We start from the raw sequence: 144,179 nt of genomic DNA, 5'->3' as shown, positions 1-144,179 counted from the left end.
AGCTTTTGGATCATGGCTTCATTGTACTTTTACAATGGGGAGATTGGATCAGCCATAAAAAAGCATCCTCCCCCACCCCACCCCACCCCAGGGTATAGGGGTGTGACTGTCCGTCAAAGCATGACGTCAACAGGACAACCCAGCAGCTCTGGGACCCATTTCCAAAGGGCCTTTTATGTTTGCCTTGATGAACTTCCTTCCACAAGAGGCCATTTGGCCATGAGCAGTGGGGGGCCATGTGAGTGATGCACAGGTGGTGAGGCTGGGAAGCGATGTCTGCCTGTTCATAGCTTGAGAGCACAGGAAGAAGCAAGTCTCCTGTCTGTTGGTGCGGGTGACCTCTGCCATGGGTGTGACTGTCACCATATTGGGTTTGAAATCCTCTTTGGAGCATGGGAAAGGCAGAGTGGAATAATTTAAACCAAAGCCCACCGAGCCGTACATGTTGAAAGCCATCTTAGTGGATTAAATGAGACTTCGTCTCAGATAAGTTTGCATTAACAGGGACCGTGGCAATATTTTGCTAAAGAGAAGCCACGCTTGCCTTTGGGGGCTGAGGAAATGCAGGAAAAGAAAGACAAAAGACAGCAAAACGATCTTATCAAGTGGATAAATCTGCATCCATCCATCAGTGAGGTGGGAAAGTTCCATTTTCCCCCATGGTTCTTATGGAATGTTGGCTTTCCTCTTTGCCTATGTCAAGATGAACTTAACACAGGAGTTTTCATAAGGGCAAATGCAGAGCTTTGCTTGGAGACTCATTTGAAAACCCTTAGACTGAATCTCTGAATTGAATCAACTTTTCCGATTTGGAGTGAAATGTGGGATCTGATGCCTGCAGATCAGTTTGATACCTTAGAACTGATTTGAAAATCTGAGCAGGGCAATTAGTTGATTAGCTAATTAGTTAATTGGAAATGTCAGATTGAATGGGCTCGATCTGAACTGGGTCAGCCATCGGGACCTGTTCACAGAAGTTGTGCACACCCTACTGGGTTTCCTGGCCCCAAATGGTGGGAAATTATCTCAAGGATGATCTGACCTGTTGATAGCTGGGAGTGGTAGTTCAGGAGCATCAGGAGAGCCACACAGGTGTTTGATGATCAGGCAGAGGAGGAGGGATGGAATGGAACTGGCTGGCTGGCTCAGATTCTGAATTGTGGTGCAAATTTTATTTATTTATTTAATTTTATTTTTATCCCACCTTTATTATTTTTATAAGGCAGCGAACATACCTTCCTCCTCCTATTTTCCCCACAACACAACCCTTTTGCTTGCAAAGAGAGCCAAACTGGCTTCTCAGTCTGGGCCCATGGAAGAGTCCTACAGCTTCTGGTCCTTTGCATCATCTATTTCATCCCCAGCCAAATCTCTCTGTTCCAGAATTAGACTCCTCCTGCTTGCAATCTGCCCTGCGCTTGAACAAGATATCCTAATGGATATTGGGCAAGGTTTTTGCAAGGAACACGCAAGGACTGTGTCTCTTCCCGACTGATTTGCCAAATTTTCCGGTACCATAACCTGAGATGTTAGCATTAAGGCATCTCTTGCTGCCACCAAATAAATAGCGGGTGGGGTGATGTGGGGAGAGTGAGCCTGGAAACAGCTGCCTCCCCGGCCATGTGGCATCTCTGGCTCTTTTCCTGCAAGCTGGTTTGTCCCTGCGTGAACACTGCAAGCAGAAGAGAGGCAGGAAACAGCTAATGAAGCTGGTGTGCTGGTTGAAAGAGCTAATCTGGACAGGATGCAGCACTGCTCTTTATACGGGCCCCAGACGTGTGCTGGAACTAGGGATCTGGCCAATGCAAACAGTGATTTTCAATGGGCTTTAATGAAGGACATCCCAAAGTTAAATGGATGCAAGTTTTTAAAAAACCCAGCTCACTTCCTGGTGTTGGTAGGAGGAAAAAGGTTAAACTTGTAGGATGTCAGGGATTGCCACATGACAGAGGATTGCCATATGACCTGCTTTACAAAGACCTCCGCAGATCCATCCAGTTTAAAACGCAGTAGCTCAAAGAGAAGAGGAAGCCTGGAATTTGTCCAGGCATGATTATATTTGTACAGTTGCCTGGGTAGCAGGGCGTAAGGTCAGCTGATCACAGTCTATAACTATATTTTGCACTGCTGTGTTTCTAAACTTGCTTCTTTGCATAAAAAATTAGCATGTGATAATCTGATGCACATTGGCCCATTGATGCATCCTCTCCTTTTTAGGGAGAGGGGGCTAGGATGTGGCCATCCAAGGGAGCATAAAAGAGAACCATAGAGTGAAGGAAGGGGAGAAAAGAGGATAGTAATCTGGTGGAAGCGATGGGGTTTTGTAAGAGAAGCCTGCTGCTGACATCGGGATCCAGGAGTGACACTGGATGGAGATTAGGCTATCAGCCCCAAACTGGCAGTATACAGTATATGACTGACTGCTCAGAATCCACTGGAGTGGGTGACCATAACAAATAATAATAATAAAAAGTAGTCAAAATGAGCAGGTTAAAATATTGTGGGATTTATGAATGTTGTTGTTTATTCGTTCAGTCGCTTCCGACTCTTCGTGACTTCATGGACCAGCCCACGCCAGAGCTTCCTGTCGGTCGTCAACACCCCCAGCTCCCCCAGGGACCAGTCCGTCACCTCTAGAATATCATCCATCCATCTTGCCCTTGGTCGGCCCCTCTTCCTTTTGCCTTCCACTCTCCCTAGCATCAGCATCTTCTGCAGGGTGTCCTGTCTTCTCATTATGTGGCCAAAGTATTTCAGTTTTGCCTTTAATATCATTCCCTCAAGTGAGCAGTCTGGCTTTATTTCCTGGAGGATGGACTGGTTGGATCTTCTTGCAGTCCAAGGCACTCTCAGAATTCTCCTCCAACACCACAGTTCCAAAGCATCGATCTTCCTTCTCTCAGCCTTCCTTATGGTCCAGCTCTCGCAGCCATATGTTACTACAGGGAACACCATTGCTTTAACTATGCGGACCTTTGTTGTCAGTGTGATGTCTCTGCTCTTAACTGTTTTATCGAGATTTGTCATTGCTCTTCTCCCAAGGATTAAGCGTCTTCTGATTTCCTGACTGCAGTCAGCATCTGCAGTAATCTTTGCACCTAGAAATACAAAGTCTTTCACTGCTTCTACATTTTCTCCCTCTAGTGGGATTTATGAATACAAATTGATGAAGTCTTGGTGCATAACACACCAGATTTAACTGTGATTGAAAAGAAGAAAGTGTGGATAACTGATGTGGCAATACCAGGGGATAGTAGAATAGAAGACGAAGAATTGGAGAAGATCATAAAGTATCAAGATCTGAAAATCGTTGAAAGATTATGGCATAGACCAGCTGTGGTGGTCCCAGTGGTTATCGGCACACTGGGTGCCATTCCAAAAAGCCTTGGAAGACACTTAGAAAATCTGCGCATTGACAAAATTTCCATCTGCCCATTACAAAAGGCCTCACAGCTTGGATCCTCACATATTCTATACCGATACATTATGACATTCTAGGTTTTGGGGAAGTAGTCGATGCCAGTGAAGGCCAACACCAGCTAAAGAACTGGCAGCTGTGATTTCATATTGTTGTGAATAATTGTAATAATAATAATATAGCAGCAGCTTCACACAAGTAGGCATTTATGTGCACCTCACATAAAAAACAGGCAAAGCATCAATTGCACCATTGCTGCCACCGTCTTGACTTTTTTGACCATACCCTGTAGACACCCCTGGCTGAGATGGTCCTGAGAAAGTGTTGCAATTTGGGGTCACAAACTGGAAAGACAAAGACCAGCTTTGGGTAAGTCCTGCCCGGCCTATCTAACTCTAGGCTTTCTGCTAACCTAACCAATGAAGGTCTTTTTCAAGTCCTCCATGGGAACGATGAAAAATCAATCCGGCCCTCTTTGCACATGAAACAGATCCTCTGGGATTTGCAGAAGATGCTAAGCCTTGATTGATTTGATCCTGAGGCATGGAACAAGCCACCACTGTGCAGGATCACACAACATGCCAAATGATGATTTAGTACAATGTGTGAACTGTTCGTTAAAATAAAAACCTATGCATGTCTATCTAGATGCATTTATTTGTTTATCTGATGTGTCGCCTACCTTTCCTCCAGGATTGCAGGAGTGCACCCACAAAGCTGCCACAACAGTCTTGAGTAAATGGGTGGATTGAGAGTGATGGGAAACCAGCTGAGGGATAGTGGCTGGTTTCCAATCACCCATGACCTTCTGTGGCTGGCAGTAGATTTGAACCCATCTTTTCTTGGTCCGAATCCAATGCTCTTACTGCTCCGCCATCCCAAATAGAAATAACTACCCTACAGACTTGGGTATGCTCACGGAGGCTGGCAGAAGCTTTAAATAACAGCCGGCTTCTTCTCAAAGAAATGTGCCAACTCAGTTTGAAAGGAGAATCTGTGCAAATGTGCAAATGCCCTTTCTCGCTCTTTCTATATTCAGACCGTGAAAAGCCTGTGATATCTGGGGAAGTGAAGTGGGACAAAGGCCAGGAAGAGGGAGGGAAAGAGGGGCAGTCTCTGTTCAGGCCACTTAGGCAAAATCTGTTTTAAGGATACGGAATTGTGGAATTGGGAAAACGATAACCCCTGACATGTTGCTGGCTGGGGAATTCTGGGAATTGAAGTCCACACATCTTAAAGTTGCCATGGTTGAGAAACACTGTGCTAGACCAAATGTTGCAGTGAATAAGCCTTCGTGCAGGGCCATCTTGTCCCTCCCTCCAAAGACTGTATGATTTAGGTTTCTGATGCCTTTTGGACCTTGGGCAGCTACCTCTGGGGGTGTATGGAAACTGAGGCTGGAAGGCTTTGAAAACTACAGCGAGCAGATCCAGAAAAGATTACAGCTCTACATTCTTAATCCAGGAACCTCAAGGTAACTTCAGAAAGTTGGAAGTGGCTTCACAGGTCATTTAACCTAGCCACCACTCTGTACATGATCTGCCTTGAAGGATGCAGTTAACAACATCTCTGACAGAAAGCTGTCCACCTTTTCCTTAAATACCTTGATCAGAATGGGTACCTCTGCCTCCTTCAATAATTTGCTCTGGTATCCTATCAGAAATGTTTACTTTTTAACCAAAATCCACTTCCTTCCCCTTTTTGTCTTCTAGTGCTCCTAGTCCAGCAGATCATCAGTTCTGTCATGATGGCAAGGCAAACTTTATTATGACCTTTGATCAGTCACACCGCTAAAGTACAAAAAGCAAAATATATAGCAGCAGGTCTCAAAGGACAGTCTGCGGTCCCCATGACCCTTTCAGGAGGTCCGCAAGGTCAAGCATCTTAAAATTTCTCAGCTTTAATTTGTAATACACTGATAGATAATAACCCACATAAACCAAAGCTGTTTGGGGCCCTCAATCATTTTTAAGAATGTAATGGGGTCCTGAGATCAAAATGTTTGAGAACTGCTGATATATAGCATTCTATGTCAATTAGGTTGACTCACTTTAATCCACCTAAAACAAATGACCTAATGTGTTGTGGCTGAATCATTTTTTGATGATTGTAATGTGGCTAGGCTCAAAGCTTGTCTACCAGCATTTTCCTTTTTTGTCAGCAATTAGACTGAAGATCATCCCTCACTTTTTTTTCTGGTGTACGAGGAGCATCAGCTAGAAGAAGGCAATGGAGTAAAACAGTACATGAGCTACCATTCCTGCACAATGTGGATAGGTGCCAATGGAGGGTGGGATTTGACAGCATATGACTTCAAACTAGAATGGTGGGAGGACATTAAAGTGACAGTGGACATGCTCCACTGAATAGGGATAGTAAGGTTGGAGAATGAGTCTGCTGTAATATAGCCATTTGCCCTACTGCTATTTCTCTCTTCTCCAAAGTAGTCATATCCAGATACTTGTGCCTTTCCTCAGAGGACTTATCTCCAGAATAGCCCTGTGAGGCTGCCTTGCTGAAGATGCTGCCTTGATCAATGCCACCTGATGAATTTCATAGCTGAGCAGAAAAGTTGGCATTGACTTCTTGCCCTCAAACTCATTTTCAGAGCTGTTACTCCATCTTTTTGTTTCTGACTGAGGAACGGATTCTTGGTCCCAAGACTGAAGGATGCAACTATACGCTTTGGATCTCACCTCACTTAAGAGAGAAACAGGTGTGCTCTGCACCAATGAAAGCAAAGCATGAGCAGATGTTCACAATTTATTAGTAGTAGTCATGGAAGAGAGACTGAACAAGCAGATCCCATTTGTCTCTTACAATTTATTTCCTGTGCATCTCCTGGTTTCATGTATTCATCTTTTGAAATAATAGGGAAGGAGAAACTTAGATGTATTCCATTCTTGTTGCAGGAATATTTTATGCAAATCATTAATGAGGTCCTTTGCATATGGCTAGCCAATTTGCATAAAGCCATAAACTTGGCAGTGGCTGCTGTAGTTTTTTAGTGCACAGTTTTAGTGCTGTCACAGTGACTGGCCTGGTGAGTGGAATATCATGCTATTCTGCAGGACGACAGTGAGGTGACTCCCCAAAGCCTGCAAGACCTGTTCTAGGTACCTGAGCTCATCAAGGAAGCCACTGATATCTGATGGAACTCAGTCTAGCTAGGTGTAATTTAGTCATTAGGTATAAATCAGTGAAGTTAAGGCAAGCAGAGTCAGGATTAATACGTATTATCTAATCAGGCAATGCCAGTCAGGCAAAATTAAGGGAGAATTCTCCTTATGCAGAAAACAGCTTTGGACAGACCATGGATAGCTCCACATGAACCCTGATGGCAGAACCCACAGGCAAATGTTGTCTCAGCAGAAAGCAAAATTCAAGCGAATTTTGAGGGATGAGGCTAAAGACTACAGCGTGATCAGGGTTATCTCTTCTTGAACCCCACACTATTAAAAGATTCTGGTCTGATTTTTTTTTTCTTTTTGGTCTTGGACATGTCTCAGTTGTGAGGAATCTCAGTGCATTTATCTTTTGGTGCTGGGCATGTTCTTTGACTATAAACCTGCCAGCCCTATCAACAGTCCAAGCTAGACTTTTGAAGCTATGGTGTATTAAGTGACAAGATTTGCATTCTGCTTTTGTGTTGGCACCCTCTGACCCAGAGGAGAGGAAACCTCTCTCTGCTCAAAGACTGAGCTTCTGGAGGGCCTTCAAAGGATGGTGAAGAACAAGGCTAGAAACACATCATAAAAAGGAGAAAGCCATCCATGCATGGAAAAAAAAGAGACAAACTAAAGAAAATTGATTTTTTTCAGGAGCAGGAAAAAAAAAGTTAAATTGGAGCACACACATTTTATGCATATTAAATTTAGCTACTGAGTATCAGAGCTGGGTGGACAAAGCTCCTTGGAATTTGGGTGATGTAAGCTGCTCCCCAGTTAGCTAGCAGCTCAAAATAACTGCTGGTGTGATTTAGTGTAGGCATGTCCTACATCAGTATTTTTATAGGTACTCATAAATTGAAATGAGTGGTAGGTCTTACATTATTGTTTGTTCACAAATTAGATTAAGTTCTGCAAAGAAAGTATGGTTATGGTTCCTAGGGGGAAAAAAATCCACAGGACTCTGAGAAGCTGCAAAAAGAATTGTGGATGTGATTCTGGGGCAGAAAAGCAATCTTTGTGCAACAGAAATTAGAATGGGTGTACCCATGCAAAAATGTTGCTTTATGCATTTTAAAAGGACAGGGTCATGCACATATTCACTCAACAGGCATAACCAAATCTAAAAGGGTTTATGTTACGCAAACTTGGAAACACAGTCAATGGTGTAGAAGGATCAGATTTAGCCTCAAAGGCTGTTTGGATTAAACTAACTCCAGCACCATCCTAACAGGAATGAGAGGATTTGTGGAGGGTTAAGCTTCTTGTCCAGCTGCTGGGACAAAGATAATGTCCTAGAGTAGCCCCAGAAAAATTGGGCTGTTCTAGGAACTCCAACTCTCTGTTCTTTTTACATTTTATCCCTCCCAGCCACATTGAGATAAGGGAGTAGAAATGAGAAGGGGTGAGGTCAAACAAGCTGGTTTGACTCCATCCCCAACAAAGCTATTCTGGATTTGTTTTATTCTTTAAAAAAGAAAGGCAGAACAGTCACAGCTTCCTTTGCAGCAGCTGGAAGAGGTTGCAAATGGCCTCTCTCCCTTTGACTGGGTTATCAGAGGTCATGTGCTCTAATGGTATGTTGGAAAGACCTTGGGAGACCTAGGGAATGGTCAGATAAGAGAGGGCATAGCCCACAGCTGCGTAACGGGAAAAGAAAGAAACTCAGAAGGGAACCTCCCTAATTTATCAGGCAGTAAAAGAGATGGCAGGAGATTTGTACTTTCAGACCTGCAAGATTGATGTTGGCCTTCCCAGGTAGACCAGATAGGAAACATGACCAGATGAGGTAATTCTACTTTATTGCAAGGCTACATTAACAAGTCTGAAAGTACAAATCTCCCACCATCTTCTTTACAGCCGGAGAAGCCAGGGAGAAGCTCACAACCTTCTGAGCCTCTTGCCCCACCCACTATCCAGCTGCAGGCTTTGCCTTTCTTATCTGACCATTCCCTAGGCAGCATCTCTTTGTCCCGTCTCCCAAGCTCTTTCCCACATACCATTACATGTGCATCAGATACATGGGAGTATGTCTTAATGCTGGAGAGAAACGGGCTCAGTTGGTCACATCTTGTGAACATAGCCCCTCTATGGGATGTTCCCTATCAGAGTGGCACAAACGATCTTTTCATTCAGCCATATAACAGAATTAAAGAAAAAAAAGTTATAGGAAGCTGCCTTCACAAGCAAAGTATTAATAAAAGGATATCCCATTTTTCAACTTGAGTGCATGACACATAGAAAGGGGTGGGGCTGATGGAGTTTTAAAGGTTAATAAAAGAACTCCAAGCAGCTAACAGCAATCTTGCAGAGTAGAAGTGTGAACCAAAATTTGCACATTTAAGCTTAATTATGTTCAAAAATAAATTCAGTCTTCACTCAGTAGTTAGATGAAGAGAAAAAATAGAGATAGCTTACATTTATTCAGTAGATCTGGATACAAGTAGACTCACAGTAGAAGGTACTTAATCATTACTGGTTCTTTGTAGACATTCTTATGGAAATAGAAATGCCTGCGTGCAAGCAAGATGAAAGGACAAGAGCTGCATTCTGCAGCACTTCCTGCTTGCAGGTGTGCCAAAAGGGTAATGGAGATTGTTAATCCCCAAACCCAAGAAGGAGGAGGAAGTGGAAATCAGGGGACGCGTGTGACATCCCACAAGCACAATAGAGATGTGTTTACTAGAAAAGACCCCCCCCCCTTATGCTTATGAGACAATGCTGAGTTGACCTCTGATAATTCCAACATCCAACATCTTGACTTTTCTGACCCCCCACCTTCCCAATGCTCCTGCACAGGAGCTGTCTTGCATGACTTACAGACAGCAGTCATGAATTGGAGAAATACACTCTTGGTGACCCCTTAGCATCCTGCTGTATCTGTGTGTAAATTTTCCTTCTGTTTTGGCTGTAAGCTAGCCCAAAGAATTGCCTTTTGTTTTTATTTTTTTCCATCTCCCTCAGCCCGCCACTAAATCGGATTGCTCAGCCACTGCTGTTTCTGCCCTTAAAAATTCCATTTACTTTTGCTCCTGCTTCTTATTTTCATTGTCTGGAATCCGGCTTGGGCAAGGGACTGGTGATGGCGGAATATGTCAGGGCAGGATCTGCCGGAGGGGGAGAGAGGAAGAAATTAGCAGGATAAATTGTGGTTCCACGTTTTCCAAACAACACGTTAATAAAAGATCTCTGAGTTGCAATCTGGCATCTTACACAAACACTGTTGCAGAAGGGACCTACAGGAGCAATAAACCTAAAATTGTATCTTGCTAGCAGATGTATCAGAGATGTTTCTTAAGTCTATCCAGGTTTTAAAGCAGCTAACATCTGGAGAGCCACATCAGCAGGCACCGTCATTCAGCATGGAATGACAGGCCACCAACAATCCCCCAGAAGTTATTGGTGGGGCCCCCAGAATGGCTCAAAGTTTGCCACCAAATTATAATTTAAAATGCGGCAGAGGGGCAGAGTGATTAAACGCATGGGGGAAAGCCCTTTTAGCTAGATTTATGCAAGTTCTTTGTAATTTAAATGCAAATGCAATTAAATGAACGGTTTTGCTTTGGGCCTGCTATTTTATGGTGCCCCGAGAAATTGAGCCCTTGGTCCGCAAGAAATTATGCACCCCTGTGACTGAGGAAGATCATTCTCCTACCAAAACAAAAAACAAAACAAAAATCCCTTCTCACCCCTATGGGTGGTGTGTGTCTTCCTCACTCTTGGGTCCTCTACCAGAGGCCTGTTTCTGTGCAGGATCTGAGTTTTTCCTAGCACTGAACTCTTCTGGCCAGAGAGCTCGAATGTTGCTCCTGGGATCTGCTGGAGCCACGCTCCCAGCTTAGGAGCCTTGACTGCCCCCACCACCACTGGGACCACTTTGGCCTTCGCTTTCCACATCCTTTCCAGTTCCTCCTTCAGGCCCTGGGACTTCTCCAGCTTCTCATGCTCCTCCTTCCTGATGTTGCTGTCCCTTGGCACCACTACATCTATCACCACCGCTGTCTTCTGGTCCTTGTCTACTACCACGATGTCTGGTTGGCTGGCCAGGACCTGCCTGTCCATCTGGATCTGGAAGTCCCACAGGATCTTAGCCCTGTCATTCTCCATGACCTTCTGTGGAATCTCCCATCTGGACTTGGAATGGTCTAGCCCATACCCTGTGCAGATGTTCCTGTACCCAATGCCAGCTACTTGGTTGTGCCGTTCAGTGTATGCTCTTCTTAAGACAAGAGAACCATATATATTTATGTGTACACACACACACACACACACACACTCCTTGTACCGGAAGCACATGCACCCACGTGCACGCCCGCGAGCATATTTTCTCTCCCACTCTTCCTGTCTTGTGTACACGATGAAGAGATTTATTTCTGTAACCAGGTCTCTACAGCAAGGTTTAATTTCAAAAAAGGAGAAAGTGGGGTGTGTGTGGAGGGAAGAGGTTTATTAATTATATTTTTCACAGTTAATGAAACATAATATTTAATTTAAATAATTGTTGTCTGGCTTCTGCCTGGAGGGGGCTGATCCATTTTCTAGTGACAAATGCTTTCTGGCTTTCCTGGCTCCTCTTAGCTTGTGGAATTGATTTGTCTGATGAAAAATGAGCAAACCGTTTCCCACGCTCTGCAACCTCATGTACAAAGAGGTAAAATATGTTTCCTAGCTCTTCTTGTGCACTGTGTGTCCCCTGTTAAGACAATAAGGGCCTTACCATGCTACTGAAAGATCTGCACACCTCTCAATGAGAGAAACACCGAGTTTGATGGTGACAGAGATCCACGGCATACCAGAACCCCAATTTACACACACTCTGCTTCCCCTTCCATACCCCAGCCCAGTTAATTCCCTTACACACCAATGCCCTTTCTTGACCATTATGCAAGGTCAAAGTTCATTTGCATTTGGTGCATGATGTCAAAATGACCTCCTTCAGTCTGTCGGCTGATGACGCTTGCTCTGTCTTTCCAGCTTGTAACTATGGTGGGTCCACAGTGACCAACTTCTGCGTTAACCAGGTTACTTGAGATAACCTTCATTCAGAGAAGCAGGTATTGTGATAGCTGCCACTACGGATTTTATTTTTTATTTTTATATTCATTGTCTATTTGCAATTGTATGTTGATTCATTGTATTTATCTTGTATGCCTTGTGTTTTAAATGGTTATTTTGTTGTAAGCTGCCCAGAGTTCCTCTGGTGGGAGGATATGGGCAGGGACAAACCTGATAAGTCAATTGATTAATTAATTAATTAAATCTTGACGTGCTGCATAGACACAAATGCTTTCCCCAGATATACTGATGGCTCTCCTGCACAAGAATGCGAATGCACTTCAAAACCTTGCAGGAATGGAGAACCCTCCTCCAAGTTGGATTCTTAGCACGGAAACTAGGATTATATTCAGGGCAGTCAGTTCATCCATCACTAGAGTAAACATGTGCTGTAGACTCTTGCGCTGAAACTAATTAAATTACTGCGCTGGAGATGGCAAATGGAGCAGCAGAAGTGTCACCATCTTCCCTCTATCCAAATGTAAAAAGAAAAGTGATAAAGGGAGACAAATTTCAGATCCATGCTACCCCCAATTCCAAAAAAGTTTAGCTCTGTAATAAATTCAGGACTATCTGCTCCAAGCAATAATGGCACAATTGATGAGGTCAAACAGGGAGAAGCTGTTATTGATCACACATTTTTGGAAGGTTGGAGGGTGGCCCAGATCAAGAAGGTGCTACCTCTTCCTTGCTGATACTCTGGAAGTTATTAAAAATGGGGTTGTTTCGGAGAGCCTCCCCTGATTTTATTAAGCCATCTTTAACTTCTACTTCTGCTGTTTTTACTCTTACATTTGGTGAATGCTGTTTTTATGGAGGTGTGTGCTGTGGATGCTTTAATTGTTTTTTATATTCTGTGTAAGCCACCAAGAGTCTTTAGCCTGTGGTGGGATAGAAATGTGTAAAATGAATGGATAAATAATATTATTTTCCATAACCCCCTTTGAGCCTTCTGGAGGGAAAGGCACAGCAGACATGAAACACAGAACTAAACCTGTGGGCCCACATGTTTCTCTTCTGGGTAAACGTGAAGACAAAATGATATTCATGTTCCATTTTTTCCCCCTCCTAAAATCTCCCTGAACTCTTGACAGGCTTTCCCGATGGAGTTCAGTGTGGATAAACAGTGGCAGCTGAAGTCATTAACTCTAATACTTGCCGACATTTGGGAAGATGGTGGATTGAGTGTGAGGGAACATCTGAAGTGGTGCTTAAGAGAAGAGTGACGAGTCCTCTATCTCATTGCTTGATTGAAGTTCCTTAGGCAGCGTGGGTTGCAGAAGCATGCAATGGGGTATTTGCCACCCTGTTTGACAGGAGGGGTGGCCTCTGAGTGCAAGGGTGCTGCAGAAATGGGACAGAGAAGGAGCACACTCAGAGGGGAGGCTTTTGATTCACACCTCCATGGCTTTTAATGGCAGGACAACCAGCTCCCGAAGCTTCAGTCTTTCCAAATCAAACAGTAGCTTCAAAAGAGCAAAAGAGAGAGTAATGTCAACACAACAGAGCTTAGAATCCTCTTGTCTTAGATACCTGCAGGCAATCATTAACTGGAAAACACAGGTGAGGAATCCCGAGTGAACCAGCTGATGTCCCCAAGACCATCCTCTGGAGGTTCTGAATAGAGGCTGGGTGGAGTCAATTCTTCAACTCTGGGTGTGATGGAATGTGAGGAGGACCTTGGAGGACAGAGGGAAGAGATGCTGCCTGGGGAATGATAAGATAAAGGAAAGGAAGTCCACGAGGGGGTGACGGTCTAAAGAAGAAACAGGAAAGACCCGCCCTGAACACTCAAGCGATAAATATGGAGGGTGGGAGATTTGTACTTTCAGACTTGCAAGATTGTTGTCAGCCCTTCCAGGTAAACCAGACAGGAAACACGACTAGATGAACTAATTCTACTTTATTGTAAAGCTGCATTAACAGAATCTTGCAAGTCTGAAAGTGCAAATCTCCCCCTTCCTTATTCATAACTACCTTGATCCAGGCGAGTTGAACAGGACAGCCCATATGAATTGTCTTTCAGTGGCCACCAACCCAAGGAGGAGTTCGTCACAAACATCCTAAGTCCTTGTCTGAATTTTGCAGCGCACTTTTTTGGATCAAAGGTTAGTGGGATGCAAAAAAGGCTGTGCTAGAAATAGTACCGTGCTTGAAAACTGGGTATATGGAGTTCGTTTTTATCCATCTGGACTTTTCACAGAATGTTCTTTCACGCAGAGCAGGCTGGTCCTTGGCTCTGAAATCCATAGATTTCCTCCACCCCCCCCCCTTGAGTGAATGGATACGGGGTAGAGCTGAGCGGTGAAAATCCCTTGCCATTGCGTAATCCTGGGAAAGGTGGCAATGTTTTTTATATTTTGATTTGCTATGTACGTATATTTATACTGTATTGATTTTCATATCGTACTGTTTTTACTGATCGTTATTTTATTATCTGGAAGCCGCCCAGAGTTGTTGGGTACACGATGGGTGGCAGAGAAATCTGATTGATAAGTAAATAAATAAATAAAATGTGAGAATTGCAGAGTGGGGGAAAAGAGGGTTATAATCATCTGTGAGAAAGTGGAAGCTGACATGAGGTCGGATGCCCATGGACTTAACATCTGCTCTGCACTCTCCACTGGGTCCTGCGTGCAGCCACCGCCCTACAGAACACTGGGTCCCTGAAGGTGCACCTTTCTCCCCCCCCCCCATTTCTCCATGAAACAGCCTATAAGGGTGACTTTGTTGCTTGACAGCTGGAGAATAGAGGCTGAGCTTGGAACTCCACAGGCACATTTTTGGGGTTAGGTGTTTACAGAAAGCTTGGCGATGCCAGCAGCAGGAGAAGAAAAGATTATTGTTCACTAGCCAGAAACCATTGGCGTCTCCCTGCCGGTGCTCATAAATATCTCTGTTCTAGCCATACGTACCATGCTGTAAGGGGGAAGGGGGCGGCGTGTAGCTTAGGGTGCTATTTGCATTGGAAGGGGTGGCGTTCTCAGGCCAAACAAATGTTCTGCGTCTGTTATCTTTCCTGATTCCCTAGCAGAGCCCTGCAATCCGTTCCCCCGGGGAAGAAGAGGTGCTTGAACCCAAGTCTAGTGTGCGAATCCAATATCATTTGCTCTTCCAAGACCCTTTTGTGCTTGCCGGCCGTTGAAAGGTAGAACGGAAAATGGAGCTTCTCCGAACCATGAAATGGCCCGTCTGAGATTCAGCAGCTGAAGCCAGCACCCTAGAATCTTAGAGCAAGAAGAGGTCATCGAATCCGGCCCTGGCTTTGCACGGGATCCCAGTTCAGGCAACCCCAACAGCTTCCTGACTAACTTCGGCTTGAACAGATCCACCCAAGGGGAGCTCACCATCTTCCACAGGTGGATGGCTCTTAATGTCTGGAAGATTTCCAGAACATTAACATTTCTTTGGTTTCCTGGCTGCGTTACAGTTTTGTACGTTAGAGCTGCCATACCTGTAGAGATGCGTTTAGGTAGAAAGGAAGACAAAGGATGGTGCAGATTTGCATCAGATTTACATATGTTGTTTTCTAGGTGGGTTTAGAAGACAGGAGTATAATCCAGAGGAGGAGGGGGAGTGAGATCCACTGTGATCAAAGTGGATTCCAGTCGAAGCGAATATTTGTAGCTCAGGGTTGAGCTGTGGAGTCCTGGGTGCTCTCTGAGCCTTGTTGTTTTCTTGCAGACGTTTCATTGCCAGACTAGGCAACACCTTCAGTGTGAGAAGGGAGTGTGGGCCTTGCTCTCAGTTTATATACCGTGGCTTGCCCTGCTTGTGTTGGTGGGGGTGTTGTTCTCTCCTTGGGAGTTCCTTGATTAGGCTGTTGATGAACAATCAAACAGTACACAATACCCTAATCAAGGAACTATTAATCAATCAACCAGCAAACAACAGCCTAATCAAGGAACTTCCAAGGAGAGATCAACACCCCCACCAACACAAGCAGGGCAAGCCACAGTATAGAAACAAAGAGCAAGGCCCACTCCCTCTTCACACTGAAGATGTTGCCTACTCTGGCAGTGAAATGTCTGCAAGAAAACAACCAAGCTTGGAGAGCACCAAGGACTCCAAAGTGGATTCCCAAAGGGGCTTCTGGGTGCACAGGAGCATGAATAGGCTCCCTGTCTGCAATTCTTTAAAGCGAGCTTGTCTTTCCTTGGGATGGCATAGCTGCCTTCTACAGCTGGCATATGATCATAGGAAATGAGGCAGCTGCTTTCAAGAGTTGCTACTTTTGCATCCCTGAGCCCTGCAGAACACCTTTGGGGGACTGACTGAACCCCAAAGCAATGCACAGTCACTGTGATTCAAGGATTAAATGTTTCTAGGTAACATCAAAGCACGGGCACTGTGGTGGGGGGAGTTCTCCCTGCCCCCCCCCCCGCCCGTCAGTTTCTTGAACTGAACTGTCTTCCCCAAACTCTCCCGGGGAGCAAAAAAAATTCCGATTTCTATCATGCCGCCTTTCTCCCTCTCCTGCCATGCGCCATTCCAGGGAATAGAACATGTTTGCTGAAGAGGCATTTTTGTTAAGCTGGCGTGCAGGAGGGGCTCCCAAGCATCCTTTCTGGAAAAGAAGAAGAGATTAGCCCCTGAAAGGGCTAAATTAAATAGCAATGATTTATTTACAAAAGAGTTCCGATCTTCTCCTGTGATCTTAATGCACTGGGGATTAACCACTTTCATTGGTGGCAATGAAAAAACAAGTGGGGGAGTGGGGGAAGAGCAGGAGAGGGAAAGCATTAGGCAAAGCGGGAGGAAAACGGGATGCTTTGGTCAATAAGTCATAATATTTCTTTTAGTACATTTGAGAGTTGCCACTGTTCGTTTTCAGGAGTGGAATCGATGGGGTTCCCCTTCCCCCCCCTCAGCTGCTACTCCCAATGAAGTAAAACATCCTTCAGAAGCAACTCACATCTGTTTTGCCTTTGACTACCCTCAGAAACACTTGCCTGCTATCCTGAAAATCTATCGATTGATTGATGGATGGATCACAGTGTTTCTCAATCTTGGCAACTTTAAGAGGTGTGGACTTCAACTTCATGCTGGCTGGGGAATTCTGGGAGTTGAAGCCCACACCTCTTAAAGTTGTCAAGGTTGAAAAACACTGCTCTAGGGTAAATCTCCTTCAAGTTGTTTTCTGGGCAGCATTACAGATGTGATTTATTTATTTATTTATATTTCGAAGTTCTGTCACTGCCCATCACCCCCAAAGGGGGACTCTTTGCTATTGCCTTCTTCAAGATTTTTTTTCCCCCCGAGTCTAACCCACAGCCCTGGGCTATTCTGATCATCTTCCATCCAAGTACTAACCAGATCTGACCCAGCTTAGCTTTTCTGAAATCAACCAAGGCTAGGCTAAGCATGCGTGCTCAGAAGTGACATTTCACTTGTGCAATTTGTTCAGCTTGAGTTCTTCTGTGGTGTGAACCTAGCTAAATGTGATTGAAAGCAGGCCATTGCTGAACATCTTGGGTGAAGCCAAGTACTATGTTCTGTGGGAATTTTTCTTTATGGCACTCCTCTGGCAGGGGGTTCCATAGATTCACAATGGAGTATGTGAAGACCTTGTCCCTTTTGTCTGCCTTCTGGTCAGAGGAGGTATTCTCAGAATTATGAGAAAGACCTCATTCGCAGGCCTCTTTCCCATCTCTTGCCATTTGTTCACCTTGATTCCTTTGGTGTGGAGAAGGTGACCATATCAGCGCATGAATATCCAACCTTGCCCCCTCCAGATGCTGCCTGAGCTGCTGTCCCAATGCATCTGAAAGACTTCAGATTGGAGAAACTCTGACTTAAGGATTTTGAATATTCCAGAAGAAGGGAATTGGCCACTGATAATAAATCTGCCAAAATCCACTAGAAGAAGAACATGGAAGCATGGATTGCCCTATTGCTGCCCTTGTGGCCAACCTGGAACAAATGAAGGCATCCCTGGGCTCATAGAAGATTCTTGGCTCCACTTCATCTGGCTAACTATTGGCTTCTTTTGATAAGGGTGGGCTAACCATTGTTTCTTGTGCGGGTTAAACCGCTGAGCTGTCGATCGGAAGGTCGGCGGTTCGAAACCGCGCGGCGGGGTGAGCTCCCGTTGCTCGTCCCAGCTTCTGCACACCAAGCAGTTCGAAAACATGCAAATGTGAGTAGATTAATTGGTACCGCTTCGGCGGGAAGGTAACGGCGTTCCGTGAGTCATGCTGGCCACATGACCCGGAAGTGTCCTATGGACAACGCCGGCTCCAAGGCTTTGAAACGGAGATGAGCACCGCCCCCTAGAGTCGGACACGACTGGACTTTACGTCAAGGGAAACCTTTACCTTTACCTTTACTTGTTGACTTTGGGAATCAATGTGATGATGGCCTAGAAGCTGGAAGCCCCCTTAGATTCCTGCCATGGAGTCCCACAACAGAATAGATTGTGAAGTTATCAGAAGAAATTTCCATTCTGTTGAATTGGGCTTCCTCTTTAGAAACTGTGTTTTGGATCTGACAGCGCTGATTTTTCTTTGCAGATCTACAGATATACATGGGAGAACATATATTCCATTCAGCACAGGTCTGGTATGTTTAGAAGCCATCCAGAGATGCTAATCAGTTATAAAGGGATTTGTGCGTTGCTGAGGGACTCGGTGAAGAAACTTTCCTCAAACCTAGCAGTCTCAAAATATGCAACAGGATTGCAACAGTGGTTTTTTCCCCCTCAAATCTGTCCACAGCCAGAACATAATAAGATGGAAATTATAACACTAATTTGGAGAGATGCCAAATTGACCTAAAAATGACTCTGATTACTTGCAAATGAACCCAGAAGATTGGGGAGGGGAAGAAAATATGCAAAGGCTCAGTTGCTAAGAAGGAGCATCTCTAATCACAGACAAGCGAGAGAGACACCTTGGAGTCATTTCTATACTGCCACTTATGTCCAGTCCCCCAAGCTCATCTGCATTGCTTAGAGAAGAAACTTCTGTTATTCCTCTCCAATTATCTTGCGTATTAATTTCGGTTTCGAAAGAAAACCTCAGCTGGTTGATTTTCTTCTTATTTCACCCAAATTGCTCATCTCTGAAACTGGGCCCAAGTGGCCTTTTTAAAATTCTCCACCAGATTTGCAGGCAGAAAAACAGAATGGATGTTTTCTCGGAGTTTCTACAGGGGAAGGAGAACTTGTTGCTCAAGGACAGAACTTCATGGTGACAGCAGCAGCTGAAAAATCCCCCAGGAGATTCCTTCTTTTTTCCCTTGGGATTGAACAGATGCATAGAAAGCAGGAAGGCTGCAAATCACTGAAGACAGGATTCCTGGTATATATTTCCATCCTTCTGAATCCTCCCTGGCTTTCTACCATCTGAAATGGCCCTAGGAAAACTTCCCTAGAGACAAGGTTGCACTGTGAATGTTGGATCATTCACACACCTTCCTTGACTGTTGTATCACTTAGTAAGTGCCAGAGTACCACTAACCATCCTGAAGATTTCACCAAAGCTGTCTTCTCCATTGAATGAAATTTCAAAAGCCAGATTGTTTTCATCCAATTGAACAGGAACTGATAAGGAAAAAAAAAATCAGGGATATAATTGAAAGACAGATAAAGGGAATTTTCAGGCCATCTTTATTTTCACTCCCCAATCCCTCCAAAGCAATTTGAACTTGACCTCTGGTCATGGTCACTTCTGTTGAACTCAAGGAGTTGATAATAGGCATGGTCAGTCAAAAATTGCTCCAGCTGACCCACAGAAGAGTACAAAAAAACAGCATTCAATTAGTGCCCTGGTGCTGCAGTTCTTGGGATAAGATAATTTAGCCTGCAGGAAGGACAACCAAGGAGAGACATGATAACAGTCTTCAAATATCTGAAAGGTTGTCACGCAGAAGAGGGAGCTGTCAGCCCTACTAGGTAGACCAGACCAGGAAATCAGGAACTAGATAGGAACTAACCAGGAACTAGGGCTAGAGACCAGGAGGCTGTGAGTTCTAGTCCCACCTTAGGCATGAAAGCCAGCTGGGTGACCTTGGGCCAGTCCCTCTCTCCCAGCCCAGCTCACCTCACAGGGTTGTTGTGGGGAAAAGAGGAGGAGGAAGGAGTATTCGGTATGTTCACCGCCTTGAGTTATTTATAAAAATAATAAAGGCGGGATAAAAATTAATTAAATAAATAAAATCAACTTCACAGGTACATTAAAACTACTCTTATCAAGTTTGGCTATTATAATGGAATCTTGCCAATCCGATTGTGCCATACCTCCTCCTCCTCCTTATAGTTCAGTGAATTAGGGAGTTATCTGTCTAAGCTGATGTAATGGCATGTGGGAAAGACCTTGGGAGACTGGGTGAAGGGATGCTGCCTAGGGAATGGTCAGATAAGAGACAGCCTAGCCCGCAGCTGGATAGTGGGTGGGGCAAGAGGCTCAGAAGAGACCCTCCCTAGTTTCTTGGACTATAAAGGAGAAGGGGGGAGAACTGTACTTTCAGATTTGCAAGATTGATTTCGGCCTTGCCGGGTAAACCAGATAGGAATCGTGACCAGACGAGCTAATTCCACTTTATTGTAAAGCTACATCGACAGAATCTTGCAAATCTGGCAAGTGGTAAAACACCAGGGTGAGATGGATTCCCCATCGAGTGGTATAAAACATTTATAAACATTATGAAAACACGAGGCAGAATGGCTTCTTGAGGGATACATATAAGAGGCAGCAAGCCCAAGGGAGTTTCAGTCTCTGGCATCATACAGCAACCCAAATCCACAATCAGTGTGTGAAGTAGTTTGCATCAGCAGAGCTTTCCCACAGATGTGGCCACCAGGGCAGAGATTTCCTGGAACTAAGCGTGCAAAGAATAGGAGCAATGAAGCTGATGGGATATTTCCATCAACTTCCGCCCAGGTAGATTTTATGATCTGATAGTGAGAAAAAAAAGGTTCTTCGATGGAGGATTTGATTATGGAAGCAGGTCTAGGAGGTGCCTTTGGCAAAGGTGTGACTTGAAGAGTAGATGAAGATATCATCTGTTACAGTGTGTGGTGGCTGGCCCTGCTGGTTAGTAATTTTGAATGTCTGTAGTCAACGTGATGATTGATGACAGTTCTCTCAGTCTATCAGCTGGGGAAATCCTACCTTCTCTGGAGGGATATTGTAGGTCCACCAAGGCACCCATCTAAAAAATGGGTGATTCAGGATTCTGTTTCAAACCTTTTTATCCACCTTCCTTACCTCTGGCCTCGTAAGCAATTCTCCTCCTCCTCCTCCTCCTCCTCCCCCTCCCCTCTAGGGTTTTCTCTTTTGCATCTTCTCTCAACCCAACAGCTAAAAGGAGCTCATTTTGGAGATGAGGCTCTTTATCTAGCTTAGAAAAACTATTCTCTTGATCTGCTACATGGAGGTCAGCAAAAGAGCTTGGAGATACATAACTCCAGGTCTTAAAACAGAGAAATTCTTTGGAGTCCCTGGTGCTTTCTGAGCTTGGTTGGCTTGCAGATGTTTCATTACCAACTAGGTAACATCATCAGTGACGTTGGCTTGCAGATGTTTCATTACCAACTAGGTAACATCATCAGTGATGTTGGCTTGCAGATGTTTCATTACCAACTAGGTAACATCATCAGTGACGTTGGCTTGCAGATGTTTCATTACCAACTAGGTAACATCATCAGTGATGTTGGCTTGCAGATGTTTCATTACCCAGCTAGGTAACATCATCAGTGATGTTGGCTTGCAGATGTTTCATTACCAACTAGGTAACATCATCAGTGACGTTGGCTTGCAGATGTTTCATTACCCAACTAGGTAACATCATCAGTGACGTTGGCTTGCAGATGTTTCATTGCCAACTAGGTAACATCATCAGTGATGTTGGCTTGCAGATGTTTCATTGCCAACTAGGTAACATCATCAGTGACGTTGGCTTGCAGATGTTTCATTACCAACTAGGTAACATCATCAGTGACGTTGGCTTGCAGATGTTTCATTACCCAACTAGGTAACATCACCAGTGATGTTGGTTTACAGACGTTTCATTACCCAACTAGGTAACATCACCAGTGATGTTACCTAATGGGGTCATGAAACGTCTGCAAACCAACAACCAAGCTCAGAGAGCACCAAGGACTCCACAGTTCAACCCTGAGCTACAGATATTCTCTTCTATTGGACAGAACTTTTTTCCAACTGGAGATGCCAGACATTGAACCAAGGGTCTTCTGTGTGCCAAAAATGACTTCCGATGCTGGGCTATGTGACCTCCCTAAGCTGAGTCCATACTCTTTTATTCAGGCCAACATAGCTCAGCTTGTATGAGGACTTATAAGCAGGTAGACCAGGCACTTGCATTTGCTCATCTTGGTGAGGGCAGCCACACAGTCCCAGAAGAAGGCACAGGGGCTACACCCGAATCCCTGCATGCTCTGAAACCTTTTTTACCTTTGAATTGGAAGCCTGGCTAAGTCCCAGCAAACGTCTAAAAAGGTATATGTGGCTGGCTTGCACAATGTGCCTAACCTAAGTTAGCCAGCTGCAATTTTCATAATATGCTATGGTCCAACAAACCATATGATTAATGTGATGGCCCAGTTGACACAATATGCTAAGACAATGGCTTTGTTCCTAAAGCATGCTGTAGGATGTATGTATATATATATTTGCATTCCATTTTCTATAAAACATGGAGTTTTTTACAAGAATTTCCCCTTAACCTATATTTCCCCTCAACCTATATCCTAACCTATGTGTTTTATACTTGTATTTTGAGGGGGGAATTACATTTCAAAATTCAGAAAAGTGTGGATTACAGAGGCCTCCTTCTACTACAGTTCATGTTTTAAAATTGTGATCCCCAGCAATATGCGCATTAAAATGTGGACTCAACAACTTTCTCCACCTGCACAGCTGCGGGTACACCAGATGCTTAGTAGGGCAAAGACAGAACATGTTTAGCATTTCAAGTGCAGAATAAGGACTTGTGTCTTTTATGAACATTGTAGAGAGGCAGTTGCTATGATGACATAATGTCTCCACTGCATGTCTTTGGGCTTGGAGGGGATTGAAGAGGGTAGGTGGGAAAGGCCTCAGTTAATGGGGTTACACGCATCTGCCTTTTTTCTCCTGATGGCTGGTGGCTCTTGGAAAACATGTTTTTTTTTTTTATTTCCAATGCAGTCATGTCTCCTTGTCACTCTTTCATTCCTGCTTTTGCTGTTTCCTTCCTTCCTTCCTTCCTTCCTTCCTTCCTTCCTTCCTTCCTTCCTTCCTGCCTGCCTGCCTGCCTGCCTGCCTGCCTGCCTGCCTGCCTGCCTGCCTGCCTGCCTTCCTGCCTGCCTGCCTGCCTGCCTGCCTGCCTTCCATCCATCCATCCATCCATCCATCCATCCATCCATCCATCCATCCATCCATCCATCTTCCTTTCTATTTGTTGCCTCAGTCCAAGCACTGGAGCCTCTTCAAAGGACCTTTTCAACCCTCCCCCACATCATCTCAATATTTACTATAAATCTCTTGGCTTTGTTGGCCAGGTTCATAGCCACAAGTCACCAGCAGGGCATTGGGATGAAGCTTAATTCATAAGGCATGCTTCTTTGGGAAAAGGATGGGGGCGTCACTTTTGGGGTTCTCATTTTAAGAAGATTCCTTCTTCTTTGCCCTTCTTGACCCAGTTCATAAACAGAAATGCAACTGATCCTCCAGTATTTGCACTTCTCCAAATGATGTGGTGTGATTCTCTAGTGAAGAAACAGACACAGAGATAAAAGTGTTAAGAAAAACATGCATCAGAATGAATGGAGCTGTCTCTTTTAATGGTCTAAGACAGTGTTTCTCAACCTGGGTAAGTTTAAGATGTGTGGACTTCAACTCCCAGAATTCCCCAGCCAGCATGGCTAGCTGGGGAATTCTGGGAGTTGAAGTCCACACATCTTAAAGTTGCCTAGGTTGAGAAACACTGGTCTAAGAACTTCTTCTGCTACAGACCCTAGACCTGTTGTCTGCAAGCTGAGACTCAGCCAGTTCCAGTCCGTTGTTGTAGTTCTCAAGGGTGAACCCAGACAAGTCTTCAAAGAGATGGCATCTCCCGCAGAGGACTATCCTTCATAATAGAGGATGCTTGGCCCATCTATGCTTATGACCCAGCATTGACAGAGATTGTCCTGCTTGTATCCTTTTTGTCACTGCTCCAAAGCCTTGGATAGACAGAGGCTTGGGTTCTGCAAAGCACATAGGGCATTCCCAGGGCCAGGGATCCTTGCAGTGTTGACATCTGGCATAAACCAGCTGGAATGAATGGGTCATTCTGACATAATGGTCCCACACCCATTGGGACAAATGCAACTGCCATCTGCTCATGCAACTGCCCCAAGAGTTGTTGAATGAAAGCGAGGGCAAAGGAGAAGGAAGCCTTTGGGAGACCTGAATCAGAAGGGGGATGGGAACCCCATTGCCTCTGTGTTTGCGAGCATCCTCAGTGCCCTTGATTGCAGAGGGAACTTTCCCTTCTCTTGCCTTGTTTCCTAATTGCTGGTCTTGTAAATTGCATGATTTATGGCTCTGTTCCTCAGCTCCCACCCTGGGGTATGGCCGGCTTTCCCTTCCAGACTAAGAAACAAATAGCAAATTAACAGCCATCCTGAAGGTTCACTACAGAGTCAGGCATTTAGGGATCCTTACTGGGTTGCTCTTGCCAAGAAGCTGCTTCTCCTCTGCCTGCCCTCTGTATGTGCGCACACGTTCTTCCCACTCGTTGTCTTTCTGCTTTTCCTTCTCCTCTCTTAAGCAGCAGCTGCACAAGAGACGCTCCATCACACAGGGACCCTTTTAATTGTCCTATAGAAGAAGCTGTAAGGAGCTTCTTGGTTTGGCAGAGATGTTCCACAGCAGGAAAAGGGAGGCAAACATTGTGTGTGTGTGTGTGTGTATGCTCGGTATGTACAAGGCTTCCCCTCAGAATCAGTGACCCAAAAGCATTCCTAAACCAGCTTTTTACTAGAGGTAGTCCTCGCTTAACAACCATTCATTTAGTGACAGTTCAGAGTTACAGTGGTGCTGAAGAAACTGACTTACAACCAGTTCTCACACTTTTGACCATCGCAGAATCCCCACAGTCACGTGATTGCCATTTTTGACCTTTCCAGCCAGCTTCCAGCAAGCAAAATCAATGGGGAACTGCATGACTCCCTTAACGACCATGTTCACTTAATGACTGTGGTGATCCACTTAACAACTACCGCAAAAAAGTTGTAAAATCAGGTTGGATTCACTTAATGACCACTTTGCTTAGTGACCAAAATTCTGGTCCCAATTGTGGTCATTAAGCGAGGATTACCTGTACTTCAGATCTTTTGAGAATGGTACCAACAGGGACTCATAACGGTGAGCTTTAGGTATGCCTCCTTCTTCCCCAATCTCTTTGAAAAGCTCCCACCAACTGTAAAATGAAATGTGATGCAAGAGGGTGATTCCTAAAATTACATCAAAATTATCTAAAAATATCACATACATTAATTATTAAATACACATTTCTTAATTTGAATACAGTTAATGTTGCTTGATCTGGGCCTTCTCTGCTTTGAGACGTATAGTCTCTAGCTCACCATTCAGCGTATGCCTCTTGATACAAAAAGGTCTATATATCATAGATACTGATTGAGTTTCCAGGGCATTATGACGATAAAAGGGTCTCTCCCACCCCCAGTGCAAAACCTGAAGGTTCTACAAATGTTTCTTCCAGTTTCTGCTTCCCTATCTTCTAGTGCTTTGGCAACTGAATCCATTTCCTGGGTGCTACAGAAGCAGAAGTGCTGATGCCAACTTGAGGGGTAGCAAAAATAGACTTTAAAGTGCAAGAAAAATTCCATCTTCCTTGCCAACTAAATAATCACTCCTTGAAAACTTTTCAGTAATTGGGACTCTGGAATTAGGTTTCCCGAGCTTCAACTTGACTCCTCACCCTTTGTACGTACAGTAATGGAAAATCTGAAAACCCAGAATGTTCAGCTTGATCTTAGGCAAAAATCTGGGTGGGTGGGACTTATCGTAGGCAACATAACTGTAGAGTCAATATATCTAAAAAGAAAATAAGGGGGAAAGCTGGATGGATGGAAGAGCCACAAGGATTTTGATCCTGTGTGAAAACTACCTAACTGAAACTCCTGGGAAGTCAGCTGTTATTTGCAGAGGAGGCGGAAGTAAAATTGAATTTCTGAAAAAGAATCAGGTTAGAACTTTGCGCAATATCACTCAGATGCTGCTGTAAAGATTCAGGCATCCTGGGAGGATTGGGAATTAACCAGAATGGGCCTACCCTTGGAAGACTTCTGTCAATTTTAGCATCTTTAGCTGAGCTGTATCCTTGCTCTGTAGGCCCATTTCATGATGTCCCAGCAATCCCTGGCCAAGAAGTGGCAGGAGAGACGTCTACATGAAATTCAGCTATTTTTGGCTGTGGTCATACATGAATCCATACTGGGACAATATAGTATTGTCTCCTTCTTCTCTGGTTGGGCTAACGCGTATCCTTTCCTTAAGGTTCTTCAAACACAACCGTTGCTAGAGTTGGACCACTGAACTACTAGTAACAACCTGCGGCAGGGTGTCTCCTACGGAAGGGAAGGAAGAATCTGGAAGAGGCCTACATTATTAATTCTGTGCACCTGAATAGAACACAAAGCCATAAAGATGTGGTGGAGATTGCTATGAAATGAGCGCCTGCATTCAACACTCACATGCAGTTTCAACTAAAGGAACACGTCTTGCAGGGAGCTTGAATGCCCCTCCATCTAAGACTGAGGTCACCAGTGATGACAAAGTGTCGTTTTTTGGATTATGGCAGGCTGAAGAATTGATTAAGAACACTGATGAGTCACAGCAGGAACAAAAGGCAGTCAGTGGGCTGGTGGGACAGGGGAGCCAATAGGAGTTTAGTAGCTTTTTGTGAGGGTGAGATTCCCAACATGCAGAGCACTGGATATAATCAGAACTGGCAGGGGTCCTTGCCTTAGAATGTGATGGCTTGATTTAAAATATATAGATATATAATCAAAGGCTGTTAGCAGCTCATTCCCTAGAGCGTGCTACTTTTCAGACCAGGGTCCCCTTCTGTTCTGTTTTCCAAATGAGAACCCTTGATGTGAAAAGTCTTTGGTTTGAATACCTGTTCTGTCCTAGCCCATTTGAAAGATGCAGAATTCTGGGCTCAATTGTGAACCAGCTAGAGATATGTGGCAGTATAGACCTACTGGAAATGAATAAATCCCATGCTAACCTGTGGTTTGCCTGGGGCTTATTGAATGAATTGGTTGGTTTTGAACATGGTAAGCCACTATCAAACAAACCACGTTTTAGTAAGCCATAATGTGCAAGCTAGGCCTAAGAAGCCAGGGAATCAGGGGGGGCTTGAAATTGCCTATCGGCCCTTGGCACGAGGACAGCCAACTAGGTCAGGAGATACACAGCTTTACTCACTCATGGTCTTGCCTACTATGCTGAGCTTCAGCAACCTGATTCAACATTGGGCTAAGCCTGCTTTGCTGAACCATGGTTTCTTGAATGGTTTCACTTTAACCACTGTGGGTCCTCTCCCCCAAATTCTGGTAATTATTAAGACGGTGTGCAAAGATTTGAAGCGGTGCTTTACTTTAATAATGCTGTGATGAAGCTTCCTGTCAACACTGCTTTACATAACAACATGGCTGTCTTGCTCACCAAACCTGGCTTCCTCCGTGTCTCACACTCCTAGTATTTGTCTAAACGGAAAGTAATTCCTTTTGCAAACGTATTTCTCTTGCTAAATCTTTTAGCAAGCTTTATTAGGAAGAAAGGGATGAGGTTACAAGAACTCCACCAATTGAACTATTGCCCATCTACAGCCAGTATATCCTCAATGACATCAAGGCAAGATCTTCCTCAATTTCTTTTTTACTGCCGTTCTGTGAACTGGCAGGTGTCTTTGCTGATAACCAGGGAACTTTTAGGGTGTGGTTGTTTCAGAAACTACCTCCTGAATCCTTATCACGCTAAGAAATGGCCATTGTAGCACTGATCCAACAATGTCCACCCATACATTGCAGAATCCTCTTCCCATATTTCTAGCAAAACGCAGGAAGAGCCAGAGGAAACTCCAGCAAATGCCAAGCACCCACATGAACCACTTTTGCAGTTATTGTAGGTGCCAGAGGAGGCCATGAAAGGGATGTGAAGCACTTCAACCAGGTAAACAATGTCTCTTCTGTACAGCAAAGAACCTCATTGGGGTGAATTACAGCTGCCTGAAACAGGAGTAATTATTTCTAAATGTTTTTATTGATAGATATATTTTTTTCATGCATGTACTGCCAGAATCAAAAAGGCTCCTGGCAATTTACAGCAACAAAAATGTACAAAAAAAGAGGACAAGTTAAAAACACAACGATCGCTACAATAAACAATAAATCACAGTTATAAGCTACCATTAAATCATCATTGATCTAGTATGGCATGAGGTGGCATCAACTTTCAAAGGCTCTGTGGGATAGCTTTATTTTGGCCACCTTGTGAAATGTTGCCAATTTACGTCTGGGAGAAGACTGTTCCGTTGATGGGGGCCAACCCCATAATCTATCAGTGCGTGCTTTGTAGTGATCTAATTTATCATGTGCATGCTTCATAATGATTGACCTTCTCTTTCTGTGGCACTGTGATCCTCTGTCTGGAATTTGCTTTTCTCTGCTGGACTGGTCCATCAGGAATCCATTAATAATGGCTACTGCCAGAGGCCAAAAACCAAATCCAGAACCAAGCAGATGGCCAGTCTGGATCAACGTGTGGCCAAGAGGAATTCATGGCTGTCACAGGCTTCCTGCTAAACAGGAAGAGTGAACTTACCACATTTCCTCATCAGGAGTATAGGCTGTAGGATATATTCTGTCATGACTCCATCATAGTTCAGCAAAGTGCATAGCTTGGATTCATCCATTCTACTATGGAAAGACAGGAAGGCCTGGAAAATTGTCTACTGGGAATCTGATGACATTTGTCAGTTTTATAAGCTACCTTTCACATGCTTGAATCCAAATTCGAAAACCTGCTAACTTCCATGGCATTTTTAACTAGAATAAAGCGACAAGGTCAGCGATTAGTGCTCCAGTAGCTTGCTTGGTGATTTGCAGTCCAACGGCAAAGTCCAACTGAAGTCATGGAAGACCCCAGAAAAGGAAAAGAAATGACAAGGAGAGTAAGCAGGAAGAGCTATGCCTCTATTTCAGCAGGGCCCAGAGGGCTGGGCAAACGTGCCTGCAAAAAACTGGATTTTTGAGTGAGGATTTCATGGAAAAGGTAGCTTCATGCAGCTCTTCTGGAAGGCAGCTTTGTTTATTTAAAAAATATCCTCTGCTTTTCTCAAACTGGAGTGCTTTGCCAACGAATCTTCTCGTCGGCTCGAGCTAGCTGAGTAAGCCTGTTGCAGCTAAAACAGCAAAAGAACTTTGAGAAATCAAGACATTTATTACAATAACCTCAACTTACAGGTGAGCTAGGAGGCGTATATGCTTAAGGAAAAGCTTTGGAAAAGTTGCTGATCCTTCTTCAAAAGTGCTTTCTGTGAACATTCAGATTAAGAATGATTAATAATCAGTGAATGAATAACTTCATTGATTAGTCAGTTGACCATATCAAATAATAATCAGTGGAAGGGTCAGTCTCTTCTAAGGACCGATTGATTGATTTGATTGATAATTTGTACGTACCACTGTATTCCAGCATCATCTCCCAGCAGTTTGCATAAATCATAAAACATAAAATCAGACCATCAAAAATAATGAGTTAAATAGCCATCACGCTAGTGACAATTGCCATCATGCATTAAAGGCGGAGCGAAAAGAGTCGTGTTCCGGTAGCCTTCCTGAATTGCTTTAGGATGGCAGCCAGCTAAACATGAGTTCCAAAGGGAAGGGGTAAATATAAATTTTAAAAAATGATAACTAACTTCCAATCAACTACTATTTAGATGACTATAATTGCTTATATGTATTTAAACCACGAAACAATTCTGCATTAAAAGCAGGAAGCGCTAAAAGGCACAAGGAAAGGGAAGACACTTGTCTGAAGCAGCTGGGCAGTTCGTTCACTGGGCAAATTCTGGAGTGATTTTCTTCCATGAGATGAACTGCTTTGGGGGCATTTTCAGTGAAGAAACAGAGGGAGCTAAAATGTGGGCCTGCTTGCAGCAATCTTCACTAATGATGAGAGGAACCATTAAAAAAAAAAAAAAGGAAGGGAAGAGATTAAAGGAAGAGAGTGTGGGATGTGTGAGAGAGCATGAAACTGAATCTAAAGTGGAAAAAAAAAGATTAAAAAGATTGGAAACGAAACATTAACTCAGCAGTGGAGAAAATTACAACACAAGATATTGAATTAGGAGACGTAGAGAGGTTAAAAGATCAATCAAATCAATACTATGCATTGCAGGGGGAAAAGAGAGAAAACGGTTCGGGGAAGGAAAATGTCATATTGAATTCTGCAGCAGAATCTAGCCCAAAGGTTGAGGCATGTTCAGTTGGGTTTTGGCCCCAGCGATCATGCCATTTAGGGGGTTGTTGTGAAGCAAATGTTGTTGCCATCCAAATGTTGTTTTTTGGCTTCTGTTCTAGAAGGCAGTAATGCAGAAGCTTGCTGAGCAAACAAAAATGCTTCCATGAATTCCTGAAAAATAATAATAGGAGTAGGGTGTTTCTCTGTATTTCAGTGAAATTAAGGAAGCATCAAGGAATATTAGGGCAATGGGACAAGAAAAAGAGAACCCTTGAAATTAAAAAAAAATCTCAACTTTTAGAGGTCTATTTTATTTAATATAATAATGCCAAGAAAACTGCAGGGCCTTGTCCAGGCAGTCTCTGAGAATCGGACACGATTGAACAGAAATATATATATTTTGTCTAGCTCTTTTTAACCAGAGCCCTCTAAAACTGCTAAGAAAAATAATATGAAACCACCAAGATAAAAAAAATCTGTCATTCAATATATACGTTGCACTTTTTGAAGTTGGACACTCTCATGCAGGGGTTGCCTGAGATCTATAAAATGTCTTTACTGGACTTTAAAAAGGACCTCAGGCCACAGTAAGCCATAATGTAGCTTGTTTGCATGAACCTTGCCATGGTAATTTGCAAGCCGTGGTTCAACCAACCACAATTAGTTCTTCAAACCCTGGTTAGGGTTCGGTAAAGCTAGATTAAACAAGCCATGGGTTAGCACAGCGAGCCCTGGTTTAGTTCTCCTTTGCAAGCCATGCTGATAGAACTGGCATGCCCTTATCTTAACTGCTCCTGCCCCCATATGGGCCTTGGCAAAATGGAGACGGTGACAGAGGAACCCAAGGGCAAGCAGGGTGGTGGGTGGAGAAGAAGAGACTGAATTGTGTTGATTCCTTGCAATTGTATCTCACAGTTGCAGGTGAGATTGGTGGCAACAGCTGCCGAGTGCAAGCAGACAGATGGGAGTTGGGCTGACGAAGATGGAGTAGAGGCCAAGGATTGTGCAGGACTCTCCTTTGTCTCCTGTCTGCCTGACTGCCCCATCACTTCTTACACGCCCATTAAAAACTCTTCCATTAAAGCCGTATGCAGGACTCTCCCATCAGTCCAGGAAGAGTCCCAGCCCATAATTTGACGTGCATGATGCGATAGTGCCTGTGCATTGCGGCCTCCCTTTATTCTTTCGCACGGCTGTTTTTTCCCCACCTACTGTGTAGGACAGCCTGCTTGAGGTCAGCCTCCCCTCCCCTTTCCCTGAATGTCTCTTGAGTTGCTCTCTTGAACAACAAAGGTGGAGAGATGGGATTTATACCCCTTTGCCCCTGTGACAACACAGTCCGAGGCCGTCACAGTGATGGTGAGACGTGCGTTTAAAATTGTGCACCCGGCGTCAGTCCCAGGCCTGGCCTATCAACGCCTGGGGATGAGTGGGGTTATTTACAGCCCTTGTGGTCTTCTCTGGCATATGTGGACAATAGCAAATGAGCAGAGGGCTGCTAGAGAGGAGGGGAAAGCCATTGTCTCCTGAATTAACAGGGCCCCCTTGGTCTTCCAGCCAAGCAGTTCATCTTCCATAATTCCACCCTTGAAGAATTTCCCACCAAGGGTTGTGAGTGGCTTAGAATTGCTGATGAAGATTCGGAGTCTTCTCCCTTCCTTCTGAGCAAGGGAGGAGCATTTTTTTTTAAAGGCAAAAATGAGGCAAGGGGTGTGGCCCTTTCAAGATGAACAATTTAATTGCAGCAGAAAGCTCCAGTGGATGAAATCCCACCTCAGCAGATGCATAAAGTGATATCTTCCAAGCAGCACATAGAACATTTGGCAAATCCACTGTTTTTGGATTCAGTCACTCTCCATTTTCTCCTGGGCTGTGCCCTGGTTCTTTAAAAGTCTGCAAGAAAATGTGTGCGTGCTTTGGCGTGCATTTCTTCTAACCCATGCCTTTGCGCTTCACTCAGATATGCCATTTTTCCATGTCTCCTTGGAAATACTGTATTGTTTTTTTCCTAATTCCCCCCCAAGAATGAATTTTTCCATATATTTTCTCTTCATACTTAAAACTCTTATTTGAGTGGTGAACTGCAATGCAGAATTTTGGTGCAGGAAAGTTATGTAAAACGGAATCCATTTTCCCTCCATTCTTTGGCACCCAAACACACAGACATGCACGTGGGCGTACAGATAGAGATGGAAAGGTATGGATCACAATCATAAAATGCAACAGGAACAGCCTCTGACAATTCTATCAGTCCAAGTGACCCTCCACAGCTCAAATAAAAGAGAAATATTCAACCTTTCCCAGTTTAACCCATGAAGAAAACCTTCTCTCCACTTATCTTGAGATGGATAGAAGCATATTTACTGATTAATCCTAGTTTAGTAGTTTTGTGCTGGAATTTCTCTCTCAAATATTTTCTGTAAGTTCAAAAATGGGAGTTTCTGAGTGTTGCTTGCCCATTTTGACTATCCGACATTCACCCTCCTTTCTCATTTTGTGTGGAGTCTTCCTTGTTTGTTTTATGCAATGCAGGTTGACACTGTAACTGGTGGGTAATGCTATATATACCCTGCATGTCCAGATGATCAACCAAGCAGATCAAGTGACAACAGAGCAAATTCTACTAGGTTCTGCACTGGATCCGCGGAGAAGCTTGGCAAGTAGATTTGGTTGAGAGTCAGATCCCTGGGTCTGCAATCCTGTTAGCTTTCAGTTATCTGATGGCTTTCCCCTGCCCTGACTGTTATTTCCTCTTCTCTTCTTTTCTCTAACCCATCTTTAAATAAGAGTAAATGATGCAAAATTATGTAAATGAAGCCAGTGTTTTTAAATAGCCTTGATTTGCATAAACTGTGTATATAACGCTTTCTGTGCCAGCAGATTTGGGTTCTAGTAGCACAGATTTGTCTAACCTAATAACAATGTGCCAGAAGCCACCCCTGCTTGGCTCCAGGGCAGAAGCTATGCAAGTTGGAGTCAACAGAGAGCCCCAGCGTTGGCCGTGTTTTGCTCCGTAATGGAAGAACACCAAGAGGGAAATGTAGGAGAGAAACAGTTACAACGAGCCATTGTCTGTTTAAATAAATGCCACTAAATGTAGGGCACAGGTACATTAAAAATAGTTCAGTGTAGGAAAATAAAATGCTGCTTTGTATTGTTATTCAAATGGGGGTAGGGGGTGGGAGTAATAGAACGTAGGAGAGCTGCATCCAATCCAGAGGAAGCAATAATGTGATAGATAGAACAACACAATATAGGACAGGGTTTTTCCACCAGGGTTCCATGGCACCCTGGGGTTCTGCGAGAGGTCACTAGGGGTACCCAGGGAGGTCACGATTTATTTAAAAAATTATTTCAGATTTTCTTACAACCAGCTTCTGATGCATTGTGAAAAACCTGCAGTTTACATGCATAGGTTTGTTAGATACAATCCTTTAAGAAGTCAGCCAAGGTACTCGGTCATGCTGGTTAGGGATTCTGGGGATTCCTGTGACATCTAACAGATGGCCCACGTTAGGGGAGACTGTTCAAGCCAGATGTCCTGAATCAGCCATGCAGGGGAAGAAAAAATCCTTTTTCTCACCAACTATCACCTTCCCAGCCTTCCCCCCCCAAAAAACATCGCCCAGACCAGAAACCAACCAGGGTTTTCCTCCTCAGAGAAAAACAGTTTGTCTGTATTTCCTTAAACTTGTCTTTGCTGACGTGAGCAGAGCATCTCCTGTCAGCAGGATAAAGTGTGCATCACTGATAGCCTTCCTTGGTCTGCTGATTGTGTGCTAAAAGCCTTCCCAGTTACAGCCAGCTGACCTCATGGCCTGTACAAGGCCTACTGCTGTATGGCATGCTGGCTGGGGAATTCTGGGAGTTGGGGTCCACACATCTTCAAGTCGCAAGGTTGAGAAGCCCTGATGTGTTAGATTGCCCTTTGCATGGCTGGTACAGCAGCCAAGGGTTAAGCTACCTGAGTGAACCTGTTCCATCACTTGATGTTCCATTCATCTTGAGATCTTGGGGGAGAGGTGAGAGACTTCAACACAAGCAGCAGGCCCTGGGCTGTTTCATGAAAAAACAACCCTCTGTGGATTGCTCAGTCTTGGGGAAGGGAAGGGCGAAATCTAAATATCCCAAGGAAATTCAATTAAGTTGAAAAATACTCCCTTTCCTCCCTTTACACTCCTTGTTGAGTCTTGCGCTCGGATTCTTGAGGATTCAGTTTCGCCCTCCCTCCAAGGGGTTCAAGAGGAAAGTCACACATTCCTGACTTTAAATAGAGTGTTTGGGGCTTCAGCTGTTCCATGGGGCTTGCTGGCTCTCAGGCACGACGGCTGTTTTTGGAGGATAGCACTTGCGCGGGGAAACCCTCAATCCCAGACCACAGCATAGTCCCCTACAGTAGCCTGTCCTTTCCTTTAAAAAAAAAAAGAGAGAAGGGAATCCCCAATGCTATTTAGTGGGGCTTCAGAGTAAGCTCCTTTGTCCTTGCCTGCCTGTGGGCTGGGTTTGTTCCTTTTGAAATCCTGCCCATCTGGTAATATGAGGAATGTTTCACCAGAATGGGGTAAGCGAGCATCGAAAGTCAAATGCTTATTAACATAGCTGCACGTCTGTGCTTACTTTAAAAGCCCATCAATGCACTTCCTGTTCTTAAAACTCTAGCTGGTTCTGGGTTTTATTCTGGATGCTGGTTCTGCTCAAGTGTTTATGCCTTAAGATTTCAGTTTCAAACTGTGGTGCACACAACTTCAAGAATTTGCTCGGTCCCTCTTTCAATCGATTTTAGAGAAGGGCTCCATGACTGAGTGATTGATTTAATTCGATTTAGATGCTGCCTGACTCCACAGTGACTTTGGGCAGCTCACAATTTAAAACAACAACAGTGTGCAAAATGTAATGTAGAATATCAAATATACCAAAAAGTCAGCATTTGTCGGGACAGCATACTCTAAATACAAAATAAAAATCTAACGAAAGGACCACAGCCACCCTACCCGAAGGCCTTGGTGCTCTCTGAGCTTGGTTGTTGGCTTGCAGACATTTCATTACCCAACTAGGGAACATGATCAGTGCGAGGGAGGGTGGGGTTTGCTCCCTGTTTATCTACAGTAGCTTGCCCTGCCCGTGTTGATGGGGGTCTGGTTTTCTCCTTGGCGGTTCCTTGATTGGGGTGTTGTTTTCTGCTTGATTGTTTGTCTGGTATTAATCCCTGCTTATCTGGGTTTTGGCCGCTGGAGAGAATGTGTTCTGTTTTTTTTGTTCCTGGGATCTCTGGGTATTGGTATGCTAGCTGGGACAGATGAGAGAGAGAATCTAACAGCAGTCCACCTCTGACTTAGAAATACACTTGACTGGAGTCAGCTAAGATGTTCCCAAGGGTTTTTCCAAGGCCTTGGGTAAATATAGCTTGCAGGATTCCCAATGCAAATTGCAATTTTTTGTTTGAAGTGATTGAATGGATTGATAGGTATCAATCGAGGGAGTAACTTGGATCAATTAAAGCAGTAGCTTGAACCTTTTCCTTTATGCAAATCATCCATCAGCTAGCTGTGTCAAAGACACTTTCTTTCAGATGCGTCAAATAAAAGATACTGATCCATCTTTGAATCCATCTACGTTATCTCTTCCCTCACCCATGAACTGCCTTTAGACCACAGGTTGGGAGCCAGGAACTATAAATTCCAACAGTTCCCCCCCCTCCCATATTTTCAAAATCACCCCACACTCTTGGGGCAAGGGGCAAAAAGGGATGGAAAAAATATGTATCACTGATCTAAGCTGCACAAAGTCAGGGCAAGGGAAGGGCTCCAATGAAATTTTGCCCCAAGGTCTTCTGGGGTCTTAAAAAGGACGGGGGTCTTTCCTAGACATCATTCATCAACTGGCCTTTTCCATGCTCAGCTCTGCTTGCATATAATCCAGGTGTTCTCCAAGGGCAGAAGGAGTGAAATGTCATCTTAAAAAAAAGAAAGGAAGAAAGAAAGAAAGAGGGAAAAAACCTGCTGGCTTATTGCAAATTGGAAAATATAAATCCCAAAGCTGGACAGGAGCTACCAAGGTTATGAAGCTATGTTGTTTCTCCCCCAGCTGAAGCTTTTTAACTTGAGTGCAAAGCTTGAAATACAAGCAGTTGCATATTCTTTGCTTCACGAGGAAAAGCTGCAAAAGGATGCAAAATGAGAAAGCTTGGAAGACAGGCCTGGGGAGATCAGACATGGCAAAATGGGCCTCTCTTAAGTCCCCAGGAGTGGGTTCTTGATGAAGTGGGGACTCCTGCCATCATTTGCATTGTGGCCAAGCTTAGCAAAGCTATGTCCCCAGAGATGCAGGCAAGGAGCTAATCTGCCTGAAGTGGAAGGACTTCCCCTTGAGAAGGTGAACCCACTGGGTCGGTTTCTGTTCCACTGCATTGAGGGAACCCTACTGTTTTGATGATGAATGTTGAAAGCAAAATGTGATTCATTCTATCTTCCCTGAACAGCTAGGCTGGCAAGAGATTACGTGCAGGACGGCAGAGCTGATAGAGGAAGATGGGCCCTGCAGGAAAAAAAAAAACAGCTGGAGAGGCAGCAACATGAAACTTGAAGGACATGAGTGGTGCAGGAGACCTTGGCTGGCTTGTCTGGCAGGCAGCCAGAGTGGTAATTGGATAATATGAAAGAAGTCCTCTGGGACTGCAGCTTCTTATCCCTTGTGGTATTGGCATTAGGAACTAAATCGTGTCACATAATCTGCATTGATCTGGCACAGTTGTCTGGATGTTGACATCCCAAACTTGAAAAGAAGGACCCCCTTGAGCAGTTTGATCCTGGTGAATTTTTTGACTCCCAACAACCTGATCCATACTTCCTCAGACAAATATGTAGATTGGATAGAGTTTTCATTTCTCCAAATGTAGGCAAGATGAACATACCAAAGGAAGCCTTCGGTTAGTGGGTCGAGAGAGAAAAAACACGTAAATTCATGAATGAGCCAGAGTGGAAATTATGAATGAGAACACACAAATCAATATTTGTAAGGGGAGATAGAGCTGTCCTGTAGCATTTGCTCTTGAGCCAGTTCCTGAAGATACAGCCACTAGAGAGGAAGTCACTCAGAGCATCTTTAGATGCAACTGAAGGAGAAAGGAGCAGGCCCACGCTTGACCTTCGAAGAAGGAAAAAATACTGTAAGAGGTGCTAGAAATGGCGTGTCCTTTTGTGGGAGGATGAGCTCGGCAGTTTAGCCTTTTTTATGTTTCTCTGTTTCAATTTCCAGCTGTCTGAACCACTGTCCCTTTTTATTTAATATATATATATTAGAAATCAATACTTTCTGGAGATAAGATTAGGGTGCTATTCCTTGGCTGCTATTCTCTAGCCAGTTTCATACCCTCGTCCAGTCAGTTTTATCATCCCTCTCCCCCGCCCCCCTTCTCACTTTCCCAAGAATAATCAAATCCTGCCAGGTTTCCATTTCTGTAATTTTACAAGTACAATGCATTTTCTCCTAAGAGCCTCCTGTAGGTAAAAGGGATAGTATCATAACTTTGAAATACATCAAATCTGGCAGCCCACAGAATTTGTGACTGCCCAAATGTTCTATCATAAAAATAACCAGACGGGGAAAAATGGCTTTAAGGGTGGAAAAGCGCGAATCTTCTCTGCCTTTTCTTGCAGCAAGGCAAAGCTGATTTCCTTTTGCTCTTGATTTGTTAGAGGTAGATGTCCTAGCTGGTGATTCCAGTGCTAATAGATTCATCCGTTAGGGGGTTATACAGCTCAGTGGCACAGCTCAAGCTTTGTGTGTAGAAAGGCATTATCTCTATCATCTCTAGTTTAAAAGATTTTCAGTAATGGATGCTCCGTTCTCTGCCTGCAGTAGATCAGGGTTAACAATTTGGTGCTGCAGGCATCCAGAGACCCACTAGATGGCAACACGGGGATACAAGGAACTCATCTTTTCCTGCCACCTGGTGATCATCTGGATTTTTGCAGGCCACATCAGTTAGCCCTATAATATGAAGCTGAAAGCACTCTGCCTTATAAGGCAGAGAAGCATGTTTATATATTTTCAGTACAGTTATGTTTTCATCTAATCTCTCCACTGTTTATGGGGCCTGTCTGTTCATCTCTCCATCTACCCATCCATCTATATATCTGCAGCAAGAGAGAGATTATTTTAGTTTATTGTTTTCTATGTGCATACTTTGGGCACATCGTCAGGAAAGAGTCAGGAAAGACTGATCGCTTGAAAAGGACATCATGTTTGGTGAAGTCGAGGGCCAGTGGAAAAGAGGAAGACCTTCAATGCGATGGATTGATACAATCACCGCAACAACGGATGAAAATATTGGAACAGTCAGGCATATGGCGCCAGACCAAACAGCATTTCGTTCTGTTATACATAGGGTCGCCATGAGTCATAAACAACTCGACGGCAACTAACAACAACAATGTGCATATCAATTCTGCAAAATATTGTTAAAAAAAACTGCTGTAATATTGTACTCCAGATATGGAAAAAGCTGTGGATGCTGGTATTTGTAGTTCAGCAAAGCAGTTAGGTAAGTGTCTGTTGATTATGCACAAATTTAGCTTCCTAGCCATGGCTAGTTGGCTGGATTCCTTCCTTTTTCTCTTCCCCCTTCCCCCTTCCTCCTCATTCCCTCCTGACTCCTCCCTCCCTCCCTTCTTTCCTTCCTTCCTTCCTTCCTTCCTTCCCTCATTCTTCCTTCTTCCTTCCTTCCTTGTCCCTCCTCCCTTCCCTCCTTTCTTTCCTTCCTTCCTTCCCTCCCTCCCTTCCTTCTCTTTCCCTCCCTCCCTCCCTCCCTCCCTCCCTCCCTCCCTCCCTCCCTCCTTCCTTCCTTCCTTCCTTCCTTCCTTCCTTCCTTCCTTCCTTCCTTCCTTCCTTCTTCAGACATCTGTGTATACATTAAAGCCCACAGGGTTCCTGTTGAACCTGACCTTTAATATGGGGTATAATGGAAGATGGAGCACTCTTTTTCCCTGGAGGAATATAAAGAGGCAAACGGGTCAGTACCTGACAAGACAACTGAAGCCCCTGCCTACCAAACACAGAGGCAACATCCTGAGATTCCCCCCAGGGAGAGGCTGCCAAGCTCGAAGCCAATCAGAGTGACATGACATTGAGTTATTAACACTCTGGGAGGAGGATGGGAAAGTTTACCAGGGAGGACGTCTGTTTTTAGTCAACACAGTCCAGGCTGGCTGAATGCCTCGTTCTAGGAAGGACCAGCAGAAATGTTAATTGTGGGCAGGGGGCATCCAGACTCAGGTGGATGCTTCCCACTGGTCTGGATGCAGAAGCAGAAGACCACTTGAGGTGTTCCCACCTTGGTGCTAGACCATTTGAGGCGTTCCCACCAGCTGGTGGTGGGGCAACACACCGTGCAGACTTTGCTGTGGCTTCCTGTGTATACCTGTAGAGGGCATAGGGAATGGCCTTGAAGGACAGGAGGCGGAGCCACTACTAAGGCAACAGTTGGATAAGGGAGGATTGACCCCAGGCCAAGAACAGTAACATGAGTAAACGTTTCAGACAAGCCCCTCCCTAGTTAGTTCAGTCTTGCAAGATTCTGTCTCTGTTGCTGTTACAATAAAAGTAGTCCCTGACCTACATGCCATTGGTTTCTTAGTCTGGTCTACCTTGTAGGGCTGGCAATATCTGCCCTGTGCTTTCAGACTGCCTTTCCTTTATGTAAATCATCCATAAGCTAGCTGTGTCAAAAACACACTCTTTCCGAAGTGTCAAATAAAAGCTACTGATCCATCTTTGAATCCATCCACATTATCTCTTCCCTCACCCACAGGTTGGGAGCCAGGAACTATAAATTCCAACAGTCCCCCCCCTCCCATATTTTCAAATTCACCCCATATTCTTGGGGCAAGGGGCAAAAAGGGATGGAAAAAATATGTATCACTGATCTAAGCTGCACAAAGTCAGGGCAAGGGAAGGGCTCCAATGAAATTTTGCCCCAAGGTCTTCTGGGGTCTTAAAAAGGACGGGGGTCTTTCTTAGACATCATTCATCAAGTGGCCCTTTCCATGCTCAGCTCTGCTTGCATACAAACCAGGTGTTCTCCAAGGGCAGAAGGAGTGAAATGTCATCTTAAATAAAAAGAAACGGAAAAAAACTGCTGGCTTGTTGCAAATCGGAAAAGATAAATCCAATTTGCAACAAGCCAACAGTCCAATTGTTACAATAAAAGTAGTCCTGACTTACATGGCATTGGTTTCTTAGCCTGGTCTACCTTGTAGGACTGACAATACCTACCCCTGGGCTTCTGGATTGATTTTCTGCTTGAAGTTGGTGGAAGAGGTTCTGCTCCTGTGGCCATTTCCTGTGTCCATCTTTCCATCACCCCAAAGCATTTATGTCAACCCAGCTTTCTCCATCTGAGAATGACCTTGGAAATCTCATGGTCACCCCTCTTGGATTTTATTTATTTATTTGTTTTTCAAATTTATATAGCCGCCCATCTGACAAACAAGCGACTCTGGGCGGCATACCAAGAGCTGAAAACAATCAATAAATGATTAAAAGATATTTAAAAAACCAAGTAAAACAAAGAATAAAAGATGAAGGGATGTTTAAAATAAGGGAGCCCCCTCATTAGTTCTCCCGTCCCCTGGGGTCCCTAGGCCTGCTGGCATAACCAGGTCTTGAGGGACCTCCAGAAGCTCAACAGTGACGAGGCCAACCTCAGCTCGAGGGGGAAGAAAATTCCACAATGCAGGGGCCACAGCAGAAAAGGCCCACCACCTAGGGCCCTCCAGGTGTAGCTCTCTAGGCGACTGAACCCATAACATGCCCTCTCTGCTGGATCTGGTAGGACAGGCAGGTGAAATCGGGGAGAGGCGGTCCTCAAATAACGCAGTCCCATGCCATGTAGGGCTTTAAAGGTCCACTCCAGCACCTTGAATTGGACCTGGAAACACACTGGTAACCAGTGCAGCTCGCAAAGAGGTGTAACATGTGTTCTACCAGAAACACACACAACTGCATTTTGCAACAGCTGAAGTTTCTAGATACTCTTCAAGGGCAGCCCCATGTGGGGTGCATTACAGTAGTCTAACTGGGAGGTGACCAGGGCATGAGTGTCCATGTGTTTTAATTCTAGTGTAGGAAGCTGGGGAGAGAAGATTATACAGTGAAAGGCAGGACATTATGTGTGGGAGATGGAATGGTGTTGAACTGGCCTCAGGGAGATCCAAGCTCACAGGGTGACTGGGACCAGACACAATCAGCCCAACCTGCCTCACAAGGTTGCTGTTGTGGGGGAAAATGGGAGGAGGGGGTGTTATGCATGCCACTTGAGTTCCTGAAGGAAAAGCAGGACATCAATCCAAAATATTTCCTCTTTCACACACATGTACATCTTTGCCATCTCATGAATAAATCTGGGCCCCAAAAGTCATGCCATACCCACAAACATTTCATCGAATGCCCCCTTTCCTTTGAAAGAAAAGGATTAAAGCAGGTTCTCCTTCATTAAATTGAACGAGATCAGGACGGGCAAAAGATAAATAAATTCAGGGAAATTTTTCCCCATGGCACTAGGGAAAAAAAAAAGGTTCCCCAGCATTTTCTAGATACTAAGATCAACCCGCAGCTGCTTCTCATCTCCGTAGCACCTCACATCCCTCTGACTGGAATGATTTATTCCACCAGACTTCTTTTATAAACATGGTGTGGCATGGCGATGCTGTAATTAGCTTTTTTTTTTTTTTTTTAAACCCCAACCCCAAGATCTTAGGGCTGCGATTGTGCCTCTCTCTGTCCCTTTAATTCTGTTTAAAATATAAACCAAGGAAACAAATAATGGAATTGCAGTTAAGTGACTTTGAATTTCCAGGGATCCTCATTATTTGGGGAATAAACTCCAGCAAGAAGACAAAGGAGATGTCCTTTGGGATTAAAGCCTCCCAAACAGGGTATCAGTGGGGGGTTTTCTTCTTTTTTCCTGTATAACCTTATGCACTGTTTGCTTTTAAGTAGCCTATCAATGGGATGTGGCTCAGAAACGCCCCCCCCCACCCTTTCTTCGTAGCTATTGCATCCAGCATCTTACTGCTCTTATACTAAGATTGTAAACTGTAACAAAAGCTTGGTAATTTTCTGCATGGCATCGTGTCAGAGGCAAAATGCAGTGGGGAGGGGGCGTATTTTGTTTTGCTTGTTTTAATTATTAGGGAGGGTAATCAGATTGGGTATAGACCCAGGAAACATACACAAAGGCACAAAGAGGGGGGCCGGATTTATTTTGGGGGGGGGTCTCATGTACCTCAGAACTCTCTCTTTCTCCTTTCCTCCTGTTCTCTCCATGTTGTTATAGGTATTTATTTCAGCTCTTTTGTTTCAACTGGAAACTGGAATGGTGAAGGCTTTGGGCTTTCTGGGTTGGAGAACAATCAATAATTATGTCGCAAAGAATGGGATATGAAATGCATCAAGGAAGTGGAAAAAGAACAGTCTGAAAAATCCCATTCAAGCACCTCAAATCTGTTGGAGGTTGGGAGAGAGGTAGAAGAGGAATTGATTGACTTACAGCTTCTGTGGGCTGAAGGAATTCCTGAGTTTTGGCTGTTTAGCTGCTTTAGGGGGTAATGCTGACCTCATGGTGTTTCTTCCTTTTGCCCATCCGACCCAAGGGGATTACTTTGCAGAGCCTGTAATTTCTTCTCTTTTTCTTTCTACCTTTCTGCCTTCTCTTCTGCCTTTCTGCATTCTCTCTTCCAAGAAGTAGCTTGGATAACTAATGTGGCCTTCTGTGTTACTTACTTGACAACCATTCATCTAGTGATGGTTCGAACTTACGACTGGTTCTCACACTTATGACCGTCGCAGTGTTCCCATGGTCACATGATCATGATTTGGGCACTTGGCAACCAGTTCACGTTCATGACTGTCGCAGCCCTTTGATCAGTGGTCACATGATCACCATTTTCAGCCTTCTGAGCCGGCTTCTTGCAAGCAAAATCAACTGGGAATCACATGATTCGCTTAACCACCACGTGGTTTGCTTGAAGTCCACAGTGATTCACTTAATGATCACTGCAAAAAAGGTGGTAAAATTGGGTTGGATTCGCTTAATGACCGCTTCACGTAGCAACTGAGATTCCAGTCCCAACTGTGGTCGTTAAGCAAGGACTACTTGTATAAGCAGCAATTAATGGCCAAAGGCGGAGAGCATATAAAAGTTGGAGTTATCTTCAAAATAACTCACCGTTTTCAAAAACAAGAGCTTACCCAGCAACGGAATGAGCAAGTGTAAGTGTTGTATAGCTAATGAATGCGTTGGTTATTGGTTTTCTTCCTTTATACATCTTGGGTATTGTGGGGTCCATCAGGGATCAAAAGAATCAGGGTGCCAGTCATGGCTGAGTGATCAAAGCCCCACCCCCTTTTTTACATGAAGGGGGGGCGCTTTGATCCAGAGGTCATGGCTGCCACCTCGACTTTTCTGATGCCCCTGTTGGGGTGTATCTCCCCTATTTTATTTGCCAACCAAGAACATCCCGTGTGCCTGATGAAGTAGACTTTCTAGTCCGCAGAAGTTTACGCAGCAGTTAACCTGCTGGTCTTAAAAGGCCAAGCATCTGTTTTGTTCAGTGTGGAAGATGCCCATCTGGACTTAATCTAAGAATGAAGTGTTTATAGACTGTATTACTGTAACTTGATTCTCCCAGCCCCAAACTTGTGCTTTCTCTCATCCTGAATGCTAGAAGGAGGCAGCATTTACAGCGGGAATGAATCACCATGTTTGCCATTGGCATGCATGAAACTCTTAACGTGAGTATTCAGGTATCTTCAAGTTTGGTCTGACTGAAGTCAATGGGCTTGGTCCTCCTGTAACAGTGACTAACTTCATACTCAGGAGAACATCAAGACTTCTGGATCACAAGCAAGCAAGTGGAACATCAAGACTTCGGGATCCGGCTTAGCATAAGGCATGACCTCAGCCGATACCATTCTGTGTCCTAGATATTGGTGACAAACAGGTCTATGAGCTTTCTCAAGTGATCTTGCTGTTCATACAAAAGATGCAGGCATCTGGACAAAGCAGCTCATTTATCTGGAAAAGAAAAGGCTGCAATGGAGCTAACTATGCACAGACTGAAACATACGACAGGTGAGAGATAACATCCGTCACATCATCAAGCCATTGTTCCTCCTGGTTAGAATCCACATTGAACTTGGCAGTGGACAACGCTGGGTTGGGCTAGAGTCCCCGTTCCCCCCCCCAGATCAGCTGGAGCTTCTCTAAAAAGGACCAGGTCCAAAAGCCAGCTACTGTAACCAAAACTGATCTTAAACTATATATGGTGATACGATGATCTTAAATATATATGCATCTGATGAACTGGATTGTGGTTGATCAAAGCTTGCTTGCTTGCTTATTTATTTATTTATTTATTTATTTATTTGATTATTTGATTATTTGATTATTTGATTATTTGATTATTTGATTATTTGATTAAATTTATATCACCACCCATCTCCCCCAATGGGGGCTCTGGGTGGTTTACAATAAATAAGGTAAAGGTAAAGGTTTCCCTTGACATAAAGTCCAGTCGTGTCCGACTCTAGGGGGCAGTGCTCATCTCCGTTTCTAAGCCTTAGAGCCGGCGTTGTCCATAGACACTTCCGGGTCATGTGGCCAGCATGACGACACGGAACGCCGTTACCTGCCCGCCGAAGCGGTACCTATTGATCTACTCACATTTGCATGTTTTTGAACTGCTAGGTGAGCAGGAGCTGGGACTAGCGACGGGAGCTCACCCCATCATGCGGATTCGAACCGCCGACCTTCCGATTGGCAGCTCAGCGGTTTAACCCGCAGCACCACCGCATCCCATTTACAATAAATAAGCTTATGCTAAAATAGAACCATAGACTCGTAGGGTTGGAAGGGACCTTGGAGGTCTTCTGGTCCAACCCCTGCCCAAGGCAGGAGTCCTCATACCATCTTGGACAAATGGTTGTCCAATCTTCTCTTGAAAACCTCCAGTGATGGAGCACCCACCACTCCAGGAGGCCAGCTTAATAGTTCTCATTGTCAGGAAATTCCTCCTTGTGTCCAGGTTGGATCTCCCTCTGATGAGCTTCCACCCATGGCTTCTTGTGCTGCCCTCAGGTGCTATGGAGAATAGATCGACACCCTCTTCCCTGTGGTAGCCCTTCAAGTATTGGAAGACTGCCATCAGGTCTCCCATCAGTCTTCTCTTTGTTAAGCTAAACATACCAAGTTCCTTAAGTCATTCTTCATAGGAATTAACCTCCAGACCCCTTATCATCTTTGCTGCTCTTCTCTGCACTCTTTCCAGGGCCTCAGCATTTATGTTGAGGCCCTAGAATAATGTTATTAGCATTTAAGATAAGATGAAAGACTCTTGTTTTTATTTTAAAACTAGCACTGCTACCCCTCTGGAAACAGTTTGATATGTAAGAGAACATTTTGATTGCTGATAGTCTCAAACTGTTTATGCATTGTATTGCTTTTATCAATGATCTGTTCTTAGATTATTCTTTGTTTAATTCAAGTGCACATATCATTGCAATTGATTGATTTCAGTGATACTGAAAGTGTTAGTGGATCACTTTATTAGTTTCCCATTTAATTAAAAAGCATTAATGAAGAATTAGTAAAATCATGCCTGGAAGTATGTGCATTAATTACACCCAGATTACATTGACCCCTTTCCCCTCTTTTAATACCCATATCCTGGGGACCCTGAAAAACATTTTCCATTCCATCACTTTTTCATCATGTTTGATATAAAGAGTCTGGATCTAATTAGTATTTCTATGCTAAGCTTTTGAACTTGGAAATTCAGCAAATTTCACTGTAAGTAAGGGTGACCCCATTACTTTTGTTCTTTAAATAATCAGCTCTGGGATTCTTCTTGGCCATGGAGAATCATGGCTGAGTATTTAAGTCTGTATCTAAATGAATCTGGAGAATTGGGGATGGGCAGAGAGTTTGCTAAAGATGATAAAGTGTCCCAGGATATTTGTTATTGCTATAATTACTGTGTCTTAGATGAGATTAATTCCAGATATCAGCTGTAGGCTTCAGCAATTGAGGGGGAAAAGAATCATGGAAGGAAGCCTCTTCTTGATTAATATAGCCTGGAATTGTCTAACTGGAAGTCCATCTGGATCACTGGATGGCATCCACTCCTTCCTTCCTTTCAGATTTCTGCTCTTTTGTCCTCTCCCACCCCCTTCTTTACTGGTATGCATTGACTTATGGAATCTTCTTGCTTTATTCATCTCTTAGATCACGCCTAGAGTTGGGCATGGAGGCTACACTTCCCAGATTTGTTATTTTCATCTTATTACACCATTCAACTTTTCAAGTTATTTCCAGGCACTTTGTGGGTCTTCTCTGACACGTGATTCACCTCATCAAGATCCTTTGGGTCACATCAGGGACTTCCTCCAGCAATACAATATCTCTTCATTGTTTAGAAACGGGGAACTGTGTTGATGTAATAGTCGGCTCCCAGGTGCATAAGGATATACGGGATGGTTTTATTAACAGGCATCTGAAAATTCCCATTGGTTCACAGAAGAGAAGTAGGAAAGTAGAGAAGACTCCACTCAAATGTACTTTCAGATATATTGGTTGTAGATGGGAAATAGTTCAGTTGCTGGAATTCTAGTAACCCCATCCTTTTCTTTTCAATAAACCTTGCTGAAGAAACTCTGTGCTTTGAATAGTGTTCAGAAGAGGAATTATTTCAGTTTTAGGGAGATGCCAAAGAGCTTAAGAGTTGCTTTTGAATCAACTTTGGAAGCGTGCTTTGCTGACAGCATGGTTGAAAGGAAGCAGAACCTCCTGGAAAGTTTGCACAACTTTGAGGCCTATGTGGCTGTGTCACAGCCTTTCCCAGCTTGGGACTCTCAGCACTGACCGGGAATTTGGAGAGTCCCAGCATTTCTAAACTGTCTCCAGTGCACAGTTGGAGACAGTTGCTATACAATATAAGCGCTGGGTTAGAATGATGAGATCACAGTATCTGAGGGCACCTACTGCAGTTGGACAATTGTGCAGAAGATTTCAGCTACAGTACAGCCCTCTAAAAGGGTTTCTTCCAAATAAATGCACGTTCACCTCAATGTTCTATTCCCATCTAGGGTTCCGCCCGGCCCTTGAATTCCAGCCCTCCTTTTGCGAATTGCCACGTGGAATTTTATCACCTTTTTCAACCATGAAATCCGAACCCTTCAGACTGCTTTACTGCGATCTGGGGAGGTGAGCCAGAGGCAAGTCCCTTGGCCACGCAGTCCCTATCCATCCCTTCTTACTGTCTCTCTTGGCTATCGGTTAAATTCCTTGCTGACGCAGCACTTGTCACTCAAGAGTTCCCACGTCTGCCTTTCTCTAAAGCTTCAGTGCTGTGATTCTTTGTCTTCTATCTCTTGCGCCATCTGCCTGGGTCCCTGCACCCACTTTTTGAATTCCCATCCACCACCAACCTGCTCTTTCAATCAGCCTTAAGGGACTGAAATCACCTGCATCTGCAGCGGAGGTGGTGTTTAAGAAGCACTTATTTTTAAACAGCTGATTTTTCTTTAATGAAGTTTACAATGAGCCTCCAATGACTGCCTTCTTGTGAATTAATGCGCTTATAAAAATACCCAGCAACTTGAGAAAGGCTGGATGGTTGTGGAGTGTAAACAACTTAATAATCAGCCTGTGAGTGATTCCTTTTTCAACAGATGTAGCCACTGATCCTCTAGTGCTGAAAATGTACTGCTCTGTGAATTTTTTCTGTCTAGTTTTGATTGTGGGGATAGATGAGAAGTGCAGGAAGATAAATTGGTCTGGTTGATATGCTTGCTGTGATCCCTTGAGATTAAAACAATTTCCTCGTTCCTTTTCTGGGGCTTTGACCATAAATCCTTTGTCCACTGCTGCTTGCTCACCTTGCCAGCTTTTCATTGTATTTTAAACTACATGTTGTAATGTTTGGGGTGGGGTGGGTTGTTTTTTTTTTTTTTTTTGGTATTGGAGATTAAAGTAGCCGCAGGCATCAAGAATTTATTCTGGCTGCAGTTCAAGAACAAGCAATCTAATCTTACATCCAGGACACCCTTTCTATGGGGCAGCAGAATGACCCAAAATAAAACAGCTTCACCTCCATAGCCACTAAGGTTTTAAACATGTGATAGGGAGTGATTAAGGCTAGAACAGTACAAAGAAACAGCCAAATTCATAGTTAGCTGGTTGGCTAATTGGCAGCTGAGCTTCCTCATATCTGGAATGAAATTTACTCTGGGACATACGTAGCTTCTACTGTACTTGGACCTACAAGAGAAGGGAATCACCTACAGATAGCTCTGGGGCCCGCACTTCCAGGCTCCCCATAGCAGGGGTATCTGTGGGCGGGGGAAGTCAAGATGGCGGCCACAACCAAGTGACCAAAACCCCACCTTTTTTTTTAATGCATGTGGCGTATTGTAGCCAGCATCTTGACCTTTTTGACCTTTCTTTGGGCCCTTATGCCTCCCCGGACCAACCTTTGAGTCCCTTCACCACAATCCATGTTGGCAGACCATCCAAACAGATCTGGGCAGGAAGGTAATCCAGGGCATGTCTGGTTTCAATCAGTAGTAAGTCTGGAGGAAAAATCTGCATAGCTTACATGAGAATGGCAACTGTATCTCATTTAACATTTTGTTCACCTATGCTCAAACCTATTTATTGTTTGAAAGTCATTCTGTGCTTTCAAACCGGAGGGCAGTTCACGAATTAAAAATGAAGTATATCCAGAGAGAAATTTTGTAGAAAAATGCATTATTTTAGAGGGGGGGCGGGAATGTATCCATGGGTAACTTTGTCAAAACTGCAGGCAAAACCACAACCATGATGGGTTAAACGTGCATCAAAACGTATATATTTTTTTAATGCTCAAGTTTGACAGTTTTGCGCAGATGAGCAATGGAAGAAACCCAACTGGATATCCTGTACTTTCCCATCACTAGTGATTAGCAGCATATTCTTCCCATGTGTCCTTTAGGCTCAACTGCATTGTGGACCTTGCTTTCTAGTCCGAATACCAAGCAGATTCCATAATTATTTCTGAACCTTGTCTGCCCAACATATAGCCAAGATCTTGCTTTTAATGTTTTCCTGTTGTTGTTCAGAAGCCCACCAGGAACATATGCTAGAATGTTGCTGACCTTATCACATGATAAGACTTGCAAATGCTTCTACAGCTTCTCTCCAACCAATTCATTAATGTTACTGCCATGGAAGATATTCTGCCAGATTCTGGTGGGTTTCCATGTTGCTTTTATCAGGAAGTTGTCAGAAAAAGAAAGGAAGAAGTTGAAACCAAAGTATAGCCCTTAACTGACTCAGCTTTCCAAACATTTTACTTTTTGCTAAACATTTTACCTTTCTCATTCTGCTGCTCTTTTGCTTCAGCCCTTTCCTTCTCTTCCTAGCAATTGGGCTACTTCTAAAGAATCAATCAATGGTGTCATTGGTATGAATTCCAGGACATTTCATCTTTCTAACCCGCTATCAGTGAGAGTCGATCCAAACTAAATGGGGAAAAATATAGGGTTGTGCTCATGCTTCAACCACTTACGTGCATCTTGAGTGACCTATCTGCTGTGTTTGAAACTGAGTATAAAGATGGGAGAAAGAAGAGGGAGTAGAAAATTCTTGGTGACCAATTACAGGTAGTCCTCACTTAATGACCACAATTGGGACCGGAATTTTGGTTGCTAAGCAAAGCGGTCCTTAAGGGAATCTGACCTGATTTTACGTCCTTTGTTGCGGTGGTCGTTAAGCGAATCACTGAGGGCATTAAGCAAATCACATGGTTGTTAAGCGAATCATGCAGTTCCCCATTGATTTTGCTTGCCAGAAGCTGGCTGGGAAAGTTGAAAATGGCAATCACATGCTGCAATGGTCATAAATGTGAACCGGTTGCCAAGCGCCCAAATTGTGATCACATGACTGTGGGGACACGGCGATGGTCACAAGTGTGAGAACCGGTCATAAGTCATTCTTTCCAACACCATTGTAAGTCCGAACCATCATTCAATGAATGGCTGTTAAGTAAGGACTACCTGTACACTGGGTTGGCAAACTGTAGTGATGACACATTGGTTAGCCGTCTCTTTTACTCTCTGCAAATGCATGACAGGCCCATGTTGGTTTTCCTCCATTTCTGCACCCTGGATTGTTTTAAACAATGAGAAATCCCTTTCTGCTCGTCTTGAGAGAAGCAAAAATTTCCTCTCCCTTCCATCATTGACTTGGCACTTCGCCTATTCCCCAGAATATGTACAAGTCTCTCTAGTCCATTTCATAAATCATCATATGGATGGACCCCCTCCCTCCCCTTTAATTCTCACTCCTAAAATTAGGAGCATGCTCCTTCCCTCTGCAGACTCCACTAGGAAAACTAGCAAGTGCCAGCCTCTATAAATCTCTCTTTTTCTCTCAGAATGGCAGGAGGGAGCAGCCTGAATTCCTGTTCCTCCTGTTAAAAAGGTTTGGGTTTCAGGTAAGGTGAAAGATCTGTGGCTGAAATCTCAGAGTGCTAATCCTCTGAGTAGGTGGTCAAGGGCTTGGGAGGACTAATTGACTTCCATAAATGAGTACTTGGCAAGTCAGCTTCCTATAATCATCAGACTGGATACTGATGATTATAGGATTTAGCAGAAATAGGCAGCTATGGAGAGCAACCTTCCCCCTTTAGAAGATGATACAAATTTTTTGAAGGGGCGCCTTGCTTTGCTACAGACTGATATGAAACACCCCAGTTACGAGGGTCTACAAAGCCGTTCCACATTTCTTAATGGGAAGAGCAGCTCTGCCTTTTTGCTCAACAGCTGCTCAGTAAGCTTATAAAACAGCCTTTCTCAACCTTTTGACCCTGGAAGAACCCCTGAAAGATTTTTCAGGCCTCAGGGAACCTCTGCACATTCAGGCTCCAGTATAGGCCAGGAGTTACAAAATTATTCTATTTGTTTCATGGGTAGGTGTCCTAACAGCCAGGAACCACGCTGAGACAAGGAACAGGTCTCTAGTGTTTTATTGTTGCTACATAACAGGGAAATCCTAACAAACCGAAGAAGCGTGGGAAAAACCCAGACATATCAACCCCAAAGGTTAAGGCGGGCCCGATCGGTGTCTCTTGGAATGGCTACCTAATTCCTCAGTGCTACGCATGCGCTTCACAGCCTGGATGGGAGCCCCCTGCTCGCCATCCTTACTCATGACAGTAGGCCTGTATAGACATGTGAATGGTGTTCTTAAACTAAACATAAAGAATGAAATTTACCTCTTTAATGGGAGGTTGCCCAAATTGGAAATACTTTTTTAAATAAATGGTGATCTCCCAGGGAACCCCTAGTGACCTCTTGTGGAACCCTAGGGCACCACGGAACCCTGGTTGAGAAACCCTGTTATAAAGCAAAGCAGCGGTAAAGGTAGCTTGAAACCCCCACCCCCAGCTCACTTCGTAAAGGTGATGGGACATCTCACCTCTGCAATGCACTCAGCTATGACCTTTCCTAATCTGTATAGGTCAGCCCTTTAATTATATTCCTCATCTTGCTTGGCCAGTTCTACCTTCTGGCTGGTTCTACCTTTTGACACTTGGGAGTAGATCTGGCTTCCATTCTTGTTCTGAGTAGTAATCTTGTGTATTAATTGGCCTTCTAACCTCACTTGTTAAAAACATGATCTTGGGCCTCCTTCTGCTGTAAGATGATATAGAAGCCTATTATCCACTAAGCCGTGAATTTAACAATGATGCTACTGACATTTGTAGATGATCCTCCATGATTATTTTGCTCCAGTGGATTAACGCGGGTGCTACCCTCTGCTGATTATACCACAATACAGCCTCCTGTCTCTAAGCTGAGGTGACCCACCTGCCACCAGCAGGAGGACCAAGAGAAAAGCTGTTGGGGAGAATCAACAATGGGGAAAGCGGTTTGTCTGCCACATGGGCATCTGCTCCAAATGATGACAACCCAGAAATGATGACAGACACCCGGTGATGTTGTGACTCGATTCTCTCATTAAGTATTTGCATTCCAAACTCTGGCGTGGGGCTTGTATCACAACATCATGACATGTGTCTTGTTGCTTGCTTCCCCAGTGGGTGCCTATACTTTTTCAAATACCTGAAGGGGTATCTGCTGCTGAGGAGGATCCAGTTGGTGCAGAACCCGGGTAGATCTGAGCTGCCCTCCAAAGAGATGAACTTTCTCCACCCTTTGCTTCTACTCATGGAAAGTAATAATAATAATAATAAAAAGGAACGCACCAGTGATTTAATGTCATCGTGTGAAGAACAGCACCTACCCATTCTGTGCATCACGTTTCATCCTTCCTGTTCCTCGGGGGGTTGGGTATAAAGCCAGCTTGCACATCTTTCTGTGCTGAGTGTACATCGCTGAACTGCTTAGCTTGTGCATCAGGAGGACCCTGCTGAAGACAGCAGCAGCTCCATTTGCAGTTTCCCAAGCTCCAAACTGCAGATCACAGAGGTGGCCAAAGCTGAGATCTGTGAACTCAAGAGTCTGCACATTACAGAGTAAAGAGATGGCTCCTGTGAGTGGAGGAGGCCAGGCAAAGCGGGTTCAAAAGTATCTAATTATACTATAATATGATACAGGTAGTCCTTGACTTGCAACCATTTGTTTAGCGACTGTTCAAAGTTACGACAGCACTGAAAAAAGTGACTTATGACCAGTCCTTGCACTTACGACTGTTGCAGCATTCCTGCAGTCACATGATCAACATTCAGGCACTTGGCAACCAGCTTGCATTTACAACGATTGCAGCATCCTGGGGTCACGTGATCACCATTTGCGATCTTGCCAGACCTTGCCAGCAGGCTTCCAACAAGCAAAGTCAATGGGGGATGCCAGATTCGCTTAATGACCATGTGATTCACTTAACAGCCACAGTGATTCACTTAACAACTGTGGCAAAAAAGGTGGTAAAGTCAGGTATGACTTGCTTAATGATAGCCTCACTTAGCCATGGAAGTTCCGGTCCCAATTGTGATTGTAAGTCAAGGACTACCTGTATGGTATTTATTAGTAAACTGGTGACTATCTATAAGTTTAATACATAAGTAGATGTTTATTCTTTTTGTTTGTTTTTCTTCTTTCTCTTTTTCCCCCTGGTCTCCTAATTTTTTTAAGGATTATTTCATTTAATTTTGTCATTATAGCGTGTATATATATAGTGTATCTTGGTATTTTGCTTATATTTTGTATTCTTCCAAATAAAGATTAATTTTAAAAAAATTCAAAAGTGCTCCTGCATAAAATGTCCCACAATACTAACTAAACCCCTGGGTATTAAAAAGATATTAGTTGGTTTTGGTTCTCTGGAGGACAGTAGGAAGATGCATAGATCTGCAATAACTTGCTTTTTGATCTCCAAACAGGAGTCTTTAGGGCTGAACTGAGTTCCAAGTGAACTTGCTTTCTTGCGTGAAGCTTAGCATGTTGCATGCACCCAACATCTGTGGCTTGTAAACCGTGGTTTGACATGTGGCATGAAAACTAGCCACATATCCTCTAATCCTTATGCAGTGTTAACTATGATGATGCCCCAAGTGCTGGGGTGGGGAGTGATGGTGTCAAAAATAAAATAAATGTTGCTACTTTATTCTCCTTGACATCATAAAACTGGATCTATAGTAATGAATCAGGAGAAAGATCCTAGGGCTTTGATGGATGATCTATTGAGAAAATCTGATTCAACGGCCTGGTTCACTTATCATGCTAAGCCCGGATGGCATTTGTTTGCCTTGGCTCGTCTTCGTGTGTGAACTCAGCTAATTGTGGATGAGCCAACAAACCATGATTTGAAAAGCCATGTCTTACTGTGACATGGGAACCCAGCTGCCATGTAGCAGTGATGAAAAGGACAAATCCCAAGTTAGAGATGATCAGGGAATTTTAAAAATAAGGCCACAGTTACCTAGTTTTTACATAAACAGCCTTCCCCTGCTTGATACCCTCCAGATGAGCCGAAGTGCTTAAACAAAATAGCGATGTAATAACTCTCCAGGGGAAGAACATTAGCCATGAAATTTGGAAGAGGAATTGCTCTGTGGAAAGATGCAGACGGAGTCGATATTTCTGAATCAAATGCCATTGTGATCTCGGCTGTCGTCATCCTGGGCTTTTCGGGAGAGGCCGTTAAGCCTCCATTCCGTGTTGGCAGTCTTTCTCCTTCATCCCAACCAGAATGAAAACTTCACTTCCCTTTTTTGTCTCTTGAGGGTGCCACACTGTGCAGCTGAAGCCAGAGACTCATGTCTGCAGCCACGGTAGTGGGTGCAGCTGGTGGCGGTTCCTTTCTTGGGTGGCCGTCTTCCTCTCTCATTCTATCAACACCCTACCACCCTGTGATTTATTGCTGGATCTGCTCTATTAATACCAAGGCCAGAATCATTCTGGCATTCCAGCAGCATGGCAGAATGAAACTTATCTAGTCGGAGGGAGTTGGCAGAGGTAGTGAACCCAGACTAGTTTTCCTTAGCCTTGCTCTAAACAGAATTGGTCCTCCACCACAGATTCCAGGGTTCTTCCATACTATGAGTCTGCAATGAGTTGGATCACTCCCTTTCCTTAGAGTGCCCCCCTTGGTTTTTCCCAAACTACTTCTAACTTTCTTTAGACTACCCAAAAAAAAACCCAACCCGTTTTTTTTAAAATAGTAATGGCAATATCATCAATTCTCAAAGTACGCAAGGATACTTTTCAGTACCACCTAATGGACTGTTACAATGGTCTTCACTACCGTCACCACACCTGCAGGACAAATCTAGGCAGGTTTACTCCAAAGTAAACCCCAGGGAAGACAGTGCCTTAAATCTAGCAAATTATTGACCGTCCAGTCTGTCGTCAACCTGGTTTGCCCATCCCTCTATGCCAAGGTTTTATATTAAGCATTGTTTGTTGGATACGCTACAGTGACTGCGTTTGCCCAATATGCTAACTCATAAACCATGGTTTACAAGCCACAGTGGCTGGGTTTTCATAACATGTTCAGCCAAAACTGAACAAATCATGTTATGGCTTAGAATGGGTGAGCCCAGGTTGTTCTTCACTGTTTATGTATATATGTTAAGTTTTTTAATTGTTTTTAAAGGAATAACTCATCCACCCTGGTTCATTAAATAATGCTAAGTCCTCATAATTACAAGTTACCTCCCTCCTTTCACATGCCACCCTTTCTATATCAGCTGCATCATCTTCCCAGAGAAATCCATGCTGGGCTGTTGCAATAACAGCATGGGCTGCACCCAGCAGGGCGTGTGTTGTCTTCTGCGACCTAAAAATAGGTGAATCACTGCAGAGCCAGAACACTCCCAGTCCCTGGTCCTTATGCTGTTTGGCTCGCTCAGCGCACATAATTGTAGGGCTAATTATTGCAAGCATCTCTCCAACCTTAAGAGCTAGATGTACAGCAGCAGCCATGTTGGCAGCAGGGATTATGGTATCTTTCACCCGTTTGGTGCCACGTGACTCTCAGAGGCACCAAGCCTACAGAGCCATTAGCAGCAAGAAGAACTCTGCCATGCGATATGGAAAAGAATAATTCCATGCCACAAAGACAGGAACATTGGTTCCCTTGCTTTACTTTACCCCTAAAGTTTAGGTTTCATTTTCTGAAACTCTAGTTCTAGATCATGCGGATGCTGCTCCGGTACATTATTAAGCATCCTATTTCAGCCAGTTTTAGCAAATGTGTGGGATTAGTGTTACGGGGAGTAGAATCCGTTGCAAAACACACATTTTCGTTTTGTATGTTCTCTTTTCACTTGTCCCCTCCCCGCTCTGTGCCTCTGTGCAAGCCATCTTTTTTGGAGCAAAGGCAGACAGGAGGGAGACGGAGGGACCTGATAAACCTCTGATTAACCTCCGGGTGGACAGAGACTCAGCTCCAATTTCCAAAGCCCTCTGCAGCCACCAGCTCTAACCTCTAGCGAGATGCAACTTGTTGCTCTTTTGGCAATCACTGAGCAATGAATGGGAGGGAGAAAGAACGAGAGAGAAAGTCACCTTCTAGACAGGTTCCCCTATTTGAGGTGATTTGCAATAGAAGATTAAGGATTTCTGGTTCCCAGTTGTTTTATTATAGCGAGAACAAAAGGGTCCCCCCCCTCGTTCTAAATTAGGCTGTTCTAACAAAGCAAGCTAGCAGGAAAACCAGACATTGATTGAGGCATGGGAACACTGCAAGTTGATCACCCCATGTTCTACCATTCCATTCAAGAACTTTGTTGTACTATCAGTGGAATCATAGAATGGAAAGGGTTGGAAATGACCTGGGAGGTGTTTTAGTCCAATCCGCTGCCCAATGGGGAATCCACTCATACAGCATCTGGCAATACATTTCTGTTTGTAGTTTTTTTTTTAGTTGCACTATAACTCTCTGGACAGCAAAATCATAGCTTGAACACTTTGAAGACCATGAATGTCAAGTTCTTGACTGACCCGCTTCCACAAAAAACAGAATCCTTTCAGAGTTTCTATACCAAGATTTATTGAAAGAGGATAAGGTAAGTCTACAGAAATCTCAGCAACTGAATTGTGTCCCCTCTTTAAAATTCAATTTATCTCCCAGGTTCCTAAGGTGGACACTTGCTCAATCTCCTGGGTGAATTAATGAGAAAGCTTCGCTGATAAATCTCTCTGATTCTAACCATATCATTCACTGCAACACTTCTCCAGATTAGAAGGTATCAAAAGCAGTGACAGAAAGAGAGGCAAGTCAATGTCTTGGTCCTATCAAATCAGAAGTAAATTTTGAGAGCCAGACATGTATAGGTAGATGATAGAGATAGATAGATGATAGATGATAGAGATAGATAGTTTGTGTGTCAGTGTGCGTACCTGCTTCATGTCATTAAGGAATTTTCATGCCATAGAAGTAATGAGATTTGCATCACTGAACTGTACAGTGATGCAATTCTCCTTCTTGAAGAGTTTCATATAACTCCAAGGTCCTCCTTCCTGTCATTGACTGGGGGAAGCTTTTCTGCATGGACAGCTCACACACAGAAATCTCTTCTGGAACTGAGCTGAAGCAAAGCAACATTATGACATGAAGCAAATCCATCCAACAACTTCGTTTCACTTTTAGAGTGCAGAGCCACAATTTTACACACACACACACACACACACATGTAAGAACAACACTAGACAGAATTTATTTTTCAGTTCACCTGTTTGAAAGCTCAACTCAAGGACTTAAAGCCCGTGAGGCTGGCTGTTGTTTAATTTTGAAATGCTGTCATTTAGTATCAAGGGTGCTTAAGCTACTTCAGGGCACAAATATGGATGCATTTAGTACGTAATCTCTTCTATCAGGGAGATGTAAGTGTTCACGAGAAGGATTCCCTACATTTTCCACTTGTGTAAAGAAGGAGAAAAAATCATTGCCATGATTGTAGAGGAAGGATGAATTCCCCCCCAAATGAATATAATTCTCCTGAGATGGACTATTTTAAAAATGTGCTTGGAAGTGGGGGGCAAAGGAGATGGAAGAGAAAGATTGTACCTATTTTCAGGAAAGATTATTTTGCAGGAATGATCAATCAATCTTTTTTTTTTTACCCCCTCTAGAATGAAATCCATCTTTAATCTTCCTTTAATGGCAGAGATTCTTGCCTGACCCAAGAACCCAGAATCAGAAAAAACTCTCTTGAAGCAAACCACAGTTTAGCACACTTTATGAAACCAGCCATTTTTGGCTACAGGGAGTGAGATCTTCAGTTCCTCTTTTCCCACATCTCATCGATATACCTGAATCACAACCTACTGCTGACTCAGATGATTTCAGGACGCCAGGAAAAAAAAGTGATCTACATTGCGCGAATTTCCCCAATGCATAAAGCCGTCGCTTCTTATTTTGATTTCTTAAAATGAAAAACGAGTAATGGTTTTTCTATATTAATAACAAAGCAATGAATGCAGGAAAATAAGAGGAGCAGAGGAAGCACACATATAAAGTACCCTGAGTTCCTGGGAGGAAGAGCTGGATAAAAATAGATAGGAAAAAAAAATCTGCTTTAGATCAGAGCTCAGGTTGCTGGAAAGCCAACTTTGCTTGAGCAAGACGTGTAGTCTTTAAATCAGAGTCAATGGTGGATTTCTTGACCACTAATGATACTGTAAATGGTGCTGTCACGATTATCCCTGGAGGCCTTATCTGACATGCAGGGGGGCACAGCGACCTGTCCCCAGAGTCAAGAAGCACTCTGCAGGTCAGCTCTTCGGCCCATGTGTCTTGCAAAGCATGGGACCTGAAGGCATCAAGTTCCCAAAGGTGGAGATAAGGGGAAAGGACAGAGCGGCAGGGAAGAGAAGAAGAAGTCAAGCATTATCTGCTCTGTTAAATTGAAATGGGGAGAGAAAGGGAAAACTGATATATTGGATCATAAAGTCTCTTAGAGGATCCCGGAGGAGATGCTGTATACTATTGCTACACCATAATGGTGGATCTGTCTTTCCCCTTTTATGTTTTATAACCATTAGGGCAGTGTTTCTCAACCTCAGCAGCTTTAAGATGTGTGGACTTCAACTCCCAGAATTCTGGGAGCTGGCTGGGGAATTCTGGGAGTTGAAGTCCACACATCTTAAAGTTGCTGAGGTTGAGAAGCACTGCGTTAAGGGATCAGAGAAAACCTGGTGGGAAGTAGAAGTTGATGACTAACGGATGCTAAAGTGTGAAGTGAATGTGTTTTGTACCGACCGGGTTCACATATAGCATTCAGCTGTCATGTGGTTAGTTGACTGGGGCTAAGCCTACAATGTTGATTTCTAAACCGTAGGTTATAGCTTAGGGTGATGTGTAAACAGTACTGCTGTAGCTTGCTCAATATGCTATGGTTGAACCAAGTTGGCTCAGACCGCTTTGTAAATCCAAACACTGAGTCAATCTGATAATCCAAGTCAGAAATAAATAGATCAGTTTAAATCCAGCTATGAACTTAGCTGAAACCCAGAACGCATGTCCAAATAAATATCTTTGCCTATTAATGGAAAGACATTAGTCCCTCCCTCTCTGTTTATTTGTGGCTAAAAGGAAGCACTAATACATGCAGAGCAATCCTAATAAAAATCAGTGAATGCTGCCCGATGAAGCTAGCTGCATGCTACATATCTGAGTTTCAGAATATATGCAAGCATCTTACACACAGACAGCAAAACCAGATATGTATGGGAATCTAAGTCCAGAGAAAGCTGTTCTTATTGGGGAAAATGTGTTTGTCCAACAGTGTGCCCCCCCCCCCCCGCCGCTTTCTGATATCATCAAATTCTCCAGAAACTCTGAATATTACTTAGGGTCTGGCTCACAGACTTCGGGACTTTTTATTTGAACTATAAAGACTGGACATACAAAAAATTGGCGGAGCTTCAATAGCACCATCATTTTGACTTTTGGGGCCATACCCTGTGGACAGCCCTGGAAAACGTTGAGACAAATGAGTCAGAATACCATTAGGATAAATGTTAGAGGGCAGAACATTGTGCCATGGAGTTTCAGCCGGTGCGCTGGAGAAACTACCACCAGCCACACCGACTGGGGATGCGCACAATCCAGAGACCTCAGGCTGCCCAACCCTGGTTTAGTTAGTCAATCAAAACAAAATCTGGGACCTTTTGTCAAAGGCTTTGGGTCTCAAAAATGGCAAAGCAGCAAAACATACTAGAATCAAAATGATTGTTACTGTGTTATTAGATCTCCTTACCTGCCGAGTTTTTCATTTCTTTTTTCAGGGGAGAAGAGTTTGGACAATCTGTTCTCAGTTTCACTCCACTCTTTGGCACTTATTGGAGAGAGAGAGAAACTGGGGAATCACAGTATCTTATAGTTGGTCTCTGGCTGTATATATGTGGCTCGGGTGTGTGTTTCTCCCATCCTTTGTAGAAAAAATGAAGACCTTGTCTTCGCTGAGCAGGTGGACACGTGGCTGCACTTTGCAAGTCTCAGCTGCTAAACAGATTGGGTGCTTGGCAGGGCCCTTCAGTTCAGAAACAAGCTCCTGCTTGACAAATCTACTTCAATAAAATCTAATTTTAATCTTGGAGTCTATTGTTTTCTACTGCAAACAACGTAAATTGTTCCAGTGATGGTGTGTACGTGTGTGGTACGCAAGTGTATGCATGTGTGTGTGTAAGTAGATGATAAAATAGTTTTCTGGCTGAATTGGCAATAATTTCAAATAACATGTGCACATATGCCTGTACATTTAATGACAGCTTACAGACTTTTCACTGTAGATTTGTGAAAAGGAAATACTTGAATATTCCCAACAAGGCCAGTTCTGAAAATAGTTAGCAAGTGAGATCTTCTGCAAAAAAAAAAATCCACCAAGTGGAATTGAGACCTTGCCTTGGAAGGTTGCAGCGAGACATGACGAGGAGCAAAACCAGGTTCTGATGGAACCTGTATTTGCCAGTATGAAAGCAAGATGGGCCATGTAGGGTAGGACAATGTTTTTAAAGGTGTACATTGGTGCAAAAGGCCATGCTTTTGGAGCATTGTGGATATCGCTTCCTAATTAGTGCTTGGTGGAAAATTGATCCTGATTTCTATCCCCACCCCCTGTCAACTTACATTCAGTCTGATGAAAGAGATTTTGCTGTTTGAATTTCTTTCAAGAGAGAAGAGAATTTCTGGTGAAATTTTAAGGAGTGGAGCGTCATGCTTTTGCATTGATTTGATAGTGATGTGTTTGCAAGTATTGGGAGAATGTCCTGTCTTTCGGTGTACAATCACCTCTCCATTGGTCTGCAGCCTCCCTGGCTTGTTATATTTCAACTTAATCCCCAGGGAAGATATTAATCCTCCCTGGGAACTTTTTCACACTGGGAAATGGAAGCAGCCGAGCACTATAAAATGATGGGAAGGTCTACAGCAGAAAGAACAGACAACAGCAATTGTGTGCTCCACCTTCCCTCACCAGAAAAACAACTCAAACTACTGAATCGAACTTCCAAGCTCTATAATGGTAGTCTGGAGAGGGGAGAAAGGAAGAATTTTGGAGTGACTGGCCAAAATCCTGGCTGTAGAAGAATCTGGGTTGGGAAGAACATCTGATTGACTAACGAGAACTGTAGATGGAACTTTGGATGAAAGAAAACAAAGGAAGAATAGCAATTATTTTCACTGCTCACACATTTCTCCTACAGCAAAATATTTTCTTTAGCTAGCTGTAAAAGAGCTAGTGGTATAATCTCACCTTGGGAGAAGTGGTCCACCTCTCTCTCTTTCATGTCTTAATGCCCTGGGGGAGTGGTTATCTCACTACTACTGATACTGGACCACTTGGGCCCAGGGCTATATAATTCATGATCTAAAGGAGAGAGGGAGGGAGAGAGAGACCCCTAAATTAGGTGGCAATTAAAAAAAAATAGAAATAACCATGAAAACCCAACATGAAAGAAAGCCCAGAGAAGAATGCTGACAGTGTTATTCAGCTGGATTTTTTTTTTTTTTAATCAACAGAATCTTATTTCCTATGCTTCATAAAGGAAGAAAATATCTCGGCAGCTTTTCCCCATTTTACAAAACAAAGCAAAATGAGTTTCAGCACCCGGAATAAAATGTGCTTGTGGTGAGTACGGCTCTCCAATGATTTTGATTGTGTAGGAAATCTATGTAATTACAAAGCAGAACAAAGGCGGATTTTTTCTCCACCTCCTTTCTCAGTGTCTGCTGCTTTTTTTTTTTTTTTCATTAGACCCATTCTGCGTTTCCTCGTGGTATGCATATGGATGCCTTCAAACTCTCTGGGCACAGAGCAACTTTGTTCTTTGAGAAGTTGCCAGTCCACTGGAGGGAATCCACCCACTTTGGAGAAACGAGTTCTCACAAGCCATTTGTTTTTCTAAGGTTCCTGTCTCGCCTTTACGAGCTTCGAGCCTCGGTTTCATGTCACAGGGACCCTTTGTTTAGCTAGTCACCAGAATAACTCCACTTGCATTGACTAGTAGCTTTCTCATGACTAGTCTTCTTTTAATAGATCTGGGGGATGCGGGGAAGTTTCCTTTTGTCTTGAAGTCGTTGGTCACAGCCAGATTAAAAAAAAAGACGAACAGGGACTGGGCTCGATCAGAAGGTACTTGTTGAAAGCTAATTTGCACAAAATCAACAACCACCCTCTCCCATCTACCATCATCCCTTCTAAATTAAGCTGCCGAGATGAAAGGAGGCATCTGGTGAAAAAAGGGAGTGGATTTCGGTATGGGCTGTTCTGCGTCTTGCTGTAATTCAGTGTGGGAGTGGGAGTGGGGGGGGGAGGAGGGGGGAAGCCTGCCAGTTTACAGTAAAGAAGAGCTGACTATGCTCCTAATCCCAGTTCTGGCTGGGCAACGAGGCAGAAGAGAGTTCTGGCCACACTAGAAATGGGAAGGAGAAAGGCCCAGGAAGGAACAGTGTCTGTTCTTCAGTCCATGGATCTGTTTTCTCTTGTTCTCCTTCCCATGGCAAGAAAAGTAGGGCAAGAGAAGTGAGGAAGTGGATCTTCTGCTGCCAGTTGGAGAGTCATTCCATGGGATTGGAGAACTGGCTGCAAAGGAGTTCCTCTGCCTTGCTTCGGTCCACCCCCTCTCCTCCTACCAACAGAAGATTCTCCTAGCACCAAAAAGACCTGCTTCCTTGTCCCCCACCCCGCAAGAACAGGGCTGAAGAGCTGCTTTCTCGGTTTCTGTTCACACATGGGAAGGGAAGTGGGGTTGAAGCTGCCATACAGGCAGAACCCCAGTGGTCCAGCTGCCCCCATGGCTTGGGTTCTGTGATGTCTTAGCCCTTGAGCAAGGGGGTGTTTCATACATGTTGGTCTTCTGGAACCCACCGAACTCAGTTTGAGGGATGAGTTGCTTGTGTATAAATGGACTGTTGTATGCCAAGACTTTGATATGTTGTTGGTTCTCAAGCTTCTCATAGAGGACAGTTTCTCACTTGCCCATAACCTTTTTGCCTTGACAACCTTTTCCCCCCCCCCTGCTCTGTTCCTATGACATTGCCTTCCTCCCACCTCCAGCCCATGAGGGAGGTGAACTGGTGTTCATGTAGCCTTTTCCTTTTGATTGCAACCGTGTCCAAGGACAGCCTCAAGGTGCATGCAATCTGTTAGGCTTTGTCAGCTAAGAGGAGACTGGGAACAGAAACAACAGAGGCAGGAGAGGGCTGAACAACCGGGATTGGAAATAGAGTTTTCTGCCAGACAGAGATGGGCGGAAAGCACTTCAATTCAGCAGTAGAGAAATGCCCGTAATTTAAATAGCTGTGGGAAGCTGATTGGAGCTTGGCAAAGTTCAGCATTTGAAAGCAATATGGCTCTTGGCTCTGCCCTGGGTTGAATTGGGGGCACCACGGCTGGTCTGGACTCAAGCATTAAGCAAACAAGACACCGCTGTCCTGAATGTCCAAAAAAGATCCAAGGGAGGGGCATACTTCCAGATTAGTTAATGCGGGATAAATGATCTGAAAACAGGGAATTGTTGAATGCTTAGATTAAACAAAAAACAAACAAAGCAGACATTTAAAAACATCTCAAAAAGAAAACCTTAAAGTATTCGTGGCACACACTTGGATAAAGTGGTGCTCGCCAATATAACCAGGGAAATGACATTTAAATAATTAAAAATGTGTACCTGTTATGAACTATGGGCATTTGGGGCCAAAATGCAAAGTTTTTGTGCCAAAATATGCAAAATAATGAATTGAGTGGTCAGCTTTTGCATGCTGACCCACTGCTGAAATACTATAAATAAATGGTCCAATTGCTGTTTGGTATGCCTGTGCATTTCAGTTATTTTATTTATATATATATATAGTTTTTTCAATGAATGTTCCTGGGAATACATTTTACACAGTAGGGCCCAATCACACTTTTAAGTTGTCCCAGTGAGTTGCTGGTAAAATTCATGGAACAGTTCCAGTTTGCTTTGAGGCAATGATGGTTCTGGATTGTAATCACATGTTGATAGATAGCTTTGTTTTAGTACACTGAACTTGCATTTTGCAAGCTGACATAACATATCTCCTCTAGGCTCTTTCTAGGGCGTGGATGTAATTTTAGCTCTCTGTCTACATTCAGTGTGCACTTTGGGTAAATGTACCGGCTTAAGAACGTAGGTTTGGGCGGGATCTGGGAGGCCACCAAGAATCATAAAGTTGTGGAATTGAAAGGATCATGTAATCCAACCCTCAACGATCTGCAGGAAAATTAACTCAACTGCCCTGAAGAGGTGGCAAAATCTATCCTTTTCTTAAAAGCATCCAGAAATGGAGAACAAATCTGTGTAGGTACAGTATCCTACAGGTAGTCCTTGCTTAACGACCACAATTGGGACCAGAATTTCAGTTGCGAAGCGAAGCAGTCATTAAGCAAATCTGACCCAATTTTACAATCTTTTTTGTGGCGGCCGTTAAGCAAATCACCATGGGAGTTAAGCAGTGTAGTTGTTAAGTAAATGATGCAGTTCCCCACTGATTTTGCTTGCCAGAAGCCGGCTGGGAAGATAGAAAATGGCAATCATGTGACCATGTGATGCTGCAACGGTCATAAATGCGAGCTGATTGCCAAGTGCCCAAATCATGACCATGTGACCGGAGGGGATGCTGCGACAGTCATAAGTGTGAGGACCAGTTGTCAGTTTTTTCAGCACCGTCATAAGTCTGAATGGTCACTAAATGAATGGTTGCTAAGTGAGGACTACCCGTACTGGATACAGATCTTACCATCAAGAAGATTTTCCTTATATTTAAATGAAATCTAGGTAGCTGCAACTTTTACTCATTGTTTTTGGTCTTAGTTACTGTGGCCCTGGAAAATAGATGACCAACTTCTCTGTGGCATCCTTTTATGTACTATAACCATGCCTTCTTTTCTCCAGACTGAGCACCGCAAGTTCCTTCAACTTGTCCTCATAGGGGCATGTTCTCAAATCCTTGTAGCATCTTTGTCAACCTTCTCTAGACCTCTTTCAACCTGTATCTTTCTGGAAATGTGTGCTCAGAATTTCATACATACTCCAGATGCAATCTCATCGGTGCAGAGACTCCATGGTTTTTCTAGAGCATAGTTCCTCAACCCTGGCAACTTTAAGATGTGTGGACTTCAACTCCCACAATTCCCCAGCCACAATTCCCCAGCCAAGGTTGAGAAACAATGTTCTACAGGGAACAGATGGCTGACTGTCACTATTTGAGGAGGTCCTTATCTGTTGGTTCTATTGGACTTGCTGAGGGAGAACTAGTATACTACAGAATTGGATTTGCATGATATTGATTAGCACGCCCTGAATGTTTGTTTTGAATGTTTGATCACAAATGCAGACAGATGTTTGGGAGGGTCCCATATAAGCTGGCAGGATGGGGAAGGAAGTCAATAGACCAGGAGCAAATCCCATTTAAAAAAAAAAATGCTCCAAGGGTGTGGTAGTTATATGGTGATGTCACCAGCAGAGGCAGGAGTAATTTTTTTTTCTTTTTGTCCTTTACTTGCTGGGTGGGGTGGGGTGGGGTGGGGTGGGGTGGGGGTTGCTAACAGTCCTATAAGTCCCCCAGCGTTGCTGAAGGGCCTTTTTGCAGAATCAGACACAGCAAATTGAAGTGTTTCACCTCAATTCTTGTGTGTCTGCAAAAAAAAAAAAAATGGCCTGGGGAACCACCTGATGCAAATTTGCCCTAGAGTTTCTATCTTTATCCCCAGGAGAGTCCGTGGTTGTGAAGGGTGGAAAGGGAAGAGCATTTTCAGCACTGGAAAATCTCCTCCTGCCCCCGGCTACAAGTTTCTCTGTGTGCACCCTACGTGTGTGAAGATGTAACTTTCACGATCCAACTGCGCGGGACTTTTGCTTCTTCAACAGTGGGGTCGTTTGAGAGGTACACTTTGCGCTCTATGTCTGTCAGTGTTGATGTAAAACAGAATGTGCTGTAGATGTGAGATTCCTGGAGCAGTGTTGTTGTTGTTAATAATTAGGACACTGTGTGTCACGGTCAGCCGATCCGCAAATAGTTGACTTTATTTTTCTGGGTTTATACTGTGCTCTAATCATCAAAGCCTCTGAGTGGCCTACCTCTCAAACCTCCGTGGATCTGATTAAAGACAATACAAATCAAAACATCAGCCCAGAGTTCTCATCTGACGACCAGGCTCAAATGATCCTACTTCGGACACATTATACGAAGACCCACGATTCGGATGCTTGGCAACTGGTTTGCATTTACGACCGTTGCAGCATCCTACGGTCACATGATTGCCATTTTCCACCTTCCCAGCCAGCTTCCAGCAAGCAAAATCATTGGGGAACCACATGCTTCGCTTAACAACCACCGCAAAAAGGTTGTAAAATCAGTCAGATTCACTTAACAACCATTTTGCTTAGGAACCATCATTCCGGGCCCGATTGTGGTCGTTAAGCGAGGACTGCCTGTACAGAAATCCGACTGGCCACTGAAGAGCCCCAGGGAAATATGCAAGATTCTGTGTGGTGCCATCTTGGGGTGGCACCCAGTTTTGCAGCCCAGAGATGGTAGGTCTCATCCCATTGGGAGGGCGCTGAATGGGGGAAGGCTGTAGGATATGACTCCTGCTCTTTTTTCTCTCGCACCCAGCATCTGGCAGGCAGCAACAGCAGCGAGGGCAGCCTGTGGGTTGCTAATCCAGCTCTGCTAACCATTAGAAAGCAGCAGTACCACCAGCACCACCACACTCCGGTAGTCAATGCGGATTGGGGTGCTCGGTGGAGAAGTCCCGCGTACCCAGCTGGTCTGCCACGCAACGGTTCCAGTCACTGAGTGCGGGGGTGGGGCTTACTCCTATAGAACGGAATGGGGCGCAGGTTTTCACCCCAAGGCTCCCACCCGTAGCCCCTTTATCGGTCCCGCTCGCGCTGCCGGCGCCCGCCTGTCCGCCCCCTGCAGCCGAAGAGCCAGGACGGGTTTTATCTCCCTCCCGCTCCCCCTTTCCTTCCTTCCATCCTCCCCGTCTCCGTCCCGTCTCTCAAGTGGAGTCGATGCCGCCGCTCCTCCTTCTCCTCCTCGCAATTCTCTCTCGCCGGGTTTTCCTTCCCGCTCCCCTCCGTCACTCGTCGGGGCGGAGATCGGGAAAGTCCGTGAGACAGGAACGTTCTGGCGGGGGGGGGGCGAGAGGCGGCGGCGGCGGCCGTGCAGCGCCTGCCGCGGCTTGGGCAAGCCCGCGCGCGTGCGCACGCGGACACGCCTCCTTGGGGGTTCCTCGGCTCCTGCCGGGCCGGTCCCCTCCCCCTTCCTTTGGAATTCTGTCGGCTCAGCTCCGCTCCGCGCGCGCGCCCCCTCCCACCCACCCCCCGACACAGCACGCGCGCGCGGGAGGATCAATGGAGAGGCGGGCGCGCCTGCGCGCCTGGCCAACGGGCGGCGGACGGGCACGTGAAGGGGGGAGGGGCGCCGGAGCGCGCGCCTCACGCCGGAGCGCGCCAGGCTGTTGCTCCTCCTGCCGCCGCCGCCGTCCGCGCGAGGGAGCGAGAGCGAGGCGAGAAGCAGCCCCGCGGTGGGACCGACCCGCCATGGAGTGACCCGGCGAGCGCCTCCGGGGCTGCCCCGCCGCTTTCCCCGCCGCTCGCGCCTTCCTCGGCGGGGAGAAGGCGCCGCTCCCCCCGGCGGAGCGGCCGCCGCGCCCCCTCTCCTTCCCCGGCCGGCGTGAGGGGGAGCGATGGCGGCGCGGGGAGGTTGGCGGCTCCTGCTCGGCTCGCTCTGGGTCGCGCTGCTCTGCGGGCAGCGCCCCGAGTCCGGCGCCCGCGCCGCCGCCGCCCGGAGCGCCCCCTCGCCGCCTCAGCCGCCGCCGCAGCTCCTCCCGCCCGCAGGTGAGCCCTCGGCCGGGGGGGTCGCCTTGCGGAGGGCCCCGCGGCGCCGCTGCTGCCGGCCCTCGGGCCAGCCTTCCCCGCAGTGACGGGGCCGGGGGGTGCCTGCCGGCGGGGAGGGGGCGGCTGCGTCGGCCGCGCGGAGGGGGCTCCCCGTGGCATCCCCTCCTTCGCCCCCGCCACGGAATCGCCCCTCCAGCAAGGAGCCCCCGACCCGGGGAGGGTCGGACCCGCCGCCGGCTTCGAGCGCGTGTCCCCGGCGCGGATGCTGCGAAGGGGCCGCCGCAGGCGCCGGCCTCGGCAGCAGCGGCGGCGGCGGGCAGGGACCCCTCCTCTCCCTCTCTCTTTCTCTCCCTCTCTCTCTTTCTCTCCCTCTCTCTCTTTCTCTCTCTCTCTTTCTCCCCCCCCCCCCCTTTGCCTTCCAGGACTCTGTCCCTCCTTGTGCGCGCGCGTCTGTGTGCGGGTGTGCGAGAGAGGGGCGCTGCTGGTGTGGATCTTTTGTCAGCACACCGACCTGGGGGGGAAAAAAAGACTTGCCCACCCGGGCAGTCGCGGTGCCCGGGACGGGCTGCCCAGAGCCGTTGCGAAGGGGCTCTCTTTCTCCCCTCGGCCCGGAAAATCTGTTCTCGGGGATTGAAAAGCATGCTCTTCTCTCTCTCCCCACCTCCCTCCAGCCGCCCTCCCGGGAAAAAACACGCAGGTCGGCTCCACTTGTAAGAGTCCCATCCGGGGACGCGTTTCGTGTGCCAGCAGAGGCCACTGCACCTCTCCATAATAGACAGCTGCTCGTGGCAGCTACTACGCCGCCGCCGTAGAGTAGGGAGAAGGGAGCCCCTGCAAAAGTGCGTCTTTGGTTGGTTATTCATCAATGAATACTCCCCCCCCCCCCGCGCGCGCATTGGATGAGCGGAGCTCTCTTGAGATTGTAGGGAAACGGTAGGGAGAACCTGGTGCTATTCATGTTTAAGCCACCTGCTTGGCTTTCTGCAAACAGTGTATTTTTTACTAGGGAAATGGAACTGGTGTGTAATGCTGTAGATGTTCATTATCCTTAAGTTATGTTAGGCGCGGTGGCATGCAAGGTGTGTAGTGTGATCCTCTGCTTGTTTTCTCTAAAAACCTGGGCAGGGTGGCAACCTCGCCGAGCTTGTATTAGCAGTTAGTAAGCTGCCCACATAAATGGCTTTTTGCATTATTGAAAGTAAAGTTAATTAACTGCCTCGGGAAGGTGTAAGTTACAGCCCTGCATTGGGGTGTGTGTGTGTGATGTGTGCAAAATGTTTTGAACCTGCAACATTTCAGATTTGAAATGCTTTAAATTAAGAAATTGCATACCCTTACCCTGCAGTATATGAGGCTAGATTCTTATAATGCAGGAAGGAGAATTGATATTAAAACAGACAAGAAAATTCAGTCTGCTCAGAAGTGATTAAAACAGCCTCCCACAGTTATACTTGACTTTTGACATTACACACCAAGCTATTTACTATATTTGGCATGGGGTTTGTTTTTATTTTCAGTGTATTATATCTGTAGTGGTTTGCATCAGCTTTTCAGTATATGTAGTATTTCTGGCATAATGTCCTGTGGTTATGGCATACGGCTGAAACTAACGTATTTGAAAAAAATGAGTTGCCAGTGTATATTTTTTGTTAGTAAATGTATGCACACATAGGGAATGTTGATTAGAGCACATTCGTTTACCATTTAGCTGGGACGTTATCTCAAATTTATGTCTCTGTAAATCAGAATAATACTGAAGAAAGGCATGTAAACTGCAAAGGGCTAACAGTTATTTCATCTATTTCATACTTTTTAGTTGTTTTAATTACAACTTTAAACATGCTGCCTAAGGTTGATGCCAGTTGTAGTCCAAAGCATCTAGAGGGCATCATGTTGCAGAAGGCTGAAATACTGAATGGTGATGAATAGTACCTATTAAAACTGTATGCTAGTTCTAGTTTATGCCTTACGATCCTTAACTTACTAACAGTTTTTGTGTATATATTTGAGTGGAAGCTTAGCATCCTTGGGTCCTTCCAGTCTTGAGACATATTTCGATGACTGACATGCAGAAGTCCTGACATGGCAGTAGTTGTGGCCACTGATAGTCATAAACGTTTGGGGGTGTTCTTTGAATGTCTGCATTTTTGTTGAGCGACTTAGTACTTTAAATGTTTTGGGTTTCTATTTACTTTTGTTTATGTGCCATTCTGTAAGAAAATTTCTTTGAGCGGCTTACAACATAAAACTAACAATCATTATAAGAAATATTACAAATGGTTTTAAAATCACTGCATAGTTTAAAAGACCTAGGAAGACAAAAAGGCACTAAAAAGGCAATAGACTAAATGTCAGGCAGCTTTTTGGGGAAAGGTCTTGCTATTGGGAGGCTGCTGCTGAAAAAATCTCTTCTGTTATAATTGCACAGTGTAAGTCACCACCTCTGACACTGTGTGAAGGGCTTCTAGTGATAAGTTCTCAATGTAGATTTAGAACTGGTGCCTACAGCTTGGTGCCTCTAGGACTGTTTGCGCCAACCTGAATTGATCCAATGTAAGCTCCTTGTGATCCCACACGTCAAGGAGGTGAAGGGAGCTGAAGCCAGGAAGTGCTGCTTTTCAGTGGCATCCCCAGTGTTTTGGAATACTTTCCCGAGGGAGATTGGACTAGCTCTCTCCCTGGTGATTTTTAAAAGGATGTTAAAAATTGAGCTCTTTTGGAGAGCTTTCCAGCTGAATTCATGACTTGTGCCATCTTTTATTCTCATTTTTATTTTTTGCCTTTATTTTGTTTTTGTAATTGTTGCTGGTGGAATTTATTGGTTTATGATTTTATGATTTATATTTAATTTTTATGTTTAATGTACTGTGGGTATTTTAATTAATTTTTCGTACAAAGGAAGCTGCCAAGAGTCCTTGGGTTGCAGTAGGATATAAATGTGATAGATAGGTGGATAGATAAATAGGCAATAAGCAAATTCTGTCCTTGAAAATGGTCATATTGTGGAGAAAGTGGTGGGTGTCTGCAACAGTCCCAGTGAACTTATGCTACTATGCAAAAAGTATCTGGGATAGAGGTGAGGAATAGGAGCAACTGAGGGGGTACAATGGCTTTATCTCTAAATTGTTTCCCTTGAGAATTGCTGATGATTTACTCAAAGCAGTCAGCCATGACTTTAGTGTAGCACCTCACATAGCAACTGTCATAAGACAAAATTTCTGAGATGCTGAGATAGCATGGAAAACTTTTCCTACCAACAAAAATCCTTCCACAGTACGTTATTGGAGCAGTGTGATTTTCAGCATGGCTGCTGACTTCCATAATGCTCCTTTACCTTCATTGTTTGAATTGCTGGTATCATCTGCCCAAAGAGCAAGGTGGGAGAATTATAGTGCCATAGAGGGTGGTGTTTCCTTGAATCAAAGGGAATCCGGGCTCCCCCCCCCCCCAGCTATACGTGGTGGTCTTGGTATAATAGAGGAATATGTGGAACAATATCTATACTTCACTGTTGCCGTGATTGTTGCCATTGTGACAGATGACATAAGACAGATAGTGACTGAGATAAATGCAGTTACGGAGCACAGCTGAAGTGAACAACCAGAACTTTCCTGCTTCTGAAAATCAGTTTCAAATACTCTGTCCCAATGCAGGATGAGATTATGTAGATAAAGGGGTGGAAGTTAGGGGCAGTAGAGGCATCCATCCAAGCATGGAAAGGAGAGTAAATTGCGGTTTGTGGGGTTGTGGTTGCAAGGGGTGGCCAAGAGCTTTATGGAAAAAAAGGAAAAAAAAGACAGCTCCAGATTCTGCTGTTTCTTCGCAATCTGTTGCAAAACCTGGGTTTTTATACATCTACTAGCAACACAAATATGTTTATTTTTATAAGACAGGCGTATAGAAAGTTAATGTAGCTTGATTAAGAAGAGGCAATGTATTTTTCTTTTCCATTTCCCAAACCAGGAATTTTTAAAAGCCATGTTAGTTTGAGGAACTAACTCTGTCCCGCTCAGTGCTCCATTTAACATAATCCAAATTCAGATGTGTGAAAAGGAGATTAAAAATAGATTTTGTCAATGACCAAGTTTGACATCATGCTTTCCTTGACTGGAGAAAGTGGGAGAATTCTTTGGTGTTAGATTGGCTCTTAGTTGGGAACCAGCTCAACAATAGACTAGCTATCTGCTCAGTGACAAACTAGCTAAACATGAATTACATATTTGCATCACGTTGCATTATGACTTTGCATCGTTTGCTTGATGATGACATAGTATCACTGTGTCCCCCCACCCATGGATGCTCACACAGAGAAGGGTTGAAAGGTATGGACAGCATTTCAGCTCTGGTAGAATTTGGTGTCCAGATTACCAGCTTGGTACCCTTTTATTTGAGAATAAGACAAATGTTCTCACAAGCATCATCACAACAATTGACTTACTAAAGTTAATATTTTAAGAATTGTATGATGAACTTTTTCATATAGTAGCCCTTTGATTTAATGAGGTAATGGTAGGAAGGGTCATCCATTAAAGCAGAATGTCTATTAAATCTGAATGTAATTTTATGCATGCATAAGAATGGGATTTTTAGCATGTGTATTTTACACATGCATAAATGGGAATGGGATTTTATGCAAGTGCAGAAGCATACAGTGTACAGACAGATTTTGTCCATCATGTCTGCTAATCAAAGGTGTATAAAATTGAAGGTTTACTGTGTTAATGATTTCACAGTCAAAATGCCTGATGCAGCACTGTTGAACTGCCAGGGAAGAAGAATACCCCATGAGGGAGAATATACGTCTGTGAGAGGCCCAGCTCTCTGAGCTATCAAAGCAGAGATATACTGCAATGTATGAGCTTTAGGAAGGCAATTGCCAATTATATACTGAGATTTATTCCTTTGTGGTTCTGATGGAGAACAGAGGAGATGGAACTTTATGCCTATGTGTTACTAAAGTAGGAAATTGGGGTGGGGTGTTAATAAGAGAAAATGTCCAAAATGTGATGGTCAGATTTCATCAGGAATTTATCAGTTTATTTATTGTATTTGTATACCATTAAACCAACTGCATCACAGCAATTTACAATACAGTATAAACAATCATACAGTTAAAACATTAAGAAATCAATAATTACAGAAAATATAAGGTAATAACGTCCCTTGGTTTATACTTACTGATTAGAATTCTGTAGGCCACCTAAACTTTTTCAACTGTACTACTGCTTAAACATTGATTACCCATTTAAAGAATTAATTATCATGCTTTTTATGGTCATACTAATTTGATTAGCTTTATTTTTCAATAGTATGTATATGTAAATGCACACACTATATATTGCAGCATAAAAATACAAAGGATAATGCATAGTATGAGAAGATTATAAATGTGGCTTCCTTTAATCTCCTTGAAACAGATTATTCATTAATAACTTTATGATAAGTATACAGTAACACATTGGCCTGTCTCTCAAGAATACTTGAAACAGGATTCTCTGAAGAGATTGTCTGTATTTATTCTCCTTACATAGAAGAAAAACTATATGCTGTACATGAATGGCTGTATCCATGGAGTGGCTATTTCTTGCACAATTTAATCTTAAATACATTTCTGCAGTGAAACTCAACATCTTTTTGTCCTTGCCTATGAGATAAGTAAATACCTCAGTCCATAATAATCAGCACCAGAAGTATTGAACAAGTTGATATTTATTTCCCATAGAAAATGTTAATTAAAAACTGTTGGCATGTAAGAGTGGATACCTGCGTTCAGTCTGAAATAGAGTTGTGAAAAGGAGATTAAAAATAGATTGATTGGATATCCAACTTTTTAAGTGTCAGTTTTGAATTAGTGGTAACTGAGCTCCAGTGTTACTCATGGTGTCAGAGAGGAATGGGCTGGGAGGACTTGGTATCCTTCTGCTTCTGGATGATACCTTTCTGTATATTGCACTGATTAGAGATGGACATTGAGATAGTCATTATTTTTGCATGTTTCCAAGCTGTTCTTTGTGTAAAATAACATTAGTGACACTCACAATATGTCTTACAAACTAATGGAAATTAACTAGCATCCTATGTATTTCAGCATGTATATATGTTTACATTTTTATTTCTGATAAACTGATCTAGTCTGAAATACCAGAAAGTAGGTTGTATGTTATTCTAAAACACGCAATGTGACTTAATTAAATTGCAGTATGATGCATCTCATTATGAGACTTCAAAGACCTAATTAAAATACCATTTATTTACATGTGTCATAGCTCTTCATTTTTACTAATTATACCTAGCTTCTTTCTAGTTTCTGCATCTTGTTTGTTGATGTATCTTGGCTGTCACTTCCTAGAGAACTTTCCCTGATGCACCCAACATGCCGTTCTGTCCCAGGAACCCCTTCAGAGTCCAGAGAAACAGTTTGGGTTTTAAAGGGCATAGGAGAGATGCAGGATCCTTCCTCTTCCTCATTCTCTCAGGGCAGTGATAGATAAAGTCACCAGCAATGGTAAGTTAGGTAAATATAAGATTTCTAGATACAGATTTTTGAAAGCACTGATGTGAAGGACAAAATATCCCTTATTATTATTGACTAAGAGCCAGTAAGAATTCCTGGAGTGCCATTGAGTTTAGTCACTACAATCTATGTGGATAGATGTAATGCAACTTTTATAATATGTTGGAATTGCAGTATGGTCTTTTCTATAGTGCTCTGCATTTTTTGTTGTTGTTCAGTTGCAAATAATATTTTCTGTTGAAATTTTGTGGTCTCATACGCTGCGGTGATCATTACTCAGAACTCTTGGATAGTCGCAGTTTGGGGGGCAGGGAGAGTTCTTTCTGAATGCCGGGTTGTGAGGTGGGCAAAAGCAGCAGCTGGAACAAAATGCCTGGGAGCCTAGTTTCACATATGGTAGGTCTGTCCCTAGTTGTTTTTCCCCACTCTGTGTTGTAGTTTGCTTTGTTACATAATGTTCTTGATCACAGACAGGAGGATTGTGAGGGCATTGTATAGTAGTTCTCCAGTGCCCACTAGACAGAATATATCGCAGCTCTGCAAACATCTAGTCATTAAAGATAGAGAAGTAATTTTGTTGTGTTGATGTTTGCCACACAGTACTGAGATGCTAGTGTTGGATCCTCAAGCAATATAAATGGATCCAGTGGGATCTAATGAGGTCTGAAGGTAGTGCTGTTAATGACAGTATTTGATAGAGGGCAAGAGTGTATTTCCTCCAGAGGTCTGTCATTACATTCTTCAAATACTGTAGAAGCAATTCGTATTTGCATTTTTCCTTTTGATCAGCTGCCATCTTGGTATGTTGTCGTTTGGTGTATTGACCAACATTTTCCTCTGGCAAGAATATATAAAGCAAGTTAGACCAAAAGATGCTTATGCTTACCTCATATATACATATACACACATATATGTATGCTTGGGTTCCTTGAATAGCCTGTTACATCACAACTGTAATAATAGTTATTTGTTACATTGCTATAAATATTAACCTTTAAAGAATATATTTGAAATTAATGGTATCTGTGCCAATTTTGAAGTAATGGTTTTTCACAAGTATATTTTAGCTTGATATGATTGTTCTTGCACATTATAATATTTTGTAAAGCAGTGTTCACCTTTAGCATAGTTAAGTTGTGGTTCTCAGGAATGGGAGATATTTAAACTTTGAAGACAGGCTTTGGTATTATCTAATAACACGTGAGTATTTATTGAGGACATTGGTGCATTCTTGGATTTATCCTTTAATAGACATACTAGAAATAACAGTTTGTGATATTTTGTCAGAATGTTTATATTAAAGATGGGTAAACTTTAGGATATAGTATAAAGGCAAGATTTGTTTTCATAGTTCTAAAGACAGGTATGGGATAATACATTGTTATTGTAAGTTTAAGTGGAAAGTACAGTGATTTTGAATGCAGAATTAAATGAGTTTAATATGTAAACATTAAGTGTCATTTGTTTTTAATAAATTAAAATATTTTTGTCAATCACTTCACTTTAGTTTTTCATTGTGCATGTTTCAGATAAAAATTTGCAACTTATATATCAGAATTCAGTTACTAAGGACTTTTGTGTTCCATACGTTTCAGTGTTAAACATGTTTAATTATCCCATTTAGTTCAGTAAGACTTAAAATACAGTACTCAGCTTGGCTAGATCATATTCTTGATTTTTTTCATAAGGCGTATCTGATACTTGACTTAATGGAGCCCAGGTATATCTGAAGCGCTAAACAGGAAATAGCATGCTGTATGATCGTAGTCATAGTACTTCTGACTGAGTTTTCAAAAGTTTTCTTTTAACCCAGCCACAGTTGGTTTATTTACAATGTGTGAACCCAGATAGACTGTCACATATGTTGATAGTATATGGAACACTGAGATAATATTCTTCTACTTAAATCCAAACTGCCAAAAGCTGTACTAAGCTTTGCTGCTTGTCTGTGAGAAATTTCAACAGGTACCTTAGATCAGACCCATAGAATTATCAGCTGATAATGCATCTGAGGACAATTGGCAGTTTTTGTTGGCATGATTGCATTACATCATGCACACTTTTTGGAAAAATGTGCTTGATCTGTGATCTTACATCAAATGTAGTGATTCTGTACATCTCTGCCCTGTATATAATTTTGAAATTGTCTATAGATTAGATGTGTAATCTGAATTTCTTCCCTTAGTGGATTTAGTGTCTTGGCCACAGGTTGCTTATGGAATTTATATAATTCACTTATAAGGATATAACAAGGCAAAGTATAGAGGGCCTTTGGAAAATAATTGATTCATTGTGGAATATAGTTTTACAGTCTATACGTTATGTAAATAGTGCGCTTTGTAAGTAGCAATGTATAATTTTGAAACATCCTGTAGTGATTTAAAATAAGCATTTGAAAAACTCTTAGGCTAAATGTAAGAATAATGGAGGTTCTCTAGTTCTGAGCTGTTTATTCTTTATTTACTGGCAGTAGTTTTCCAGATTTGAAAGTGGTATTTTACATCTACGAAGCACAAACTCTACGACTGCTCTGTAGTCCTTCCCCAGAATATTGATCAACGGATGCTTAGGCAGACTTGTTCTTATGAGGGAAACTTCCTTCGTTCAGATCAAAAATGATGGATACATCTATCATCACTGAAGCCCGTTGGAAATGTACTTAATATATTAATAATATGCATGTCATAACTCAGCTGTTAGAAGTAATATATTCTTTTGGGGGGGAGGTAATCTAGAAAATGAAATAAAAGTGTTCCTTTGATGCAGATCTTTCATAATACATTTACAATTTTAAAAGGGCGTTTGTAGAGATGTTTCTCCTTAGCATACCTTAGGAAACTAAAACTGGCAACATACAGGATTGCTTTTGCTGAACATGGCCTTATGACTGTAAGATAATCATCATCAGGAAAATTTGTACAGTGGGAAATCTTTTTTTCTGTTGAGGGTCATAGTTATTTGGAAATGATCTGCAGGAACTGCATGTCAGTAGCCCATGGGGAGTTCAACAAGCAGTAAGTGATAATAGTGTGAGGATGAAGTTGTTCTTCTCTCTCTTTCTGATACCTTCCTCCCACCTTCCCTCCCTCCCCAGATTGCTCCTACCCAAAGTGAATTGATTTTTTCCAGAGGGCTCTTGAAATTAATTGAGGGCCATATGAGATTAGACCAAGGATTGCTTATGGGGTGAAGGCCACAGATTGCTCACCCTTGGTTACACTTTAATTAGGTTCAGGTGGGCAAAATATATAGCAGTGCTATAGTCTCAGCAAAATTACAGGAGGCGAATGACGTTGGGAACCTCAAAAATGTTGCTCTTTCCTAAATGACACTTGAGATGCTTAGTAAGGGCTGTACAACTTCTATTTGCACCCCTGGATTTGTTTTTAAAAGACGAATGGTTTTCTTGCTTTGAATCTTTCTCAAATTGACTGAGAAGAAATAAAGAGTGTATTCTCCTAAGGGAGAAAAAAATTGAAAGGAAAATCCAGTCATTTCATTTTTGAGCCATTAGAATCATATTTTAAAACCGAAGAAAGAATTTGATGAACTTATAATAACCAAACTATCCTCCTAGCCTTTTAAAAATGTTCAGGAATTCCAAAATGAAAAGTTTACATGACTCTTGAGCACAAATTGACCTCTTTTTGACACGTTCCCAATTTAAAAGAACATGTCACTCCTCTGTGCCAAACTTTCAAAACAGGTATTACTTTACACTTTAATTAACTGCATACATTTTGAAAGAGAAATAAACTAGTGGGTTTTTTCCACCACAGGCATATAAAGCCTTGCTTCACAGAAGAGAGCACTTAAGCAGGAACAAGGAAGCTTGTGTGATGTGAACTAAGATTGTGTACTTTAGGGGGGAGAAAGTCTGATTTTGGTGTGTTGCTCTTGGCAGTCTCAAACAAAACAGCCAGTGTTCTCTCAGTTTAGAAAAAGTATTCCTTAAAACAGTCTGTTTAAAAAAATCTATTAAGTGAAACATTTGTAAAATGTTACTTTCTCCAATTGATCTTTTTGTTGGTAGACTTTTTCTATTATTTCTGTGGATGTTTGCTTACTCTTTTATAATCATCAGACTTTAAAATTAGGATTCTGGGTTCAGTAGGTCTTACTTTCCAAGAAGTGAGTACAGAATTACAATCTTCGTGTATATGCATATCTATATAAAATGGAAAATCTACCCAAGTAATGTTTGGATACTTTTGCCTTCTTGTTGAGCAGTATTTAGCGATCTGTATCCATAGCAGGGAACAGAAAACAGTGGCTGTATGCAAAACTAAAGGCAAATGTGTAGCAATTTTATTGTAAATAGCATCCAGTGTTAATAAGACAATTGGGATCTAAGAGCTGTAGTGGCTTGCCACTCTAATTTGCAGAGGAAACATAGTATTCTACAGATTAGTGTGCGATGATGGCTAAATATTGTGATTAAAACATGTAGACTTGGATTTAAATTCCTCTTCCATCATGAAGTTGATTTGGGACCTTGAATAAGTCACTGTATTTCTGCTTCATGTATGTGGTTAAGAGGGGGAAAAAGGAGTGGAGATTGTATGTTGCTCTAAACACCTTAGAGAAAGGGTGGGATAAAACTGTTTTAAGAATAAGCAATAAGCAATAAAATTGTTAGAAACAGTGTAAGAGACTCCTCCCCCTCTGTAGAGGCTTCAGCAAAAAGCAAACATCAATGATAAGCATAAGTAAATGCTGGTTACTAAACCAAGCTATAACTTGTGGATCCTCGTTCTGTAAGTACTTGATTAATCAGTAATTTTTGTCTTCCATATTTGATTATCAATAGCCTAGGAAGTTGCCTTAAGAGAAAAAAAACTGCTCTGATAAGAAGCTTCCATCATAATATATGAAAATGTTCAAAGAGTTTGCAATACAAATCTAATTAACTCATGCAATTTTTACAAAGTCAGCTTATTTCAATTGGTCCCATAGATCAAATATACTGCTGAATTACTTGTCAAAATAGGGATGGTAATAATTTCAGGTTTCTAGGTCACCATTTATAAATGTTCTACAGTGGTATTTATATCCACCTCCTTCATTCTTTCTCCAGCTAATATATGGCCAGGGATCACAGTGAAAAAAAAATGGGACTAAAGTTAAATATAAAGAATAACAAACTAATGGCAACAGGTATAGCAACTAGTCTTAGAATTCACAGTAAAGATACTAAGGTAGTAGATAGCTTCTGTCTTTTAAGATAGACTATCAACAGTAAAAGAACCAGCAGTCAAGAAATACACTCCACTAGCATTTTGTCGAGTGGCAATGAAGCTGACAGATACTGTATGTAATTTCCCAAGTCGTCCTCCTCCTCCTCTTTGAAGATGGGATGACATGCGTTCTTCTGTAGTCTCCTGGAGCCTCAGTAGTTGTCCAAGAGGTTTCAGAATTACCAAGAATGCTTCTGTGATCACCTCCACTCATTCTTTCAGTACCCTGAAATGAATCTTGAACTCATTTAAATTAGCTAAGTTCTCTCTTACCCCCCCTTTGTCTATCCTACTCTGCAGTTCCCTTGTTCCCCAGTGATGTAATAGTGAAAAGCTGGAGTTTCATTTCTCTTCTGAGAGGAAAAAAGGTTCAAAACAGGAATGGAAAGTTCTGTCTTTTCACCATCAACCATTATCACTTCACCACTTTCTCATCACAATAGACCTATGCCCTCTAAGCATTGCTTAGGTAGAGGCTGAATTTAGTACGTCAAGTATGCACACGCACAAACACACGCAAGTACATTTCTGATAAATAGTTCAAAGTTTGGTAAATCTCTGTTTGTGCTTCCTAGCCCCTTCGTACAGTTGTAATTTCCAGTACAGTTGGCAAATAGTTTAGGTGCATTACTTTCATTTGTGGAGATGTGGATTTGTTAGGGACGAGTTCCATAGGGTTCCTGGTAAAGATATTTTTCCAAAATAAAAACTCTGTTGTTCAACACGGAACCCCATATTTGTTATTGTTTCTGCTCTAGGAGTAGGAGTTCCTAGGTTATTTGGATAGCTTAGTTCTGAAGAAGATTATTAGTGTTGGAGCTAGTCAGACTGCATAAGTTTCCTGAAAGGAAGCAATTGTAAAATAACTAGGAAATAATTAGGAAATGAGGATTTCAGCTTTTGCTTTGTCTTTATGTAAAGGGCACAAGGATTTTTTGGCAAATACTGCAGTGTAAAAAAAGAAACCCATAATTTTGTTGCTTGATTATTATGAAAGCCTTTTTCTACAATGACTTTGATTTCAAACAATGTAAACTTTATTAAAGTCTCTTAATGTTCTTTTGGGTAGAGACTGATGGTTGGCATGTAATGCTCCTAAACAGCTTTTGAATGGAATGGATCTCATGTTTATATATTGCTTTAATCATAAGTTGACATTTAGGAAGACAAACACCATACTTGGACACTCTGTCTATTCGTATTTGATTATCAGTGTGTTTACCTAAAAATGCTAAGAAGAAATGAATTCCTAGAAGTATTATAACTTAAAGATAAGTTCAGGAAGAGGAGAAATTATAAGTATTCCCAAAATAAGTACTTTTTTGTGAAATATTGCGGCAAGCTATACAGTTTGATTCAAATCTTGGTATGACATGCATGATGCCTTCTACTTACCTAACCCCCAAGTCACTCCCTGTTTGCCTAATTACACTCTTACCTATTCATTGCCTTCTTCCTGTGGTCTTTTGTGATTTCGATCTTTCAGCTATGTGTTTGAGATTTTCTCAACCACTTTTTGACTATTTTCCATGATTTAATTTGATGCATTTGACTAATTTGATTAATCTGACTAATATGATGCAGCTACTTGTATCTGAAATGGAAAAGGTGTTTCAGAGCAGACTAGGTACACTCATTGCATCTGTTGGTGACTCCTTAAAAAGCTGTACTTTTTCCTGGGGTTGTGTAGTAGCCATGCGGCCCCAGGAAAAAATAGGCGTTTCAATTACAGAAGCACCAAAAGGGTGCAGCAAGATTGTCATATGCTGTTGCTGCCTCCTTAATGCCTCCCTATTTATAATTATTTATTATAACAGCTTCTGACAGTTTTAATTTTAAGAAATCAAAATATTTTACTTCTCTTGTCAACAAAATGTGCATGTGCACACAGTAACTTTCTCCCCCAGTTTGTAGAATTTAGCTTGGGGGGCGGGGAAGTCCTTCCTTCCTTCCTTCCTTCCTTCCTTCCTTCCTTCCTTCCTTCCTTCCTTCCTTCCTTCCTTCCTTCCTTCCTTCCGGCTCTCCATCTCAAATTCATGACTCTGGGTGGCTAACAATAATTAAAAACAACATAAAAACATAAAACAATGAACAACAGCTTACATATAATCCACAACCGAGGTAAAGACCACAATGCAAATCAGCACAGCCATTGCACAGGCCCTCTCACAAACATACAGCTGGATCCCCAGGCCAGCAAGACAACTGTGCCTTTAAGGCCTTGTGAAAAACTGATAGGATCAGTTCCAATCTAACCTCTGGGGGAATGATGTTCCAAACAGTGGGTGCCACAACAGAAGACGCTCTTTTCTTGGGCCCCGTCAGATAGCACTCCCTAAAGACAGGATCTGGAGCACGTCCTTCCTGCTGGACCTGATGGGATGGGGGATGTAATTGGGAAGAGTCAGTTCCTCAAATAACCCTTAGCTCTAGTAGGAGCTTTTAAAAGACTAGGTATTCCAAGGGGAGAACAGAGTTCTTTTAAAGGTCTGTTCTGTCTATTCTATGATTTACCCATCTTTTTTGTTTGTCTACTGTACAACATCGCTAGGAAACTGCATCTCCATTTATTGTTGATGTGGTTTCTGGGGATTTTGGGTACTGCATGTTTCTTTGGAATCTGTTGGTAGTAATTGCCCACATTTCTCCTGATGGGGAGAATTCATGGCAAAAGAAAGCCGTTTCCCTCATGAGCACTGTCATTCTTGGGAAATGTGAAGGTAAAGTTTCTTTGAGTTCAGTAGCTATTGTTAATAAAATCTTCGGGTCAGTTTGGAAGTAATTATGTCATAATTTTAGGATAAAAACTTTAAAAAGTTTGAACTTTTTAAAAAACCTAATTGGATGCCTGTGGAGTGGAAATAACTGTTGTGAAAAGGCTTTGATTCATTGGCAGGTTATAAATACGTACTGGTAAAATAAGCCAAAGTTGCTGGACTTTGTAGTGCAAATTCATTCTTTACAGTACTGAAAGAACAAATTTAACATTTCAGCTTTCTCTGTTTATCTGAATGTTGTTCAGTGCTCGGAAATGTTTTCATAGGAATTGCAAAAAAATGATTAGCTGAGGGAATTATGTTAAGATTGATTTCTTCATACCATCTCATTTACTATCCCCATTGGGAATTCCCAACCTCAGTATTATGACTGTGATGACTGATGGCATAGCTTTCTGACTTAGAAGGGTTGGAATTGGTTAGCTGTGTGGGTTCGATGGACCCTTTTTTTTCCTGTTCTAGGCTATCATCTAGTGATCTGTGTGCATGTGTCATGTAGATAGGAATGGACATCCTTTTCTCTCTGAAAGCTACGCTCTTTCCCTCCCTCCCTCCCTCCCAACCCCATTCCAGCATTCTCAACTTCACCAAGATCATTGGAGAGAAGAGGCAGAAGAATTTATCACTTGGCCATTTTAATGCATCTGAAATTGCAGGTGAAGGAAGATTAAAGCTCCCGTATCAATTCCTTTCCTTACTTGCCCTCTTCCATCTTGCCACTCTTCCAGCTGTTACATTCAATTTTCATTCAGGTTTTTCTTTCTGCCAGGCTTCGTGACCATATTGTCCTCTTGTGTGTAAGAGTGTTCAGTACTCTGGCTTCTGCCCTGAGAGAGACAGAACTGACAGTAGCTGCTACTAGTAGGAAGGGGGAGTAGATTGGACCCATACTGTAATGGATTTTCCCAAAAAGCACTGAATGAAATCTTAGGTTGCCCTATCCTCACTCTTCTGTTGTAGATTGTATCTTCTGGAGCTGCATTTAGTGTGGGTGAACGTACTTTAAACTAGGTTGATTGGTCAATATCTGTCTTTCCCCAAATTTGCTTGTATGATATATGCTTTCTCCCTCTCCATGGTATGTTACTACTGATTCTCAAACTTTTCTTTTTCTAGCGACATTAATGTTAGTGTGTGTTTCTCCTCCATTTTTAACTTATTTTCCTAAGGGACTTCATAAATATCACTTCCTCCTACAAAGCTGCTGACATGTAGCAAAATTTTCTAATTCATTATTCATGTGATGTTCATTTTCTATGTTTAGGAATTAATGCATCTTCAACTGAGATTTTTTTTTCCATGGCTACAGTAGGAAAAAAAGGAAGGGAGGCAAGGCAAATACTCCATGCAGAGTTATGGGGCACATGCTAAAATGCTAATCAACGAAAGAAAATAGTGTGCATAAATATTTCCTATGCTTCCAGAGGAATTTAATTTTATGGGGAAAGGAAATGTGTATTATTATTTTTATTATTAACGTACGGTATTTTATATTGTTTCCTATACAAAAACATCTCAAAGTGATTTACAAAATAAAAATACACAATAAAAAATATAATTAAAAATAATATTAAAGAAAGCCTGCTTAATAAAAAAGAAACAGGGAAGGAAAGGAAAGGAAACAAAAAACATTCACAGAGAGATGGCCTGGGTGAAGAGGTAGATTTTCAGCAGATGAAATGGTATGTGCCTCACTAATTTTAGGGCAGAGAACAACATATGCTCTAGGCAGATACCATATGCCTTCTACAGTTGGTAGATTCCAACCTTGAACTGAATATCAGAGGAAATTTATTGAAAACTTCCAGTAACATATGTGTTCTGTTCAATTTTTAAGTGGTTTTGGATTCTTCAAAATTTCCATGCAGTATTGCTTCAATAATTTAATTTTTAAAAAAATGGTAGACTAAGTAGAAGTAAACAATTAAATAGAATTAACTTGCCTGTCCCTGCCATGATTTCCAAAGAGGAAATCTGCACCTAAACAACTTGTGGAATTACTCATTAAGTGTGTGTGTGTGTGTGTGTGTGTGTGTGTAAATCCATTATAGCTCTAGGATTCAGCATTAAAAACAGGATCAGAGTGAAAAGTGTGCTGCAGCATACTTAAAAGATAACTGATTGTATCCAAGCTAATTTGTAGTATTACCTAGTAGTTGTACACAAAGTAGATCTCAGAGTGAATTTTTATTTCTGGTGGAAGTTATTTTCCTCCAGTTCCAGGTTCCAATTAGGGTAGGTATTATCCATGCTATGCATAAAGTAACATATATCATGTTGGTTAATAAGAAAAAAATTAAAACCCATAATACCTGTAAGGAGTTCATTTAACAAATTCATTGCTTATTGATGCTCTTAAGTACATAAAACTGAACAATGAAACATTGTAGTTAGGCTCTGAATTATATTGATAGGTAAGTTGCTGTACAAGATTGTCATGTTTAAAGTTTTTAACATAACAATATTCAACATTTTAAAAATTAAAATGCATAAATACTCCAAATGCAAATGGCTTTGTAAGGTTTTGGTTTGCATGGGAATAATAGTCTAGTATCAGTGATTTATGTCAAGCTCATTAAGTCATTTTAATGTCTGTGAGTATTAATTTGTGCTTGATGTAAAGGGGTTGTCGAGTTTTATTCTATGCAACAAGGATGCCTTTGGAACAAAATTAGACTCATGCAAGTTCTTCTTTCCTTTCATACAGCTTTGTCTATGCTATTAACCTTTACCTAAGAAATAGCTTTCCAAAACCGGATACATTCATTGGCTTGGTGAAGTAGAACTTGGATCCAACATTTTCTCTCATGACTTATTGAACAAGCCAGGTTTTGACTAACAGTGCCAAAGAAGTTACAGTCTGCTTTGCCTAGCTCTGCTGCCTTGGTGACTACCTAGCTGCTGCTATACTGTACATACTATACTGTACATACTATACTGTATATACTATCCTTTACTGTATGTTGTTTGTGGGCTGCCAAGGACATCATTATTTCTCCTATTGTTAGCCAGATGAAAAACAGAGCTGGGAACATGAATACTCTCCTCCTCTGAAATCTTGCAATGTTCCAGTGGAAGAAAATTGTTCTGAAAGCATTATTTATTTTTTTCCCCTTCATACTAAGAAACTCCTCGTAAAGGCTCTCAGGTGGCTTTGTTTAAGCCTTTCCCCTGGCTCTGCCAAACAAAAATGTATTCCCTCTGTTTGTACTGTTAGTAAAGACACAAATACACAAATTCACATCTCCCTTCCTCCAGGAACACACACAAAGCTTCAAGTTGATAACTTAGGGCATAAAGGTATAGATGGTTGCAAAGACAGAAGCCAGTTTAATTTGTCATAGAATAAGCCCTCAATTTTCTGGACTGCTGTTCAGCAGACTTGGAATGAAGCAGATCAAATTTTTACTTTGGATGCATCAGATGTTTTACTTGTTACCTTAGCAGTCTGGCCAACTGATGCAAGTTATGTCATTTGCCTCAATTCGTTTCATTTGAGTAAATTACATAATTAACATTCTGATGTTATTTGCCTCATTTATATAATTACATAAATGACATAAACTAAAGCAAATGGAGTAAAAACATTAATTGGGTAATTAAATGAATGACATAAATTATGTCATCGATGTACATTCGGATTTAACAGGCACTCGGATTTAACAGACATCCCTTTCCCCCAAACCTCCATTAAACTGAGGTTTTACTGAAATAAGGACAGAAATACCTGTAAATGAGATAACGCTACATAGCCAGCCTCCACACTAAAGTCTATTATAGTGTGAAAGTCTCTTTATGTTGAGCGCACTGAGTTCTTCCCACTCAGTTCCAGGAGCCTGGGAACTTTGCAAACCGGGTGAGGTGGTTTTTGTCCCCCATTTAGGGAAAATTCAGGCTTTAAAAGCCAAGACTGTGCAATTGCATGAATTAAGTTGTTACAGCTTCCCAGGACAAGAAATGTTACTTTAATGAAACAGTAAACAAGCTAGAAATACCCATGCGTTCTGGGGTACAGCTCTTACGCTTCAGCCATCGTAACTAGTGCTCAAGGTTTATGTAAGGTTTAGTAAAACATTAGTCTAGGACATCTCAAGGGCATTGGGTTGTCTGATTCTGATAAATTTAGCATCTGATAAGCTGCCTCCCTCATCTCCCTCTCCATAAACTTGCAATGGAGCTAATAAGCGGCTTTTAATTCAGTCACTGAAGAAATGGGCGGGGAAAGGAACCTTGCCCAAGCAGAACCCGTCAAGGCCTGTGAAAGTGCTGGCAAGGATGATTAACGACACAAACGGTTTAGTGTGTCATTTAGCTAATCAGGTTGTGGAGGGTTCTAGATTCAAAGGGGAGCAGGTGATCTGAAGCACATGTGAGCACAGGTTGCACCAGTTGGCATCTGCTTAAATGTTCCTCTTTTTTTCCTGGGCTCTGTGAGCTATAATGAATTGCCAACAAATGTGATGTGTGCATCCGAGCATGCAGCTAGTCACTTTTTCTTCTTTGAACCAGAATCATTGCACAGCCCTATTAGCTACCTTCCAACTGGGGCACTGTATGCTGGGGTATAGAAGGGACATACTTTTGATATGATTATGGGATGTCAGCAGCATAAGCATCCACAGGGGAGGCAGAGGGGGCAAGTGATGAAACCTGAGTCATGGCGCAAAGTCCATCACTAATGTGCTTGTGTCCAGCATCGGGAAGCAAGTACAAAAATGCTGGTGTTTATGTTATGTCACAACACATGTTTTGTCAGTTTTTTGTCTTAATGGTTATAGATGCCTACAGTCAGCAATCTACCCATTATGCTGTTGCTTAATATGCAGTGCATACCTTTATTTATATTTATTATTTATCGAGCTGCCCATCTCACAGCACTGACTCTGGGTAGTATACAAAGATTAAAGCCACCATCACAATACAGAACTCATGATGCCTTAGTTACAGCAGCAACTCCCCCCCCCACCCCCCAAAAGCCACAGAGATGTCTTCCATGCTTTTTCCTCTGCCAATTCAAAAAAAAGAATATGTGAAAGCTTCATGAGAACTGTTTCTTAATACAAACGACTTCTATTTTTTTTCATAGAAAAGTAAAGAGAGGTAGAAAATCAGGGTGTTTTTGTATTCTCTCACACTGAATCACACGCACACATGCAGCTCTACTGGAATCTCTTAGTGTAGTAATTCTGAACAATGGTCAGATAATATATTTACCTTTTAGAAGTTCAAAAAGAACATTTAATTTGTCCTTTCTTCATTTGATCCATAACAATATTGCCTGGCTGGCTGGTTTGCTGCTGTCATATGTCCTCCTTTCCTTCCTTCTGAGATACATAGCTTGCCTTTCTGCCCACAGATGGTGAGCAAAGAGGGCCAAAATTATTTAAAAGTGTGCAATTAAATCTCAGTTAAACACCTAATTAATGCACATTTTCATAAGGATTTTAGCTTTTTAATACTAGATCCCAAAGCATAGCTCTAGTTTAACTGGTGTTTTACAATGTGCTTCCATTCGAGTAATAAAACTATAGTAGATTGTTGGCACTGTATTTGCTGCAATTGGGCATTCTTTCAGGTTCTTCTTGGAATTCTCTGGTGTTTTGTAAATATCATGAGAAGGGTTACTATGTTACAAGAAAATGATTAACGAGAATTGTATTATTTTGCTGAAAATACACCGTTACAAATAACAGAACTTTTGATATAATCAAAATATCTGGGGACGTAGAAAATTAGATCTATCAGCATAACTTTAGTTATCAATTTGTGGAAAACAGTATTAAAAGTAGAATTTTGGGATTCATGTATCAAATAAAGGTGATCCTGCAAAGGAAAAATTTCTGCAGCCAAAGTGTCTGATTTACTTCTAAGCTGTGTCCATTGTTCAGTGCTAAGAATGGAACTATAAACAAAACAGTTAAATATGGTGCAATTATATAAATATGTAATGCAATCTGAATATCAGATTAACTTTATTTATAGCTTAATCACAAAACTAATAGCAAAGGAGGGAAAATACAGAAAAAATAGCTGTTAAAATGATGGAGCTATAGCATCTTCCCTATGATATTTTACAGAAATGAGTAAATGTAATCAAAAAGGTTTATAAATTTAGAAATAGAGTCAAGATAATGAGTATACAAATTTTCCTGCAGTATTAGATCTTGGTACTTACTCACTGACTAGAAGTTGCAACAGGACAGATGCAAGGTGTTATATACTATACATTATTAACATAAAATTTATTGCCATGAAAAGAAGTGGTTACTGTAATTATAGAAGACTTTACGTAATATTTGGCCAATAAGGGAAACTAAAAATTAGAATGGTTTGACTGCATTAGATCAAGATGAACATTACCTTATGGAGCAAAATAATTCTTATGTTCATTTTTCTAACATGGACCATATTGATCCAGAATAATTAAAATCCAGGAAAAAGGTAATAATTACTGATGGGGTTAGTGTTGGCAATGACTAATCAGGAAATTTGTGGAGTAACTGCCCATGTTGTAATACTTGTATACAAATATATTGTATGTGAGACATTTGAAATGTTCTGCATAATTGTAGTTCTTGTGTCTTGAAAGATACTGCACAGTTAAATCATGAAATGTACTGTCATAATACATAGTGATTAGCACCAGCCTGAATTATTTTAATCCCCTTTTAAAAGGGATGAAGGATGAATCTCTCAAAGTTGTTCATCACCATAGCAACATAATCAATACATCACTATTTATTTGGTATCAGTTGTTGGGAAACAACAGCAAAAAGGACAATTAATGATACTCTGCTTGCTGTACATTTACTGGTTGGCTCTAATAGAACCCTTTGCTTTCTGTTGAGATACTTCGGTGGTTCCAGCAAGGTTCTTGTGTCCTTAACATTTTTGCTTGCTTGTTTTCCTTTTGATCAGAATCGAGAAATTGTAGCATATTTCCTCATTCCCTGTAGGTCATGGCAGAAATTAGAATAATCATGCTTCTTATTTGTATTTCACAAAGCAAATTCCTTCAGTTGAGTCCATGTTCTTAGGCTTCCTTCAGCACTCTGCCTGTCTGTCAAAGGACTGGATTGATGTCAGTGACCTTCAGTAAACATTGCAAGAGTTACAAACAGAGTTGGCTGATGCAGATGCATTGGGTGTTGACAGTTTGCAAAGTAAACAGTTTGAATAAGCTGTCCCTTTTTGTAGGAAGAGCAGGCAAGCAGTCACATGCGAAACATTGTGAACAGAACGATACTTTGAAATGCATTTGTTGCAAAGTAATTTGCTGTTTGTTCTATATATCTCAGTGAAAAGGGACCAAGTCCACGTATCTAAATGCTCATACAGAACGTTCTTCTCTGTAGATGCGCACAGAAATTACTGTGTCTGGTTCCAGCATTGTTGCACAAAATTTTATTTTGTTTAATCAATTATTTGGAGTTTTGAAATCTACTCCAGGAAAAATTGAGTCCCCAGGTGGTCCATAAGATTCCAACACAAATGCAGATTGGGAAAAAAAATGTGTCTTCAATCTTTAAAGCAATGAGAGGAAGTTGCAAGGGTATGGCTGCTGGAAGGACTTGGTTATCTAGTAAGACAAATGATAAGCCAGCGAATGAGGCCTTCTCTTATCCTTTTGCAAACTCATATAGGTATAATTGGGCCTGCAGATAGAGTGTCAAGATCATTCAGGACTTTAAAAATCTAAATAGGCCCTGAAAGATCAAAATCAGCACCCTGGATTGAGCCCAGAAACAATTAGGCAGCCAATGCAATAGGCATGGAATAAGTGTAATATATTCAGTCGCTATTTATGTCATTCAGCTGTCCTTTTATATTGGTTCAAAAAAGTGAAAGAATGCACTGAGGAGACAAATTCAAGTTTTTTGAGTAAATAGCAAGGCTGTGCAAAATAAGTTTGGTGAGTCTGTTCAAAGCTGATTCCAATAGTTGAATCAAATCAACTTTCCAAACCAAATCGGAAAGTTGGGTAGAATTGTTAAATGGGATTGGGCGACTCTAAATCAATTTGACATTTTGGAATGCAGTGAATCGATTTTCTATATGTATTTAGGCTGTTGAATTGGCATCTCGTGCTAGTGTTGATAAAGCTGTTCTTAAAATCCAGGTCATGATTTATTGAAATAATTTTGGGAGCAAGGACTGCCTTTACCACAGTCGCAAGGAGCTACTTTTAGAGCAGCGGGTGGAATGCCAGCTGCTTCACTCAACCTCTTCTCCCATATAGGGAAAGGTGGATGACTCAGTACAGATACCTTCCTCTCCCCAACCCCCAACTGACTGGGCATTGATTCTTATTGAACACATTTTGTTCCTACTCTCTTAATAAGCTTTAAACCAAAGCTATTAGGGTATTGTCTCAGTTTCTGACACTTTATTTTATGTGTTCATCTCCAATTGGCAATTAAAGCCTACATTTGCCAGGATGTATATCCTTAAAAAGCAAAGCATTTCCAGCTGAGGAGCTCTGATGAAAAAAAAAAAAAAGATGTAGAAGGAGAATTAGCAGACCAAGCAAAATTGTCAATTGCTGCAGACAATATAGGTTTCTCCAAACCTGTTGCATCCTTGCAGCTTTTGCTTTCAGGTTGTATGCTGCAATGGCAGGTAGCACCTATTTGCATACCCAGTTCTTCATATAGGATGCCCCTTCCCAGGCAGGAGAGGAAGAATATCTTAGTGGTGTAACATTAGTATCTCTGAGTAAATTTTTGCTAGTAATTGAGTCAGAACTCTGCCTGAAACCCAAGATCTGTTGCCTAGGCAAGGGATCAGTATTGAGCTGGTTTGAAGAGCCTAAGACTTGATTTCCTCAGTATAAGACATAACAACATTTTCATAAATTCTGAGTTATTGTTCAGCTTGAGGAATATTTAAGAGTTAGGTATATTGGCTGTATTATTTTTTTCTATTCTGTATCTTGTATAGTTAATATACACTTACCTTACGTCTAGGGAAGAGGAAATTTAATATGTAGATATAGAAATCTTTAGAAGGTGGATTTCTCAATAATAATCATAATAATAAAATTGGTTTAACCTCTGAAATTCTGTGACTATATTAGAAGTGAGCATTTGACACTTTGCCCATGAAGGAGCAGTCCTACAGCAGTGAAAGGTTCTAATTTTGGGCACCGTTGGGCATTTATTTTGTTGGGTTGGGTGCCATCTAGTGGTGTTGATGTTACCTTAAAGCACAAAGAGAACAAAGAGATAGTATTTGTGAATCATGCCTTTGTCCTGCTTCTTGTTCTGTTTGTTACTGTGTTTTAATTCTCCTGTCTAGTTTAATGCTGTACTTGTAGAGCTTATGATTTGGGAAAAGCATAGTAGCTGCAGAATCTCCCTGTTGTATGTTAAGAATTTCCCCACTCTTGATTGCAAGATCTGAAATAATTTCTAAAAGTTTCCAAGAAACTGTACACGTGGAATTTGAAATATTTTTTTTTTAAGGCCGATAGTTATTGCAAGATGTGTTTATGAGAAAACTGCATTAGGACCTGCATTAAGTTCACTGATACATAAAGAGGTATAACACAAGAACTTAATTCAATTTTTGTTGTTAGCGACCACATTTACTATATCAAAATATTGGAGATAAAGCATATTTTCCTTTGGATCAGTGGTATTAAAAGGGTGGGAAAATAGCATTGGCTAAAAATTTAACACAGCAGCAGAGTCCTGAATAATTTAATTAAAGGTTTTATTCACATTTGGTCTTCATTTTTATTCTTTCAAATCCAATGGAATATTGGAAATAAATTATGTAAAGGGACTCCGGATTCTGTCCACTAGCAGGATAATTCTCTGCAAACTGAATAGAAAGGGAGAAGCTGGCAAACAACAGACTGAGTTTAGTAATGGGCTGGATCTGGCTGGGAACTGTGGAGAAAAACATCCCAGAAAAAACTCCAGTGGATCCCAATGATAAACGCAGTTGGCTAGGTGCTCAAGATGTTGCTGATTGTTTCATTCCAAGCCCACCTTCCTCCTGGTCATGTGATCTGTAACACAGCATATGCTACCGGCCCCATACGTTCCACTGTACACATATAGTACATACAGAGATGTAACAGGTTACTTGGTTACATAGAAGAGAATACAGGTGCCTCCTATGGCCAAATCTGGTAAAAAAGTTGGAAAGAATTCCAGAAGCCATGATCTGCATCTCTCTCTCTCCCTCCCTCCCTCCCTCTCTCTCTCTCTCTCTCTCTCAAGTTGCATTGGTAGAGATCACCTGATAGATCACTTCTGACTACACAAATATTTTTTGGATTAAAATATGACGTATTTAAAATGTTTGTGCCTTACCTTGAAATTACAGTTATTTCTGCACAGTTTAAATATATTGTTGCTTTTATTTTAAATGCTTTGTCGGTCCTCTATTTTTAATTTAGCCAGTATTTTTAGAAGAAAATGAGATAAGTGGCAAATGGAGATAAATATACAGGGTTTTTTATATTTAAGAATGAAATCTCACAAGATTTGCGTGCTGATTAGGGGGCATATGTTTTCTAGTGGCGTACACCGTTGCTCTCTTTTTTAAGAATATAGGGCAATACATACCCAAGCCACCTGGAGGTAAGGCTAATCTGAGATGCTTGTTCCATCCTCCAAAAGTAAGAATAACGGGCTCAGGCAAACATGTCTGGAGCCTAGAGGCTCTTTTTAAAAAGCCTAGAAGCTGCTACTGCTTCTTGCACTTCTCTAGAATTTGCCTGCAAAGATCATTCTTTGGACTATTGTTTATGTTTATGGTTTCTTCTGTTAATCTAGACTTTTTCTTATAAGATGTTTTTTAGTATGATACACATGGAAGATAGCTTTTGGAGCAGTACTGTGAAGATCTTTTTTTTCCTTAATAATTTAAGATTTCTACATAGTATATTTGGAATGCCCTAAATAAAGCTCTCTCTCTCTCTCTCATAGAACCTACGGTGAGAACCTTTACTCCATTTTATTTCATAGTGGAGCCAGTGGACACTCTATCCGTTAGAGCTTCTTCTGTTATACTGAATTGTTCAGCATATTGTGAGTCACCTCCAAAAATCGAATGGAAAAAAGATGGGACTTTCTTGAACTTGGTATCAGATGACCGACGGCAATTGCTACCAGATGGATCTTTGTTAATCAACAGTGTTGTCCATTCCAAGCACAATAAACCTGATGAAGGCCATTACCAGTGTGTGGCAACCGTGGAAAGTCTTGGGACCATTGTAAGCAGGACAGCTAAGCTTACAGTTGCAGGTGAAAACCTTATTTGGATATCTTGCCTAATTCTTTCCAAATCTGGGGTTAATGTTTCTACAGAATAAATATATGTGTATATTATAGGAGAGGTAGTCTGAGAAGGCAGTCTCCAAAAAGTAATATCTATTAAAAAGGGGGGAAGTCCTCACAGACCGCTTCCTGCTTTGAAGCATTGGAGGTTTAACTTTAGGGCAAGTGTTCGTGATAATCTTAGATTTACAGTATGTTGTGTGGGGATTGCCTCCTAGGGAAACTTTAAAGTTGGAAGTTTTTAGGGATTTTTTCCCATTTCCATTAAGGGATCCAGTCTCTGGAATCGACTCCCCCTTGAGGTCTGTCTGGAGTCTGATCTCTAGATATTTAAAAGGCCCTTAATGTGTCTCCCCTGCCCCCATTTATGAATCAGGAAGAACCCTCTTTCTCGTGATTCACTGTGATTTATACTAATGTTATGTTAGGAATTGTTTGTATTGATTATTGCATGTATTAGGAAATGTCTTAGTGATTATACTGTTTTTCGGTGATGTTAGTTTATATTATATATCATTTTGATTTATCTGTACTGAGCTTAGTTATAAGTTCACAGTATATAACCTAGTATTACTGCTTCCATAGATGGACTCTTCCATTTCCTCCCCACTCTAGAGGTCATTTCCTAAATTTAAAAAAAAAATTAAACAAAGTGAAATAGGGAACAATAAAAGGTTGGGTGGGCATTGCCTCAGACTTTTCCACGTGAAACAGCTATAGTGTTTTTCCTCCTCAGGGGTTTTCCTGCCTGATATGATTACAGGATGCCTTATGTTTGGCTGTATTGCACAGCCATTTCCCAATCACCACTAGAAAAGCAATATTTTGTTACTGACAGGATGGAAGTATGGTCTCCAGCCCCTCTGATAGCCAAGATCCTCATTTAATTTGGGAGATGATCTGTCTCATGGGATCATTTTTACTGTCCTCTGACTTGCTGAAGTAGGAGGAGAGGGGCCGGAGTAGCATTAGAAGTTGGGGTGGGGTGGGTATAAATCTGGGCCCTTTCTGTATGGAAATTTGATAAAAGATTGTTCTCCTACACCTCATCCCTCAAACTCTCTTGTTTGGCATATAGATATGCTTTTGTCATATAAAGGAAATAATTACCTGGATTTCTCATTGTTCAGAAAACAGTATAGATTAACATTGTATAGCATCCTCCTCCTCCTCCTCCTCCTCCTCCTTACTACTACCACTACTACTATTCCCTTTTGTGAGTCCTGTGAGAAGTATGATTTGTGAGAAAGGGAAAATTGTCCAGCATTCAAGCCATGAATCTTCATTTACTTCTTGTCTTGATGGAATATAAGAATGAGACATTGACATTTTAATTTGATTCTGTGAAGTCCAGAGGTGGTTTCAGATTATATGCAGGACTCTCCTAATGGAGAAACAACTGTGGCTGGTCCACGTCTCGGAAATTATAAAATCTAGTTGCAGGCGTAGAAACCAAATTTTATCAAATTACATTATACTGGAGTATAAATCTTTAACTTTATTGTCTCTGTTAGAAATGTGCGGTTCTCTCATTGGACAGGAGGAGCAGCAGTGAAGAAAGATGTACTTTATGCTCTCTGCATACAGTATAAGAAGCCGGAATTGGTGATTAGCTTGCTGAGTGAAATATGTGAATATAGCATACTGTTTCACAGCGCATTTACTTATTAAATCAGTGTTCAGTTTAACATGTATATAATTTAAAATATTTCACATACATTATATGGTTATTCGTCTGAAATCCATAAATATTATCATAAGCTTGATACTTTCAGCCTGAAGCTGAGAAAAGAGAGGGTTGTTTGAGGCTTTCTATTGAGTTTATGGATGGTAGAGGTAAGATTTGAATTACAGGCTTTGTGATTTGTAATTTAGTTCTTACTTTAATACACTGTATCAGTTATGCATGTTAATTTAGAGAACTTGCTTATAATAGTGATAACTGTGTCTGATATATATACTTACATTTAATTCTGCAGCATCCAGAAATTTTACTGTTCACTTCCATTGAGTGTGGAGCTGCAATTTTTAAATGTGCACACAGTACTTAAAAGTATCTGACTCATCCCAGGTCCTCTTTTTTTTTTGAATATATAGATAAATCTCCAATGAGTCACACTTTTCTGTCCATGACAAAAAGTTAAAACACTGGTACATAGTGCAGGAGACTTCAAACATTAATATTAATGTTTAAATAGGAATGGGAACTCTATGAAATAAAATCTGTTCATAAATTCAGCAATTTAATATGGGCTCCTAGAAGACTATTCAGACAGAAGCAAGTCCTTCTAATATGGCACTTTTATTTTGAAAGAAATTTCAAAATATTCAAAAGTATGTTGGGACTGACACAAGGCAATAAATCTACGTCCTCAGTGGAATAATTGAATTAATTTTCAAAACTTTATTTAAAGAGTTAAGCATCAGTAAAGTTGGCATTTGAGTGACATAGGGTTTGGGGTGGTGGTGGTTTTGGTGTGTGTGTTTTGTTGGCAGAGTGCTAGAAAACTTTTGGCCCAGGAGAGATCAGAAAAGTCACACACCAGGCATTTCTATAAAAATAATTTTATTTACAGAAAACAAACTTATTTAAAGGCTGTTTGCTGAGAGGAGAGATTTCTCTCAGCTGCATATTCTCTGCAAGCCTACACAGAAGGGAAACTGAAACTAAAACAAGTCCAGGCAAGTTCTTCCCCTTAGGCAATGCAACCATTAACACGTGAAAAGGGGACAATTAAATTCAACCTCTTCACCCAGCCAAAATGATTAGTTACCATAGTAACCTTAATCTGTAGTAGAAAACATATTAACGTGTTTTTAGGGTGTTTAAATGGGTAGTCCCCTCTTTCATCCCTGCTGATTTTTAGTTGGTTGGTTGTTTTTCCATAATCACACGATGTCAACTCTTAGAATGAATCTCTGTGCAGAAAATGAAATACTGTATACCTGTAGCAATTTTTTTTTTTTGCTCCCTCCCCCCCATCAGATTTTCATGATGGGGTGCTGAGGATGCAGTCGTCTCTAAGTTATCCTGTGTGGAATACTGGAGATTTTGGTAGAGGCATTCAATTCATTATGATGAAAGTTCAGAGCATCTACCTTGTACATAATACGCTGCACGTGGGATTTTAGCCTGTTCTGCATGCCCCAAGCACAGAATCAAAGTTGGTTTGCCTGAGGGGAAAATTAGAACGTCTGTGATTGGGACACTGGCTTTGTACCAGATTCCTGAAAGTTTCTTGGTGCGGTGGCTGTGAGAAATGTGACTCGAACAGGATGTGCAGTACGTGTCGGGAGGCTCTTAAGTCAGCAGCACCTTGTTCTGGACTTGCACAGTTTTTGTAAAAGTATTTCCAGGGACTTGTGTTATGAATGCAAAATGGTTGTGTCGTTCTTGCCTTTCATGTGACCTTTATGGACACTTGGCTTTCTTTAAACATTTAAGTAATGTAGAGATTTCAGTAAAAAAAAAAAACATTAACAAAACTGGAAAATGTACAGTCTGTGCTGAAATCAGCTTGAGTGAAGAGTTGTTTCCCCTATAGGCAGGCTATGCAATTTTTTTTTCAGCATTAGTGATTCTAGACCACGCATCTAAATGTTTGCATTTTTGTAGCATTAGAAGTAATAGGTGTGGTTTGTTATAATAATCTTTCCCTGGGATACTACTATAATAATTATGGGATGGCATCTATGCAAATTCAGTAGTCTATGTTGTTGCCTTTTATGGACTCATTAGCAGAATAAATATTTGCGTTAGCGACTTTTTGTGTCTGTGTGTGCCTCTGAGTCAGCGTTGACTCCTGGTGCTGCCTCCTCTAGTCCCTGCAGTTTTCCTGGCAAGATTTTTGGAAGTGGTTTGCCATTGCCTCTTTCCTAGGGCTGGGAGAGACTGACTGGCCCAAGGTCAGCCAGCTGGCTTTGTGCCTAAGGTGGGACTGGAACTCTCAGTCTCCTGGTTTCTAGCCCGATGCCTTAACCATGACACCAAACTGGCTCTTGTTAATGACATAGTCTGTAAGTTCTTAACTCTTATCTGTGTGGATTTATGCATATACTTTTGGCATTGCTGAGGGGAAGAAAAGTATGCTTTTACATTTCATCATGACAGTGTTTGCCTTTTGAGTTCGGGAATTTTATAGCTCTACTATTAATTCTTCTTTAGTTGTACATAGCTGTCCATCTGACATGCTACTTTCTCCCTCCTGAGTTTAAACTGTGGCTCCAATTAGGTCCTAGTTTAATTAAATATGTGGCACGGAGCAGGCATACAATATCAGTTTCTACTCTCATTATTGGTTATGGCATTCAAAGGTAATTTCTCAGAGGTAAGCTAGAATCTGAAATAATATAACAAATTGCACTACTCATGTTTGGAAGACTCCTGGACAATGAGTTTATGAATTTTTTTATGCATCAAAGAACAGTAGCTTAAAATATAGTTACAACTGTTATAGAATATTGCTATGTTGTTATAATACTGTCTCATGGAAGAAGAAATGATACAGATATGCGCTTGCATAGTTTGTTTATTCTTGTTTTATTATCTTTCTTGTCCTTAGGGCTTCCAAGATTCATTACCCAGCCAGAGTCTGCATCTGTCTATAGAGGGAACTCCATAGTTCTTAACTGTGAAGTTAATGCTGATCTAGCACCATTTGTAAGGTGGGAGCTGGATCGTCAGCCTCTCTTTCTGGATGATCGTGTGTTCAAATTGCCAAGTGGATCTTTAATTGTTAGCAACGCCACGGATGAGGATGGTGGAACGTATTGCTGTATTGTTGAAATTGGTGGGTCTCCCAAACACAGTGATGAAGCAGAGATCCAAGTTCTTCCAGGTACAGGCATGTGTGCTGAGGTTTTTCTCCCCTAGTTCTTTCTCGCACATCACCAGTACGATTGTTTAACTGGTGCCAGAAATTGTAAAAGCTTGCTATTCAAGCTTGCTGATTTTAAATGGATGCTGCTTTGGGCCCTCTAAAAGTGCTGATAAAAGTTTATTCTAAAAGCTTTGGTTTTCTTGCCAAGCTACACACTGGAGGTCTCTTAAATATTAACAGAACTTTTTATATACCTGTTCTGCAAGACAGCTGTAGTCTTAGACACCATGGCAAAATAAGGCCAGTATTTATGTCCATTTCAAATACATGTTTGCAAGTGAAAAACTCCTTTTAGCATGGCATTCTGTTCAGAGTTGGAACATTACGTTGCCACCACTTTCCATCTAATTTAACCTTCCATTTCCTGATCATATTATTTGCAGAATCTGAAATTGCTTCAGACTTGCTTTTCCTGAAACAGCCCTCTTCTCTTACCAAAGTTACTGGGCAGAGTGTGGTTTTACCATGTGTTGCTGCAGGCATTCCTGTCCCTCTAATCCGGTGGACAAGAAATGAAGAAGAGCTTGTTACAGAAAAGTGAGTTTTAATTCTGATGCTACACGTGGAAGTTACAGAAAATTGTTACTGTTGGGAGATTGCTGGATTACGGAGTGCAAAGAGCCAGCAGCCACTATCCCTTATCATGGAAGCTGCTAAAAAGGGAACCTAACAGCCACAAAAATGTTGGTGAAGGAAAGGAGGGTAAAATTTGTGCTTGGGTTAAGAAAGCATTGAAATGGCCACAGTAGGGCCTCCTTATTTCAAAAATGCATTATCCTGAGCCTGTGTGACTGCCAAGCAAGTCTAGGAAAGGGCACAGTTCCTTTGGAGAACAACTGACAGGTCCTGGGAGGATGCCCATGCTCGACCCAGAACACCCTTTCCTGCTTTGGCTCTAAATACTGTACGATGAATGTCTTTGATTCTTCAAAATCTAGTCCTTGCAAGCAACTCATCTACAACTAGGTCTACTAAAAATTGATATCCAAACTTATGCCACTCCCAAACCTGTTATTCTGATGTTTATTATCTCTTAACAATAAGAGGTACCTTAATATATATCTTCTTATCTGTTTCACATTCTGGCATGATCTGTGCAATCAAAGGCCTTGTTGTACTGAATAAAACGGAGGCAACCCTTACATTCACTATCTGATCTTGGGTCACACGGCCATTTCTGAAATCTGGCTGTTCAATTTGGTATTTTTTGTTACAAGTATAATTCCACTTTCCTTATTAAAATTGTAAGCAAAAATTTGCTTGCATGAGGAATTAGTTCAGTGGTTGGATGATTTTCACATTCTCTTACATCTCCCTTCTTCAGTATTGGTATGTATATCTGGTTTTCCAATCTTTAGGCCATATAGTTTTGCTCCATATTTGTTTGCACAACTATATATATTTTGGAAATATCCCTCTGCCCCTTTATATCTTATCATAGCTCAGTGCTATTTAGCTTTGTTCATTGGAGTTTTTGTTTTAATTATTGTTTTTTGTGTCATCAATTATTAACCCTTTTTTTTTTGACATTCCTAAGCTTTGGATAGTTACTATAACAACGTTGATCTGTCTCACCTGTAATAATTAGTGCACCTGATTTTCAACCAGAATATTTTCAGTTATATATTTAAGAATTAAAATGATTTGATGGGAAGGACTTTAAAAGTAGATATTTTGGCTTCTCAAGGATGTTGAGGATCTTTGTATTTTTTAAAATCTGAATCCTACCCGCTTCAGAAAAAGTCATTCCACCAATGTGTCTTGTTTTATACAGTTCTCACAAATTTATATTCCTGTCTGGGGGAACTCTGAAGATAAATGATATCACTGAAGATGATACAGGAACATATACTTGCATCGCAGATAATGGGAATGAAACTATTGAAGCTCAAGCTGATCTTACTGTGCAGGGTATATATACATAAATATATATATATACATATACACACTTTTTTTTAAAAAATAGTGCTAATATAGTTGAGGCTGTAGAATTCTAAAATAGAAGATACTGTTTTGTTTATGGGCAAAACAAATGTAGTTATTACTACTGCTCCCGTGTGGTTGGGAGAGTAGTGTGATTGAAGCTAGAGCATTACCATGGCTTAGTAGTGCAATAGTAGATCTTTTGCAGGTTAAGTTTATGACATTTCTGTACAGAGTTGGGAAAGATCTCGGCCTAAACCACTGAAAGGTTCCACCTTGAAAACAATACAAGGTAGATAGATAAACTGATGGCATGAATTGTACAAGGCTGCTTCATTTATTACTTTGCATGGCTCATTGTCTTTCAGTTATTAGGACCTAACATCCACTTGACACTGCTGCCCAGTGGCTGAAGATAAAGAGATTTTTTTTCTCCCAAGAGCTTACTATATTCTTTAATAGAATTAAAGTACATTATTTTCTGAGTAATGTGGATTATCTGGATACAGAAAGATTGTATAGTAATATACAAGTGAATAACTTTTTGGGCAGGGGGATCTAGTCAGTCCTGACTCCTGGTGACTCCATGGACTTTTCTTGGCAACATTTTTAGAAGTGGTTTGCCATTGCTTCCTTCTTCTTAGGTGTGAAAGGGAATTAGTAGCCCGAAGTCACCCAACTGGCTTTGTGCCTAAGGCCGAGCTAAAACTCCCAAGCTCCTGGTTTCTGGCCTAGTGCCGACACCAAACTGGCTCTCAAATAACTTTTGACCTCTGTAAATTTCCAACTTTCAATTTTAGGGTTCTGTATTAAAAGGTATATTAAGGAAGAGGAAATTGATCTGATCTCACCAGATTTCCCATGTATAAATAATCAGAAGGTAGTTTTCTCTTTTATCACTGTAATTTGGAAAGTAACATGAAGGCAAACAGATGAGACAAGGTTATAAGTTCACTTTTCAGCTGGGGAATGTCAGCCACTGTATTTAACTCTCCAGGAGATTCCTGAAAATGGTATGACGTAAATTACATTGCTTTTGAGCTTCCTGGCCTGTCAGTTTCAAACATCTCTGTTAAAAGATTCCATCAAGTGGAATTTCCTTCCTTTTCTTCTTTTTAAGTGACTGTTTTTTGAAAAATGTAAATGTTATCTTGTTGTGAAACTGATAGCTCCTGCTTACTCCTGCAGCCAGAGTATATAGGATGATTTAAAGAATATCTCAGTGCTAAAAATGTGATTGTGTGTGTGTGAGTTTAGAAAGTTGACCAGTATTGCTCTCATTCATTAAACAAAATAAAGTCAAAGCCCTAATATCACACGTGGGTGGTTCCTATGGCTTTTTGTTTGACATCTGGGAAATCTTGGAGTCTCCAGTGGCAGGATTATTTTAAAAATCATCCTTGCTATGAAATAAATTGTTCTTGACTTTAAATGAGAGTTACAGGATGGAAGTGTTGACAGATACATATCCGAAATATCATAGGGCTACTTTGTTTATCAACAATCTTCCTCTTTGTTTTAATTTTGTACAGAAGTCATTTAGAAGTACTTAGAATTGCTTTCTAACTATATTTAATTTTATGAAGAAGCATTATGAAACTTAAAACCAAGATATTAGTGATTGGAATCTTTGTGAAAAATGGTCTTCAGTAAGAGCTTTGCAAAATCCTATGGGACCAAAATATATGGCTGAGTAGTTGACATGGGGATATGTAAAGTATCTGTGGTAGTGATATTGATACTCAGGAGACTTGTATTTGATAGCTTCTAGATTTCAACTAGGATTTCTTAAAAACTGATTTGTAATGCATTAATGAAGCTTTATGCCAGCTGCTGCTTTATGATAGAAGCAGCTTGCCACTTTTAGAAGAGTATTTTTAGAAATGGGCATTTAATTAATGGCAATAGTGTATTTGCTTTTCCACTTTTTAATTGTGCAACAGTGGAAAATTTGGTGTTCATCTTCTGACACTTACCTGAAATCATTGATCTTAAAATTCATTTGGCTAAAAGTGAAGGGGACATTTTAAAAAATATATTTTGGCTCTGAAATGGCAAATTATTAACAGGTTATGAAAGACAAGGGGACTTGTAAAGACAGAAGGCAGGTATAATGAAGTACATTTTAGTCAGGTTCCAACAGTACAATTCTAAGCATTCATGGACAGAACATATTTCAGATCTATTTGAATCAGTTTTGGCACTGCTGACTAAAACATCACGTCTGCCTCTCACTTATTTCATACAAAACAAAATAATCTCCTTTGCCAGTCAGGAGAGGTCATTTGAGGGTGAAGTCTGAGCATGTGCTTGAATTTAGACACTAAGAATTATGTTACACATTAAAGCAGGATATTTTATCTCCTGATAGATTAAAAAAAACTTGCTGAAAGCTTTAACTGGGATTTCAGACTTATTTCATAAGATACTTGCCAATGAAAGGCAATTCAAAAATTAATTGGAAAGCTTGCCTTTGCTACTCATAAATTTGCTTTTGTTTGTTTATAGTAACTTTTTAAAAACTTGTTAAAAATTTCCCATTGGTTATCCTTTCCAAAATTGTATTGCTTGATTATTTGTTCTTAACCAATAACAATTCATTTTTGGAAAGTATATTAGAATAAAATTAGGCTTCTTTGAAATAGATAAATCTATCATCTTGTTTGATCAAGCAATTTTTTGTTCGATCCGTAATTAGTAACTGACCTTTCTCTTACTTCGAAGTACCTCCCATGTTTCTGAAGCAGCCTGCTAATATTTATGCACACGAATCCATGGATATTGTGTTTGAATGTGAAGTGAGTGGAAAGCCAACTCCAACGGTCAAGTGGGTAAAGAATGGAGATGTGGTGATCCCTAGTGACTACTTTAAAATTGTAGTAAGTATATATTTAATATGACGTGTGGCCTGGCTTTATTCTAACAAGCTCAAGCTGAAAGAATGCTGGATGGTTTGGATCACTGGTATATCTCCCTAGCAAGTGTTGATATAAAAATCTTTCCTTTCCAATAATCCAGTCACAGTAGTTTGTACCTAGATAGCTAGAGCAGCTCTCTGTGCAGTATTGCTGTTTCTTCTTCATCTTAAAAAGCTTGGCCCACATTGAGAACTGAAAATATTCTCAGTTATGCAGTTAATATGAACTGCATCCTTGTGCTAAGATACTGAAAATTGTACCAATTTACTTTTATATTACTTTGAATACTGCCGATAGATTCATGTTTGATTTCCAGGAGCGGTGAGGTAGGATTCTAAGGGGGAAAAGTTCAGTTATATCCCCCTTTCAGTCCCCTCAAAGTTTTAATCCCAGACTGCAGTGAAATGTAAAAAGAAAAGAAAAAAGCTAACAACTAGAAGTTTATAGCAGCAAAACTAGAGCAAAGAAAAGGCCAACCTTTCTTTAGATAGCGTATAGCAACAGACACCGGAGAGCAGCCTAGTGGAGGATATGGACTATCCTGCTATCCAGGCTGCATTAAAGAATGCGATCAAGTTGTTGATGTTGGAAGAAGAGATGACTTTTAAAATCAGTTGTTTTATGGACACTGAACAGAAAGGGAGCACCATCTTGCCCTGGCCTTGCTGATGGTACAGAATAGCTAGAAGTTGAACCACCAAAAGGAGATGAACATAAAGCAGCAGGAATTCATGCAGATTGGGCAATATGGAAATGACAGACAGAAGCACTGACTAACTTACTCCTGTTAGCAATGAATGGTATAAAGAGGGGGGAGTGAAGGTGTAAAGAACAAGGAATAAAATAAGGACAGGAAGACAATTGTGAACAAAAGTAACATGTATATGCACATTTTTATAGTTTTTGTTTCAAAATCCTGAATAGTGAATAGAAGATGTTATAGTGAATACTGTATATCTTTTTTTTTTTTTTTTTTTTAAAGAATGAGCATAACCTACAGGTTTTGGGTTTGGTGAAATCAGATGAAGGCTTTTATCAGTGTATTGCAGAAAATGATGTGGGGAATATACAGTCTGGAGCCCAGCTGATAATACTCGATCATGGTAAGAAAGTAGAGTCATATATTGTTAAAATATAGGGCAGAATATCAAGGTACATTTCCCTCCCCATGGGGCACTGTTCACCCATGGATAGATACTCCTTGTTCTGCCTACAGATTAATAATTTGTAAAATAAAATGTGCAAACGGTTGCTACTTAAACACAATATTTTAGGTATCGCAGAATATTTTAGCAACTTGTATGATTAATCTAAAACTCACAGGTTGTTTTAATGTAGTTACAGTGCATAAAATATAGATTGGGCCAATTCCTTGAAAACCGTTTAGTTTCATTAAAATCAGTGTTTTTGTGCTAATATGTATGAGTATTTAAGTGTGTGAGTCTGTGAGAAAAACAGATAATATATAGATAGATAAATATGCTTGCCCATGATATCTTACTGAAGTGGACTCATTGATAAGAGGCTACTCTTTATATGGTAATGCCATTGACTCCTGTAGCAATGTTGAGGAGTGCAAGTATACCCCAAACATACCGGAGCTACATGCACGAGGGGCATCTGTTTACCTTTGTTTCCTTCAAGTCTAATGTTGACCCAGCTTGTTCTGCTATCTTAACTTTATTCCTGTGTCGGTTGGTACCTCTCAGACCTCAGAATACTTTTCTCAATCGATACTTTCATGTGATACACACGGTCACTGTCAGTGTATACCATCTTTTGAAACCAAAGTAATCCACATTGCATTTGGATCTAGAAGGTATGGAAAAAAGTAGTCCTGATTTCTCGCTGTACTGCTTACTGCAGTCTGTCTTGGAGCAGGCCAACTAAACATTGGGGGAGTCTTGTGATCTTTTCAGTGTTTTATGCTCTTTAAGAATAAGTTCTGAAAAGTTGATAATGCCTCTCTGCAGCATCCCAATCTCATCTCCCCACCTTTTGGTAGACTTTTTCACCTTTCATTCTTCTTGCCTGAATTTCTGTCCCCCTTTTATCACATCCAGTTCACCCAACCCATTTTTAAAACTCTCCTTCTGCTGACCACCCCCTCCCCCCAAAAAACCATGTGCCATGACTATATATTCTGTTAAATGGTGGTAGCTACATTTACCTTAAATTTCAAAGATACCTATTTATTTTCATCTTTAATAGATTAAAGAATATTTTTCTATTCATGAATAGAAAAACAGCACAGACTCTTTTGTGCATCCCTTTATTAACTAGCACACATCCACTTGAATAATGCAGGACTCAATCTACAATTAACACATGCCTTTTTAGTGTTCTGTTATTATAAATCAGTACAGTTTGTCTTATCGGTATGAAATTTGTATCCATATTTCTTCTTGGTGAGCTGTTTATCCATAGGTTTAGGAGAAAAATTGAAATGACCTACGTTATACTATTGCTTTAAGAAGGTCCATTGGTAATGTGTTGGGTATTTTTCTTATTGGTGGGTAATATTCCAAGATAACCCCGAGGCTAGGTTTGTTGAAAAAGCCAAAGGGGTCTGGTTTACACACACAGCTAAGACTGTGATTTACTAACCACAATATTTAGGTTCACACGTGTTGCTGAGCTGGAACCAACCAACCACATTGTGATTTAACATGATATGTGAACTCATCCTGAATGTTTAGAATCAATTTTGATGCTATACATCAGAATCAGTTTTGATGCTATACTTTGGAAGATTTCACAGTTCTCAAAAAGATAAATCTTTGTGTAACAGCTAGATTTTAATGACATAATTATTTGCTGTTCTTCCTTCCATTTTTAAATTTCTCATAGAGCATGTTAGTGTGGCTTCTTTCATTGGGTTTGTAACCTCTAAGTGAAAGAGGTGAGCATGTCTCATTACTGCATACGTGCCAAATATTTTTCTGTGTTATGTTCCTCTCACATTAACATTGCTATCTTATCTAAAATATAGCATCACTTCTGGTTGGACTGGCAGGAAATGTTGCTTTCCCTTTTTAATGTTTGTTGATGTATTGATGGTGACACACCTTTTTATTATTTGGGCACAGTAGTAAAAGATAAAACGACTTCCTTTAAAACAAAATATTTCCCAAATATGGGAGGAGTGTTTTTTATTGCACTTTTATGATTTCCTTTAAAAGTTTGCACTGGAAAAAATTAAAGACAACATCCTAGTCAAAATACTAATACTAAAAGCAGGTATACTTTTAACAGCTTTAAACATCAGAAAAAGCCAACTGTCCAAAGTTTTAAATAATAAAAAATTCTTTACATTTTCCACATCATTCAAGAATTTTAATTATAACAGGCAGGGCTGGAATGTCTGTGCTGCAGAAGATCAATACAAATTTGCAGTCTGAAACGGTGAGCTCCAGTTTTGAATTGGCAATCTCCATACACTTCCCAATGCTTTACAGCCAAGTTGTGTATATGCCACAAAAATGCCTCGTTGATATAGTATTTGAACTTCTCTACAGTAATATTCTGTATAAGTGTTACTGTTCATCTCCTTAATTTTTTCCGTCTTTTGTTTTTTCCCCTTCAATGCTCTCCCCCCACCCCTTGTTTTAAAATTCATCTTTAATTCATCATTATGCCAAACCATTTTATATACCCTCTACATCTGTCAAGGGACTTGAATTGCCTCTGAAATATATTCCAGTGCATAAATAATACTGTATCAGTTAATGATTGCCTCCAGTTAATATTGGAAAATAACACTGCTTAAAGAAGACAAAAGAGGAAATAACTGAAGCCCTTTTCTGTTATCACATGTAAAGGATCCTGTTCTAATTATGGTTCTTCAATATGGTTGTACCAGGCAGAATATTATTGGCCAGTGTTGGGGAACAAAGTAATCATTCTGTGATAGAATGGATGATCAGATTATGGAATTTAGTTATAATGACTTTGTTAATGAGTTTTTACTAGATTTAATGAACAGAGATATAATATGCAATTTTAAAGAATTTTTTAATTGAATATTCTTCTTTGTTCAGAGCAATTAATTAAAATATAATTGTTGCATTAAAAGGAAAATATTGTTTTAAATTAGTTGGACCACTCTAGTATGACATTTCAGATTGAGGTATTTTAGATCAATAAAAAGTAAGTGTCCAAAATGTACCAATATTTTAATATTCACAGCTCTACTGTGCTCCCTTACCTTGTATGTTCTACATGTCTGTCCTAGATCTGCTAGGAACAGATGCCAGAATCATTTCTGTGACACCCTCCCCACAATGATAGCAGGGTCATGTCTGTCTAGTGCTAAATGCCGCAGAGTTCAAGTATCAACTCTCCTAGCCAATCAGATTACTAAATACAGTTTATAGCTGAGTTCACACATTGCAGTATGCTGTGATGCAATTGTTTCATTTTCATTTAGCATGACAGGTAAATGAGGTAGCCAGACATCGGGAGTACGCCAGACAATCTGGACGTTTCAAAGATTGTCCTCCATTGAACTCTGCCTTTGAGGCCTTGCTATGTCTCCACTCTTCCTTTTTCTTTTTTTTTTGGTCTGCCCTGCTTCTGTCTTGGAGATAGTAAGAGTGTATGCAGTTGCAGGCCTGATTTGGCTGGTCTCCCAAAGAGCTGGTCTGCAGAAGGAAGACAACCTATGGATGGCAGAAGACCAGAGTACTCTAGCAGTTGTATGGGTTTCTTCTGGTAGCCCTAGTTTTAAGTAATTCAGTACATTCACACTTCCTGGGCTAATAGATGGAACAGAGCCTGATGGGTCCTTTAGGAAGGTGGGTCAACACAGTAGAATATGCAGTTCTACTGTGTTGTTAGGCAACTTAAAGTATGCATAGAAGAATCAGTAAATTGAATCAGAGGGTGGATTCTTATTGCAAGAGATATAACCTTGTGGTTCAACTTTACTAATGAAAATGAAGTCTTGTTCAGGTCCATGCGTTTGATTGCAAATTGAACAGATGGTTTTCTAAAAATTAACTATTACACCATAACAAAACTTAATTGCCAGAAACTAATGTTTTAATTATGAAATTATACTTTATCTGTAATTTTCATCCTACCCTTCCTTCTCACTTTCATTATAATGGAGATTGTTGATTGCTTCTCCAATAGTGATGTCTCCTTGATATTTCCCATTAGTTTTCAGTAGTTACCTTTTTGCCTGCATGCCAACCTTCAGTTTAATGGCCTTTTTTGTGTGTTCATTTTGTTTTGTTTTCCATCGTGGTTTTGTTTATTTCTTTTTTTGGTTTTTTTTTCTGCTTTCTCTTTAAATCGTCGTGATGTTTGCCCTTCATATTCCCCAATGTTTGCACATGACAAGATGTTGCCATCCCAACATTACCTCCCACTTCACTGACCAGTGCCACTACTGACCATCTAGCACCAGCTACAACTGGACCCTTGCCTTCTGCCCCTCGAGATGTGGTGGCTTCTCTTGTATCTACTCGCTTCATCAAGCTAACATGGAGGACACCTGCATCTGATCCACAGGGAGACAATCTTACCTACTCAGTATTTTACACCAAGGAAATGAGTAACAGGTACGCTTACTTAAATATTGTTAAACCGTGTGAAAATTTAGGAGAACTATTGACATATACATTTTATACTCCTGTTGCTGAAATATTTTTTTTAAACATGCATGAAATGCAGATTTCACATTGCAGTTTATGAAACATAGTGCATGCACACACACACACACACACAAATGAATAAGCTGTGCATTCTTTTTGAACGGTTCCTTTGTCTCCACTCTGCACCACCTGAAAGGGTTTGGCAATATTCTTGAGCAGAAATACTGATAGTTTATAAAGCATCAGAGATGTATATTGAGATTTTGGGGGTGCCCTGCAAACTCAAAGGTGAATGCACTTCGCTTTTGACTATTAATTTATATAATACATGACCATTTGGAAATTTATATAAACATGACCATTTGGAAATAAAATCCATTGGAATTACTGTGCCCCAGTTTGTGCAGTTAAATAGTTGTAAACAAAAGACCATATGAGTACAACTTTTAAAAGTATTGAGAGAAAAGGTTGTAACTGTGTCTGAAGTTTGTTCCCTTTGATAGCATTTACTGCCAACACGCATACTTAGAACAAAGTTACAACTCCTAAGAAACTGATCAGCATTACGCTAACATGTAGGATAATGGTGTATTGATATGTTATGTAGTGTTCATAATTTCTTGCTTGTGTGCATTGAATAGTATTGTCCATTTTTTTCTGTCCTAATAAGTCTTATCTTACGTGCCCATTTCTCCTCCCAACCCTTTTTTTATATAAAGGGAGCGTGTTGAAAACACAAGTCATCCTGGAGAAATGCAAGTGACGATTCAAAACCTGATGCCTGAAACAGTATATATTTTCAGAGTGGTAGCACAGAACAAACATGGACCTGGGGAGAGTTCAGTACCATTGAAAGTAGCCACACAGCCTGAGGGTAAGCATTAAGTATTTGTTATGACTGCTAATGCAGATAATGATAAAAGTGGGTCTGTATGTTCCATTGAATAGTTTGCTATTTACATTGACCTTTTAAGGTTTTGTTGAACTTTTATTATTTCATAACACGTCCTGCTTATTATTTAGTTCAGCTTCCAGGTCCAGCCCCCAACATTCGTGCATATGCTAACTCTCCCACATCAATCACTGTGACTTGGGGTACACCCTTATCTGGCAATGGTGAGATCCAGAACTACAAGCTATATTACATGGAGAAGGGAACAGAGAATGAACAGGTGAGATACATTATCTTTAGCATATATGTTAGGAAAAGAATTTTTATACTACTTGCATTTTTTTATATATTGTAATTTTATTGTGTATTTATTGTTTTATTGATTATTGTTGTAAACTGCCCAGAGTCCCTCTGATGGGAGGAGATGGGCGGTGACAAATTTGATAGATAGATAAATAAATAAAATAAATAAATATTACGATTACGGGGTATAATTCTAGGATCTGTTTTGCCATTTTGCTGCTCCTAATAGCTAAGCTCTAAAAAAACATCTCCAGTTACATCAAACCAAGGAAGGTATGGTCTTTAGGGAAGCCCTTGTTCTCTGTGCTGCTGCTTGCAGATATATGCTTGATGGTAATGCAGGGGTGAGCCTTTTCCTGATTGTAATTGTCTGGTGGAATGACTTTCTCTCTTGAAGACTGATGAATTTTAGCATATATTAAAACCCAATATTTTTATATTGGCTTTCCCAGCTATCCATCCTCTTAATATTGGTCTTTCTGATATATTGTTTTATCCAGTTGTATGATTATTGTAAACCAATATACAAATACTGTAATTTTATATTTTACCTGGTAACAAATGTTCACTGACATTCTGTTCTCAGCAATGACAGTTTCTCTTTAGAATTAGCTGCCTTTGTTCTTTTTGGATCCTTCACTACTTAAACATTTTCATTATCATTGTTAATCAGTTAGGTAAATTAGTACTTCTTAAGGTAGGTTAGTATTATCCCCGGCAAGTATTTCAGTTAACACTGAAAGCAAGATCTTGGGGATTTGACTTTGTCAGAATACTTTTGTCAATACTTCCTTCCATTTTTAATATATTGGTGCAAAGCTCTAGAAGCATTCATTTATTCAGAAACAATGCCTTCATTATCCTGACTGGTTAGGAAGCTTTGCTCTAATTCTAAATAGACTATTTTGTCCTCAATTATATTATGTTTAGGATGTGAACACAGAATAGCTGGGATCACACCCATGAAGGGGAAATTCCAGAATCAGAAATGGGCAAATAATTTCAGCCTCATACGGACTGGCTGAGCCTATTAAATAAATTATCAAGCCCAAATTAATACATTTATATATGTATAAATGTATACATATCAATTTATATGTATATAAATTGATATACACACAAATTTATACATCATGATTTACATCTTTTCAAATAGGACGTTGATGTTGGAGGTCTTTCCTATACAATAATCGGTTTGAAAAAATATACAGAGTATAGCTTCAGAGTTGTGGCCTACAATAAACATGGTCCAGGAGTCTCTACTCAAGATGTTGTCATTCGTACACTGTCAGATGGTAAGTGTCTTCTAATTGCAGTAATAATGCGTATCTATTTATTTACATTCTGTACGTAACAGATTGGACTTGGCTTCTTCATACTGTATAGATCTAAGTAAGAAATTTGTTGCACTGAAATCTCTTGGGAATAATTACGTTTTCTTGGGTTTTTCCCTTGCATTTTCTCCATTTTACCATTTTGCCTTCTATTTTGGCATTGAGAGAACTATTTTGAGAGACAGTGTGTGTCTGTGTGTGTGTGTGTATATATATATCTTTGCTGCTATCAACAGTTATATGGTATAATTATCTGGTCAAGCCTTTGTAGACACTAGTCTGAAAATGTATACATTGGTATTATATGAATGTTCAGCGAAATTGATAGATGGATCATGGTAAAATCCACTTGCATTTAAACTGGAGCAGCTATAATTCATTTTTAATTTACATTGGGGATATAGTGCTCTCTGTTAGATGTTCATCGTAAGGAAGCCATTCTCTAAACAGTTTGGTCCTAATTCACTGTTTCACCATTCAACTCATTTTATTTTGATGATTTGCTGATGGATTGATATTTATAAGACAGTGAAGACAGCTAATAGCAGTAAAAACAGAATAGGAATAAATAGTATAAATAAGGTCAAACTGAAAAGACCTGATTGCAATTAGCTAAAACATAGCTTCATTTCCATTTATATGCTATATGTTCTCTTAAAACTTAAGGGTCCTTTAAATATTAAAAGAAATGGGGAAATGTCTCTGTAGCATTATAGTTAGCTTCAGCCATTTTCCTCTGAGTTATTTGAAAAAATCCTCTTTGTCTACTAATAAATAATAACATAATTGCTCTTTTCCCTCCCCTGTAGAGAGTTTTAAGTTTTGCTTTTTATACTTATCTATCCACATAATGATGGTAAAGTGACTTACCCTCATCCACTACAGGTTTTAAACCAATGTGTATTTTGATCAACCAGGCTGCAACATATGAGCATGTATTTATTTTATATTATAGTTACGTTTATATATATTTATATTACATTTATATGTTTATATTTATATATATTTATATTATATTTATATTTATATGTACATTGTATTTTTTTTAGTGATACGTTATTTTTAGTATTTGTAAATCGCCCAGAGTCGTCGTATACGAGTTGGGCGGTTGAGAAGTTCAATGAATAAATAAATAAATAAATGTATCTTTACAAAGTAACTGAAAAAGCTTATAGCTACTAGATCATGAATGGAAAAGTAATAATATTAACTGTGTTCTGGAAAATGGGTTGAATGGAAGTCACATTGAATTTTAAAAGCTGATGCTAACTAGAAAGTCAAAACATACTCAGCTTTGATTAAGTTGTGATACTTTTTAGGTACAATTCCAAAAATATTTTTACCAACGCAGATACTGTTTAATGTTTACTATTCATATTAAGTATAAACATCAAGGTGGTATTATATTGAGTTTAATAAACTTTTGATTTAGATTGAGTTTATGTTGTGCCTGTGTGTGACCACTCATTTGTACCAAATGTTTGCGCATGGCAAAGTGCCTTTAAGGGTGATATAGGAAAATGTGAACTGTGACTTGTTCCAGTGGAAACTTTATGTATTAATCTGTTCACTTTTTAAAAAATTCATGAATGCTGAATATTTCCAATCATGGACATAACTCTGCTAACGTGGGCTTTTCTTCTGAATATGGAGAATGGTTGCAGAGAATGATGTTTTTTAGTAGTTGCTTCCACTGTAGAGAAATCTTCCCTAGTAAAACTTTGTTTATTGGGATTCAGAAATATGATCGAAACTTGGCTTTTCAAGGAGGGTGAAACTTATACGAAAATATTATTGAGGTGATGTACAGGTAGCCCTCATTATCCATGGACTCATCATCTATGGTGTTGCAATATCCATGGTTGGAAAATACAGACCAGATCTTGTTCTCAGCAATACACGGTTTTGTGTATCCATGATTTTTGAGGGTTTTTGTTTGCTTGTTTATGTATATTGTATGCAAGTGTTTTTTTCATAGTCTTCTTATCAATGGTTGTTTGGGGGTCCCCTCTCCTGTATTTCTCTTACTTTGAACCAGACACCTGGATGGATTTTGAGTAACTTCTTTTAATGTTTCTAGTTCCCAGTGCTGCACCCCAGAATCTAACACTAGAAGTGCAAAACTCCAAGGTAAGACACTTCTCTCTTTAGACATGAGTAAAGGATCCTGATTTTCTACCTTAGATCTTGAGCGTGCAATGAATTAGTTGATAAGCTTCCTTCCTTTTTTCTTTTTTTTTTTGCACTGGATACAATCTCAATTTGCTTGCTTAAAGCTGCAGCAAACATTGACTATACTAGCCAGTGTGCAAATGGTTAAGACATTCGTTTTAGGACCAGCGGTGAAGAGTAATGTTAATGTTTCAAAGTATCTTGTGGGAATTCCTTAGTATGGAAGATTATAGATACGTACATACAAATATAGATAGAATATTATTTGCAAGTTACGCAGTTGGGTTGTTTCCAGATATATAATTTTAATGCCAGAGATGTTACGTAAGTTTATATACAATATTTCTAGGTATGTGTAAATTATTTCTTGGAGCAGTATAGTGGAGATTGATGAAGCATGACATTAGTATAATTTAATTTAAAGGATATGATTTATAATGCCATTTAACTTCCCACAGAGCATTATGATGCATTGGCAGCCTCCTCCCACAGGAACACACAATGGGCAAATCACTGGCTATAAGATTCGATACCGAAAAGTGATTCGCAAAAGTGACGTGACTGAAATCGTTGTTGGGACACAGCTTTCACAGCTAATTGAAGGTGAATAAGCTGGAATTCTCTGTCTAATAACAGCAGAAACTAATTGCAAGCTTCTTACTTTAGGAAAGTTGTTCCATGGAAAACAAGAGGGCATATTATAAAAAATAACATTCTCTGCCTTTGTTATATTTCTTTTGCTCATGGAAGTCCTGCCATCTTGTTTTAGTTTGTGTGTTCATCACAGATACTCCTTTTCACTCAAGCCTTCCTAAAGACTGGTGGGTAATTCTTGTCTCTCAGGAACTATCTCTTTAGTTTTGCCTTCCCTGTCTTTGAACTAAGGCCTAACTTATCTAGGAATGTCCCCATAAATCAGGTTTATCAGATAAGAATATTTTACTTCACACTTTTAATTGATTTGTTATGCCTTTGTCTAGGTGTTCTGTTTTTATAGACGAAGTTAAGACTACCTGCTGTGGAAATAAATACACTGAGTAAATCATTTGAAACTCTCAGTCCTTCTATTTGCTAAAGGAAAATTATATATTCTTTTGCCACTGACATACAGGAGAGGTCACTGCAGTGTGTCAGTCCTGTCATGCCTGACAGATAGTAATTTCTGTCAACTGAATCTCTTGGTGTCTTACAGCAAATATTGTTGATTTGTCCTTCTTAGCTTTGGGTTATGCTCAAGTAACCATCGGAAAGATGAAAGGCCAAAACATAAAGTATTTATTTAACTAGATCTGTGTCAGCTCTGACTCAAATTATAACTTAGGAATAATAATCATTCATTAGGGCCCTTAGAAGGAACAGAAGGATGGAACGGTTGCTATCCTAATTAGAAGCAGAAAGTTTACACTTAATATTGAAAACTATATTTTAGTGTGATGTGTTTTATATTAGGTTTGGAGCGAGGTACAGAGTACAGCTTCCGAGTGGCTGCCTTAACAGTCAATGGCACAGGAATATCTACAGACTGGGTATCGGCAGAAACATTTGAAAGTGACCTTGACGGTATGTTTACCAAGATTTACCAAGATTATGTGCATTATGAATATGAAAGCGGTGTGAGAAAATACAGAAATCTTTTATATTCCCTTGCCGAAGGATGAAAAAGTGTTTGTATGGAGTATCTGTAAGCTGGCAGCAGGGCAGAAGGGAACGTGTCCCTGTTAGTGAAGAAACCAGTTTGACATGCAGTCCAACTCAGCCACAGTTCGTAGTGATCTAGGTGCATCAGAACGTTGGTAGGAAAGTGTGTACCACTGAGTTTAATGCCAAATGGATGGATGTCTTGTCCATCTATATTACGTTACTTTAAATAATAAAACCAGAGCTTAATAGGCTAAATGACTTGCCACGTGTACTATACATGGTCAGTATAGTACTGCAAGGCAGGGAATGATGTGCTGGTTGTCTTACCAATAGCCATATGATTTTCTCTCTTCCTGGGTGCTTTCCTTTCCTCAGATGGCCAGAGTAGGGGATCTCATAAGACCATGATGAGGTTGCATTCATGAGAGTATCCATGATTAGCTGGGATTACTGGGGTTACTAACCTGAGATGAAATGTAAGGGAGTTGGGACAGGGGTCCAACAGATCAATTTTTGTCTTGAAAACATCAAATATAAACAGCCTGACTAACTCTCATTGTATTTTCTGTCCTTTAAATTAAACGCCAGAGCCGTGTAGAGCAGCCTTTCTCAATTTTTTGACCCTGGAGAAACCTTCGAAATATTCTTCAGGCCTTGGGCACATTCAGGCTCAAATGTAGGCCAGAAGTTACAAAACTGTGTTTGTTTCACGTGCTGGCCTGTATGTATGCACTAACAGCGTTCTTAAACTAAACATAAAGAATGAAACTTGCCTCTTTAATGTGAGTTGCCCGCATTTGAAATAACTGTTTAAATAAATCATGATCTCCCAGGGAACCCCCGCCGTGGAACCCTGGTTGAGAAGCCCTGGTGTAGAGGGCATAGGAAATGGCCTTGAAGGGCAGGAGGAATTGCTGCTATCGAGGCTACAGACAGATACACGGGGCTTGAGGCTATTCCAAGAAACGGATTTGAGAAAACATCTCAAGACAGGCCCCTCCCTAGTTCACCCAAAGATAAAGTGAGGGAGGGGGGAAGCACATTCAGACTTGCAAGATTCTGTTGTAATAGCTATTACAGTAAAAGTAGTCCTGACCTGCATGGCATTGGTTGCTCAGTCTGGTCTATTTTACATGGCTGACAAACTGATACAATAACCTAAATAAGTCAGTGATGTCTCTTAACAGGAAACAACATCCTTTGGGTTTATTATTTCTTAAGTTAACTTGTTTAAATGATAATGTCTCCTCTTATAGAATCTCGTGTTCCAGAAGTTCCAAGTTCCTTGCATGTCCGTCCACTTGTAACAAGTATTGTTGTTAGCTGGACTCCACCCGAAAACCAGAACATCGTGGTCAGAGGTTATGCTATCGGGTACGGGGTAGGCAGTCCCCATGCTCAGACCATCAAGGTGGATTATAAGCAACGATACTACACTATTGAAAATTTGGGTAAGAAAAACTACAGGATATTTTATTCTGATATTTTTCTAAGTAACAATGTAAAGGCAATATTGATCAAAATGCTTGCTTTTTATGTTCTCATTGGTGTTTCTTTTGGTGTTAAAAGTATCTGCTTCTATATCCACTCTAGATTTTATGATGTTTGGAAATGATTTCAGAACTCTCTCTGAAAACAGATGTTTCTGTAGCACTCCAGAATCTCATGTTTAATACACACTAATAGAATTAAAAGTCACGTGGTTTTGTGCTGTTTGGTGTGTCTGAAAACATCAAGCACGTTTATTATAATAGAAAAAAATAATGCCTTGTAATAAATTGAATTAACCATTTTGATTTTTTTTTCTAGATCCCAGTTCTCATTATGTGATAACTCTGAAAGCATATAACAATGTTGGTGAAGGAATCCCTCTTTATGAGAGTGCAGTGACCAGGGCCTACACAGGTAAAGGATGAGAGTGGCCTACGTGGTTTAGCTCAAAAATATATTGGAGTTCAAATGGTTTATAGTTTGCTGGTGGCTTGTTTCTTTGTTCAGTGTTCAGAGATAATTTGCTGAACCATCTTCTGAACAATGACTTTTAAATCTGGATCAGTGATTCCTTGATTTCCTTTCTAACTCCTACTGTCAATCTGGAACATTAGCCGTAGCATGGATTATACATTCTTAAATTTGCTTGCTGAGTTTCCCAATCTACAGTATTATAATTGTAAGCATGTTGGTATAAATGTATGTGAGTCAAAGCATGTTACGTTTCTCAATAATGTGTGTAGTTATCACTCTTTAAATTAAATGGCCAGTTAGATAAAAACAAGCTTTTAAACACTGTAGACAAGTAACCTTTGTGATACTGATACTATTTGACCAATGGCACTGTCTGGTGTGCAGTTTGAAAGAAAATACTTACTGAGAATTTTGTTGCTGGGTGGTGGTGGTGGTTTTTGCTAGGTCCTAGATGTCCTTATAAGGATATTTTCTGAATTTCTTTCAGCTTGCAGAAATGCAGACTTTCCTTTTAATACTATGTATTAATACTGTATATTCCTCTATCACTTTCTCTGTTGGATGGTAATTCTACCTTGATTTTCCAGCATCAGTTTGGAGTTGGAATAAGTTAATGTTTTAATGCAACTAATACTGTGTATCTCAATTGAGTAAACTTTTTCAAATGAACATTAAGATTTGAAAGTCATTGTTCTTGTTAACTTTGATAACAACCTACTTAAACGTTAAGTCCTGTAGAGTCTGCTTTTGCCTTGTATTTTTAAAAGGAAGCAAAATAATCACTGAAAACTTTTTTGCTGGTGCTGTGTTGCCTATTAACTCTGGCTTTTCTCTCTTTTTCTCCACTTCTCACCTTTCATTTCATTGTATTACCCTGCATTCCACCCTTTTGTTTCTATTCATGTATAATGCCACCTTTCTTTTTTATTGTAATACCCTACTTTTTACCCATCAATTCTTTAGACACTTCTGAAGTTGATTTATTTGTTGTTAATGCTCCGTACACTCCAGTGCCAGATCCCTCCCCCATGATGCCACCTGTGGGAGTTCAGGCTTCCATACTGAGCCACGACACCATTCGAATCACCTGGGCAGACAACTCTCTGCCAAAGAATCAGAAGGTTTCGGATGCCCGTTACTACACAGTCCGCTGGAAAACCAACATTCCTGCAAACACAAAGTACAAGGTAAGAAAAATGTTAGGACTACAGGATTTTTGCCAAAACCTTCTGCAATTAAAAAAGAGATCTAATACGTGTTTTCCATGAGTGACCAAGAGAAAGAGCACTGGTAGGAACTAAATATTTACATTCTTATTCTGTAATTTTCATAGACAGCAAATACAACTACCTTAAGCTTCTTGGTCACTGGCTTAAAACCAAACACTTTATATGAATTCTCTGTAATGGTGACAAAAGGCCGAAGATCAAGCACTTGGAGTATGACAGCACATGGAACTACTTTTGAGCAAGGTATGAGTCATGTGCTACCCCTTTTTTACAGGATTATGTTGCTGCTTCCTTTTCTAAACATCTGAACGTAAATACTGTGCTAGTAATCAGTCATTTGTTTTTCTCAGGATGTGGAAGAACTGCCACAATGCTGACAGCAAAAAAGGTCCTATATGCAAATAAGTAGCTTTCTTTGGCATTACATACTTTCAGTAGGCCAAACAACTAAATTTGTATTTGTGCTTCAGATCTGTCTTCTAAATTTCTTCTAGTCCTCAAGTGGGTATTATTCAGGAACTTTATTATTTTGATGGTGATTTTAAACTTCCCCCCCCATCTCATCCTAGATAAATACAAATGAATATCTGTTAATGTAGCACATGTTTGAAACATGCAAAAGAAAATAGAGTGTGGGCTGTAATTTTTCTATCCTTTTTTAAATTCCACAGAACACATGATTTGAAACTGTACAAAATGCAGTTAGAATTCAATGGAATCATTTCTTATAACTTTCACTGATACTGTTATAAATTACAGTTCAGTGTATTGTCTAGTAAGTAGGAAGGTTTAGAAGACATGAGAGTAAGGGCTGATGGTGAGGGGTGGCCTTTGATAAGATGCCACTCATCAGAAGTATTACATTTATTTTAAGCCCTGCTTGCAAAATCTTAAGCTTTTTAGTATTTGTGTTGCTGCATTAGCAGGAAAATTTTAAGGTACTATTGCATGGCAGCTTATATTTTTGTAATTGGCTTTAATTCTTTGTAGAAAAGACACTAAATTATAAAGATTTATGTCTGTTTAATTTAAATTTTCTTGCAGTTCCAACTTCTCCACCAAAGGATGTAACAGTTGTCAGCAAGGAAGGAAAGCCCAGAACTATAATAGTCAACTGGCAACCTCCATCTGAAGCCAATGGCAAAATTACAGGTGAAATGGCTTTTGGATATAACACAATAGAGGAGAACATACGTAGTTCAGGGTTGAACTGTAGAGTCCAGAGCACATCCTCTCCAGCAGCCTACACCCAGATAAGCAGGGATTAACACCAGACAAACAATCAGGCAGAAAACAACACCCCAATCAAGGAACCACCAAGGAGAAAACCAGACCCCCACCAACATGGGCAGGGCAAGCTACTGTATATAAACAGGGAGCAAACCCCACACTCACTGACACTGATGGTGTTACCTAGTTGGGTAATGAAACATCTGCAAGCCAACAACCAAGCTCAGGGAGCATCACGGACTCTATGGATAAAATACAGTGGTGATGATGTTATAAATAAATGGGAATAAATGTATTAATTGTATTGGATAAAGCTCTAAGCTCTTTATAGGTTGTAGATACATAATATTTTTGGGGCCAGAAGGCAGCTTATGTTTTGGATAACATAAGCTGCCTTCTTATGTTGGATGGATCCACACCAAATGCAAACAGTATGTATGCACTTGTCCCTTGTCTGTGCAAATGTTAGGGCTGTGCAATGCCTTGGATTTGATTTCAGAAAGATACTGAAGAATACAGAGAGGTACAGATGTAGTGCTTGTCTCCAACTTCTTAAGTAGCTTCCCACCACCCCAGCCTGAGTTGCACAACAGCTGTGGAGAGCAGCTGCACAATGCAGGAAAGGAAGCAGCTACCTGACAGTTGCAAAGGGATGCTGTATTCATGCCCTTGTGTGCTTTGAAGCACTTTTTGGGAGTTGATTCCAAAGTATTGCACAGCTTTCCTACATATGTTTATATAGTCTCACACACTTGGTTTAAGCAGCAGCTGGAAGAAAGTACATGTGTAGTTGAGGACTGGGCTTAGAATGAATGGATGGGGAGGGAGTCTCACATTCATTGCACAAGGAAAAATTAGAAAAGATGGATTCGGTAATTAGCTTAATGCTATTATTTATTTTTGTGAAGGAGACCTACACGAGGTCATCAAAAGAATTTTTCTTTGCTTATGTTTTATTGTGGTACATAGAAAATAATCCTTCCTGTCACATTTCTTCAGCAATGCAAATGGTTTTCTTCTGTGAGTTATGGAATATGTGAATCTGAGACTTGGATTTAATAATGTATTATCCATTTTTCCTTTAGTGCTCCATAGCAATTTCAGATGTTTCAGTTAATCTAGCTTACATTTTAAATGTGCATGGGTTTTACTTGGTTAGATGTAAATAGGCTAAAACAAGGACGTGACCTTGATTTCCTTTTCTAATGGCAGTAATTCAATACGTGTGTGTCTTTAGCAGAAGAGATTGTAGGAAAACTTGAGAAATATGAAATTTTCAGAGCTTGGAAGTGTGCCTTCATAATTCACCAGCCCTTCTATTTTTGTTGTGCAGGATATATAATTTACTATAGCACAGATGTCAATGCTGAAATACACGATTGGGTCATTGAACCGGTAGTAGGCAATAGACTGACCCACCAGATTCAAGAGTTAACCCTTGACACAGCATATTATTTCAAAATCCAAGCCCGTAACTCCAAAGGCATGGGCCCTATGTCAGAGGCTGTACAGTTCAGGACACCTAAAGGTAGGTTGCAGTGGAATATTGTATGCTTCTGATTAAGTATACAAGACAAGCAATTTATGAGGAAAGGGGTTTTGCATGGTGCTGGGAACTGTTAAGAGATTAAAAAAAAAAAAGCAATTTTCTACCTGGGATTTTGGCTTAATTTTGCCCATGACCCAGGTGGATGGAAACAAATGGTTATTAAAATGTTTGCACTAAAATAAGAGAAATAGATAGTCATTTTTCAGGCCATTTCTGTAAGGTGAAAACCAATAAACTAAACACTTAACTTGTAAATGTAAAGCTTTTTTTGTTATAAGCAATATCTTATGCATTTTTCTAAGTAAATTGTTTACCAGGCATTGCCCTCATTAGAACAACTGCTTGTTACCTGGACTTCGACAGTGCAGTGCAGTGGCCTATAACGATTTTGTTAGGAAATATGCATCTGTAATGTATGTAATGTATTGGCTTTGCTGAAGAGCAGATAATGCTTTCTGAAAAGCTTCAGTGCAGGGGCAGGCAACCTTTTCTCTTTGAGAGATGCGTTCTCCCCGGATTCATCTGTTGGGAGCTGGATTGCATGCCAGTGCTGGGCAGGGTTGAAGCGAGCAGCGAGAGGAAGTCCCATTGACTTTTTTCTCTTGCCTCTTTCCTTCCTTGCTGTCTTTCTGACATACTCCTTCCTCATTCTGTTTTCCTCCCCGAGCAACAGATTGCTGAGGAAGGGGTGTGAATTGATTCCTACACTTGTTCTCAGCCAAAAGACTAAGAAGCCCTTGCAAAGGGTCTTGTCATTAGGTGAGGGTGGCCCACCTACTTCTTTAGTGCTAGTAGTAGCGGTCGTGCGATTTTCATTTCCTGTTTTCAGAGGTTATTCTTTTCCGTGTCAGTGAATTTTGGTCTCTTGTGTGCTTCTTCCCCTGTGCTTGCCTTGGTAGCTGAATCATCAGATAAAATGTCTAATGATCAAGGTAAATCAATAGATGTCCTTAACGTGTTGTGCTATCTTTTACAAGTATTACTGCTTTTGGTACAGCCTTTCACTATTAAATACAAGTATTCTTGTGAGATTTTAAAATATAAAAAGCTGGAATTTCTTTTGCTGAACAGTTTATTTGAAGTGTATGCAATTTTTTTACATCTCATCCAGAAGTGAAATTATTAAAAATTAAAACTGCACAATGACTTTTGAATTCTCTGAATACCAGTACATTTCTTTCTTTCTTTCTTTCTTTTTTAAAGAAAGTAGTCTTAATGGGTAGGCTTTTAACTTTTTAATCTATTAATTTTTTACTTTTATAATACTCGTTTATTTCTTAGAAAGTCTACTATTGCAGGAGTGATTCACATGTAAATAAGGGCACACATTTGCAGATGTTTGTTTATATACAGTCATCAGAAACCAGAACCAAAACACAATACCTTTAAATAAAGGAAAGCAAAAAAAGAACAATAAAACACCTAGTGGCAAAGAATTATTGCATTCATCCAGCCTTGTATTCTTTTTGAAGTGACTCTCACTGCATCTACCTCTTATCAGTACCCAGTGGATAAGAGCATATATCAGCTGGAATTTGTCAAGAACTGAATGTGGAATTGCTTGTAGATATCCCTAAATGTGATCCGGGCTTTGTTAGAAAGGATTAAGCAGGAGGATAATCATAATATGCCCACTTCCCTTTCGGATTTAATATGTCTCAAAAATGGCTGCCATTATATTAGTGACTGAATATGGGCTGTAGTAAGATAAGCCTTGGTATGACACTTTCGTAGGCTCCGGCTGTTCAGAAATGGGGCACGGGAAATAAATTTTTAAAAAGTTCTTACATGTATAGACTATTACATTTTGTCTTGTTAACACAAAAGATTCAGACTATTACACAGTGGTTTGCATATCTGTGATTATAAGGGTATAATTCTAGCTATTCTTAATATAATTGGTTTGGCATTTTTAAATATGCTCTACATTGTGTGTGTGTGTGTGCGTGTGTGTGTGTGTATTTGCAGTAGGTGTCTATCTTGGGGATGGGCAACCTTTGGGCAATCAGAGGCAAAAACTTAGCCTCCTAGAGGGCTTCAAAAGCCCTCCTGTTAGTTGGTGATGTCACAAGAAGGGTGGAATCAAAACTTTAGGGTCCATTTTTAGTTTTTCTGGAGGGTTTTAAGGGCGGGGATTGAAGCAAAAGTAGAATCAAACTGCTCCTATTTCCTCTTTTAACCCCCCCCCCCAAAAAGTCCAAGATTTTTCAATCAAAATTCTTTAGCAAAATAGTCTAATTTCTCTGACACAATTTGGGATTGATCTTTTTTTGAGGGTAGGGACTCTTTTTCTTACTGCAGGTGTGAGTGGTTGGCCTGTTAGAACCCTCCTGTTCCAATTCCCATCTATTATTTTTGAAAAACATTGACAATTTTCCAGTAAAATATTTGGGGTGGTATAATCTCAAGCTGAGCAGATGCCGGAGAGCCACAGGTTGCCCACCTGTGATCTGTGTAAAAGTAAAAGTTAAACAATATGTTAAACATTTCTTGGACTTTTGGCTAAGATCAAGGGTGTGTAAACTTTCAAAAATGGACACGGTAAGATAGTCGAAACACTTAACACAGATAAATTTTATTCTACAGCATTGGGATCTGCAGGAAAAGGAAATCGGCCAGTGGATGCTGGAACAGACTATAAAACACCCATCAGTGGTAAGTTTTTCTCATCTCTGCCAAGATCTTGAAAATGGTTCATGTTCTAATTTTCCCAAAAGATAGGGTGTGTTTTTCAGATCAGTGTCAAGGGCTTATTAGAGAAAAATCCAGTTGAAATTCCCGAGAAGGCAAGATGTCTCCCTTGGATAGCATGGATTTTTATTTAGCTTAAGCAATAATTTTCAGTTCTTTCATTCAAAGTAAAATGACAACTTTAAAATAATTTAGAATAATGTTTGTGTTCTTTTTTAGGAAGCAACAGCCCTCATGGCAGCCCCTCTCCACTAGAATACAATATGCTTCTGATCATAATTGTATCTGTGGGAGTGATCACCATTGTGGTTGTAGTGATCGTTGCTGTGTTTTGCACTCGACGGACCACCTCTCACCAGAAGAAGTAATTTTGTTTTTGGGTGTTGTTGTTTTTTTTCATTTGCTCTAGGGTGGGGCTGTCTTTCTGCTGATTTCAGGGATATGGGTGAGATTCACAGTGAAGAGACCTGGTTGGATTCAGTATAATAAGAGGCAAAATAAAGTTGCATATTGTGCTTTTGTGAGCTTAAATTTTAGAGCTTTCCTACATAAGGATTCTGCACCAGTTTAACAGCTCTAGATTTCTCTGTTTCCATAATATGAACAGTGTTGGAGGGCTGAACTATTGTATTACTGGCTCAAATGCAGTACAGTTGAAACCATTTCAGAACTATGTTGGGTGAGTGGGTATGTTTTGCTTTCTTGAGTAGCTGTGCCTCTGCTTCTCCATTGGACGGAACATTTGTCTCACTCTCGCTGCTAACGGCTTCAGGTCTTGTTAGGTAAATGCTAACTTGACAACTCTGGAGCTCCCCCACCATAACTGGACAAAACTAGGTGGAGTGAAATTGATAAGTTTCCAACCTCTCTTCTGTATGGGAAGCGACAATAATGCAAAACCACCAAGCTTCTAGTATTTTCTTTTTTTCTGTTTGTCGGCCTGTCCGCTCAGAGGTAGATCAGATCAGGAAACTGACTCCACTGGAAGACTAAAAGTATACGTTACTGAGATAAGATATAGTAACAAAATCTTGTGGTCTTAATGGCTTCTGGATGACTTCTCCAAGACCATCTCCATGGCTTCTTCCTTCCCCTTTTGCATGAAGTGTGGATAAGGTGATATTTTTTGCTACAGGATATACAGCAGCTAGTGGCAGGCAGTGGTTTTCAGTTGTTGTTCAGTCGTTAAGTCGTGTCCGACTCTTCGTGACTCCATGGACCATGCACACCAGGCCTTCCTGTCCTCCACTGTCTTCCAGAGTTAAATTCATGTTCATTGCGTCGGTGATGCTTTCTAACCATCTCATCCTCTGCCGTCCCCTTCTCCTTTTGCCTTCAGTCTTTCCCAGCATCAGGGTCTTTTCCAGTGAGTCCTCTCTTTGCATTAGGTGGCCAAAGTATTTGAGCTTCAGCTTCAGTCTCTGTCCTTCCAATGAACAGTCAGGGTTGATTTCCTGTAGGACTGACTGATTTGACCTCCTTGCAGTCCAAGGGACTCCTAAGATTACTCAGCATTTAAGGTCAGCAGAGGTGAAAACAATCATTGATTGACTTCAGACAATCAGATTGCTTCTGAGAGCTTGAGAGGTGGAAATGTTGGTGGTATGGAATGTACTTTGGTGTCCCGTAAGATAAACAAGGAAACTTCCCATTATTCTTGGATGAGCGTTTGGAAAGAAGGTGTGAAGATCCTTCATGTACAATACAAAACATGCTACTGGGCAGTGTTAATGGGCATAAAGATATTTTTATAGAAGATAACTCTTCCAGGAAAATTGGGTAAGTGATTTTTTTTTCTTTTGAAGAAAACGAGCTGCTTGTAAATCTGTGAATGGGTCTCATAAATACAAAGGGAATTCCAAGGATGTCAAGCCACCAGATCTGTGGATTCATCATGAGAGACTGGAGCTGAAGCCTATTGATAAATCTCCAGATCCCAATCCAATCATGACAGATACCCCAATCCCTCGTAATTCCCAAGACATCACACCAGTTGACAACTCTATGGACAGCAATATTCATCAGAGACGAAACTCGTACAGAGGTGAGGGTAGATGATGCTGTACTTATTGTTAGCTTTGCAGTATATGATAAAACCAGACATAGTTAAGGTGCGTAGCATAAACCTTAGTGAAGTAAGCATTATGAAAATTCACAATTGTCTTCAGTTTCCATCGTTTTGTATATGTTAATGCCATGTTTACGTAGAAGAACGTAAATCATAAGAAAAAATATACAGTACTAATGCTATTAACGTGTCATTCTTGTTAAACACATTACTGGTATTACTTAAAATCCATTGAGATATTCTTTTCTGGTTTTGAGAATTTCAGCAATAAAGGCTGCAAATTTCTTTGCATGCAATTGTTTTAAGAAAGTGAAAATACTTTTTCAATACTTGAAGAGCACCTCTTGAAGGAAGAGATCGTTGTTTTAAAATGCTTAAGCTGCTAAATCTTGTGATTATTTCCTAGCAGGGACATGAAGACAGCAGAACCTAACTTGGGTTATTCTTAATCTAGGGCATGAGTCAGAGGACAGCATGTCCACCCTTGCGGGAAGAAGAGGGATGAGACCAAAGATGATGATGCCGTTTGATTCTCAGCCTCCTCAGCGTAAGTCTAGCTTTCAGGTATTACCTACCACAACCAGCCGGAGGCAAGCATTTCTGGTTCCAGTCCATCAGTTCAAGATTATCTTGCAGTATATTTAAAGCAATACGCTAATGCCAAAGTCATAAGAGTGCTAAACAGTCTTCTGGCTAAATAGCCCACTTACATTTCCCACTCCTGGCTTCCTTTTTGTAGAATTAATGCTCATAATTAAGCCAGTTATCCATTTAAAATTAATTTTAGGCAGTGACATAGTATACTTTTAATTGCCATATTTTTCATAATAATTCAATTAAGTGACGTAAGGAAAGTGCAAATTAAGTAACAGTTGGCAATTCTTTCCCATTAGTTTCGAAGTAACCTCTGCAATACTTCGAGTTCCACGTGATTCTGAACACTGGAATTACATCTCACTGGAGCTAACCTTTTAAAATATTCACCACTTATCTTGCTGCAAATGGGATTTGGAGGAGCAATTGTCACAGGAAAAAGGAAGAAGACTGTCTAGCTCTACTCTCATCAGCTACTCCAAACCATCCCCCCCCAAACACTTGACCCCCCCCAGACTGTTTTGAGAGGGTGAAACTAGAGTTGTAAGGAAGAAATTCAGCTTTCCTGCCATCATTCTTGTTTGCTGCTACTCTAAGCTTTGACCCAGTAATTGCCATTTTCGAAGATATATTCTCTCTCATAAATTCATATTAGCATCAGATCTCTTTCCAGAGAGAACTGTTTCAGATTCCCCCTCTCCTTTTTGGGGGCAGGGGGAGAAATCAGGGAAAATTCAAATCAATATTCTCAGACCAGCACAAGGCTTTAAAAATGTCTTGCCGGTTTCTGATAAATTGCATATGAGAAAAAAGGGTTTTACAGGTTCAAAAATCAGGAGAGGAAAAGGAGATACCAGTCTTTGGGAAAGATTAAAAAGGAATATCCTTTTTTATATGATTGGGTTCTTTCTATGTAGAGCAGTAGAAGGAAGCTGCAGGGGTAGATATCCATGGGTGAGGAAGGAAGGCCTTTCTCCGTACAGTGAGAACAAGGATTCCTCTTCCCCCATCCTTGGATTCTGTCTCTGCCCCTCTGATCCATACTTGCAATGGCTTCCATTATACTGAGTGGGCCAGGATTCAGGAGCAGGGGAAAAGAAGCCTTTCTCCTCTAGTTTAGTTTAATGGCCCATCGGAAGAGCATCTGAGCTTCTTAAAGCTTTCCTTAGACATTGACTTCATCCCCAGGCCCATTTGTTTTTGTAGATTCATCCTGGCAGCAGAAATCAATTGAATCTGTCTGTCTGTCATGCTATTCTAGTAAGAATAAATTAGATCAGCGTTTCTCAACCTCAGAAAGCTTAAGATGTGTGGACTTCAACTCCCAGAATTCCCCAGCCAACCATGCTGGCTGGGGAATTCTGGGAGTCGAAGTCCACACATCTTAAACTTTCTGAGGTTGAGAAACTGGGTTAAACCGGGGAATGGGCTTGGGGCTTTCACCTTAGTATATGGATGTAATTTCTGGTTCTCAGTGGCAGTATGCTAATGACAAGCCTAAGTGGAGTTAAATAAGTTAACAAATATTAAGTACCAACACTAAATGGAATTTGCTCAGCCCCTGTTTGTGTATGGCATGCATACATCAAGAAATGTCATGTGCAGCTGAGGGTTCAATCAATTTAATATATTTAAATATTATGGAGTAGATAGGATGCCAGAACCATCGAAATCAGAGCCAGGTTGCAGTAGTGAATTAGCCAGATCCTGCTTATACCTATTACAAATCATGTACGCGGTAGTAGAAAAAACTGAGGGAAATAATGTGAGTTTTCTCTGAACAGAGTTGAGATTCTCTGTTTAGAGTAACTTGTACAATTATGGTGGTGACATACTGGTTTGTGTTTCATGGAATTGCAGAGATTTTAGGCTGATTCGTTTTCTTTAAAAAAGTTGGGAAAGTGCTGAAGAGGAACAGAGATGGTAGTTGGGCTGTGCAGGCTACAAGATGGGAGATCAAGAAGACACCAAGTGATGCTGATGGTTCCTCAGGGTAGTGGAACAGTAAAAAAAATATGTTGAGTAATTAAGGCCAGGAGAAGATATCCATAATTAATTAATCACTGTGATCTAAAAGGGTATTTCAGAAGCACTGAAAGTGATGAAAATCCAAATTTCCTGTTCCCCATCGTGAAGTTGAACCATTTTTATATACAATATTCGGACTAACATGGGTTGTGGTTATGGTGGAGATATACTACAGAGTAATTCTCTCACAAATGGTGTAAGCAAACTTTCATTATTCCAGGCTGATACATTTAAAATGCTTCATAATTTTACATATCTTTTGTTGCTTATTTCCTCAACTTTAATACAGTGAGATCAATAACATTCATTCATTTTTGGAGATTATTCCCTTATATCATGGTGTTCTGTTAATGCATTTGTTTTCTTTTTTTTTTTTACTGTAAAACTAAACTTTATTATGGCCAAAGGACACCATAGTATATTAAAAGCCGGAATAATCAAGAAAATCAAAACTATAATTATATATTATAGGCAGATCAAGCCTAAGTAGAAATACAGTGAATAAGGTACAGATAAATCTAGCACCAGTATAAAATACCCTATGTAAAATATACTAGCCAGTGCATAAAATAGGTAAGTATTAGTACATGAAACAAGTATGTATAAAAAGCCAGAGGCAAAAATGCATATAAAAAGCAGTTAATTGATCTTTAAAAATCTGAGGAGAAAAGCAGTTATTGCCGACATTTAGTAGGAACCAACTTATTCCTGATCTTGCATGCTGCCACACAGAATTTTGCCACAATCTATGTTGTGGTAGAGCTGTTACCGGACAATAAAAAATATATGTAATACTGCAAGCAAGTAGCACCTGTTCAGTTGTTTTATCATTTGGGATGGGCAATAGGACCACCATGTTTCTTATTTACAATCTTGTTTTCTTTCACTTGTATTCAGTCATTCTTCTTGGTAAACCTCCAGCAGACATAATATTTATGCACAGTTTAAACATTACAAGTATATAAGTTGGCAGCCATAAAATGATATATATTTCTGTTGTGTATGTATTACCTGAGCCTGTGGTTGATAGGGATGAACAAGAATAACTTCATGCACAAAAAGAAAGGAAGAAAAATGGTATATAAAAACGCCTGACTGTATTTAAGTAAATTGAACATGCTGGATTTGACTTGGGAGGAGATCTGGCTGACAAATTAAGGAAACTGAGGTTAGATTGCTTGTTAGTTTGGCAGTTTGCATTGCATTGTTTGCCCCTCTTGCTTCCCCAGAGGACACTCAGACAAACTAACAAATGCCACTGTTTTTTTTACAGCTGCTGCTATTAGTTTGCTTGCTTGTTCTGCCCTGGGCCTTCAAACCAGGCTTAAGTTCACCTTAACAGTAGATTAAATTTCAGGGTCACCATAAGCTTCTCCATGCACAGCACTCCAGTCTGGTGCAAAGTCAACAATGGTGCAGACTTGATATATAATTCTTTCTTAGTGAAACCAGTAATATGAGCATGGTTGGGTAATGTTACTGAGTTTGTCGTAATACTCTCAATTTTATCCCAGTTTGCAAAATATCTAAGCTATTCAGATCCTTAGTACAATTCAGTATGAAATACATTGCAGATTTATCATTTATCATCTCGCAAGCATATTCCCTTCCATTGGCAGTATGGGAGTAGTGAATTAAACTTCCTTTGGGTTTTACTTTAAAAACATTATTTTTATATACGTTAAAGAATCACAACTAAAGAAAACAGACAGTAATGGACCTGCAGCCAGCTAAATTAAAACCTAGGATTTTTTAACACAGGAAATGATCTGTCTAGACAGTAAAAAGATGATCCTTTTTGGTTATGTAAGGATTGGAGGTTTATAAATGAGGTCAGCATTAGCAGGAGTGCAGAAATCATGAACTGAAGGGAAATTGTAACCAATGAAGTCAATTTATTTGCTTGCCAGATTACAAGTACTGTTAATGTGTTTCTGTGTACATGAAACCAAGGTGGCAGGCTGAATTCGTACAACCTAAATAATTGGTTCGTGTGTATGTGTGTATTTTTGTGGTATATGCCTGTATATTTCTAGTTTATAAGGCAAGGAATAATTTATATTATAAAATAATAATAAATATGTCCCCCCCCCCCAATATTTTGTACTGTATTGTCTCTTCCTCAGCCTGGCTTCCTGGAATTCAGTTTTCCCTTCCTTTATTATGCTTAGAATTTTACACTGAGGAATGCATACATTTACTTCTATATAATACTGTAAAGTTGGAGATACTTTGTTCAAAATTACCCATTCCTAATTATGATCCAGTGCGTAGTTGCCAGTTCACCCTCAGACACCATAATTCCTCTTTGCTCACATATAGCAGAAACTTCAGTTGGATCATCTGTACTCCAGTCTCACTTCTCACCTCAGCGCAGGGGACTAGGAAACCATTAAGTTTCCTTGCAAGCAAATCAGACGCCTCAGCACCAAACAAGCCAGCATCTGCAATCCTTGCTTCCTAATGTGTGTATCCCTGGAAATTGCTTGACAGAACAGTTCCTCTCCTTCCAGGAACCTGGAACCAGGAGTCCTAGTCTGCCTGCCTGTCTGTTTTACTGCATTTTTGTTGACGAAAGTGGGTGGGCTTCACTTCGGCACGCTTGCTGGTTGGTCTGTGTTAAGCTTTTTCTCTGTCTTATGTTCATTCACAGCTGTGATTAGTGCTCATCCCATCCATTCCCTTGATAACCCTCACCATCATTTCCACTCCGGCAGCCTCGCTTCTCCAGCCTGCAACTCTCTCCATCATCAGGCAAACCTATGGCCAGTTGGCACATCTGTGTCCCATTCAGACAGGGCTAATTCCACAGGTGAGAAGAATGATCCGTGTTTGGAGGGCAGCCACGAGCAAAAGAGCCTCATATTATCTAATTACAAACCTGGAATGACATGTTTGGGTTGCCGTCTCTAGCCCACTCCTACCGAACTTGGAAGGTTGTATCTACTGGTTGAACTAATTCTGTGTTCCTTTTTCCTTTTCTGATAGCAAGTCTTGTAGATGGATTTGGTTTGTTTTGCCGCACTTGGTTACATATAAGTCATAGCTAACCGTGATGTTCAATAGCCCTCAACTTTTTAAGCTCTGAGAATAAGGTGGTCATTTCCATGGTTTTAGTGAATGGCACATTTAAGCTTTTAGAATTTTGTTTAATCTTGGATCTGAGGGTAATTCAGTTTCTCCGTTGAGAATTTAGATCTGCATAATTTGCTGTCTTATTATTAAGGCTGCAAATAGTGACTCTGCAGTGAGAATACTCCCTTATTTAGTTGTAGGGCACCAGCAGCTTCCTTTTGACACTGTGAATTGAACTAAATTCCAGTATCAGAGTGCCCATTCTTGCATCGAAAATGGAAAAATGAACAGCTTGGAGGTATCTGTGCCTAGCATTAATAAAACTACTTAAAAGCTATCCAACTAAGAAGTATCCAGACTCTTAACTAGAGGAGGATGAATAAGATAGCAAATTCAATGGCATTTTAGAAAGTTTAATATTACTTGTTTAAATTCAATGATTCTATCAGATGCTAAGATATTTTTAAAACAAATCAATCCATTATATAACCTAAATAAAAAGCATAAGACTTTAGCAGCAGTGTAGAGTTTTGTGTAAATGTGAATGAGGTGAGCTTTGGGGTGACTTTCTCATTCTCCCAGTTGTTGGCCTTACTTGGGAATAAAGAGTGCTTGTGACTTACTGCTCAGAGGACTATCCAATGCCACTGATGATGCCTGGCATTACAGGGACTCTAAGACCGTTACGCTGAGGTAAAACTAATCTTTCATTTCTCCAGAATCTGTTCGAAATACCCCTAGCACCGATACCATGCCAGCTTCTTCATCTCAGACGTGCTGTGCTGATCACCAGGACCCAGAGTGTGCTGCAGGGTCTTATCTGCCTGGCACACAGGAAGAGGAGACGAGCCAGAGCCTTCCCACTGCCCACGTGCGTCCCTCTCACCCTCTGAAGAGCTTTGCTGTGCCAGCCGTCCCACCCACTGGCAGCACCTATGACCCCGCCTTGCCAAGCACGCCTTTATTATCACAGCAAGGTGAGTGCCAGCGACTGGGTGACAGAAAAGGGACAGTTGAACGGAGGGAAAAGGTTAGCGATACTGTTAACATGATCTAGATCAGCGTTTGCTGTTCTTCAAACTTGGCAACTTTAAGAAGGGTGGACTTCAGCTCCCAGAATTCCCCAGCCAGCCTGTGTGGAGTTGAGGTCCACCCATCTTATAGTTGCCAAGTTTGAAAAACACTGATCTGGAGAAGAGTGTCAGAGCTTCTCTGAAGTTTTTGACAACTGCATCAAAATCACAATTACTCTAGAAGGTCAGTTTAATGGCACTCCTCTGCAGGAGTGTCTTCCCTGTTGAGGGAAGTTGAATCAATTACTTTTTTTTTTTACACTGACCTTTTTATTGGCTTTAATGCAAAGACCTGAACTCCCCTTTCTTACCAATTTATGAGGGAAACTGAGAAGACAATAGCCTTTTCCCACCCTTTAGATTTCTTTTATTCTGTGCAATTTATATAAAAACGGTTTCACCTTTTTCTTGAGCTATGTAACTCTTGTTTTGGAATTGTGTTCAAGCTTGGAATACTCCTAGAATTTTCTTTAAAACGTCACAACTAAAACATTTCTGTCTCAAATAATAGATAATCAGTAGTTCTAAAGTCCTTGGGTCCAGTCCAATATTCAATGCACACAGAGTTCTGTACCAATAAACAATAATAAGGAGGAAAAAAGTAATAAGGAGTAGCAACAAATAAGATGTTGTCAGTCTGAGGCAAACAAGAGTTTTCAGGTGGTGAGGACAGAAACATGGTCAAAATGCTGCAGAAATTGTTCCATTATCACCAAAATATAGCTAGTACTAATCACAGTTAGTTGCAGAAAGTTGAATACTTGGGAGAAATAAACTCCTCCTGAGTAAACCACATTCCTGTGGGGTTCTTCCAAAGAACCTTGCATTCTTCCATCTCTTTGCACTTTGGATATCAATGCAGTGACGCTGATGCTCTTACGGACTAGGCGGCTGAGCCAGGAGCTGTGGGCATGGTTCTGCCATGCCTCCAGTGATAGAACCCAACTCCTCAAAGATAGGGAGCTTTAACTGGTTCCTGCTCTTCCTCCTCGACACCCAAGGGGGTTCATTAAAACAAGCAAGATGGTGATTGTGGTACTGCAATTGAAACACCATCCTTTTGCATACACATGGCTCATTGACGCATGTACAAAAGGGGAGGGGTTTGATCATGATGCTGCAGTCACCATATTTCCTGTTTCGACTTTCTCTGTGAACGCCATGCTCCTAGACGAGGTTTCATCTAAGACATCTATGAAATCTAGCGTCGTACATGGCTGCTTTCCCAGTATTATCCTTACGGCCTTTGGGGCTTATGTTCACTCAGGGTTTGTAAATAACAGCTGTTAACCTTTGGCCTCTTAGTTCAGAATTCTGTGGTTTTTCCATTATAATAGTTTTCACTGATTGATATTGTGCTGACTCGGTGTAGAAGTGGTGCAGAATCAAAACCTGAAAGGAATTTGAATTACATCTAACTGTATTTAATGGCAGCAACCCTGGCACATTATCAACATGCCATTATATAGGTTTGTCAGTTAAAAGACTAACCATGATTATAATTGTATCAAGCTTCTAGCCATCCAGTTCATTCAGTGAAGACAGCGTCAATTGGAACTCTAGGAAGGACTCGGCCTCCAATGCCAGTTGTAGTCCCAAGTGCCCCTGAAGTGCAGGAAACCACAAGGATGCTTGAAGACACCGAAAGTGTAAGTGGACTTCCAGAATGTGGCCTGGTCGTGCTGAATCGCATTTGAATTCATGCCTACAAATGAATGTAAAAATAATAGCAGTGAAACCCTTCCACTGCACACTGTAGGCAGGAAGGAACAAGACCAAGTATAGCTAGTCCGGGTCTAGGGGAATGGTTGCTCCCACCTGAAGCACTTCCTGATCCATCTCCTGGCAGCCACTGGGGCTCACTCTGTCCTATCCAACGTGAGGAAGAGCCCCTCTTCAAGGCCAGCAACACTGGTGGGAGTGGGAATCCAGTGCTGGATTTCTGTCCAGTGTTAGGGTGCTCTCCTCTGACTGGGGGGAAACCCAGTAGTCCCGTAGACCCTAGGAAGGCACCCCTTGATCACAGCACTGCAGCCCAAGCTTTTAAAAAGCAAATTACAGTCAACTGCAGGATATATTGAGCATTTATAAGGTGCTCTGTTGTTGTTTGCCCCCATCTTTGGTTCATCACAAATTATGCATTTCTGCTCTTTAACAGCTGTTCCCTTTCGCCCTGGTAGTGCAGAGTTTAAAAGACCTGACGTAGCATTGCTGAGGCTTCTAAAGCGCCAGTTCAGTGGGTTTGGCAGTATTGTTCTGAATGGACCGACGATCTAATTCAGTGTTTTCCTATAAAAGCAAAATTTGGAGAGGCAATTAAATACGACTCATTACTTCATAACTATTATCATGGGGGCAGGAAAGTTGCGTGCTTGTTTTCTCCTTTCCCATCACTTTTGTCTCAAGACATAGTTTACTATTAGTCCCGGTATGTTTATATGGTGTGTTCTGATGCTGCCGTTGCCTTCACCTTTCCCCCTGCATGGCTTTTGCAAAATGAACACCGGAATGGGTCCATTTCCGTTTCCGCAGCAACACAGCCGAGCGACGCGGCTTTGCTGCCGCGTCCTACCTTAGAACTGTTGGCCACAACCCTTCCTCCTCCCTCCCAAACAATGCAGCTCATCTTGTCCAATAACCCCATTACATCTCCCACAGAATTACGAACCGGATGAACTGACCAAAGAGATGGCCCACCTGGAAGGACTAATGAAGGACCTTAACGCCATCACCACAGCATGACCGCCTTCCCTGAGGGATGGCTCCAAATCCTCTTCCACAGGTCTCGGGACTTAGCCTTGGAGCACAAGGAAATGTATACAGACTAGGGGACAGCACAAAAGGGACCCGCAGCCAGCGGCAGCATCGGGGCCAGTTCTGGTGATCCAAGCGGCTTTTCTAGTTCATTACCCTGAAATGAGCCTGTTTGAATGTTGGGATTCTGCTTCTTGCTGAGACGATCCGAGCAAGGAGCGGGGAGACGTCTCAGGCCGATGAAATCTAGTATCCAGACACAGGTAGCGTTAATCTGAGACAGGTTTTGTCTCGGTGCTGTGACCTTCCCTGCTTTTTCAGTGTTGGACATTCACATTTATGTACAATTTTATTTGTGTGTTTTTATTTTATTGTATCTTTTTTATTAAAAAAAAGTGTAATCTGACAAAAAAAAAAGAGAAGGAAATTTGTGTTGTTTCCCACAGCCTAGACGGATGTCTGATTGCTTGTTCTATTGTGTACGGGAATTCATTGCCAGTGTGGATTGTTCCGTTTATTTGTTCGTTTTTTGGGGGGGTTGGTTTTTTTTTTTTTTTTTAAGTGTGTATCATTATGTCACCTTCCAGCAGTTAATCCATGGCCTTGGGGTATGCTGCATTGCTTTTTGTAAGCTTTTTTATTTTTATATTATAATAATTAAAAGCCTGACTAGATCCTTTCTCATCACTGTGAGGTTAGCTATCTGTTTGGATTGAAATGTAACACTGAGGAACTTTTTGCTTTTGAGCGTTTTCAATATGGGAGTAGAATAAATAGGCTTGGGCTGGAAGCCACAGAGTGGTAGGAAGTTTCACCGTTTTCAGGGACAACGCAGTGCAACGTTACTCGTCAGACTAGTTTAAACCATCCCCTACAGTACACCCAGATGTGAATTAAATAAATCATTATTAGGAATAATTCCCAGATCACAGTGACTTGGAAAAGTACCATAGAAATCAGAAGAACGGCTACTCACTCTATCTGCGATTACTCACTTTTGTCGTTACCTCTGTCCGTACAAGCCCTTACCAAAAGAAAGCACTGCTCTTGTGGCTCCAAAAATAATCAGCCCCAATTCATCAAAGGGAATTTTAAAAATAGGATGAAGACTTAAGTTCCCATCTCCTTTGTAAATTAGTCATTTTGTCTGTTTCTTGCCAATTGCAAAGGGTGTTCCATTGGGAAAAACATTCGCATGAGGTTGGGTCCTTCAAGATCAGAAACCACAGCGTATCTTAGCAGCACAGTTCTCATTGGTTGAATGTTTGATTTTAAAGATACATAGTTCCTAATATTAGTATTGAAGCGTGAGTTTTATTCCAGATATTTTAACATACTCTGATCAATCATAAGCTATGTGTGAGCTACTCTTCTGTGTAGCTGTAGATTATCTTAAAGGTTTTGGGGAATACTTTCAATGTTGAACCATAATCAAAACAAATTATTTTTGCAGAAGAGAGGGAAAAAAAGTAGGCATGTATGTTTGTGACTCAGGTGCTGCTCAAGCCAGTAAAAATAAAAAAGGGGGGGGGAGATATAAAATAAATTTCTAATAAACTGGTAAAATTTTATTTCCTCTCTATTATGTTTGCTGCCCATAATCATACTGTTCTCTGCCATCTTCTACAATGACAACTTAACGTGCTGAAAAAGGAGTATTTGTTTTTTAAAAAAAATGAAAATAAAAAACAGCATTGGGTATCTCAAAGAGATTCAAGAGTGGGAGACTTTGTTTTTTTTTTTAATTGTAACAGACTTAATTGGTCCAAGTGGTATTGTACCAAGTTCAGTGCTAACAAGATTATGAGGTACTTCATAACCTTAGAAGCACATAGGGCTGGGATCAACCAGAGACTTTGTAAGTCTTTTAACTTCCTGTGTGATTAAAGCTTGGATTGTATGTTGGTAGCAATTCAAGTTTAGAGTCACCTGGCGTATGTTATCCCACTCTAAAATAGTACAAGGAAGAAATTACGTTCAGGAGCAGCGAGAGGAGAGCTACATCACCCTTTCTCTGTCTTTCTGTCCCTCCCATTTCTCCTTTTTCCATGCTGTTTTCCTTCCATTGACCATTTGTTTGAATTGATGAGCTGAAGTGATTCATTCTGATTAGCAGTTGTAACATGGGCATTAAGAATTGCCATGTTGAATCCAAACAATAAGCCATCTATTTTTTACAAGAATATTTTTTGCAATTATATTAGAAGTGCCATGAAAATTAAAAGTAGACCACCTTGCTCAGTGTCTTCCAGTAGTAACCATTGGGACACCTCAGAGATATCCATAAGTTTACTGTTAGGGTGTAGATTTCTGACCACTACATCTTTCATTCTGGTGAGTTAATTTAATCCTCCTGTTTGGCTGGAGTTGGAGCAGTTAATGGAAAGTGTGACCAGCTTTCAGTTAAATCCAAGGAGTGGAAAGATTCACACCTTGACCTGCATCCAGATATCTTCTGTATGCATTTTTGGAGGGTGGGGAGCAGTTTGCATACTTCGATATGTGAACAAGAGGGGAAGGTCTCACCCTTCCTCACCCTCATAAACATCTTTTAAAACCCTTTAAAAGAGTAAGTTAAAAACCCTATTGTATGTACAGATGTTGAAATGGAATTCTCTGAATTGAATTATAGATGTGACCACAGTTGTGTACATCAGGGCAAGTGACAGTAATCAGCTTGAACCTTTGGTGGAAAGGCAGGACAGACACGTGAAGGTAAATCACATTGAATGGGTCTTCTTGTGGCAAGAAGTGTTCCATATGACAGCTTTTCACTGTACAGACATTTTATCATAGCCAAGAATATGAAGTCTTTTCTATCTTTGGAGTTCTCACTGCATCCAGTGTATTTAGATGATGCACACATTCTGCTCCTTAGATGTGTGCATCTCTCTCTTACTAGACCCAAAGAATTGTCATCTTCTACACTCAGTATTTCCCCCATTGGTGGGTTGTTGTGACTATATTGCTACTTCTGTAGAACACCGTGAAGGCTGATACCGCCATGAACCTGGGAAGGGGGTGGGGGTGGGGAATATTTTTAATAATAAAGCAACTGTTCAGAGTTGGTTTTTTAAGGTTGAATCAAAAAGAAAACATTTATTCAAGCCAGTGTACAATATGTATTGCACTTTTTACATTTTAACACTGTTTTTTTACATATCTTGTGATTTTAAATTTGCAACATTGTGTATCTTGTAGCCTCATAGCTGCTGTATGCAGCTTCCTCCACTTGAATGAGGGGGAGCGGGTGGGGGGGTGGGGGCCGAAGAGACTCCTGTATATTGCTTTACAGTTTTGATGTAGGAGAATTCTGAGGACTGCTGTAAACTTCTACCTTTCTGTACATTATTTTTCTGTAGTATTTGCTGTATACTCTCTACATTTTTAATACTGTCATGTTTATTATTTGGTATTGGATCTCCAATACACTTTTTTAAAATCTAAACCCAGTTCCAATTTTGTCAAGAGTTTTTGTTGGTTGGTTTTAATACTTTGCCTTCCCATTTTAGCAGCATCACCTGATGAGAAGTTCAGGATGTAAGCACCTTGGTTCAATGCTGCTCCTACGAGAGATATGATCATAACTTCCTTTAAGTGTATATAATGTAAGTGAATCATTACTAATGATTTTAAGGGTTTAGCAAGGAATACAGATAGCTTTATCCTTGTTTCACAAATCACACACACACACCCTCTGAGGTAAGTGAATTTCTAGGATCTAACTCAAGTTATTTTCTCCAAGTTGATCAAAACAAGCTTTGGAGTTCTTGGTGCTCCCTGGGCTTGGTTGTTGCCTTGTAGACATTTCATTGCCCAACTAGGTAGCATCATCAGTGCAAGTGATTGTGGGGTTTGCTGCCTGTTTATATGCAATATCTTGCCCTGTCAGTTTTGGTGGGGGTGTAGTTTCCTCCTTCCTTGATTAGAGAATTCCTTGATTAGAGCCTGATGGTTCATCTGGTACTGATCCCTGCTTATCTGAAGGTGGGCTGTTGGAGGGGATGTGTTGTCTTTTCATTTCCTTCCTCGTTTTTTTGGCGGGGGGGTTGTCTCTTTTGAATGATGTGTAAATGCTTATATGCAAGCCCACACTCACCTGCACTGATGATTTGCCTAGTCAGGTCATGAAATGTCTGCAAGCCAACAAGCAAGCTCAGAGAGCACCAAGGACTCCACAGTTCAACCCTGAGATACAGAGATGATCTTCTGTTGAAAACAAGTTTTGTTACAAAGGGACTTTTTGTATCACTTGGAGAAAAATCTCAGTGTATTCCAATAAAATACTTTCTCATAAAGTTTTCCAAGGGGAAAACAGGCTTAAGGGAATAAAAATAACTTGGCCTTTGACAAACTGTGAAATTGATGGTGCTTGAGTACTTCTAGACAAAGCCCTCCAAAAGCAGGGTACAAGCTCTGAAAAAGGCTGTTTCTCATTGTCATTCCTCTGAGTTCTGGAAGCAGAGCGATGAGACTAGAAGGATCAGCAAGTTTTTATGAAAAGAGGAATGGGTCAAGATTCCTCAGTTGTTCCAGGCTTTATAGGTTGAAGGAGGTCAAAATGGGCAGCTCAGTAGGATTTCAACCCTTGTCATGCTCAGCCAGGTATGGGAATTGAAGTCCAACAAGTATGGAAGATGCCTGCCTGGGTAAAGACTGGTCTGTTCTGACTGCAGTGGCTTTCCAGGGTCGTTTCTTGCCCTTCAGAGAGCCTTCTGACTGCTGATGCCACAAAAGGGGACCTGGGACTTCCTGAACTCAAGGTAAGTGTTCTGCAACCAGGTTATCCCTATCCTGGTGTTGTGTCACCTTGCCTAAAGATGTGTCTTCTAAAAACTAACAGCCTTGCTAGGAATTACGGACCTTTCAGTCGCACTGAAGACTGGGCTAGAACCAGCATTGGCCCCCGCTACGTGATGATGTCCTCTTTCACTTGAAATCCCTCTCCCCAACCAAAGATGAGATTCTTCCATCTTCCATCTATTTTGCCCTGGACCCTGTTGCCTTATTTGGCTGTGGCCATACACCTGAGCGCCAAACCACCAGCCTAGCATGGAAGGAAGGTAGGTGACCAGGTCACACCAATCAGAAGACTGCCAATTTGGACAACTCTCATGTCTCATCTATTAATTTCTCTGCTAGGGTGGTAGTTAATTAGCCCTTGTCTCCCAGCTGTTAAGCCTTGGATGAGGCTCCATCTTCCACTGTGTTGTCACAGCAAATACTGTAGTATTTGAAGTACTCCAGAGGATGATTGTGATTATTATGATTATTTGCACTCAGAGCTATTATGATTATGATTATTTGCACTCAGAGCAAGACCATCTCTGTTGCTATTAAATGCAGTGGCTGAAATTGAGGGAACGGTGGAAGAGATGGAGAAGCAGCTTGGGCAGTGGTAGGCTCTCTGGATTTCACTGATGCCTGGCCTCACAGCAGCATATTCAAGGACCTTTGCAGCCCCAGACACCACCTGGATCTGGAACTCCCCATTTGTAACTAGATTCTGTGTGTCCTGTTGGAAAGACATTCATGCCCTCTTGTGGCTATAATGCAAATGTCCGTAAGAAATTGCTGGTCTTTAGACAAAGGCCGGAATTGGCATTCAAGCAGGAAAGTAAATGTTCTTTGCTACTAGTAGACAGCTCCCATCTTTGCAGTACAAAGTGTTTTTCCCATGAAGTAGCGTCCCTGTAGATTCTATGTTAGTTTTCCTACAGTGTTAACATATTCCTTGCCTGTTTGTTTATTCTTCCCCTGCTTGTCTTGCTTCCATCTCTTTCTTGACTGTAAGTTGTTAAAGGCAGGGAGATACTCTCATTTTTAAAATAATTTGCTACGCAAACACTGTTTTCTTTCATTGCACGTGAATCCTGTGGAGAATTTAACTCCTGGTCCCTGACTCAATTGCAAGAAGCTGGCCTGCTTATCACCTACGGTTGCCATGGAGCTGAAGCAACTCCAGGGCTGCAGCTCCACTTTGAAATGGCATCAATCATGCCAGGAGACAGAAATGGAAGAGCGCTTGGGAAATCCCTGCTTGCTTTGTGCATATGTGGCAGTGACAATGTGGAAATTGCACGCCCGAAAGCTAAGCGGGGGAGCGACAGTGCAGGGCTCATGAGAAAGGAGCCCCTCTCCCAATGAGGGCATTAGTGACAACCATTAGAAAGAAGGAAAACTGTAGTGGTCTATCTGTTCACACTTAGGCAGAGAATCCACCTGCAATCTCCACCTTCTGCAGAGTCTTGTAACTCAATAACTCAAAGGTTGCTTACGATGGATACGTTGCGGAACACGAGTCCCCGAGAAAAGATCAAACAAGCACCTTGCATGGTTTTCCTGCGTGTTGTGGAGCACTGGTCCCTTCCAACTCTATACTTGGGTGGTTGTGTGAAAGTAGAATTCCAAAGCATGAGCTATGCACAGGGATAGAAATTTTACCAACAAGCATGCACAAGTCCCATAAAAGGGAAAAAATGGAATAAAGGTAGGGCTAGTCTCTTTGTACAAAAGCTTCTAGCTTATCAACTTACATTTTTATGGGATATATATGAATATTCCCACTGCTCAGAAACAGTTTTGACTGTAGATGAGAGAGAGGGGACAACTGAAAGCCAGCTTTAGCACAGAGAGATTAATTTATTTGCAAAGTGGATTATAGCTTATGAAAGCCATAAAAACCTGTTAGTCTTTATGGGGATGCCCCAGACCTAATCTGATAACTTGAATGTGTGTACAGTCTTGGGGAAGGAACTCACAACTGCTATTACAGAAAGAAAATGCTTAGATTTCCAACCTAGAAACGTGACCTCTTCTGAATTAAAAGACCTTGATGACTGGAATGTTAAAAAGAGGCAAATGCTATGTTCATAATGTGGGTATTTATAATACATTTATAACACAGTTGTGCTTTATCCTCCAGTAAAAATGTGTGGAGATAGCTAAATAATCCAACAGTTGTAATAAACCTCTAGAGAGCAAAGGTTAGGTAGGTATTAGTGAAAGTAGAAATAGTCAGGCATGATGTTCCTGTTTCACATTGTCTGGACATGACCATATCCTCCTGACAAATATGTGATAACAAGAGTGCAGCTACTTCTCCGATTTTGGAGCACAATCCATGGCTCCCAACGGTAAGTGGTAAAGATCTCTTTGGATCATGCTTGCCAGGATTCCTGCAGTTTCCTTGGCAATGTTCTCAACTGTTTTGCCATTGCTGCCTTCTGTGATTTATTTCCTACCTCCCAGTTTAACCAACAACCTTGGGATTCCCAGGTAGTCCTCCACCTTGCTTAGCTTCTGAGATGGGCCAAGGTTGGATAGATGCTGCCACTTTCTGAGACCATACCCAAATGCATGTAAGATATTTGGGGGAAAGCATTCAGAAATGCGTGTTTTGAATGAAAATATATTCAAAATTCCCGTCAGCAATGGGCTACTCAATGAGCTGTTATTACTGACAGCCTTAAGAGTTTTTGAATGTGTTGTGCTCCTTTGTGGCAGCCTTAGCATTATCTTTGGGTGGGAAGGAGATAGTTCAGTGAAACAATGAACCCTGTTCCCACAACAGACTCAACCCAGGCAGTTCTTGATGATGATTCTAGCAACACACAATCACAGCATCGGGACTTAGAAATCCCGGTTGTAGGAGCCTTCCCACCCACTTTCTCTAGAACATGCCTGGTCTATCCCATGTGACTTTCTGCCAGAGTGCTACTGAGGGTTCATCCATCACTAGGCCCCTTTCTTGTTTACCCAGCAGGTTCACTGTAATTGAACAGTGCTTGGCAGGAAATTCTGAAATGGAGAAACTTGCTTTTCCAGTTTTCCAGCCACTCTTTCTCTCCAGCTCTCTTGTTGGAGGACTAACTAAGCAAACTAGGGCAATTGGATGAGTAGTGATGTTTTTACAGCAGGGCTAACTGGGTGGTTGGTTTAGTGTTACAGAAAAACTGGAGCTGTTGCAACCTACTCTAACTCCCTCGGAATTAGATGACTGGGACCATTTACCCGTTTTTGTCTCCCTACAGCTCACTAACCCCACCACCACCGATCCAATTAAGCTTGTTACGGGAATTACAACATACATGTTTTCCCCACATTTGGAACAAGATGTTTCCATCCCACAACCACACACCACAAAGTAAAGCTCACTGTTCTAAAAGGGGGGCAATAAAAAGCTTCCACCTCTGGCCATCTTTTGATAAAAGCCTGACCAGGAGAAATACAAAAACAAAAAGGAACTTATTTTGCTAAGGTTTTTATTACATCTTTTTAAAGACTTAAAGCCCAACCCTGCAGTTCTGCCCATACCCCCACCACAAAGCACCCACCCACCTCTCTTTAGCTAATAGGGACCTCGGCTCTCCAGCTGCGGCTGCTGCAAAGCAACAGGTAACTTAGTGTTTCAGGAGAGGTAGCTGGAAAAATAGGGGCTGAAAAGA

At 41.2% G+C, this 144,179-nt stretch overlaps 1 protein-coding gene across 6 annotated transcripts; it reads left to right on the top strand.

Moving 5' to 3' along the window:
* Positions 1–67,802: 67,802 nt before the first annotated feature.
* On the top strand, positions 67,803–137,158 carry NEO1 (neogenin 1). 6 transcript variants are annotated; one of them, XM_063314360.1, is made up of 28 exons: positions 67,812–67,994; positions 93,463–93,780; positions 98,376–98,651; positions 99,077–99,230; positions 100,468–100,604; positions 103,341–103,495; positions 104,517–104,637; positions 108,942–109,101; positions 109,854–110,008; positions 110,158–110,306; positions 111,486–111,624; positions 113,744–113,793; positions 114,294–114,438; positions 115,285–115,395; positions 116,733–116,927; positions 117,286–117,381; positions 118,405–118,628; positions 118,775–118,913; positions 119,715–119,822; positions 121,234–121,428; positions 124,036–124,104; positions 124,360–124,504; positions 125,946–126,184; positions 126,663–126,755; positions 131,484–131,642; positions 132,625–132,882; positions 134,491–134,627; positions 135,637–137,158. In XM_063314360.1, exons 1-28 carry the CDS (start codon positions 67,844–67,846, stop codon positions 135,718–135,720), a joined length of 4,362 nt encoding a protein of 1,453 aa, XP_063170430.1. In that variant the 5' UTR covers positions 67,812–67,843; the 3' UTR covers positions 135,721–137,158. The 6 variants fall into 6 exon arrangements, with proteins under 6 accessions (XP_063170434.1, XP_063170433.1, XP_063170430.1 ...); XM_063314358.1 differs by having other exon boundaries at positions 108,882–109,101; XM_063314361.1 differs by having other exon boundaries at positions 67,814–67,994; positions 118,453–118,628.
* The last annotated feature ends 7,021 nt before the right edge of the window (positions 137,159–144,179 follow it).

Source organism: Candoia aspera, chromosome 13 (assembly GCF_035149785.1).
Source record: "Candoia aspera isolate rCanAsp1 chromosome 13, rCanAsp1.hap2, whole genome shotgun sequence".
In the NCBI taxonomy this organism is placed as follows: domain Eukaryota; kingdom Metazoa; phylum Chordata; class Lepidosauria; order Squamata; family Boidae; genus Candoia; species Candoia aspera.
This window is presented reverse-complemented; position numbering and strand designations above follow the sequence as displayed.

What these genes read in the sequence shown, in the direction of transcription:
- NEO1 (XM_063314358.1), top strand. Translation starts at nt 67,844, where the DNA reads ATGGCGGCGCGGGGAGGTTGGCGGCTCCTGCTCGGCTCGCTCTGGGTC. An exon ending in CATTCGTACACTGTCAGATG is followed by an intron (nt 111,625 to 113,743) that starts GTAAGTGTCTTC and finishes TAATGTTTCTAG; the next exon opens with TTCCCAGTGCTGCACCCCAG. An exon ending in AGACAGGGCTAATTCCACAG is followed by an intron (nt 131,643 to 132,624) that starts GTGAGAAGAATG and finishes TCATTTCTCCAG; the next exon opens with AATCTGTTCGAAATACCCCT.